The sequence below is a fragment of the Panthera pardus genome, unplaced genomic scaffold (assembly GCF_024362965.1).
Source record: "Panthera pardus isolate Hobbes unplaced genomic scaffold, ASM2436296v1 HiC_scaffold_19, whole genome shotgun sequence".
NCBI classification, from domain to species: Eukaryota; Metazoa; Chordata; class Mammalia; order Carnivora; family Felidae; genus Panthera; species Panthera pardus.
Genome location: NW_026526754.1, coordinates 21,928,334 through 22,051,495, shown reverse-complemented (window position 1 = coordinate 22,051,495; position 123,162 = coordinate 21,928,334). Strand labels below are relative to the sequence as shown.

At 52.2% G+C, this 123,162-nt stretch overlaps 2 protein-coding genes and 1 long non-coding RNA gene across 3 annotated transcripts in view; 1 reads left to right on the top strand and 2 right to left on the bottom strand.

Annotated features, from left to right (window-relative positions):
- Positions 1–23,747: 23,747 nt before the first annotated feature.
- On the bottom strand, positions 23,748–93,317 carry USP10 (ubiquitin specific peptidase 10). The gene is made up of 14 exons (XM_019413029.2): positions 93,111–93,317; positions 63,403–63,471; positions 56,025–56,085; positions 50,724–51,764; positions 40,220–40,311; positions 39,580–39,689; positions 39,111–39,166; positions 38,761–38,864; positions 36,061–36,160; positions 35,097–35,274; positions 32,185–32,350; positions 29,060–29,204; positions 27,873–27,938; positions 23,748–24,778 (listed from the first exon to the last, which is right to left on the bottom strand). Exons 1-14 carry the CDS (start codon positions 93,300–93,302, stop codon positions 24,591–24,593), a joined length of 2,568 nt encoding a protein of 855 aa, XP_019268574.2. The 5' UTR covers positions 93,303–93,317; the 3' UTR covers positions 23,748–24,590.
- Positions 93,318–93,343: 26 nt separating this feature from the next.
- Positions 93,344–96,742, top strand: LOC128778198 (uncharacterized). Its single transcript, XR_008423601.1, has 2 exons — positions 93,344–93,918; positions 96,605–96,742. It is a non-coding gene; the product is annotated as an uncharacterized LOC128778198 (long non-coding RNA).
- Positions 96,743–115,778: 19,036 nt separating this feature from the next.
- The window catches only part of KLHL36 (kelch like family member 36), a 12,399-nt gene continuing 5,015 nt past the window's right edge, over positions 115,779–123,162 (bottom strand). The window contains 4 exon segments of the mRNA XM_053906714.1: positions 115,779–116,529; positions 118,527–118,684; positions 120,246–121,277; positions 121,279–121,320. Coding sequence (XP_053762689.1) covers positions 115,884–116,529; positions 118,527–118,684; positions 120,246–121,277; positions 121,279–121,320 — 1,878 coding nt within the window. The 3' untranslated portion in view covers positions 115,779–115,883.

The following is a 123,162-nucleotide window of genomic DNA, read 5'->3' as shown; positions in this document are numbered from 1 at the left end:
GCACTTGACCTTCACGATCCCAGAACACGTTCACAGGAATCCAGCGGTGTGGTGGAAATGGTCCCGTTTCACAGATCAGACAGCTGAGGCCTGGAGAGAAGAGAGTGCCCGGAGTCCCGCTGCCGGCCAGCAAGCAGTAGGCTTGGTCTAGCTACATTATGCCCGCAGGCATTTAGCGTCCTTAACCGGTGCAGGTAACTACCTTGTCAATTTAGAGCCAGGAGAGACTGCCTTTGAAACACAAAAATCTAAGGCCCTGGCCAGCAGGTGAAGAAACCAAGGCTAGAGGGGCTAAGGGACTAGAGGAGGGGGTGGACCGACTGTGTGCGGACCAGGGCAGGAAGACCCTGTCCTCGTGGCGCCCGTCCCTGCACGAAGACCGCCAGGAGTCCAGCAGTCTGCACCAGCCCCTGTGCTCTGAAGCACCAGCAGGGCGGACAGGCCCCTCTGGGATCTCCCGCGTCGGGGGCACCCGGAAAGGTCAGAGCATATGGGGGTACAATGATGGAGAGCGAGTGGGGCAGGGACGAGGGAAGGCCCTTCGATGACTGGCAGGGCATGTGAGGCACAGATTCAGAAATCCGCAACGCTTGCCCAGGGTTTTGGTGCAGCTCAAAAGCAAATAAAGAGCGGCACAGGCCTCCTGTTACCTTCGTTTGTTTCCTTCACTTTTCTCACTTTTGCAGCATCATGCCAGCCCAGCGTTCACCTGATACTGACTAAGCAAGCACCTACTGTGTGCCAGGTTCTGTTCCAAACACCGTGGGGTACTCAGTGGTGCGCAGACAGGTCCAGAACATGTGCCCCGTTTGACAAAGGACAAACTCCAAGCAGAAGAGATGCTTCTCAGGCACCGGGCCTCCCGCGACCCCCAACAACTCTCCGAGGCTGGTGTCGCTGTCGTCAGGAAAGGCACAGAGGCCATACTGCTCCCGAGGGGAGGAACTGGGGTTTGGACTCATGCTGTCGTCCCCTCAGCCGTCACTTCTGCCATACTCTCAGTCGAATCACAGAGCTTGCCGAGGGTCAAGGAGACAGGACGTCGGTCACACGTCTCAACAGCCGGAGATCAAAGCGTTTGCGGACGAGATACGTGACAACACACGGCCTGGCCCCGAGCAGACCCTCAACAGAAGAGAATCCATTCTTCTTAGGGGGCTAAGCTAAGTGGTCCAGTGGCATGGGCACCATATTTCCACCTCCATGGATGAGTGTCAATCCTGACCCCACCAGGCGCAGCTGTGTGTCTTTGCTGAACCCACTGGAACTCTCTGGGCGACAGCTGCCTCCCAGGGGACAGACTGAGTCCGTAACTCGCTGGTTGGTGCGAGTCTGGAACCGGTCAGGCTGGGTCCCGATCCCAATGCCTCTACTTTCAAGCTGCTGGCCTGTGCTCAGGTCCCCGTCTGTAAAATGGGGGTGATGACGATGGCATCCTTCTCCCTGTGGGCTGCCTTTAAAACGTTAAATCGTTTCAAGGTATAAATTAATTAAGGGAAAATAATTAGAACCGGGTCTGGCCCGTAGCAGGAAGTAGTTAATATCGTTGCTATTAGAGCCAACCAAGTAAAACAAGAGACAGAGAATTGTGATTTTGGTGAACAGTTTTCCATCATTGTGCAATCTTAGAATCTAATTTCCACAAAGTAATATGCGAATTTGAATCAGATGATGTGTCATGGGGAATGTGGGTTCCTGAGAGGCCCTGAATGGGAAAGGGCCAAGATGTACCCGAGCCCTCGTGGGAAGGGACTGGCCACTTCTCTCCTTGGAACTGCCAGCCAAGGATCCTTTTTGCTAGCCCGGCAGGAGTCAGGTCATGGAGCATTTGAGACAGAGGAACGTCTTTCTGGTTATAATGGAGCACAGCCGGAAGAGGGAGCATGTATGCAAGCCTGTCCCGAAATCCAGAAGGTCCCTCCCCCGGCCCACTTGCTCTCAGAGCCCAGGTGGGCTGCCCAGAGGGCCAGACACACAAGTGTGGAACGGTGGGTCGCACCAGATGGTCCCGAAGGTCCCACCATTCGGAGCAAAGACCAGGTCTTTCCTTCCTATCTCGACGTGGTTGCCACAGGGCTGGTGGGTTCTGGACTCACACCAACATCTTCTGCACCAGCTGTTTTCATCAGAAGCTCTTGGGCTGGACATCAAGAGCCCAGGGGACTTCCAGCTTCTGGTCTGTTCCTGCCACACCCGTTGAGCAGCTGCAGAATCGAGCCTCACTGCGCCTCAACTGGCATGAAAGGCCACTGACGACTTGAGACGAGGAGACGTGGAGGGGGTGCCATTTTGCGATGGGCATGGCTTTGAAAGAGGAACCAGAGGGTCATGAGCGACGGTGGTGACAATCGTGTGGCCCTCCGCGACCTCAGGGGGATGGGTTTGCTTGGCGTGCTAACGGAGGACAAGTTGCTGTTGGCAGGCAACTCTTTGGGGGCCGTGCAGGCCCTGCCGGTGGGGAGACCTGGGGCAAGGTCCTGACGGAGTGAGGTTGTAACGGAAACGCGCACAAGTCAGCGGAGGCAGAGAAGGGGATTCTGGAAGGGTGGCAGCTTGGCGTGGAACCCAAGGACAGCCACGACCCTCAAAGAACCAGTGTCGGTCCTGGAAGGCGACGATGCCTCGTGTGCATTTCTCACAGCCCCGATTTGGGGGCCCTTCCGCCCTCCCTCTGCGGCCAGGCCTCCTCCACCTCCTGTGGACGTGACCATCACACCAGCACGGCCACACCCCCCTACTTCCACGGACGGGTCAGGCTGGGCCCAGGCACCTCCCAGTCGTGAATCCCGGAGACAGAATCTAACTGGCCCTGTTTGGGAGCGGACGTCCACTCTGGGCAATTGAGTGACACCCAGGCAACACGACCACGACGGCAGGCACCACGGGCTGGGGGGACGGGCCCGATGGCCAGACTGGTGGGGGTGGCCCCCGAGGAGTCTTCGCATCCTTCCGAAAGGGGGGGCCCCACTTTGTAGTTTCACGAGGCCCCCTGCTCATCCTGCTTTGACGTTAATCGTGGTCAGCCCACGCCAGCGTCCGAGACATGCCTGGGTTCCCGCCACCATCGGGGTTTCTGCGCCCTCCCTCTCCGATCTCCGGGCATCAGGACCAGAGGACACCACGACCATGACTGGAAACTCTTCAGGAAACCCGGCTCTTTTGGCGAAGGCTGCCACGGTGATTGCTTTCTCCCTGGGTCACGATCAGGCTTTTCCAGGGAGGCTTGGCCCGGAGTGTCACGCCCAGGGTGTGGTGTTTCCGGAAGATTCTAAACCTTTCTGTCAGCCTGGGAGGAAGCCAAGCCTCCGGATGCTGCTCATCTCCCGGGTCCCCCAGGGCCTGTGCTGGGTTCTTCTGTGAGCTGGGCCCCTGAGGGCAGCACCACGCCCCCTGCTGGGGAGGGGCCCTCACACACCTCCTCACGGCCCGAGCTTCCAGATGCCCCGTGGGGCCCTGAATCCAAGCTCCATCACGCCTGCCTTGACGTCTCTGTCCCCCCGTCTCCTCACCTGTAGACCGGGAATGAGCTAGTAATGGTTGAGAATCCACAGTATCGACCCTTCTATCTTCATTCTCCAAGTTGTCCACACTCCCGTTCCTATAAACGCTGTCCCTGCCAAGCGTGACCCCCCTCACCACCCCACCCCAGAAAACAGTCAAATACGTCAGTCTGTGGTCAACGTTTGAAAAGCAGGGTGCGTGAGTACATCTGGTGACAGATGACCACGGACGGGGGCAGGGGCGGGGGGGGACTGTAAGCGCCAGAATCTGTCCTCGCCCAGAACCCCGCGTCTGAAACCCAGGTGTCGGCAGGACCGTATTCCCTCTGGAGCCTGAAGGCGGGGGATCCCTGCCTCCTCCGGTTTCTGTTCTGTTCGGATCTTGTCTTCTTCGAGGGACACCAGCCACGTACGATCAGAGCCACGGCAACTCTGATGGCATCTCACCTTATGGCACCTGCCAAGATCCTTCTTCCAAATACGGCCACGTTCTGAGGTTCCGGGTAGACGGGAGTTTGGGAAGGACCCTCCTCCCTCGACTCTGGACTACATGACCAAGAATGTGGGAGAAGCGATGCTTGCCCCTCGCGGAAGCCCCCCACCACTGCTGTCAGGAAGCCCAAGCCGCCCTGGGGGGGAGGAACCAACAGCGGGCGGCAGGCCGGGACCCGCAGACGTGCCAAGTCCTAGCAGGTGCTTCGACCCGGGGACAAGCGTAAAAACGACCTCGTCCTGGGGGCAGGTATTCGGGATCACGGTCCTCAGTTCCGTAACAGGGGTCTGGCGCTCATCAGGTCTTGCTTTCAACCCAGGCGGAAGATGAAAATGTCCCTTCAGAAGAGAACTGCCCGTGTAAGTCATTAGAGATCGTTATGACGATGGCTCCCAGGGAACCCTGCATCCCCGTGTCCTGTCCCTTGCGTGACCCTGCCCCTTGGTACATCAAGAGGTGGAGAGGACTTCTCCTGCGCGTGGGCTGGCCACGTGATTCACGTTGGCCAACAGGCCGTGGTGAAATGAGGGGTACCCGTTCCAAGCTTGGGACCGAAGGGCTGTGCAGCCTCTGCTCTCGCGCTCTCAGACCAGGGACAGCTGTGGAGGAGCACAGTCCAGCTTCCTGGAGGTTGAGCGGCCACATGGAGGCAGACCAGGGCGCTGAGCTGTCAGCCAGCACCCACCGCCCGGCATTCGAACAAGTGACCTTGGCCCCCCAGCCCTACTCAAGCTGCTCGCGCGAGCCCAGCGAGACCACAGAAGGACCAGACTGCCACCCGACAGAACGTGAGAATGACACGGTGCCGTTGTTTGAAGCCCCTACAGTCTGGGATGCTTTATCGCGCAGCGAACGCTAAGAGACCATGTCATGGCGTGACCACCGCTGTCAAGGAGAGATCATTCTGAAGGCCATCCATTTCCCCTCCAAACAGCCAAGGCTCCAATAAAAAATCCTGGGGAATGTTCCATGCTTCTGATATAGCATCCCCACCCCGACCCCCGCAAATTCCCATGTTGACGTCCTAGCCCCCAGGACCCGAGAAGGGCACTGTATTTGGAGACAGGTTTTTCTTTTTTAACGTTTATTCGAGAGAAAGGGAGAACAAGCGGAAGAGGGGCAGAGAGGGACAGAAAATCCCAAGCAGGCTCCACACTCAGAGGAAGGGGCTTGATCCCACAGCTTTGAGATCATGATCTGAGCTAAAATCAAGAGCTGGACGCTTAGCCAAGTGAGCCACCCACACGGCACAGGGAGATAGGTCTTTAAAAAGGTCATTAAGGAGGGGCGCCCAGCTGGCTCAGCCAGCGGACGTGCGATTCTTGATCTTGGGGTTGTGAGTTGGGGCCCCACACGGAGTGTAGATTACTTAAAAAGGAAAATCTTAGGGGCGCCTGGGTGGCTCAGTCGGTTAAGCGTCTGACTTGGGCTCGGGTCTGGATCTCATGGTTCGTGAGTTCCAGCCCCGCGTCGGGCTCTGTGCTGACAGTTCAGAGCCTGGAGCCTGCTTCTGGATCTGTGTCTCCCTCTACCTCTGCCCTCCCCTCACTTGCCCTCTGTCTCTCTCTCAAAAATAAACATTAAAAAAGATAAATAATAAAGGCTTCTTTAAAAAAGGTAATTAAGGTAAAACGAGGTCATCCTCATGACTGGTGTGAAATAAATTTCTGTTGTTGAAGCCCCCCGGCGCCCCCTTCCCCCCGCCCCTGTCTGGCATATTGTCACAGAGCCCAAGCAGAGCCATGCAAGGCTGCGGTCCCACCTCCCTGCTTCTCCACACCTTTGAGCTGGAAACTTGAACCGACCTTGACTCAACCCCTGCTTTGTCATCAGAGGACAGGGAACCAACTGTTCCTTCCCCCTGAGGGCCCAGCTGGCCTCCAGCCCCGAGCCCCCCGCCTGACGCTCAGGTGCCCACTCAGTCCTCTTGGACTAAGAGCTTACTTACAATACGGCCCTTGCAATCTGTTGTGCAGTCCACACACATACTGCAGGGCATGTGTTTTCTCCCCTCTCCCTTGAAGGACCTGAGGCCCAGAGGGGCTGCTCATCCCACATGTGTGCACAGCTGAGGCTGTGAGCCCCAGAACCTCCAACCTGCGGTCCACCCCCCACATGGGTGCTCCTCCTCACCTCCGAGGTTCTGTGGTCGGCTGAATAATGGCCCCCGAGGAGGTCCCTTCCTGCTCCCTGGCCCCCGTGAATATTAGGTCACAGGATGCCTTCTTCTGGGGCTGTTGTGACAAAGAGCCACAAAGGTGGGGCGGGGACAACAGAGCAACAGAAACTCGTGCTCTCCCAGCTCTGGAAGCCAGAAGTCCGGAATCAAGGTGTCAACGTGCTCCTTTCTCAGCTCCCGCTGGCCGTGGGCAGTTGCTGGCGTTGTCTCCTCGGGCCCCGGTCTCTGTTTGCATCTTCAGGCGGCCGTGTTCCCTGTGCGCCCTGGTCCAGACTTCCCTTCCCCTCCGAAGACGCCGATGCCTGCCTGGATCGGGGCCTATCCTGACCCACTACGACCTCGGCTTGGTCCCATTTTCACACCTCGCAGACCCTGTTTCCTAACAAGGTCACATTTGGGAGGGGGGGGGGTTGGGCTCTGTTCTGCCACACACCGTAAAAGGGACTTTGCCGATGTGATTAAGGATCTTGAAGTGACGAGATTATCCTGCACTACCCCATGGGTCCAATGTGACCAGGTGGGGAAGCAGGGGAGTCAGAGATCAGAGAGGAGGTGACCTGGTGATTGCAGCAGAGGTGGGAGCGATATGCACTGACGGCGGAGGAGGGGCCACAAGCCAAGGGACGTTGGGGGCGGGGGGGGGGGGTGCCTCTGGAAGTTAGCGAAGGCCAGGAAGCGGACTCTCCCTGGAGCCTCTGGAAGGAGCACAGCCAGCCCTGCCCACACCTTGACTTTGGCCCCGCGAGGCCCATCCTGGACTTGTGACCTGCAGAACTCGTTACAGGACACGGACACAGACCCACGATCGGCTGCGTCTGCCAACGGGCACGGGGGCTGCAGAGCTGGGCCGGGGGCCCCTGCACCGCCCGTCGGCGGGAAAGCCCCACGGAGCAGCACAGCGCAGAGCTGCTTCCAGGCGGAGGGCTGTGCAGGCTGGGCAGCTCCGGACCACACAGCACCGGCCTGGCCCAGAGTCATCCGGCTCCGAGAGGCGCCCCTTTACCAGAAGGGCCCAGGGTTTGCCCTTATGATTTTTCCAGCGATCGAGTAACACTTGCCAGATGCAAGCCCAGTCCCCCCAGTCTCAGCCTCTGCGTGGTCTGGGAGGTTCCTGTGAGCCATCCGGTGGTGGCGGGGGGGGGGGGCGCTTTGGCCCTCGTGGCCGTCACGGCACCCCCTGTGCCCTGGAATGCCTGCAGGGTCCCGGTGGGCAGCAGCCGGCCTGCCACCATCTGGGGAGCCTGGACGCGCCTGCAGGAACCCCGACTGGGCCGCAGGCAGAGAGGCCAGGGCATCCTCGGCATCTCCCCCAAGCCACCAAGCTCCACGCACCTCTCACGTGCGTGGACGGGGCAGCCGCTCGCTCAGAGGTATGTGTGTACCTTTTGTAACGGGCAGGTGGGGCGGTGCGGGGAGAGCCTCCCGCCGCTGGGTCTCCCTCAGCTCTCCCCTTCCTGAGATGCCAACGGGGGTGGAGCTTGGGGTCCTTGCGGTTTTGATGGGGGGACGGCCCACCCCCAGGTCCCCAGACCCATCTCTGAGGCACAGGAGCCAAGGTTAGTAATCTGGGGCTGTGCCGGAACAAGTCCCCGCAAACGAGGGTTGGGGGCGCTGAAGACAACAGAGGTTTCCTCTGTCCCACTTCCGGGGGCCTGAAGTCCAAACTCAAGGCGTCAGCAGAGCCACGCACCCTCCAAGGACCTAGGGGAGAACCCTCCCTGCCTCTTCCAGCTGCTGGTGGCTCCAGGTGTCCCTGTGGCCACATCACCCCCGTCTCTGCCTCCGTCCTGTTGTAGCCTTCTCTTCCTACAAGGACACTCGTCACTGCGTTCTGGGGCCCACCCAGGTGATCCAGGACGATCTTGGCCTGAGAGCTCTGCTGCTGGCCTCACATCTGCAGACGCTCTGCCCAAGCAAGGTCACATTCACCAGTTCTGGGAATTGGCGCTTGGATACATCCTCTTAGTGGCCCCACTCGACGCGCTAGCGGGCTCGCCTCCGGCGGGTGTCCCCTAGCCAGGCCGCACCGGACGCGGTGCAGAGACCACGTCTCACTCCCGCTGCCTCCTCAGCACGAGCACAGGGCCCACAGTTGAAGGGGAAGGCCTTTTAGAGGCCTCGTGAAATTACGTATTACTCATTTCAGCCAGAGGAAGGAAAGACAGAGCTAGGAGATCCCAGCAGGACGGGCCCTCTCTGGGACAGCTTAGAGGTTAAGACCGTGGGTTCTGATCACGGGACACCCCAGGCTTAAAGCCCAGCCGCTTTCTTAGGGGCCTGAGCCCCACAAAGTGGGGCTAACAACAGTGTGAACCTCAGAGTGTTGTTGGGAGAAGGAGATGAATTAATGCGGGTAAAGCTCCGGGTATGGTACCTGGCACATTGTTGGCCCCAAAATGCTCCCCCAAAATTGGTATGTCAGAGAGATGTACAGGCCACCCCAAGAACTTAACAGTGTAAGAATGGAAAACACTAGTTAAGAGAAATAGCCTTTGGCCAGGGCAGTTTTGGATCATGGAATACATCGCTCCGGAGAGACAGAGGCTTAGCATGAGGGAAGGAAGGAGAACCACAGGGAAGGAAGGGGAGAGAGGTGAGCACGTCATTGCCGTTGGCTGAGCTTCTGTGCCATTACCTAGTTTCTCCCAAATTTCCAGGACTCTCCACTTTGTTCCTTTGAGGATTCCAACCATCCACACCACAACTGTGAGCTTAAGGAATAAAATGCTTCTGCTGTTAAGTGTATTCTGTTTCCTAATGGTAACCAGGGGCAAATCCAAATATGCATTGTCATACTGACCTTTTCCTTAACCAATCATCTTGGAATTTGGTCTCATTATTTTAGGGAAAACCTCTCCTTTCTCTACATCCCCTAATGAACTTTCAACTTTGTAAATATCTGCAAGCAAATAATAAAGATAAATTGGAATCAGACAAGCCCTGCAATTAATCCAAAAGAAGAAAAATGAGAACAAAGTATCAAAGGAGATGTGAGACAAAGTGAAAACAAAGAACAAGATGGCAGGTTTGACCTCAACTATGCTAATATTTATATTAAACGTAAATGGTCTAAACAATCCAACTGAAATGCAGAGGCTATCCGATTGTATGAAAAGGCAAGGCATGATGTGCTGTCTGCAAGAAATCAACTTGAGATACAAAGCCCCAGACAGGTTAAAGCAAAGGGATGAAGGGGCGCCTGGGTGGCTCAGTCGGTTGGGCATCCGACTTCGGCTCAGGTCACGATCTCACGGTTTGTGGGTTCCAGCCCCACGTCGGGCTCTGTGCTGACAGCTCGGAGCCTGGAGCCTGCTTCGGATTCTGGGTCTCCCTCTCTCTGTTCCTCCCCCACTCATGATCTCTCTCTCAAAAATAAAGAATAATTAAAAAAAACCTTTTTTTAAAGCAAATACTGTAATACTGCCTTGCTGGGTTTACAGTGTGTATGGACCACAAGGGCACAAAGTTGAGGGGGGCAGGGGAGATAAATGGAAATGTACTGTTGCAATGTTCCTGCATGTTCCTGGAGTCATTCACTAGTAACCTCAACTAAGCTGCAGTAAATGACAGATGCACAGTGAAATCCCCAGAACCACCCTGAACCATGATGGTGTTTTCCGCGGCCCCGGGGAAAAGCTTGTGAAATACACTAAGCAAAAAGTAGAGAAAAACAACATCATATCAGGGGTATAATCCTAAATACACAGGGGCACCTGGGTGGCCCAATCGGTTAAGTGTCCTGCCTTTGACTGCGGCTCGAGGTCACGATCTCGTGGTTCATGAATTCGAGCCCCAAGTCAGGCTCTGCATGGACAGTGTGGACTGGGATTCTCTCTCTCTCTCTCTCTCTCTCTCTGTCCCTCCCCCACTAGCTCACTCTCCCTCTCTCTCTCTCTCAAAATAAATAAATTAAAAAAACAAACTATATACCGAAATCCTAAATATATAAAAGGAACATAAAAAGGCTAAAAAGAGGGGCACCTGGGTGGCTCAGTTAAGCATCTGACTTCAGCTTGGGTCCTGATCTCACAGTTCACGAGTTTGAGCCCCACATCGGGCTCTGTGCTGACAGCTCGGAGCCTGGAGCCTGATTCGGATTCTGTCTCCCTCTCTCTCTGCCCCTCCCCTGACTTCGGCTCAGGTCGTGATCTCACAGTTTGTGGGTTCGAGCCCCACGTCCGGCTCTGGGCTGACAGCTTGGAGCCTGGAGCCTGATTCAGATTCTGGGTCTCCTTCTCTCTCTGCCCCTCCCCTGTTCATACTCTGTCTCTCCGTCTCTCTCAAAAATAAATAAAACATTAAAAAAAAAAAAAAAAAAAAAAAAAGGCCAAAAAGAAATACACGGTCATGTGAATGAGATTATGGAATCATTTCTTTCCCGCTGTTCCATGCCTGACAAAAATTGCTTACAGAGAGCATGTGTTGCTTTAGAGGGAGATGTGCAAAACAGGAAAATGAAAGAAAAATGAGGGGGAGGGAAGAGGGAGAAAAAAACAAGAAAGGAGAGAGGAAGGGCCAGAGGGACCGAAGGGAGGCATGTGGCAGGGCGTCCCGCAGAGGGAGGACAGAGTGGCACGTGCAAGCCGGGAGCTCCCCCCGCCCCGCCCCCCAGGGCACCGTTCAACGTAGGCTGACGGCGACCTGCCAGGACAGGGCATCCCGGGAACTTGCAGCAGAAGGACACCTAACCTGTCCAACAGTCCGCACCCCTAGCTGCACCCTCTGGGCTCATTATGACCCCGGGGCAAAGGGAGGCGGGCTGCCAGCTATTCGGTAACAGCAGCAACCCGATCGAGCCCTTGCAGCTGTGCAAGCCCCCCCACCCCCGCCCCTGCCGTGACCTGTTTCTGAGATTCATCCGAATGACGGAGTCGGGGAAATTTCTGGCCCGACCTCCTTAGAACCGGACCTCTCTGAGTCAGTGCTGCTGCCCAAGACCGGGCCGGGTCAGCGGAAGGGAAGGTTAAGAAGTTCCCAAGAGTGACGTGGTCTGGCTCCATCCGAAAAGGAGCCAACTCCGGTGTGTGTCCGGCTTCCCAGAATTCTTAATCGAGCTCAGCTGGCCTGCTGTGTTTACCTGGGGCACGTCGGCGTTTTCTTTTCTTCATCTATCCTAAGAGGCACCACGAAAAGGGCACCGTGTTGGAGTCTTTGCCACAGCGCTTCCTTGCCGTGTGCCCTTGGGAAAGTCACTTCCCTTCTCTGGGCCCCACTCTTCCTGCCTCTCGAGGAGGGTGGTGAGCACGATCTACCCCACAGGGCTGCGGGGCAGCTACGCGAGAGGACCGTGAAGTGCTTAGGACCTGTGAGTGCCCAATGTGGAGCGTGCAAGCCTGCGTCTAATGAGCGGTGGCACTCGCCGTGAGTATTAAAAATAGAGATTCTTGGCTGTGCGTGCATTCACTCCCTACATGAGTCATGCTCTGTTAGTGAGCAGAAGGAAGGAAATAACAAAGATGAAAGGCAAAAGTCAATGACACTGGAAAGAGAAAATGAGAGAAAAGCAATGAACCCAGAAACTGGTCCTTTGAAAAAGACCAATAAAACTGGACAGACTTCTAGCACGACTGACAAAAAAGGGGGGGGAGGGGGAGAGATGGGGTGGGGGGTGGGGAGACACTCATGACCGATACCCAGAGTAAAAGGGGCCTATCACCAGACCTCACGGACGCTAACAGGGTAATGTGAGAACACTTTAAGTATCTCTATGCACATAAACTCAACGATGCAGATGAATGAGAAAGATTCCCGATAAAGCACAGACGACCAGAACTCATCCAAGATGAACCAGTCCCCCAAGAGTCCTATTTCTTGGACTGCATCTTAGAAATTGAACTTGTAGCTAAAGACAAGAAATCTTCAGGCCCAGATGGCTTTACTGGTGAATTCTCCCAAATATTTAAAGAAGAAACAACACCAATCCTACACCAGTGTCTCCCAGAAAATAAACGAGAAAGGAATCCTCGTCAATCGATGTCGTGAGGCCCGTATTATTCTGACGCCCAAACCATCCGAAAACAGGACGATGTGTACAGACCCGTGTGCATCATGAACACAGACACAAAACTCTTCAACAGATATTAGCAAACTGAATCCAGCATTACATAAAAAATAGAATCTACCGTGACCAAATGGTGTTTATCCCAGGAGTAGCAAGGCTGGCAACGTATTAGAAAAGGAAAAATGAATCGACATACTCCATTGTATTAACAGACTAAAGAAGAAAACACACGATCATATCAAAATTGGTGCAGAACAAAAAAAAGAAAAAAAAAATTGGTGCAGAACAGCATTTGACAAAATTCAACACCCGTTCATGATAAAAACGCGCAGAAAGCAGAGAGAAGGGAACTTCCTTAATGTGACTAAGGACATCTACAAAAATTCCTTAGTTAGCATATACCTGATTATACCTGATGGAGAGAGACCAAGTGACCTCCCGTAGATTCGGAAACAAAATACACACACACACACACACACACACACACACACACACACACACACACACACTTACCATTCCTAAGCTACATTTTACTGGAAGGCCCGGCCAGCGAGATATTGCAAGAAAAAGAAACAGACTAGAACAGAAGAAACAGAACTGTCCCCGTTTGCATACATCACTGTCCATGTAGAGAATTTTAAGGAAGGTGCAAAAGCAGCTGATTGAAAGGAGTTGAGCCAAGTCTCAGGATACAAGGCCAACAAAGTTCAACCCTATTTCTATACACACACAATAAACAAGCGATAACAGAAATCTCAAAAATAACGCCATTTATGACTGCTCCTCCAAAATGAAATACTTAGGTATCAAGCTAAATTTGAACATGCCTGGTAGGTTCCCTGAAAGCACCGATGGAAGAAATCAAAGGCCTAAATAAAGGGAGAGGTACGGTGCTTATGGGCTGGAAGATTCGACGTCACTAAGTTGCAAATTCTCCCCAAATTGATCTCTAGGTCTTGACACATTACCAAAGAAAATTCCAGCACAGTTTTTGTAGACAGAGGCAGGCTGAAAGTAAAGCCAATGGGGAAAGCAAAGGACCCAGAAGAGAGAAAATACTTGTGAGAAAGAGGAAGGTTGAACTTGCTCTGCACCTGTGCAATCTGCCCTCCCTCTGGGCTCTCCCACCCCCCACCCTACCCTCCACCCGCCCCCCCCCCCCCCGCCCCTCTGGCTCTTATGCATAGTCTGCCCTCCCTCTGGGCTCTCCCACCCCTCCTCTTGTGCTGGGACCGGAGCGCACGCCGTTGCTCCCCTCCCAGTCCCGGGCCCCGGGCCCAGCGTCCTCCCACAGACTGTGACTTCATCAAAATGGGCGAAATTCTCACCTCCTTTCACTTCTGATCTCCCCGCAACTACAAGCCAATCATGGCCCTGAGCTGGTGCTCAGTAATGGTTTGAAGAATGAATACATCCAACTGAAGCTGCCCCAAGATCTGATTCTGGTGATGGTTAACAGTGGACTCAGGGTGAGTATGTCTGGGCAGGGGGTGGGAGGTGGGTGGAGAAGGCTGTTTTGTGATGGCGGAGGTTTGCTAGATCAGCGACCCCCCAGACCCCATCTGCACCAGCACAAATCCCCAGGAGAGGTCTCCTTAGCCGTTTACAACCGTTTACAGGCCTCCGAGCGGACTGGCAAAGCCCCTATAGACCTAGTTATTAAGTATCAACTGGGATTCAGGCTGGAACAATCCCGGGTTTGGAAAATGTTTTTCAGATTTATTTTCCAAGTGTTTCATGAAACCCCAAAGAGATTTTTCCCAGGCCTATTTTCCCCAGAAGCTGGAAACCCGTAAGTATTTGAAGGAGAACTGAATCCTTAGGTTTAGCCTTTTGCTTGTGCTGAGCTCACCCCAACGGAACGGCACACGACGCCCGGGGGCTCCCACACCCCGCGTCTGAAACGTGCAATGAGACACTTGCCCTCCGGGCGCCCGCCGGGAGCCTCACGGCCCTTCTCAGACCAGCACTGAAGTCCAAGCAGGTACACGCTTGGCAGACGTGTCCCCGATTACTGGACTCAAAAGAAGTCCCCCAGGTCGCAATGAAACCAAACTGCACGTCCTGGGGAACCAGGACCCTCGGTCTTCGGGAAGGGGACAGGAGGGGCTCCGGCTGGCCTGGCCTGCCAACTCCGGCTGGAAGACACAGAGGGTCAAAGCATTTTTAAGCTTCCAAAAGTAAAAAACACTCATCGTAGAAACCTCGGGATACACGTACAGATAGGTTCTAACCAGCAACCTACAAAGACAAGCACTGGGGATGCTTTTAGACGAGGGTATTTGCTCTCGGGGCTCCGCCCTGGCCTTTGGGGACGGGCTCCGAAGGTGGCAAACGTGTCACGGGAAGGTGCGGTGGGGCTGCATGGACGTCGGCCCTTGGCCCCCTGGGAAAGCTTCAGGCCGGACACGGGCGGGGCTGTCCTCCCGGTGGCCAGCCTCGTCCCTCACACAAACTCCATCCAGAAAAACGGGAAACCGCTCTCTGCCCGTCCCACAGAGGCTGTGACATCGGGGTGGGAGCAAGCCGGAGGAGACGGGGTATGCCACGATGGGCGGAACGGGGCGGCTCTGCCCAGCCCCGCGAGCTCACCTTCATTTTCCTTGTGTTCGCCTGGGACTCACGCGCTCCCCCTCTGCTCCAAGAGTCTGGGAGCATCAGGAGGACCCCGGGGGAGGACTCAACGGGACGTGTTTCGCCTGGCGTTTGACTACATGGTGCGCCTTCGATCGACGCTTTCAGGGCATTTTCAACCATGAGAGTTGATCGCTTCGAGGGTAACGTGGGAGTCGATGCGGCATTATTAACATACTGGCAGGCTCCGGCCCTATTTCCGTGACCTTAAACCTCCCTACTGTGAATTCTAACACGAGGTGACTCTGAGCCCGCCGAAAGGACTGCGCGGAGCCCGCAGTGCGTTGACGATCGTGACGGGAGCGCCTCGACCGGCATCCTCTCTCCCGGCTGGTAGTCTCGGGAGACTGGGTGACAGTGTCCGCTGACGTGCACTGTAGGGTCACCCCAGGACCTTGCACTTGCCCTCCTGAGCCCCCCACCCCCCCCGCCCCAGAGAAGCAGACACGCGCGTGCACCAGAAGAGGAGAACTGTCTTAGCTTCATGCGGCCCCTCCATCAGCAACAGAGTCACCAAGACACTGTGGTCCTCCCACGTGGCTCATTTCAGAGAACTAACCCCGAGTAAAAGAAAACGTTCGGAGTGCGTGGTATAGGATAGCATTTACGTGAAGGCCCAAACGGTCAAAGCTGTCCACCGCGGCAGTCCCCAACCGGGGGTGACTTGGGCCATATGCAGGGAGGTATGCTGGGCTGTCACGACCCGAAGGGCTGGAAGCCAGAATGCTAAGCCCCCTAGGACGCAAGGGAGGCCACCCCTCGGCACACACAGGGAATGACCGGCCCCAGATGCCCACGGCGCCGAGCGGAGTAACGCGGGGACCCTGGGGAGCTGCGAGGGCTCCCTACGTGTCCGTGGGTGTGTCGGTACCCAGCCACCCGTGGAGCGGCACACCCCCCATCCCCGCGCTCTGTCTGCTGGGTGCAAGCTGCCCCCCCACACCCCCCCCCCCCCCCGCCAGCCCAGCACGGCACAGCCTGGCCATCGCCCCCACTTAAGTAGGACAGGGCGTCTCGGTCGATGAATTACTTTTACTCAAGTGAAATTAAAGGGTTGGGTTGCCGGGTCTCCCAAGTCAAACACAAACCATATGAACACGCAGACTTGCGGCAGCCGCTCCGTGCTCTTTCTCAATATTTTCCAAACCACCACCGTCGCAACATGTAAAAGCACAGAAGCCTCTAGAGTTTACGCTCCGCCTCCCCCCCCCCCACTCCGCGCCCAGCCCCGCCCCAAGGTTTTATTGCTTTGGCACCATCACTTCGGAGAGCTCATCATTTCCGTGAAAGGGGGGCAGGGCCGGGCCCACCCCTTCCTGCTCCACACCAGCCACAAACCTACACGGGGCCGTCAGCGCTGGTGGCTGTGCAAAGACACAGTGTGGGTCATCTGCCCGGCGGCCCCGGGGGTGGGGGGGGTGGGTCACGTCAGAAGAGCTGGCTTGCAGCTCAAGTTCTGAGCCATGACTTACTCCCGTCCCGTCCGGGGCAAGAGCGGGCCGGCGACCCCACGAGGAGGTCCCACTGCGGCCACGGCTCCGGGAAGAGCGCACCGAGACCCAGACCCAGGACGCAGAGAAGCCATCGGCCCCGCTCCCTCTCGTTTTCTTCGGGGGATTTTATTTTCCCTGTGATGCATTATTACCCCCCGTCACCAGGACCGACCCCAACACACTGACAGAGATTCGGTTCGGAGAGAAAAACGCTCCGAAGTCACAGTAAAAAACGTGGGTTCTTCGGGCGCTGGCGACACAAACAGCCCAATGCCCCAAGAGAAAGGAGGCCACCGCGTGCTTGTAAACAACGGATGGGCTCTGGGGCCAACTGGACGGACACCTCCAGTCTCTAAAATGAGTTTCTAAGATGCAAACCATTCTCGGGTACTGAGACCTGCAGAATTCGAGCGAGCTCCGTCTCCAGGAGAAATGAGGCTCCTTCCTGCAGAGATGAGGGGGTTAGCGTTAGCGAGGCTGATTCGGCGGCTGGTGGCGAACAGGGCAGCCTGGCACGGAGACCCGCGGACTCGTCAGCACCCCAAGGCGCCCCCGGGCCCATGCCCCTCCTGGCCTCCTCACTCGCACCCCTCTCCCCTCCCCCTGCGCCTCCGCTCCCCTCCTGCAGCCTCACCCCTTCTGTGCCCTTAACTGGTCCCAGGACAGAATTAAACCACATTTTAAAGTGTGTGCTGTGGTTACTGAATGAGATGTGTGCCTTCTTGTTGTGAGCGTTGAGTTGAAGATCTTTATTTATTTGAAAACAAATCTTCGGGGGCGGCTGGGTGGCGCAGTCGGTTAAGCGTCCGACTTCAGCCAGGTCACGATCTCGCGGTCCGTGGGTTCGAGCCCCGCGTCAGGCTCTGGGCTGATGGCTCGGAGCCTGGAGCCTGTTTCCGATTCTGTGTCTCCCTCTCTCTCTGCCCCTCCCCCGTTCATGCTCTGTCTCTCTCTGTCCCAAAAATAAATAAAAAACGTTGAAAAAAAAATTTAAAAAAAAAAAAAAAAAAAAGAAAACAAATCTTCGGTTGTTCCCAATCTTCGGTCGGACTCATCTTTGGTTTATTTTTCCTGTGTTCTGGTGACTTTGATTTTTTTTTTCTTTTTTTTAAGCCCCATTAGAGCTGTAAAGGAGAGTAGACATTAAAAAAACACAAGGCGAGGGGCGCCTGGGGGGTTCAGTCGGTTGAGCGTCCGACTTCGGCTCAGGTCATGATCTCACGGTTCGTGGGTTCGAGCCCCGCGTCGGGCTCTGTGCTGACAGCTCGGAGCCTGGAGCCTGCTTCCGATCCTGTGTCTCCCTCTCTCTCTCTGCCCCTCTCCCACTTGTGCTCTGTCTCCCTCTCAAAAGTAAATGAACATTAAAAAAAAAAACAACACAAAACAACAACACAAGGCGTGTGCAGCCAGGCCCCGACTATGCATCTGAACCAAAGGGAGGCAGGGGTGCAGTAAACTTTCTACTGAGCTGTTCAGGAGGACTCCCCTGGGGCAGTCTGTGTGGGGTTGCCCACTCCCCACTCACGCTATGCTTTAGTGGAAATGTGGCTGCAGCAGATGCGTCTCTGCCGCGGTGGGCCCTGACCAGGCAGGAGACCCCACCCAGCTGTCAGGGTAGAACAGGCGCGTCCGGAACTGACAGGACGGCAGAATTCGAATGAGGAAACCGGAAGCAGAGTCAAAGCGAGAGGCGGGCCAAAGACGGAAGTCCAAAGGTGAGACGTGAGCAGCGAGGCCCTGGCCTCGAGCCCTGCGATGATACCAGAAGGGCCACGAGCGCCCAGGGCTCACTGACCCGAGGGCCGTGCCGGGAGGTCACATCTATTAACTTGCCTGGCCCTGCCCCTGATGCGATATGGCAGCTACCCTGGCCATTTGATGGACCAGACACTGGGCCACCTCCCCAAGGTCACACGGGGCGAGTTTGCACTGCAGGCTGCCTCGCGTCCATAAGCCCGCTTTTTAAATCCTTTTGTTACTTTGTTGCTTTTATTTCACTGCTACAAGCATCCGGGAGCTCATGCGCACGTTCCCTTCCATTTGGCTGCAACACCTACCGGCCTCTGCCATTCCAATTTACTCCCGAGGGCTGAGCTCAGTACAGCAGGGCAGGGACGAGGCTGGCGGGGGGACACCTGCACACAGCACAGGCCCCTGAGCTGACCCAGCTGGTGTAGATACGAAAGTACTGGGGCGCCTGCGTGGCTCAGTCGGTTGGGCGTCCGATTTTGGCTCAGGTCATGATCTCGCGGTCCGTGAGTTCGAGCCCTGCGTCGGGCTCTGGGCTGACAGCCTAGAGCCTATTTTGGATTCTGTGTCTCCCTCTCTCTCTGACCCTCCCCTGCTCATGCTCTGTCTCTCTCTGTCTCAAAAATAAATAAATGTTAAAAAAAAAAAGACTTTTTTTTTTTAAATGAATAAATATTTTTAAAAAAAGTACTCAAGGGGTCGCCAGAGGACCAAACGCCTTTACAGAAGCAGGCCTGGTCCCCACGAAGCCCTGTCTTAGCCACCAGCAACATCTTCAAAAGAAAAGGATCCAAGCCATAAGCCAAAGGAGAGTCAATGTCCCAAAGAGGGCAGAGGCAGGCAGGGCAGCTGGAGAAGGGAGCCTAGGGGCGGCAAGCGGGAGCACCCAAGGGTGACCGCAAAGGAGGCCGCGGTGCCCTGCTGGTCCCGGCCCCCAGGGGTCACCGTCAGCAGTGCAGGTGGCGGCTCCGTCTGAGTCCGCTGCCCGCACTGGGAGGCGTGACCCCGGGTGGCGGCGTGCGTCTGAAGCCATGGGAAATGGGGTGTCATCCTAGAAAGCACGTGTCACTCACTGCCAAGTTAATTCACACTTTTCTGAAAGCGCAAGAGACGCTCTGTCACTGCGTCACCCGCCAGGGGGACCCACTTGCTGGGCTCGGACGTGAGGGCGGGTGTGTGCTGTTCCCAGCTAGGGCACCAACTTACTCGTCCCAGGCCTGAAGCTGCATGTGACAAGAACAAGCAGCACAGCAAACCCAGTCCTGCGGCTGTCAGAAGCCATCGGTACGTGGTCACCCGGGCAAAGAATGACCTGCAGATCGACAGTGCGGAGGCGCAGCGCGGGGCCCCACCGACGTAAACGGGCACTGAAGGAAGACAGGGTCAGTTCGCGTATCAGCAAGTAAATCTACATCGTACACAAGAGGTTTTCAATCTTTTTGGGTTTTTTTTTGAGGCAGTGTGCGTGTGCAAGTGTGAGCAGGGGAGGGGCAGAGGGAGAGGGAGAGAGTCCCAAGCAGGCTCCATGCCGAGCATGGAACCCGACACAGGGATCGATCTCACGGCTGTGAGATCACGCCCGGAGCTGAAATCGAGAGTCGGACGCTTAACCAGCTGAGCCACCCAGGCGCCCGTCATATCTTTTTTTAAAAGCGGAAGAGTAACTTTTTCTTACGTCACATAAAGAATCCCCAAATTCTCTAAAACTACATGAAGAGGTTTGCTTTCTTTGAAGGACAGGCGGGAAACCCAAGGGCAGTTCACCAGACCCAACCTCGGAATCCCTCGGTGATGCCGAACCCAGAAAACCACGCAGACGGCTGCACAACATAGACCAAAACTCACTCTGGAGGCGCTGAAATACGTAAAGAGGGGGAAAAAAAAAAAAAAGCCTGTATTAAAAAAAAACAAAAAGGCAAAACAAAAACACAGCGTTGAGGCTTATCCGGTTCCCAAGGATATCTCGGTTGTGCCGAGAACGACGTGCACGCTCCCCAAGGTCCGTCCGGGAACTCTGCAAATGCACACACACAGGCTTGCGTTTCGTTGGTTTCATGTAGAATAAACAAAGCCACCCTAATATTTTACTTGTTAGAAAACACACAAGAAACTTTGCCAACAAATAAACGGCAAGCTCTTCGAGAGTCAACCATGAGAAAGCGGGGCTCGTAAACAGAACATCAACACGATCACTCGGCGTGGAGTCCTAAGGTCAAAAGCATCAGGACCTTGAATGCGGTTCTCTCCCCCCACCCCGCCCCTCCGCCCGCTTGTGCAGGTGACCGTGCACTCTCCCTCTCTCTCAAAATAAAGATATAAACTCAAAAAAGAAAATAAAAAATACATAAAAAGCTTAAGCTCATTACTTGCTGGTTGTCTCCAAGGCAAGGTCACCTGATAAAACCCTCTTGTGTTCAGCAAATCAGGGCCTGTTAACAAGTGATCTCAGCCACAATCAGGGTGCAGGAGACACAACCAGGTCTGAGGAACAAAACATGTGTAACGGGGAGGCACAGGCAGTACGCGCCGTCCGGGGGAAGCCCCTGCTCAACCCACAGCGACGCGCCCTTCCCGTGGGAGCGGGGGCGCCAGACCAGAGACCGAGCGACTGCCTGACGGGGCCCAATGCGTGTTGGCTGGTTCATCGTTTGCCCCTTAAAAGAACAAACGTCACCCTGTGGGTGACGGGCTGTGAAGTGAATGTCCTTTTTCCAAGGAAATACATTTTTCTCCAAAAGATATAGATAAGACGGGAATGGTTAGTTCAGAAGAGGAATACCAACACTTACGCAAACAATAAACGGATCCTTGGAAGCCTGCTGAAGAAAAGGCAGGCCTGCTTGGCGATGTACTTGACTGGTTTTCAATGAAAATCACCTCGGGGCGCCTGGTGGGGGCTCAGTCGGTTGAGCGTCCGACTTCGGCTCAGGTCACGATCTCGCGGTTCGTGAGTTCGAGCCCCGCGTCGGGCTTTGTGCTGACGGCTCGGAGCCTGGAGCTGCTTCGGATTCTGTGTCTCCCTCTCTCTCTGCCCCTCCCTCACTCGCGTTCTGTCTCTGTCAAAAATAAATTTAAAAAAAAAAATTAAAAAAATACGTTAATAAGTAATAAATGAAAATCACCCCACGTGTACAGCTGGCTGTGAACAGGTGGTCCTCCTGGACACTGTTTTAGGGGCATGGTCTCCCTGGGGACAGTCACCGAGCCGGCGCAGTGACAGAAAAGGTCCAGCTCTTCCATCTGTCCTGATGGACCAAACAGACCATTAGATGGACATGTCCTCAGCGGCACAACTTACTAACGGTGCAAGCTGGTCTGGAGGCTGTGCGGCGCGAAACCCGCGGGCTGACCGCGTTCATCCAAAGCGTCTGACTTTGACTGCAATCTCAGCCTCGTAACCAGGCGTCCCGGCCAAGTGCAAACAGCCCGAGGGAGCGATAAACAGGCATTTCCGCTCAGAGAAAGGCGTAAGAGGGCACGTGTGTTGATCACAAAGTTTCTGCTCGTGGAGCCCACGAGTCAGACCATGAGGATGCGACTGGTGACGCTGAGAAATGAGAGCGGGACGCCGCCACGAGCCACTCGGGCCGCTGGCCCGTGTACCACGCGGGACAACGAGAGGACCACCACCTTCCGTTCTGGACGGAACCCGCTTTCTTGGCTGCTGGGTACACATTCCAAGCAGGTGAGTTTCGTGACATCGTTCCCTGTAGGAGAACGTCCATATCTTGTTAGTGACCATTCACACATCAATGACACATCTCCCTGTGATACGCTTCCCACGACCCCCCCCCCCAGTACGCACAGAGGCTTAAGAGCCCCCCTAGAAAGACGTGTCACATGCTGACAAAGGAAAATCACAGAATCGACGCCCCTCGCACCAAGGTTAACGGGCCAAGTTCGAAGTGTAAACGACCTAAAACCAGGGAAACGGTCTACAAAACTTACGAAAACACTAACGCGGCAGCACTAAATACTGAACCCAGAGTTCAAAATCTGAAGAACACAGACCCCACGGCTAACGATCCACTTGGGACCCTGGAAAACGTTGGATTTGCTAGAACGACCTTGTTCTCTAACCAGGGGCAACATGAGAACTCTTGATTCCGGGCTGACTTCTTACTCTGCGTCCTCTCCCTTGGTGAGTTTACCCCTCTGTGTTTCGCTGGGTGTGCGGGTCCGTTTTTAAGCGAAGGAAACTGGGAAGCTCCATCTGTGTCTCTCTCTCTCTCTCACACACACACACACACACACACACACACACACACACACAATCAGGGAAGGCAGGTGTTCTCTCTTTCCTACAGAGCTGGAGTCCATCTTCCAAACAAATGACATACGGACCCAAAGGCCAGGAGGAGCCCTTTGCTGGCCGTCGGACGGCTGTACCGGGAAGTCCGGTGTCCCCCGGGGAACAGCAACGTCAAGAACCCATCCTACACTGACTAAGACACCCAAGGCCCCGCGGGACCAACTCACTTCCACCGCGCTTGAGAGAGAGACTGGAGACCTTCCAAACAAAGTTCCGTGATACCTCGCGGTCACCTCCCAAAGATGTTGGGCTTGACGAAATCCGTACCTTAGCAGCGTAAATAAAGATCATACAGAAACCCCCGAACGCTATTTGGGGGGGGCGTGGTCTCATCTAAACACACAGGAAAACAGGTCCCAGCAAGGCACTGTTTCACCTCCAGAGGCCTATGAAAAGGCATTCTCAGACCAGAGGGCCTCGTCCTTGAGAGGGCACTCAGTCTGGCTCACAGGGGACGGGGACAGTCCGGCGACAGAGACCCTCACCCTGCTGGGGGGCACGGGCAGCAGTGCTCGGAAGTTGGTGTCCGTCCGGACGGAGAAGCCATTGGCGAGCGAGGACATGACCCGGGTCACGGTATCAACAGCACAGAGCTCGATGACAAGCTCTATGACACAGCTCCAGTTGGTCCCCGGCTGGGGCAGTGTTGGGGGGGGAGGGGGGTGGGTCGCCTCCCCAGAGGGAATGTGGACTCCAAACACCATACGCTCCTGAGAAGGGTCTGTTTCAATGAAAACCGAACCGTAACTTGTAGGTCGGCCAAGCAAATCTGGATAGGGTGGCGACAGGTGAGTGGGCTCCGTGAAAACTAAGCTCGGAGCCCGAGCGGCACACGGCTAGGCTCAGGACCACCGGCTGCCACAAGGAAGAGCTCGGGGGCGAGGCCGTGACCACGTAAGCTGGCTGGCTTGTCCGGGGATCCCAGTTCATTACCATGAATGGTCTGCACGGGCTGGAAGCGGGACACCAGAGGCACGAGAGCCACTGCGGGTGGCCTGACCCCCACGTGAACTCTCCTCCGTCTCTTCTGCCCGGGAAGGGCTTCCTGTCCCCAACCCAAGGGCGGTGTCCGAAGTGCTAAGATGCCCCAGCAGCACGGTGTTCAGCCGTGCGTGACGTAAGCCCACTGCTCTGGGGATGCTAACCTCGCTGGGGACAGGAACAAGGAACGGAGGAGAGTCACCTCCCTTTTCTGCTATCGGAAGATTCAAAAACTCCATCCCCCCAAATCGCTAATTAGTGGCGTTGGCGACACTAAGCGGGCACGACCCGAGCCTTGGTTCGGCTGGCTGGAGGGCCCGCCGTGATTCTGGGGGAGCCCGCGGGCCCACGGGAGCGCCGGCGACCGGAAGTGGCGAGAGCAGTCAAAGAAACACCGTGCACAGCTTTAAACCAACTTTGTGATTTTTATTGGTGGGGGACAACTTCTGTAGTCCTAGAGATCACTAAACTGTGTACAATTAGAGACGCAGCATCACAGAAGAGCAGACGGCAGAATTAAACAGAGCGACTGAAGGAAAGATCCGTCGTCATGATTTTGCCCATTTTTCATTATGTGTACACAGAAGCATGAATGCAACGTGAAATCTTTTAATGGCGATAAAGTTTACAACCACCCACCTACGTGGGCTCACGTCTTAACTCCGGGTATCTGAGCTGCAATGCATACGGAAGCAGCTTTTCATCGCACGATTACTAACACGTATCTTTCCGGTGAGGAACCAGCAACTTATTTTTCGTATTTATGTTTCTTTTAGAAGTAAGAACTATGTCTCCTCTGATAACTGGCTCGTTTTTATCGTTTATCAAAAACTAGAGGGTGGGGAAGGAAAGTGTGACGGATTAAAAAATTTACTCCTTAAGGAAAGATAAAATTCATTTTCACAAATTTACAAGTGTCGCTGGTGCAGGATTTATTCTACTAAGCAATTAGACTGCGAATCGAATGCAAGTTCCCCCTTCTCACTCAGGAATCGGCATTATTTCAGAAACACGGGTTCTGTGTATTTTCTCAAATCGAGTGACAGTGCGTTTCAACCAAATGATTCGGATCTGGAAGGCAGGCGTCAACGTGAACTGTTGCGCACAAGCCCCGAGGCGTCTGCTCTCCGTTCTAGCCCGTTCTGCCAGGGACGAAGAGGCTCCCCCTAGAGAGCCACTAAAGACGGGAAGGAAGTCAGAGGGAGTCGGCGTCTGCAAGCGGGCGGCGGGCACACGGCGCGCAGGCGGCTACAGCAGGTCCACGCGGCGGTAATACAGGAGGTAGGCTGTGCGTTCGGCAGTGGGCTTCACCACCTGGTACTGGTTCACCACCTTGACCGTCTGGTCATCGATGCGCAGCCAGCCGTTCAGACCGATCTGGAAGACGTCCGTGGTGTAGTGGCCGCCCGTCGCGCTGCTGCCGTGATGGTAGACCACTGCAAGAGAGGCCGGGCGCCGGTGAGACAGGCGGGGCGGGGCGGGGCGGGGCAGCCCGCCACGCCCCCCCCCACGGCGCCACGCCCCCACGCGCGCCACGCCCCCCACGGGTGCCTGACCCCCGCCCTCTCCCCCCCCCCCACGGAGCCGCCTCGCGGGACACACCTTTCCGAGGCGCGTGGGGCAGAGATGCCACCACACAAAGCAACGTCATGTAATCCAAAACCCTCAGCGACGCGCGAGAAAGTAAGTCACACACGGACGCCTTAACGACACACTCGGGACGTTCAAGGCCTCGCGGAGGAGTCGCCGGCCGGCACACACGCCAGCCCTCCGGGCGAGGACGGCCCACCGCTGAAGCGAGCACGCGCACGTGGACGTAGGTAGCACCAAAGACCCCGCCCCCTCCCAGCCCCCACGGAACCGCCAGCACTGACCGACCTCCAGAAATGCCACCCGGACCCCCAAACGCTCATGCTCTCGATCCAGCCCATCCCCTTCTAGACGGTTCTAAAGAGATCATCTGAACCTCCGACAAAGACTTGGTAAGAGGGAAAAAGCAAGGAAACGTCAAGAGCCGTGCACAGGGAGAGGAACAGGCTGAGAGCACGGCGATGTAGGAATATGCCGGTGTTAGGTGGAAAACGGACAGTTCTAGGTTTTCTGTGACTGTCATCACAACGAGTGACCGCGCCGGCCCCAAGAGGGACAGAGAGCAGGACTGTCATGTGGGCGGACCGGGTGGCGTCCCCACCAAAAGGGCTTTATTTCTTCTTTTATGCCTAAACGCTTTCTTCTTTTATGCCTAAACGAAGCTTTTCACTTGAAAAAATTCTGTAATCCAATCAAGAAGCCTTTGGTCAAAGGCCTAAAACAAAGACAACCAACCACTGGAAGACGTAGTGAAGTCCCCTGACGACACCAAGGCCAGCCCGCCCGTCTTCCCTCCACAAGGGGGAGGAGGGCCGGGCCACAGGCAGGAGCCCGGGGGAGGGAGACGCCTCCGAGGACAGGGGGCTGGCAAGGCGGCCGGGCAAGCTCGTGCCACCACCGGTGCAGAGGAACAAGACTCGGCTGGTGGCAAGGTGGCTGGGCCCTGGCGGCAGCGGTCACTCCAGGGGAGGGACGACCCTGTCCGGACCCGTGGCCGAGGTCGTGGCTGGTGAGAAGACAGTCCCCCTGGCAAAGGAGCCTCCGTGCTGGAGGCACAGGGGACGCCCTTGCCAGCCATGTGACAAAACACGACTGGTGCCCTGGGGACAGAAGACTGCAGGAGGCCCCGGCAGGACACCAGCGGTGGGATCAGCACACACGGCAGGTCGCACCCATCAAAAGGCCACTGAGGACGTGGAAGAGGCTTGACATGGCCCGTCCCCCAGACCCCAAACCCACTTTAGGGCGTTGGTCCTGGATTTTCACCTCCAAGACACGTCCTGGGCAAGAGTTTTGATCGAGTGACCAAGTCAGTGGGATTTAAGGAGCTGTGGGTTTGTGTTTCCTGCAGGCCCCTCCCGTTCTGACACTTCAAGAGAAAGCACCCCACACGCGTTGTGGTTCCCTCAGCAGCACCCGGGGGCTGACACGGCACGTCAGGGCTCCAGGCGAGTCCCCCTGACTGAATGGGACCGGCCAGCACTTCTCGAACGTGCTCTCCGGGTCCCGCAGTCAGAACCATTTGTGCAAAGTGCTTCCTTCCATTCCTGGCAGACCGGGAAAGTCCAACAGATCCAACCTAGTGCCCTTATTTCTGAAGTGAGAAGCCGTGAGAGGATTTGGGAACGCAGGGGAGCCCCGGGCAGACGCTGGGCCACAGCCGGCAGGCAGAGCGGGACCACACCGGGGCTCCCCGAGCAGGAGAGACAGGGATTCCCGTCCTTGCTCCAGGTCGGCGGCCTCCCCCTGCAGCGGCCCCAGGCGGGGAGGGCAGCAGGGAGACGGCAGGGCTGACCTTCATCTCCCCCTGGGGCCTCGGGGCCCAGCTCCGGACTCGGGCCGGCCCCTAGGGCCTCTCTGGTCCCAGAGGCAGGTGGCACAGTTTCCATGACAAGGCAGGGCTGGAAAGGGCTGGGGACACGGCAGGAGCGCAGGGCCCCCCTGCCTGGGGAGGGGCTGTGATCGGCTGACGTGGGGGAGAAGAGAAAGTCAAAGGCACAGCCTGGCAGGAAGAGCAAGGTGACCGGGCCCAAGCCCTCCTGGTGTCACACGGGGACCTGACCCGCTCATCGGGGGCCAACCAACTTTCTAAACAGGCAGGACGGACGGACGGACGGAGGAGGGTAGGAGGGTAAAGACCAACCACGCCACTGCGGGCCAGAGCGGGGCGTGTGTCCCAAACAAGAATTTGGGTTTCTTGTCTTGTAAAATGGGGACACCACCACCTGCCTCGCAGGACAGCTGTGAGGAATAAATGAGATACCACGAAAAAGGCACCGAGTAGAAAGGTTCACTAAATACGTGTCAGTAAATGGGAACTTAGTTTAAACTACACGCAGACTGAGCAAGGCCAACACAAAGGAAGGGTAACGAAGAAGCTAGGAAATGCTGGTAAAAACGGCCAGAAAGCACACGCGGCTGTTGCAAACAGTAACCAGCAGGAGTACAGAGCCTCAAAGGCCCAGAAGACTCTGGCTACAAAAGAGGAAGGAGGAGCGGAAGGACGGACAGACAGTATTAGACAAACTGGTGCCGCAGGAAGCTCTGGGCCCAGAGAACAGGGGTCTCGGGGACCCAGCCCCCCGGGCGCCACCGTCCCCGCGCAGGGGCCACAACCGCAGCAGGAAAGGTCCCGTCTGCAAACCGCTAGCCCGGCAGGCGGCCTCCGACCCGATCCTCTGACTCACGGACAGAACTGATGTTAAACAAGGTCTCGAGACGGATTCAGCTTAGAGCCAAAAGGATATTCTGTCAAATCCAAGCACCAATGTCAGGTCAAACGGACATTTTCAAAAGAAAACAGAGTCCCCTTATAGACTCCAGGGGTTACCAGCAGAGACACTCTTCTCTATGCGAAGTGGTATTGTGGCAAAATCGGGCCTGGGTATTAAACCTCTTTATCAGTGCTTTAATAAGTAAATAACGTACAGATTTACTTACCTGCAAATAGCCTATAGGTTCTGTGGCATTTAAAATTCTTATTTTTAACCCCTGGAGAAAGCAGTTCTGAAAAACAAAATATCAACAGCTGCAATCTATAAAAAAGCACTTATAGAAAGGCTCAGGGTGACAGAGACGAAGAGGTGCCGACAGCCCCGCTCACATGCGCCCCCTGGCAGACCAGGAAAACAAAACAAACTCCAGGCCTCCCTGGGCGCAAGCGCTGCCCAGGAGGGAAACCGGCTGTGCGACGCGGGAGCGCCCGGACCCGGCAGCCGGTCCGTTAAGAAACAGGAGAAATACACTGAGCCTGTTAAGCTCATGCCAGAAACCCCTTAAAAGGAGACATGCTAAAAAACGGAAAAGAAAGCCGCCCACTTAGAAACAAAATGGCCCGGGGAAACTAAGAGTTGGAACGTCTTACAGGCGAGGGAGGCCGCCAAAGTTCCATTATGTAAGAGTAAGACGGTCCCTCCAAAGAGGCAGTGTCCCCCTGCGGGAACAGCTCCCCGCAGACGGACCCTTCCGGGAGCCGGGAGCCACCGGCTTCTCCCACCCCCACCCTTGACCCAAGCCAGGGCCTCTGGTCCTCGCTTATCTCGTTTCTCTTTCTGGAAAGCACTTCAGGTGGCAGCTGACACGAAGACACGCGTAACAAGCAAGACAACGCGAGCCTGCTTTCATCAAAACGCGTCGAAGCTGAGGGGGCCCGGTTACCTGACGGAGACTCGGGGCGGACAGGGTGCCACAAACCTGACACGTGTCATTGCAACCGGAGGTCGGAGGAACGCCCAGGGGCCTATGGGAAACATCCCTTCACTTCACTAAAAAATCCATTTAACAGGCCGGTACGTGCGATTCTTAATGTTTATGAAGAAAACCGTTTTGGACCACTGACCCATAAGATATTTCCAGAAAGACGATGCTCATCTTAAGGGACAAAATCTCCTCCGGTTTTACAATCTAGTAAGATCATACGGTTTATTCACTTTTTGCCTTTATCTTTCAAGAGCTACCCTGGTGCCAATTTGAGCATCAAAATCCGTTACAAATCGAGAAATCTAAAACCAAACCGTCACGAGAGAGAACCTCCTGACTCCGGCATCTCGCAGAAACGCTGGGCGCCAAGCGCCCGGCCTCCCGGGGGAGCCGGCACCACGCACGCGGTCTCCGTCCGCGGCCGTTACCTTTGCTGATCTCCAGGTCCACAGGGTACTCGACGCTCTTGACGAGCTTCTGGCACCCGCCGGTCTTCTCGTAAACAAACCGCTTCAAGTGCAGCACGAGCACGGGAGGGAGCTTCTCCAGAGTCACTCTTCGACTTATCTCCACCTAGGGCACAGAGCAGAGCAGGACGTGCGTCCCTCACTCCACGCGGCAGACGCCACGTCCGTCCCCCAAGAACCCCCTCCGGGAGCCGACGGCCCGCGGCTCCGCGGCCCCGTTCCCCGCTCGGCCGGGTCAGGGCAGCGTCTGAGGATCTAACATCCCGCCAAGAGGTCTTGCGAGAGCCACCCGCACCCACACTCCCCGCGGGAAAGCGCACACGTGCCTGCAGACACGGCGGCACGGGACGCCACGGCTCCGCGGGCCCAAGCGTGAACTCCGCGGTAGGAAGCCCTGCCCTGGGGTCCGTTAAGCATCAGACTTCCAGTCGGGTCACGCTCTCACGGTTTGTGAGATCGAGCCCACATCGGGTGAGCCCCGCTTCTCTCTCTCTCCGCCTCTGTCCCTCATGAGATTCTCTCTGCCCCTCGCTCGCTCGTCCTCCCGCTCTCAAAAGAAACAAAACAAAAACCTGTTCTGTGACATTAATGGCAAATTGGCACAAAAATTAACAGCTAACTCGGCAGTGGCACCTCGCATTACGTACGTATTAGCGTGCTTTTTAGTAACTCAAACCGAAGCCAAAGTGTTTCTCGAATTAGGTGTTCTACGTAACCCAAAAGCTATCTATTGTAACCATTAGCTTCGCAGGTTTGTTTTATCAACTTACACGTCCCTCATCTGCTTCCACAGGTCCGATGAATGCTGCGCTTCATTAAAAATGCATCCTTGCCAACAGTGCCTATTACCCTTATTTGCTGTTCTTTATAAACTCTTGGATGCTCCCTGTATTTAGATGAAGAATCCTTTTGGTAGAAATGCCCGTTTGGGTGACCGTCGGAAAGAGAACAGCGGAAGCGAAGTGTATGGCAACGTTCAGAAGACCGTATGTGCATCTGGGTAGAGGTGTCCTAATGGGCGCCCGGCTTCCCACTCAGGCTCAGATCCCAGGCGGGGAACCACCCGACCCGCCTCTGGATGCTCATCACGGGTCTGGAGCCCGGTGTCTCCGTACCCGACGAGGATGTGCGAGCGATCGGAAAGCGTGGCTACGGCCCAACGGCAAGAGACCCGAGATTGTGGCAAGAGGACTCCAGCGTCCCCGCGCGTGAATCGAGGGCTGGGCGAATGCATCTCTGGGACGCTCTCCGAGCCAGGGACCTAGGACTCTGACCTCAGACTTTCGGGCAGTTCACTAAGTGGCTAATCGGAAATTCTTCCGTGTGTTTTGGGTTTCCACACAAACTTGACACACTTTTCTTCACGCAACAAAACCAGACCCGTTCCGCACAGCAAGTATTTTCTATAGTCCTATTTTCCCACGGGGCTTCGTCAAGTGGTCCCACAGCAAAATAAATCTCGTGACCTTAAAACACAGTAACGTCAAACTCGGTGTTTTAAGAAGTCCGTTCAAAGAAAACACATTCCAGAAAATGTGATACTTGCTCCTTCCGGATATCCCCGCCCCATACGAACCGTGCAAGATCCCCTTTCTCAAACGTCTGCTTTTCGGAGAGTTTTCGCTCTTCTCGGTAACCTGCCACCGCCATCACCGAGCCGGGACACGCAGCGTGTTGCTTCTTCCTCTTCGAGGCTCTGCCAAAGGGCCTCTTTTTTCCTGCGTCCTTCTCCCCGCTCCCCCCAGCCATCTGGAATAAACCACCTTCTTTCTCCTCACACCCTCTACCTCGATCTCACCTGCACCCTCCCGACGTGCACGCGTCACCGCAGCAGGAACAAGAGAGGAAAAGACGCGTGAGGGGGCGGGGGCGAGGTCTGCCGGATGAGTGGCCACCAACCCCTGCAGGTGGCCGCGGGAGAGCGAGCGAGAGAGGCGCTGGGGGGTGGGGGTGGGGGTGGGCAGGACGGCGACTCCACCTCTGGAGCCGCGGCTGCCACACAACGAGCCAAGTGCACGGCTCAGCCACACCGACCGACCTCCTGAAAACAAATCCCCACTTTCTCTCTCATTAAGTTCCACCGCCAGACTCGGCTGATTCACTTAAGCCAAGCGCCGCGATTCTGTCTCTCGCTCCTACCGCTTTTCTTTTTTACACAAAATTGCCCGTGGGAAGCAAGTCAGAAAACACAGTGGAGGATCAGGCCAAACTACGTGCCCATCTCCCAAGAGGAGGCTTGACCGGTCCAGGCGGGAGGCCCCAGGGGAACCGCAGGCGCCAGGCGCTCCTCTGCTCTGCTCCCCGCGCGCCTTCAGCCACCACAGCCTTGTCGAGTCACGCTCCCCAGGGACACTACGAGCTGTCCAGACAGGTGCCGCCCGTAACCAGCCTGCGTCCATCTGTCACGTTTCTCTGAATGCACCAACCCCGAGATCACCAGCACGATCTCGGCAGCGGAGACGACACCCTCCTCAACCCCGGAGCGGGAACAGCTGCCGCTGGCACATCTGGACCCCGGGCACCAGGAAGCTCTCCGGGAGCAAACACTCCGGCTCTCTCCTGGCTCGGCTGACAGGTACCCCACACGAAGCCATCTGCCTCTCTGACTCCCGAACACTGAAGACTCAAAGACTTTCGTCCTTTCCACATCCGATTAAAGACTGACACGCACGAAAACAGCTACTTTCTAATTGTTCTTGATCTCCTGGAAGATCTACAACCAAACGCTAAATAGATGTGTTTGGAACCTCTTTTCTGGCCTACCTAAGCTCATGAAATCATGCTTTGTGACGTCAGAAGCTGCTCGGCCTCTGTTCGACGTGGTGCTGACTTTATCGTACCGCGATCGCACTAGCAAAGTTACACAGCTCAGGACAGACGCTCCCGACGACCGTCACCCTGGGCTACGTGAAGCTGTGAGAGGACCAGCTGTTTCAGCCGTCCCGTTCTAAGCACGTGGAAACTTTCAGTGCGAACAGTGAAGCAAGGGGCCTAAGAGGCAGAGCGCGGACCCGCTTGTGCCGCGCGCTCTTTCCACCAGACCGGAGCGCCTCGGCACGCACGTTCAAGACCAACTATGGCTGTACCTCTTGTTTGGTCTTTGTGGTATAACCTTGGACAGATTCTCTCGCCACCAGGCTCTCCAATGCGTCCTGGACCGTACGTATCTTGTCAGACTGGATGTCCAGCTGCAACGTGAAGAAGGGCTGCAAAGTGGCGGATTCTCTGGAACTCTGCTGGTAGACCACAGACCTGCGGGTTGGAAGACACGACCAGACAACCGTGAGACAGCGCTCCTTCCCGCCTTCCCTCAAGATCATCCAGCAGCAGAAGAGGGATTAACGTGGGGAACGAGATTTCTCAGGACCACTCTCAGAAGGCCAGACAGGGAAAAGAGCCACAGATGTCCTGAATTTAAAAATAAGCAGGCGGGAAAAATAAATAAATAAAATAAAATAATGACACCAACTATTGGTGGGAAAAAATAATCAGGAGGGAAAAATAAATAAAAAATAAAATAAAATAAAATAAAATAAAATAAAATAAAATAATGACACCAACTATTGGCGGGAAAAGAAAAATAACAATAACCAGGCTGAATACCACCTCCTGAGTATTTCTAAGCAAAAGCCCACCAGTTCAGCAGATCGCGTTCCCAGCGCAAGCACACTGGAAGAAAACCTACTTCATCTTCCGAATTCCCTCCCCTCCACGCCACACTTTATTTAATGCACCAGTTAGTAACTGCCCTTATCCTGCCATGGCCTCAAAACGCTGACACTTCTCATCTTCGCAAAGTATCAGAGCCGTTCTAGTAAAACAGAGGAAACCCCAAGGCAAACAATATTTGTAATGGCATTTTTCCCCTATAAAAAGGACTTACAAAAGAGAAGCAGGGTGTGTCTAACAAAAACTAAGCTAACATTCCAGGAGACGAGGCTACCTACCACCCTCAAGAAGAAGGGTGCCGGTTCAACCTTGTTTTCTTAGCTGGTTTTTCATTTCATTTTTCTCTGAGTTTCTCTGAGTAAACCTTGTGTGCTCAGCACATCTCCCATTTAGCCCCGGCAGGGAAACATTCCAGGCGCGCAACGAGAATTCTGCTTCTGCAGCCTGAGTGACCCAGTTTACGAAAGGCATCAGACGGGTGCGCGGGGATTCAGGCTTTGCAGGGCAGGTGCCCCCAAGAGCGAACTAAACGCTCCTCCGCCTTGGGCTTCACGTCCACACGCGCTCCCCTGCCACACGGACCAGGAAGCGTCTTCGCGCTCCCTCCGAGGGCACGGACTCGAGAGCCACGGCCGTTCCCCTGGTTCCAAGAGCAACGGGGGAGGGCGGTCATTAAAACTGGCGCTGGAATCAAGAAGCAGTCCTCCGGACTCCAACGGCCTCGATTTTATTCAAGGCTCCGAACGGGCGGAGGGAAAAGGGTCAAGAAAGGTGACGGTTTCTCCAGGGGGAGTGAAAACCCACCCAAGGAAGGTGGATTTGCAAAGAAAACCACACTTCATGATGGCTACCACACACACAGAAGTTCCTAAATTTTAAGAGATCATTCCAACCTTTGTTAGTTCTCCAAAGTATCAACAAGCCGTTTCAACATTTAAAAAGCCTGCCAAGGCCAAGGCCAGAGGTCCTGCCCGGCAGGGCCGTGCACGCCGAGCTAGAAACTCCTCCAAATCGGATGCTGGTTATTCTCGAACAAACGTGAGATCTTGGGGTACGCCGGCCTCAGGAGCCTTGCACGTTCCACCTACGCGCACACACACGGTGCTGTCACGCCCACTGGGCTGGCCCCAGAGCACGGACATCGGGCTGCCGGTCTCACGCAGAGCCAAGGGCACAAGACGGCCTTCTCTCAGTGCCGTGCCTGACCTGGATCCCGGCTTCCCTTCCCGAAACAGCCCAGCCCAAGGAATCGTATCCGCAACAGCAAGTCACAGGGGCGGCAGTCCCCAGGGCACACCCGACCACAAGGCTGACGTGGAGACGTCACAACGGAAAGGGGCCCGGAAGCTCTAGCGCACAGTGGGGAGCCCAGAAAGGACTCGTTCAAGGGGACAAGGCGGCACGACTGGCTTCTGGATCCTTCTGGATCCGGCGCGGCACAGCAGCACCGCCCGGGGCCGTGAAGGAGCCAGTGGACGTGCGGGGGTTGTATCTGCCTCGCTGAAGGGGGCTCGACCTAAGCCGTAGGGCAGGGCGAGCCCAAACCGACTCTGCCTGCCTCTGCCTCGGAAAGGGTGTCACTTCTTCTGGATACACGGCATTCGGGACAAGCAAAGGCTGCGTCTCACTACGAAACCCCCCTCGTAGGTTCCAACGCCAGGCCGTCCGTGAGGCAACCCTGCTCTGGGGGGTCCTTCGGGACTCTGGACGCTGGGGCCTCCCTGGAGCCGGCCCCAGCGCTTCTGAGTTCCACATCGAAGCAGCAACGAATGTCTGTCTCTAATGCACTCAGACAGAACTCTTCTAGAAGGAGGTCATTAAAGAGCAACGAGCGTCTGGTTTACGGGAACTGGGCCAGAGGAGGGAACCCAGGCCCTCCAGGAGGCCCTGCGTCCCCCTTTATGTGAAAGTATCTCCCTCCACACTCCCTCACCTTCCTAGCTCACTCGGTTCCAGAGCCTAAAATTCCTCCAGCCAGACACAGAATTTCTTCTCTTAACAGAACCTGCCTGCCAACTTAACAAGTCTTTCTCTTTCTACCTAGCTGGGAGCAGCTGGAGTGCTGACGGAGGGAGGAGTCAAGAGGGCAGCAGGGCCTGGGGGACGGCGGCAGTGCCCGGGGCCGAAGGGCCTTGGTGCCGGGCGAGAGCAGGGAAAGCACCAGGCAGGAGAGGCGCAGGGACGACGGGGGACAGAGCAGGCACAGGGGCATCGAGGCAAAGCGTCGAGCCCGGAATTCCTCAGACACGTCTCACACCCTCCCCCTTCGGCAAGATGGCAAAACCCCGAGAGAGGCCCACACTACAGTATATTCCGGAAGACCATAAACCTGATGTGTCCGCCAAAAATGCCAGTGATCGGGGTCTGAACAAACTCCGCCTGGCGCGTGACTGAAGTCTTGCTCCTGGGGCCCACTTGCTCCCACTCGTCCTCACTGCCTTCGCCCGGCTCGTCCCGCTCGTCTTCGTGCACCGACGGGCTCCTGGGTCCGTTGGAAACAGTGAGTTCTGAAAAGGAGACAGTCCGCTTGGGCCACTCATGGCAACAGCGACAGCGAAACAGCTTCCCTAAAAAAAGGTTCTCCGTAAGCCGCCTGCACGGAGTGAGCTTTAAAGGCGAAACCAAGGCGCGCTCTGCACAAAGAACAAAGGCGACAGGGACGGACGCCCACCTGAATGCTGCTGGCAAAAACCACCAAGGACGGCGCTCCTGGGACAGCCGGACAGCCGTGAAGGCAGACCGGAAGCCAGGCAGCACGGCGGGAGCGCGGCCCGTCTTCCTCACGTGCTAAGGGGCTTTGGTCACACGGGACAGCGCTCTCAGTCTCCGGACATGCGTGCTTTGGCCATTTTAGGGGCGACCTAAACTGTTACTTCCCACTTAATTTGTGTCACTCAGGAAATGCGCGCACACACCGTGCGTGGGGACACAGAGAGAGAAAGCACGGCAGGACGTTAACGGGTGCAGAATCCAGCGGCTGCACGGGTATTCACCAAACCATTCTCCCAGCTTTTCCGTATGTTTGATCGTTTTTGTAATTAAAAGCTGAAGGAACAAAAGCAGAGGTGCTGGATGTACTTTGATTTACCCAAAGGGAGCATTCTCGGTGGTATAAAAAGTAAGCAGTGTAGAGAACCAGAGTCGCCCTGGTGAGAAAGTGACTCAAAGGGCCAACGATCTGGGCAAGAAGCGGCTTCGTGTACGAACACGTGACATCTGTCCAGAATTAACTCTTGGGGAAATGTTCTCGCGCAATTTTGTGGCAAACAGACCACAAACAGACCACGACCTACTTTGGTTATTGGGTGACAGAAGTTTCTTCAGGTTCAGCATTTCCTCATGAAGTCCGTTTAGAATGAAACCTAAATATTCCTCCGCGTCTTCTTGTCGACCCTGAAAAGGCCAGATAGGAACACGTTAATTTTAACCGATCACCACGCAAGGCCTGCAGGGAATACTGCGCCTGCATATTCAGACCAGGTCTCCAATTTTTAACAAGACTTAATGTAAAGTGTTTCCAGAAATCGTGTGACTTCTTTTCTTTTTTTTTTTTTAATTTCTTTTTACGTTTTTATTTTGAGACAGAGTGCGAGTGGGGGAGGGGCAGAGAGAGAGAGAGACAGACAGACAGACAGACACAGAATCAGAAGCAGGCCCCAGGCTCCAAGCTGTCGGCACAGAGCCTGACACGGGGCTCGAACCCACGAACCGAGATCGTGACCCGAGCCGAAGCCGGACGCTTAACGGACGGAGCCCCCCCAGGCGCCCTTCGCGTGACTTCTTCGTGGGCTGAAACAGGTGGAATGAGGAGGGCACGGGTGGGGGTGGGGGTGCAAAGTCAACCTTTATGTCTAAGTGTAGGATGAGGAGGAACTTCCACCTGTTACGTTTTTTCCAGCTTTTTGAAATTTTCTACAATAAATACACGTTACCCTTAGAACAAAACACTTATTGAGAAGTTGCTCTTCTGTGGACACGAAAGGGACGGACAACTAGACACGAGGGCCCCCTCGTCTCAACCCCAGGGGCCAAAGGTCACACTGTGTCTGGGAAGGGGAGCCCGGGTGGTCCTCCCGTTCTCAACGATGGGCAGCTACAGGGGAAAGGACCCAAATCGCACGTGAAAATCTCTCCTGATTCAAAGGCTCCGCTGACGGTTTTTTTTACACACACACATCAGCAAATTCATCTCCAGACGAGTCACGCGACAGCCAAATATCTGTTTTATGGTCTCAGGATGAGTTCGTATTTCCTTCTTTGGAGAAGGACCGCGGGGACCGAGGATTTCCGCACCCTTCTTCTTTCAGCCTCTGGCGTACCCGCTCCAAACAGGACTCCAAACGGACGGCAGCCGTTGGGCGTGGAGCACGCTCTGTGTGTGCGGCAAAGGGCGGAAACCGGCGCGGCTCAAAAGCACGAGGGTCAACGCGGCAGGCCTGACGTTCTCGGGAAGGGCCGCTTGCCGGGTCGGGTCGCTCCCTGGTTGGCATCTGGGAAGTGGGATTTGGGGAGGGTCCCCCCGCTCCAAGAACCGACAAGGGAACGTGCCTGAATCGTACAGCGTGGTTTACGCTGAGCACCCGCTTTCCTTGTGCAGGTGTGGAATTCTGGTCTGCGCCGGGCAGAGGACGCCTATGTGACGGGCCCCTTGGGGACCCCGGGCACGGAGTCTCCAATGCGCTTCCGTAGCAGACGGCATCTTTCCACGTGCTGTCGCACTCTGACGCCGAGGAACGAAGCGCGTTCTTCGACGCACCAGGACGCGAGTCTCCAGGTTTCCCGCACACCGGACGTCTCGTCTTGCCTTGTGTCCTCGTGCTGTCCCAACCCGATGGTGAGGATAACGGCTTCTGAGTCCTTCCGATAACGGCTGTGACTCACAGCCCTTCCGTCGGACCACCAAGCCTGAGGGTGGCATGGGGGACCCAACACAGCCAGGATGCACCTAACTTCAAAAGACACTTCCGTCCACGAACGTAACCTCGGAGCCGGATGTCAGTGGGGCTCGGCCACGGGACGCCCCCTGAACTTCACTGCTTTTCCTGGGCCGCCACCTGAACCGGGTGGCCCTCCTCGGCTTCTCAAGCATCTGCATTTGCATCTGTCTTAGTACTTCTCTGCTGTTTCCTTAGATGAAATATCTAATTCCCCTACCGGACGGTGAGCTGTCTGCGGGCAGAGGGGGCAGCGTAATCGCTTCTGCATTCCCGACATTCCGCACGTTCCCGCCACCCCGGAAACGTCAAGTCAATCTCCAACTGAACGCGGACGGGCCACTCACCCTCCGCAAAACAATGGCGCTTCAGCACACTTTACTTAGCTTTAATGGAATGTTTGGGGGGATGGTTTTTCTCTCTAAATAATTCCCATAAGTATCATTTCAACTGCTCGTATGGACTCGTCACAGACTGTCAGGGAGGAAAGAAAGGCTCCAGTTAACTTCGCAAAAAGGGTATGCAATTCACTCTCAACAGCTGTCGGCGCCCTACGCGAGACCCCCTTGGCCCCTGGTCCCTCGCCTTTAGTAGCAAAGTGTGTGACGAAAGATGCAGCTGAGAGAGTCAAGGAGCCGTGTGAGTGTGACGGAGACGCAGCTCTCCCGAATGCCGCCACGGTTCCGGGCCCCAGGACCACGCTCCACGCGAAAGGCCGTGCGGCGGTCAAGGAGCTGGCCGTGATGCCAGGCGCTGCGTTTACGAGCTATGTGGCCTCGGAAAAGGATCGCCCTTTTCTCAAACGTAACAACGAGAGGGCCGCGGGGGGCGAGGTCGGCTAAGGTACGGAAAGAACTTACAAGGGTGCCCGGTGCCCAGTAAGTGATGCACGCCCTGCCTCTGGTTACGAGGACGATCGTCGTATTTTCAGATTTCATTCAAGCAACTGACTCCACACCAAGCCTACATCTACCGAACACCCACCAAATGGCAGCAATGCAAGTGCAGGGCGAGCACTGAACAAGCAGCGACCGGAGCTACGCGCGAGCAGGGCCAAACCTTTTCAGACAGGCTCGACTTGATCACCGTCAGGAGTCTGTAGATGTACGTAGGTTCAAAAGCAGCTCCAGGGCGGATATCCCTCACGATTTTATCCCCAAGAGCTGCAACGGAACAGGACACAGATTCTCGTCACTAAAACAGTCTTAACACGATGAAAGGCAACATCACCGGGGCGCCCCGCCCCCGCCCCGCCCCCCCCCACCCCCCGACGCTGAGAACAGCACAGGTGTAGTGCCGGCTATTTTAAAAACCTTTTCTTTCCGACAAGACTGAACGCATGAAATTTAGCCACCTGCCTCCCCAGCCGTCCGTACACAATGGCATCAGGAGGCCTCGCCGCTACTCACCTTGTCTGGGTTTTGGAGGTACTGGCATATTAGTAAACTCATTCATTAGCCGAACGCTAAACACAGGGGAGAAAAAGTTTAGTGCATTTTTGTAAAAGACATCCTTTCACTAGAGAGTCTCGATGGCTACTCAGAATATCAGTTAGTATGAAGGTGGCAAGTTTTTGGTAACCGATGCCAGAGCGGTGAGTGAGTTCTTCCACCTTTTCTATGTAAGCTTCCGCAAGATCTTCAGGGGCACACACTGGCAAGCACTAAACTGACATAAACAAATCTGAGGAACACAGGCAGTGCTCCGATTCCATTTCCGGTTAGCTTCCACATAAAAACACAAGCAGTGAATTTTAAAAAATAAAAACATTAAAGGACTCGTCTGCAAGAAAGTAAGAACGTTGCAAACTCTTTGAATTTGAATTATCAGAGGCGAGACGACCCAGCCCCTGAACACATCTGGAGGCCCCTTACTTACAAGCTATCTATCATGGGTGTCGACGTACAAGGCCTTTGCACTTTCGAATACAGAGGGATGAACTTCATCAGGTGATACATTGGAGGGCAGGCGACCAGTGCCTGCAGCGTCTAAGGAGTGGCAGTAAGGAAGCGTAAAGGAAATGAAACAGACACTCCAAACTTCTGAAAGGCACGTTAAACACAAAGCATGTAAAACTAAGCCAAGGACGCTGAAAGACTTACGTATGTAAACTTTCAAGGAATCGACCAAATAACCGTAAGGACAATTGCCTTGCGATTTCCATGTAAGGCCTTACTCCGCAGTCAGCAGTTTACATACAAAAACTTGATTCGACCAAGATGTGGCAATTACAACAATGTTTCCAGCTGTCGGTGGACACGCTACCCTATTACTCGAGGCCATGCTAATGAAAATAAAATTGGCCTCATTCTGTCACTCGCCGGTCAACAAATCATCTTTTTGGGGGGCAGGAAGAACTCCTATCTTTTAAGCAAGGTAGGCAGACTAAGTAAGGAACCAAGTTTTCGGATTCAAAGTTTAAGGCAGAAGCCCCATGGCAGCTGAACTAAGTCAAATGCACCGGAGGAAGAGAACGCTGCGGTCCGCGGGCCTTGGAGACAGCATGTGAGAAGGATACAGCATTAATGTAGCACCAGTTTCCTTTATTGATCAGCCCCCGGGGTTGCAATGACACTGGTTTATGTATTAGGGTCACATTCTCCAGTAACTCTGAAAGAGTGAAGAAGCATATTTAAGAAGTTAACGACATCCAGTAAATAACAGCGAACTAAATTCCTACACTCTGGAGAAGCGTTAAAAACCCCCTCGAGAAAGCACATATCCAAGGAAAAGGCACACTGTGTTGAAGCTTCACGGGGCCCAATATGGTGTGCAGTAACCAACGATTTAAAATTTTTAAAAATACTCTCCCCCCTAACACTAGGTTTGTTTATCTTTCCGTGGGGATCCAACCGGGAGCAGAGAACTATTTTAACAAGAAACAGAAACGGCTGAACTACATGGGTTGGAGCGAACAGACCTGAGACACGCAGGCTCTTCCCCGCACGCTGACAGCGAGGCAGGCCCCGCCAACAGCACGGTCCCTCGAACGCCAGCTACGGAGGAGTTCGAGTGCAGACGGGAGCCTCATCCGGGGGAAGCCCCAGCAACTGCCAGGGCACCCCACGCACCCCAACGGTGGGCGACCCATCACCGTCCAGGGAGGGGCGACACTCCTCTCTGAGACAGCGGCCTCACGTAGCGCGCTTCTACTCCTCACACAAGGCGTGTGCTCGAACGCCCTGGCTCCAGGCGGAAACACACCTCTCGGCAGGTTCACCCTGACGTCACTCTTCTCTACGGTCGGCAGACAGACGGGACTGCCATCTTCACAGAACGCTCGAGTGGTGCAATGAAACGCTTTAAGTAATTTTTTTCAGTAAAGTTTTACAACAAGACAAAGTCTCCCCATGTCCCACTTGTACCAGTGAAGCCACAAGTCAAGGACACCTTTTACCCAGGCGAGCGCCCGACGACGTGCAAGTGCTAAGGGGCGGCACTGAATCCTCAGCGATCCAGAGGAGCGGCACCATCCCCCTTTCACCAGGAAGGAGACGGAGTCTCTAAACCCCCGCCGGCCTGCCTGTGTCACTCGGGAGCGACGCGGCACAGCCGGTGCCTGAAAGCCACGATCTGTAGCCACACCGCTTCCTTTTAAATCGTGTCCCAGAAAAGAAAAAGGGAGTGAGCGTACGTGTGAGGTCAGCGCCCATCCAAGGCATCCAACAAAAGCAAGCTTTTTAATTCGACACCGCAGCTGGACTGGCAGGTCTCAGACTTGAGCTTTAAATGAGGAAATTAATTTGCACAGCTCTAACGTCCGCACACACCTATCCCTTCCCTCCTGGGACAGTAAATGCCCTCTTCCCTCTAACTGACGAAGCACGGTGAATGATTTTTCCATTTACAAAAAGTAAAGCGTCACAGGCTCCAGAAGACCTGCTGGGACCCGTTCAACTAGTCTGCGCTGGCACAGCTCTCCGCTCTCTCTCCTACCACGGGCGCAGCGCTGGGCGTCCGTGAGGACCGCGCCAGGTACAGAGCTGAGCCACGCGCGACAGGTGACGCCTCCCGGCAGAGACGGGACAGGGCGTTGACAAGACACTGTGCTGCGGGGCTCAGCTGTACCGTTCGTTACTGTGCTCACACCCCTGTCAGGGGGCCACCGCTATCCTGGCTCACGTCACAGGCGAGAGAACAGAGGCCCAGAGGGTTAGGGAGCCGGCACGGCTGTGGCCTGAGCTGACGCGTCACCCGCGTCCGCACTGCCCCTCGGCAAGTACCGGGCTCCAAGCCACGACCCTTTCACACAAAGGTTTCGGGGCTCACTCTCCCCACAGGCTTAAGATCTCCTCCTTAAATAGAGGAGGAGCTGTGCGTGTGTTTGTAGCGTATTATCACGACGGTCCATACTTGTCAACGTGTGCCCCAGAACGGCAATTATTTAACATAATTATTCCATTAAAAAATCTGTGCATTTCCAAATGGGCATCCGTCCCAGACGAACACTCTAGCAGAGGCGCGACCCCTGTGAATCTCTGCCATAGCAGTTTTACATCTACGAACAATAATGCTGTTTCTGCCAACCAGAAGACTCGGAATCAACCGCCTTCTTACCACCAGGACCTCGGCTAAATGACCCGCTGCCGTTCGCTGAGCCCTGCCCGGGCACCGGGTCCTGGAAGCACAGAGGTGGCTGAGAGGTGGCCCTGCTGCAGGAGAGCTTGCAGACCAGCGAAAAGGGGACAACGGGGCAGGCTGAACCGAAGGCGGGTCGGCGGACGGGATGCTCGGCCAGATCCACAGACCGGACAACCCGTCAGGCGGCAGGGGGCCGAGGACGGCAAATGGCAGCTGGCACGGCAAGGTCTCCGGCCGGGGCGATGGTGCCTCCCACCCAGAGCAGGCTTCTTGTTGTTGCATACGGTGATGAGGTCCCAGGCTCAGTTTCAGAGGCGTGGAAACGAGGTACCCAGATTATACCAGTCGGCAGTGCACTCACACCCACAGAGCAAGTACCACATCTACACACACACACACACACACACACACACACACACACACACACGCACACACACACGCCCACAGCTTGCAGCCGGCACCAGACATCCTCAGCAGGAGTGATGTGTCAGGAGCGGAGCCCCAAGCACCACCCACAGGTAAGAGGCAGCCCAAGAAGAACCTAGAAGGACGCGGGGGTTTGAATTAATAGTGGAGGCGGAAGCAGGCTCTAGGCCCCCGGGAAGGAGAGCCAGAGCGGAGCGGCCCGAAGCCTGCCTGAGGAGACAGGACTGGGGTGCTGAGGGGCTCACAGGACTGTGGAGGGAGGGAGCCAGGGAAGGACCGACTCACCGCTATGCTATGCTGGGGAAAGAAAGGAAACAGCAACCTCAATTTCTTTTGAGGATTCCAAGGAAGGAGCGGCTTCTAGGGTGGGGGGAGGGGCAAAGACAGAAGAGGGAGGTGGCTTAGTGACAGTAATTCTTGTTTAGCAAGACACGGAAGGAAAATGGAAAGAAAAGGACCAGAAGATCTGAAATTTCCCTCCCATGTTAACGGCCTTAACAGACTCAAAAACATGTTTGCAGACGGTCAAAAGTACTTTGAACTAATATCTTCTTAAACATAAAAAAAAAAAAAAAAAAATCAACTCCATGCTCAGAAGGAAACAGGTGTGGGGCGCCTGGGTGGCTCAGTCAGTGAAGCGTCCAACTTCGGCTCAGGTCATGATGTTGAGGTTCGGGAGTTCGAGCCCCACGTCGGGCTCTGTGCTGACAGCTCGGAGCCTGGAGCCTGGAGCCCGCTTCGGATTCTGTGCCTCCCTCACTCTCTGCTCCTCCCCTGCTTATGTTTGTAACCGAGCCACGTGCCCAGAATAATCTGCATCCCTGCAGGCTGAAACACTCCAGCCCTGTGGAGTCAGAGAATATACCCAATTTAAAGCTGACTATCAGCTGACTTCTTTCCAACACCGATCTGGGAAGCAACAGGTACTGGGTGGACAGAAACCTTTAGTTTCTACATCGACCCTTCCCGTTGGAACCAACGCCAGCTTAGGGCCATTGCTCTCAGTTCACTTATTTTTTAAGGGAGGGAAAAAAAAAAAAGCAGTTTCACTGTTCGGCATCTACGATCTCAAATTCAAGTCTCTCAGCATCACCTAGTGGTTGGCTCAATGACTGCAAGTAACAGAACATTCCAAACAGCCATGGAGCCACAAAATGAACAGGGCAAAAACTCAAAGCACGTCATCTGGAACAAAAAGACACTCAGTACATTTACTAGAGGATGTACTGAACTAGCTTCGAGTCTCCAACATTCTTTACAAGAGCCTCTGGTACAATATTCAAACATTTGTAGATTAAGGTCTTTATGGTAGAACATACAGAGAAGAAAACCATTCCAAACATTCCAGATTTTCCTTAATCATGACACTGCTATCCTAGAACGTTCTCTACAGTGGCAAGTCTTACCCAAGCTAAAATAAAGTTGCCATTCTGTCGTTAGCATCTTCCAGTGAGCCTAAACACCACTCTCGAAGGCGGGCTGACTGGAAGCAGTCTTCCCTGAAGGCACACTGCGTATCTCCGTGGCAGGAGGCGCCGTCACCCCCACCTAGTATCAGACAACCCCGTCACGCCGCTAACTGCTCTGCTGAGTCCTTCCCGTGTGGGTACCAGAGCTTCCTGGCCTCCTGGGTCCCAGCCTGATCTCGCCATCCCCACTGGTTCCAGCACATCTCCTACTGGCCTCAGGCCCCACACCTCTCTGCAGATGATTGCTGTCTTTCTGCTAATAAGAGCGGACATCTGTTCCTTTCGTATCTTCTTCTTCAGACAACGCTCGAGACGAGGCCAATCATCACTCACTGACCTAGAGAGTAGGTGGCACACAGAAAGTAACTATTAAGGGTAATGTGGGGGTGAACTGGAGACTAAAGTTGTTGGTTCCACTCAAGTTTGTTAGAAACGACCTGGTGGAGTTTGAGGGTCACCCTATCACACTGTTCAGAAAGCCTCCAGGCGCCCCTGCAAAGGAGACTCAAGGCACCAGTCCAGGAAGACAACCAGCAGACAACCAGAGTTCAAACCCTGACTCTGCCGCTCCATTCACTTTGCAGCCTGGGACAGAAGACTCCAGCCTCCCTTGTGGCAGAGTCGACAGGCTGTACCGTGCAAGGCCATGAGAGGCGCAGACACGAGGGCACAACAGGTCTACGGAGACACCTAGCAGGCTGGCAGGCGCTGACAATCCTTATTAGAATATAAAGAACGAGGGGCGCCTGGGTGGCACAGTCGGTTAAGCGTCCGACTTCAGCCAGGTCACGATCTCACGGTCCGCGAGTTTGAGCCCCGCGTCAGGCTCTGGGCTGATGGCTCGGAGCCTGGAGCCTGTTTCCGATTCTGTGTCTCCCTCTCTCTGCCCCTCCCCCGTTCATGCTCTGTCTCTCTCTGTCCCAAAAATAAATAAAAAACGTTGGCAAAAAAAAAAAAAAAAAAAAAAAAAAGAATATAAAGAACGGTGGGGCCCCTGGGTGGCTAGTGGGTTAAGCGTCCGACTTCGGCTCGGGTCACGTTCTGTTCGTGGGTTCGAGCCCCACGTCGGGCTCTGTGCTGACAGCTTGGAGCTTGGAGCCTGGAGCCTGGAGCCTGCTCCTGATTCTGGGTCTCCTTCTCTCTCTGCCCCTCCCCTGCTTGTGCTCGGTCTCTCTCTGTCTCTCAAAAATTAACAAACATTAAAAAACATATGTTTTTTTTTTTTAAAAAGAAAAGAAACAACTGATGTGGGCAGGAAGACACGGAAAAAGGAAATTAATTTATGGAAAACTTTGAGCAAACCAACAAGTTTCAGTACTCCAAGAAGTTAAATTACTGAAAATTAAGTTTTGGACATTTTGTGAATATACATCAAGTTCCATTTAAAAAGAAATGAAAGTTCGTAAAAAAATTAAAATTAAGTATCTCCTCGGGGCGCCTGGGCGGCTAGGTGGGCTAAATGTCCAACTCTCGGTCTCGGCTCAGGTTGTGATTTCACGTTTTGTGGGTTCGAGCCCCGCGTCAGGCTCTGAGCCGACAGTGCAGGGCCTGCTTGGGATTCTCTTTCTCTCCTCCTCTCTCTGCCCCTCCCCCGCTCACTCTCTTTCTCTCTCAAAAGGAATACACTTAAAAAAAGAAGAAGATGAAATCTCTTCTCATCTGGAACTTCTCTTAAGAAACACACATCCAGACGATGTAAAGGTTTGGTTCTGCAGCACCTGCCACTGGGCCCGCCCCCCTCAACAGCTGCAGAGACCACAACCGGGCGGAACACAGACAGACACCGGTGATGCGCTCCTCCTCTCCCTCCCGGCGACACACTCGTGCAAAGCTCCCAACTCCTCTCAAGGGTCATCTGTCACTATTACTGAATATCCTGCCACTTGTAACTCAAGTCAGTTCTTCTCGCCTTGCAGACAAGCCAGTAGGAATCTGGCTTTGGCCTACCTCTCGGCTCCATTTAGTTCAGTTTCTTTCATAACATCACCAATTCCGTTCACTGTTGTTTTCCTATCCTGAAGTCCAATAAGCACTCTAACAATCTCTGAGGTCAAAAGAATTAAAGCCGGGAAGGGCGGGGCCAAAGGACAAAAGGCAGGGTCCTTCCTGAGGCTGCAACTCGCAGTGGGACCTGTGAATCCAAGTCTTCACTGTCGGTTCTCTATTTCACCTTTTAAGGCAAATAATCACAAGTTAACCGGAACGACAACCCTCCCCCGAGGCCCTCCTTCCAGTTCATTATTGTCAGCGCAATTTACTACTCAGATCCACCCAGACAGCGGCTGCAGGAAGCTGGCCTCCTCAATCCACCCTTCGCACCGGGCTGGGGGACCGCCCCACGCCACGCTCGCTGACTCGAATGGCGCAGGATGCCAGAATGGTCCATGCCACACACAAGGTCCGAAGTGCCTTCGCTTCTGTACCGGCTTAAACACTAAATGGCCGAATTAAAATTAACTTTTCTTATGAAATCTGCTGACACACGGAAAAAGTGAGTGGTTAACAGCCTTTCTTGTATTTGAAGACATACACAGCGGCTCACGTAAACTGCCACAGATCATTCCAATGAAATGATTTACAAACCCGGAGGCAACACTTGCGCTGTAAACTTTTAAGTCAATAAAAAGCAGGATTATTTTTGTATGTATTTTAGGCATCAAATTTTGTTTTCCTAAAATTAGGATTTAGAGGTCACGGTACCTTTTAAAATCTGTGAAAATGCAGGGCAGAGAACTTTCCTGGATTCTTACTGCCCAGTAACTGGCCTGTAATCAACATTCTGATGCTGACCTGCTTTTTCTGTCACCTTCCTAAACTGTCCAGAGCATCCTGTAAGTGTTTCCCTTTCCCTCATCGCATCACTTTGGAAGGACACAAGCTCTCTCGGGTTACCAAATCAGGAGCAGGACAGCAAAGTGACCAAAACGTACCACTATCCGTTGGCTGCACAGACCAACGCACGCTCTGTAAGTAAGTGGAGGGGGGTCTCGATTTAGCTCTGTAAGAGAGAGACGCGGCCCAAATACCAGCAGGACCATAAACACAGTGAATCAGAAAGGGACCGGACGCTCCGTCCACAAGCATGACTCCGCCAAACCGGTGCTGGTACCTTTTATGCTACATTATCACTACCTCCGCTGCTCTGGAAAAGCTGAAGAGGAAATACAAAATATTTAAGAAATCATTCCCCTAGGAAAAGGGAAGTATAAATAAATATGGTTTATAAGCCACCAAAATGATCGATCACAAGGTATGTACTTGTTTACATATTCGAAATAAATACGGACACAGGAATTCATTTTTCTGAGCAGATCCAGCTTGGAATGATTCTGCTGCTGTCTCCAGGAACAAATTTTAGGTATAAAACCACTGTGCGATTTCCATACATTAATAGGTTTTGACTGAAACTCATAATAAACGGTAGCATTAGGGACTTCAATTTCTTCACCAGACAGGTGTAGTTTTAGAGCTGTCAAGGACTTCAGTTTACTTCGCTCTTTCCCCCTGGAATTTTAATTCATTTTATTTGGGTTTCAGCCTCGTCCCTCTCCTTGCCCACCATTATTTACACTCCTTTGAGACAAGATACACCGATGCACGATTTTAAAAGCCGACCATAAAATACAAAACAGCTCTATTTGTGACTCGAAAGCATCGGATATGATAAATGTTTCTGAGCAAAAGCCCGGAAAAGTTAAACATTCGTCACAACACACAGGGAATCCCTGTACTACCTGTGTGTCCCCCACACTTACTCTTTTTTTTTTTTTTTTCAACGTTTTTTATTTATTTTTGGGACAGAGAGAGACACAGCATGAGCGGGGGAGGGGCAGAGAGAGAGGGAGACACAGAATCGGAAACAGGCTCCAGGCTCCGAGCCATCAGCCCAGAGCCTGACGCGGGGCTCGAACTCACGGACTCACGGACCGCAAGATCGTGACCTGGCTGAAGTCGGACGCTTAACCGACTGCGCCACCCAGGCGCCCCCCACACTTACTCTTAAACGTGGACAGGTCTACGGCTCGGTAACCACTTTCAAATACAAGCTAAGATTTTCAAGTTTCTTTTCCTCACCCCCTGGTTCAGCTGTTACTACTGAAAAGTGGCAAATATCCCCTCTCAGATTGCAACAAGCAGGCACTGCCACAGAACTCCCCCCCAAGCCCATGCAGGCCCCTGCTCCCTGCAGGCTGGAGGAAAGCACTCTGGGGGTCAGCCCAAGTGCTCTTCCCTTCCAACTCCTGGAATAAGAGTTTCTACTTGAGTTCCCACCAATGCAACAAAACGTGGACAACCTACACCAAGAAGGTGAGAGCAGAACCCGCTAACATAACGGATCAACACGTACAAGTAGTCGAGAGCTGGCTGTATTTCGGGTCAAAATGCCTTATGTGGTGTTCTTACTGTTTACAGTTGGTTTATCTTCCTAATTTGTATCTCATTGCTGGTTACACAAAAATTAGTTGGCATTTATTAACCACAGACTTAATGACAGGGCAGAGGATCCAGAAATGTGGACATCCAAACTAAATGAACTTGGGATTTAAAAAAAAAAAAAAAAAAAAAATCAAATGTGGATACTGATTATTCTAAGAATTCAAAATAGAAAAAACCTCATATCTGAACTATTTCCCTCTCCCTGTTGACCAAAAGTTAATAAATACAAAAATCAACATAAAAATTACTCTCTCAGTAGAACCAGTTAGATGCTAATGCTTATTCTGGGATAACCATCATCAACAGATCTTTTAACGGAACTAGAGTCTCTTTCAGTTAAATGCTGCTTAAAATAAGTGGGCCTACGCTTAAAAACCTGCCCATTCAGGGGCGCCTGGGTGGCGCAGTCGGTTGAGCGTCCGACTTCAGCCAGGTCACGATCTCGCGGTCCGTGAGTTCGAGCCCCGCGTCAGGCTCTGGGCTGATGGCTCGGAGCCTGGAGCCTGTTTCCGATTCTGTGTCTCCCTCTCTCTCTGCCCCTCCCCCGTTCATGCTCTGTCTCTCTCTGTCCCAAAAAAAAATAAATTAAAAAAAAAAACAAAAACAAAAACAAAAAAAAAAACCTGCCCATTCGAGCGAAGTCTGTGGCAGTGATCTTACTCGTAACAAACTGAATTTATTTCACCGTCTTACAAAGTAAACGTCTACACAGGAGCCTATAACAAAGAGGAAGAGATTGCAAACAATACCACTTTGCCTAAGCTGTGTGTGGTCCCAGGAGTTTAGTGTCGCTGCTACAGGAAGCAATACTCAAAACTACTTTCTATATTTCTAAGCAGCAATTTCTAAGTCTCTCTAAGACTCAATAAAAAGTCTCAAAAGAATAAAGTATCTTTTTTTTTTTAAGTTTATTCATTTTTGAGAGACAGAGAGAGACAGAGCACAAGTGGGAGAGAAGCAGGCAGAGGGAGACCAGAATCCGAAGCAGGCTCCAGGCTCCAAGCTGTCAGCAGAGAACCCGACGTGGGGCTCAAACTCACAAACCGCGAGATCATGACCTGAGCCGAAGTCCGATGCTCAACTGACTGAGCCACCCAGGCGCCCCGAGACAGCTTTTTTAACTCCGCTAGCGGGACGAGAACCTGAAGAGCTGGCGACTGAACTTCTCAGGACAGAGAAACCTGAAGAAATACGTTGGCTTCTTAGCTATGTATAAACATAGACAGCCCCTGCATTTCTGATTCTTAGTAAATTCGCCCTTTGAGCCTGAACCCTCAAAAAAAAAAATCATCAACTTTGTCCCAAATTGCTGCAGTTTTTCTTTTCCTGTCAAGAGCTGACCCTCACGTGCTACAACGAACTAAAATCCACGTCCTCAATCCAAAACAGACGACAAAAGAAAACCACCCCCGCCAGGGTGCCTGGGCGGCTCAGTCAGTTGAGCAGCCGACTTTGGCTCAGGTCGTGATCTCACAGTTCGTTCGTGGGTTCAACCCCCATGTCAGGCTCTGTGCTGACAGCTCAGAGCCTGGAGCCTGCTTTGGATTCTATGTCTGTCTCTCTCTCTGTCTGCCCCTCACCCCCCTCGCGCTCTGTCTCTCTCCCTCTCCCAAAAATAAGTAATAAACATTAAAAAAATTAAAAAAAAGAAAAAAACCCAAATGCTTTCTAACATCCTAAGAAAGAACAGAACAGAAACAGTGCAAAGCTCAGTCCACATCAAGGATTCCACAGCAAAGTGTGCAGGAGCCGTGACACACGTACACGTCCATTCACTCACACGATGGAGAATTACTGGACCAAAAGGCAAGAAAGTGGAAATGTAACCCGTCAGCCGAAAAGGACTGGTAACAGACATGGACTGTTCACTTAACACAAAGGTATGAGCACCCCCCCTCCCCCCGCCCCCGGCCCTGTGCCTAGATATCCTTTCACGTCTAGACAGGTAACGATTGAGGCATGGCCACTCTCGAGAAATTCCTAGTAACACACAGGTCAGGGCCTGCTGCTGCGGGCAAGCGTCAGCCCAGACAGCCTCAGAGGTCCTCACCCGGAGCGAAGGAGCCCTGCTCCCATCTCCACTCTCCACCTGTGTCTCTTGAACTATACCTGCAATCTTTATGGCTACGGGATCCTCTGAAACTGGAACAAGCCCTTCTTTGACTTCGACCTGCTTTTCAGAGACCAGGGGGGACGTGGCGGGAGGGGAATACTTAGTTTCCACGGGAGCCACGGGCGAGGAGGAAGAGGGCTTGGAATCATGAAAAAGACTGGCCCACGACTTAGGCTGGCTGGCGGGAGCGGCGCCCGCCGCAGAGGCCGGGGCATCGGCGGCAGGGGCAGCGCCCTCGGCTTTAGCAGCGTCCGAGTCCGGGCTTTCCACGGTGTGCAACTCGACCCCATTGGCAGCTGAGCCCTCGCCAGAGGATTCAAGTATTTGTCCATTAGCGACGGCAAGGTTTTCAGTAGTGTGAGTCCCCGGGGAAGGCTGAGCCACCGCTGTCCTCGACAGGCCGTCCCCGCCGGCCTCTGCGGGGAGGCAGGACTGTTCCAAGTCAGCCCCGTGGCAGCTCCCGGGCTGCCCTGCAGTCCTCGCATCGCCGTCGAGGGCTCCGGGGAAAGGCCCGCCGGACACGGCGTCGCTGACGAAGTCCGTGGAACCCTGAGGGCTGCCGCAAGTCCTGGGTGTCCCCAGTGGGGGCGCCGCGCCCGCTAACTCCACATCCTCCGGGCCGACGCTGTTCGGGACCGCCGGGTTGGCGTGGCCGTTGACCAGGGCGTCCGTGGGAATGCTCCCCTCACCGCCATCTTTCAAGTAACTGTAATATCCCGGTGGACGTTTTTTCTTCTTTTTACGCTCCCTCTGTCCGAGACCACCCGCGACACCGTCGTTTTCTAGCACTTCCACCTCCACGCTAGAGCTGCCGTCCAGAGCAAGGGCAGAGCCTGGGTACTGGCAGTCCACGGAGCTGTAGGCCGCTTCTTTATCTATGTCATCAGGGATCTTTTTGGAAGTTGTGCAACTGAGGATAAATTCAGGGGCCTGAGGATTCAATGTGCTCGAAATACTGTAGTTGGGAGTTCTCGGCAAAGTGTCGTTAGGTTCAATTACTTCGTTAACACCAAACTCAATTCTCTGATATTCTTGTCCTGTTCAGAAAGACAAGGATCAGCGAATATCCCATTAGTTGAGAACACGGCTTATAGACGTCTCAAAAATTATTTTCTTTTTGAAACTGAACCCTTAAAGTCTTCTTCTGATTAACAAAGCTATGACATTTTATTTCTGTGCCAAAAAATCTGCTGAAAATAAGTAACTATGAAACTTTATTTAATTTGGAGATATGAAAAACAGAAGCCTGTATTTATTTTCCACTTTCAGGGTAGCCACGGGAGACTTCCAGAAGGCAGAAATTTAAATGAGATTATAATAGAAAGCAAGTAATATTTTGCCTGTCTAAAAACACCCCTCAGTGAAATATGACTTTATTGGCTTGCTTTCTGGGGTATATGTATTTCGGACAACTTAATTAAAAAAAAAAATCATGACAACTAACTTAGGGACTGGAAGTCACTGCTGTATTTATGACTTCTCTAACTGGTGTAATTTAGTAATTCAGAAAATATAAACTACACCAGAATTAATCCTCTACATAAAAGCGCACTTCAGAGATGCTCCTTACAACTACCCGTCTCTTCGGCCGCCTGGGTGGCTCAGTCGGTTAAGCATGTGACTTCGGCTCAGGTCATGACCTCGCAGTTTGTGAGTTCAAGCCCCACACTGGGCTCCGTGCTGACAGCCCAGAGCCTGGAGCCTGCTTCGGATTCTGTGTCTCCCTCTCTCTCTGCCCCTTCCCTGCTCATGCTCTGTCTCTCTCTCTCAAAAAATGAATAAACATTAAAAAAATAAAATAACAAAACAATCACCCGTCTCCTGATCTCCTCCACTGACAACCTTAACTGAAGTCTGAAAATGGCTTTGCATGAATGCATGTAAATGTGCACTAAATGAATTCATAATGGATGAACTCCACGGGTGATGAAGATACATCCAAAAATACCCAAAGACAGTTAGGACTGCACACTTTTAGAAACTTCTTTGGGACCTTTCACTGCTTCCTGCCAACGGACGACAATCTACACGTGCCACCATTCCGAAAGGTACATTTTTTTCATAGTTTACATTTCTGAAGTTACGTTAAGTTTTAGAATCAACTGCAGCTTTCAAGAGACATCAAGCATCAGTGTCATCTTCTATCTGACGCAACAGTTCCAAATTTTGAAGTTAAGGAAAGGCCACATGCCTTCTAACTCATCTTTAATGCCTAACTGAGGATTTCTCCGAGTCCAGCCTAAGGAGCCAACTTCTCAAAACATGTATTTCAGAAAAACCCACCCTGCCAGAAGAACTGTGCTCTACTAGAAATAACCTATGTTTCACCTCGGAAGTCTTTTAAAAAGCAGCCCCCAGGAGGCGGCAATTACGTGCAAGTTACTGGAGGGCAGGGGTGTCAACAGTCTAAGTCTTCGTCCGTTTAATGATCACACCTGGGGGGCGGGAGGGGCGAACACCTGCCCAACACCAGAAAGTTCCTGAAAAAGGAATACTAGTGATGGTTACACCTAACAGCGCATTTCCATATAAAGCCACCACCACGACCACTTGAATCCTTTGGTCCTTGAACACTGATTTTTTTGTTTCCTTATTTTGAAAAGAATCGCTAAAGACAAGCGAACTTCTCCACCATCATACCTAGAAGTAGGCCGTCCATTCTGCTTCCAGGCATCCCCTACTCTGCGGTGCTGCGAGGGTGCAATGCCGCTGCATGGCCTGACACGGATGTATTTGAGGCAATGAAGAGCACGCCACACAGGGAGGCTACCCTGGGGACACTGGGGCGTACTGTGAAATCTGATTATAAATTAGTATGCGCTGTGTCAGGCAGTCTGTGCAAGAGTTTAACTCCAACACACACAGTGCCTTCCACATCTCAATCCTTGATCTTATCGGGTCCCAGAATATTCTAGAACACGATATATTTCCTTAATCTTACCATATCACAGAACATTCTAGAACATGATATGACATTAATGGAATCATTTCACTACGCTACGGCCACTATGAAAACATGATCCTGTCTAGGGTCTGACTGCATCACTGGAAGGCAGAGTCCTACCCGGAACGGCTCCTCCTCTTTGCCAGAACACACACCACGGACACACGTGCGCACTGCCCCACACGGCAGAGGAGTCAGGAGAAGCCCGGTCGGGGCGGGCTGACGGACCGGTGGAAGCCCGCGAAGCCAGGCTTCACACAACACAGTCGAAGCAGCGGGTGACCGGGGACCGCTCAGCGCTCAGGCTATGCAGGCAGTGGGTGGTTGGGGAAGGAAAGCAGCTCAAGTAAAACGATGACATCCTAGCAGCGTTTTGCCAAGCGTGCTCCCCGCAGCGCCCTGGGTTCCTGAACGCGCCCCGCGGTCTGCAATGCTCAGGGGCCCCTACGGGTTGTCGTGCCCGCCACTGTCTAAGAACTTAAGTGGCTGGCTCAGCTCATTTCTCCAATTAGCAGAGCGGCCAGCCACGTGCAAAGTGCTGACTGGTATCACAGAGGGCTGAGTGATGAGTAAGGCAGAGACCCCGCCCCAGGGAGTTACATTTGCCTGCAGACAGACACCTCGGACCGAAGCTGACAGCACGGAGGGAGGGCAAGACAAGGCCTCAACGGTTTACAGAAAGAATGCTTCCAGATACACGAAAGAGCGCCAATTTCCACGAGAAGCCACGGAGGCGTCCGCGGAAGAGGCGGGACAGCTGGCCGGGAGCGGGGGGAGGGGGGCGCACACTATTTCCAGCTGTGGGAAGCGACTGAAGGAAAGGAGAGGCAGGAAAGGCACCCGTGATGAGCCCCCGCACAGAGCCCGCTGCAGCTGCCTACGGTGGGAGGCGGAGGACGTCTCCTAACTCATTCACCCAGAGCCACACTGGGGGTTCACGACATGCCAGATACGACACCGTGCAGCTGCTAAGCACACAGACGTGGACGACCACGATCCCTGCCGCCACGGCTGCACTCAGCCCGGAAAGGGGGGCGGACTCATCACCGGACAGTGGGACAAGCACTGGAAGAGAAGCAGACGTCATGGAACCGCGAGAGAACAGAAAAGGCCTCAGGGAAAAAGGGGCCTTTAAGCTGGCCGGTCTCTAACAGCACGAGCAGGTGGCAAGGTCCCAGCTGTGTTTTCAGCAGATTAAAAGGTGGACTTGAGACAACGGAGAACAGGGGACAAGAAGCAGTAACTGAACAGAAGACAGCCTGGAAGGCGGGTATGGCGCGAGAAAGGGAAGGAGAGAGCTGGACGCTGGGAAGAGCTGGCAGGGCCTCCCGTCTCCAGCCTGCGCCCCTTGGGCGGGTGGTGAGGCCGTTAACTGGACAAGAATAAAAGGAGTAACGTGACAGGGAAAAGAACGAGACATTTTAAAGCACTGGGGAGACACCTGCAGCACGCTTACGACGTGCAGAATACACGGAGACAGACTGAATCCAGCGGACTCGGGCAGCGGCCGCCCTGGAGGCTGGGCGGCAGGCAGGGGGGGCCGGCTCCCTCCAGCTCACTTCATCAGTCCCGTCCTGAGCCGCCACCGGAACCGCCCTTCCCCTCGCCATCTCCGAGACGCCGGCTTCCCAGCTGCTAACGTGAGACACAGTCTCTCTCTGATTTTACTGTGCAAAGTCCAGACAGTCTCTTCAAGGCGCACGTCTAGATCATAATTAAGAGCCCATGCTAACGAAGCAGGGAACCGGATCCCTGGCTCTCCAAGGAGAGGGTCGGCGTTCGCTTCTCCGAGGCCAGCGAGGGACCTTAATGATCCAGACTGAACGCGGTCCACGCGGACCCGACCCGCGCGGTGACGGCAGCCCGCGGTAACCGAACCACCCGCAGCCCTCGACAACACAAAATCGCTGCATCTCAGCGGACACCGTCTCCGGGAATCGGCTCTGCGCCCGCTCGCGGCGAGGCGGCAGCTGCGGGCCGGCAGCCTCCCCAACCAGGAGGAAGCCCGCCGAGAGGTTTCTCAGAAAGCACTGGCCGTGAAAAACCTACCTGTGCAGCTGAGAACGGTGAAGAGAAAAACAGACTCGAACAAGCAACTCCTTCGCTAAACCTGGAACATCTGATACTCTGAAGCCCAGAAGACACTTAACTCCTCAGGCAAAACGGTGCAGTGATCAAATATGCTATAGCTTACAGCAAAAACACTGAGCAGTAACGCATGTTTACTGGAAAAGTAGGAACGAGCAGGAAACGTGGCTTCCAGGCCTCCTGCCCGTCCCCCCCCCCCCCCCCGGTCCCCCCAGCACACAGGGCCAGCATGCATGTCCGGGGGGTAGAGGAGAGACCAGCTTACCATCGGGTAGTTCATCGGGAGCTTGTGTGCCACACAGAACTGTTCCGTTGTAGGGAGGAAGCTGCACAGGGAAGTGGAAAACAAATTTTAATTCAACAACATCTTAACACCCAACACATGCTTCTTCGTTAAGGCAACACTTCGTTAAAACTCTTTATCCGTTCAACTTCTCGTGACATTTGTTTACAATAACATACACTGACAGTAAAATTAAATCACCTTCATTTAAGAAAAAAATACCAGAGGAATGCTTTTAAATATTGCCATTAAGATCCAAAAATGAGGCAAAATAATAAAAACGGACTCCAACGGACACGTGAACCAACCACGATACTATGCTACGACAAACACCCCCGTCTCACAGGACGTCAGGCAGCCCACAGGTACCGCGGCCACTTGTCCCGGGCCCCCGACAAAGATGACCCGTACTGCCCGTCGGCGTTTCAGGTTCACCTCACACGCGTCAGCACGGCCAGTGGAGGCCAGGACCAGGCCCGCGGGCAGAGTGCCGAGAGCCCACAGACAAGTCTGACAATCACGGCTCCTTTTGGACACAGTGCCTTAAATAACTGAATTAAAGGCTGGAAAAAACATTCTTTGTTTAGGGGAGAGAAAGCAAAGCAGCGAGTGTCTGACCTCTTTGTAAAAAGCAGGAAGGTAGTGCTATGAATATCCCGAATTTTTCTTCTTCCTAGCTATTCCATAGCATTTAAGACTTGGAAATGTTTCAAACGGACACATTCGGGATAAGAATGCTTAGGACGGAAGGGCTAAGGCAAGTGGACCTGAAGAAAGAACAGAAGAACAAAGCAACGACACCCTAGAACAGCCCTTCTCCAAGCGTGTCCCCCCGCAGCGCCCGGGCTTCCTGGACGGGCCCCGGGGACTGTCACGCCCGCCACTGTCCGAGAACTGCTGCGTGAGTGGCTTCCTCGGCCGATTTCCCCAATGAACTCTCATCTCAGCAAGTCGACTCAATAATCACGGAGACAAACACTTATCACTCCAAGTAACCAAGTTCTCTCCCCCCAGAGAACCTAAGGAAACAAAGAGCAGTTCAAAAGGAACTGAACAGGGGCGCCTGGGTGGCTCAGTCAGTTAAGCGGCCGACTTCAGCTCAGGTCATGATCTCGTGGTACGTGGGTTCGAGCCCCGCGTCAGGCTCTGTGCTGACAGCTCAGAGCCTGGAGCCTGCTTCGGATTCTGTGTCTCTCTCTCTCTCTCTCTCTCTCTCTCTCTCTCTCTCTCTCTCAAAAATCAATAAAGGTTAAAAAAATTTTTTAAAAACAAAACAAAAAAAACAAAAGGAACTGAACACTTTCAGGACGGGAGAGCTATGCATGTTTCCACCACGCATTCCCACTAGGGGGCGCACGGTTCCCATCCGCTGACACACCAGGAGAACCCCTTCCGGGTGCGGCCAGGGGCTACCCTGGGACTCGCACCTCGCACGGGCTGCTGCAGCGTTGACCTCTGGCACAGACACACGGAGCGAAAAGGGCGCACGTGAGGACCAGTCGCTTCCCGTTCCTCTGCAGCCACAAGGGAAGTTTATCAAGCTCCCGGATGCAGAGGGCCTTCTCTTTCTCCATCAGTGACAGCAGCGCCCCCTGGTGACAGAAATCTATACAACTGTAAGGCACCGAAAGTGCTTAGTTTTTTTAATCACGCTGTATTTACACAAACTGCGGTAAGGGGTAGAGGCAGGTCCCGAAAACAGACCTCCCACCCCAGCAGACTCCAGGGCAACACCGACAACCTGCTGGCGTTTAAAACACTCTGAGTTACTAATCTGGTAAGAGTGCAAAGGTGGGAATTAGTGATGCTGCAATGAGTTCTGGCACCAAAGTGTGTGTGTGTGTTTTTTTTACTCTGTAAGCACGTGGCACCTTTAACTCAACAAACCTCCACCACTCATAAGATGCCCCTTAGTCTGTGGTAAATGTGGATTTATTATAGACAGCGGAACGGAATTGTAAGAGTTGTCCAAAGTTCCCTCTCTCACCGCGCGGCTATTTACGAGCACACAAACTTGCAAACTGAAGCAAAACCATAAAGCTCTCACACACGAATGCACGGTGAGCGACGCAAGACGCCGACATCTCGTGACATCGGGCGCAAAGTGAGATCAACTTGGGCCGAGAATAGCGCCACCGTCTTTTGAAGTCACTGCTTGGGCCCTTTGATGCAGAAGGTAATGTGTTCAACAAACACTGTGTGATAGCCCTTACCTCCGGAATCTCAAAAACGAAAACAGCTCAAGTCCAAAACCCAAAGAGTGGAACGGTGGGTAGTTCCCAAGGCTGTGGACTGGGGGGGCGGGAGAGACGCTGCTGAGGGGCAAGTACCTGCGACTCGCAGGTAAGCCCTGGACACGTGACACGCCACACGGATTACAGGCAGCACACCTGGCTGTGAACCCCAAGCCTGAGAGACCAGAGCTTAACTGTTGTCACAACTAAAGGAAACGGTGAGTCTGTGACGAGATACAGTAACTCCACGACAGCAATCTTGCAACATAAACGTATCGGATGTGGCGCGCACCTTATTAAGCTTACACGATTTTGTGTCGATTACATTTCCTGAACTCACGTTTCAAAACCTTTTGGCACTGCCCCCATTTGTTCCGCCGTCTAAAAGCCCCTCGTGAACCTCAAGTCTCTCCTCTGAAGCCCCGCAAGGACACCAAACCCGGGAGAGGAACAGTCTTAACTCTCCATAGCCAGACCCACACCCACACACCCACGCACGCACCCACGCACAGACACACACACACACCCTCAGCGTCTGCAGCGTGGCCCGTCCCGCTCTGGTCTTGTTTTTCCCGTAACTGCATTAAGCATGTGTGCGCGTTGCCCCCAATACCGAAGTTCCGGAAGTCCCAAGAACAAGGAGCACTCACCCCTTATTTGTGAACACTACTGACATGACGACGACTGGGGTTCAAAACATGCTTATTCAGTAAATTGACTGTATTTCTTCCAGCTGGAGAAATTCATTTTTAAATCATGCTGGCTTACAAACTAGAGCACAGCTTTATAAAAAAAGACATGTGGTATGTTACCTTTAAATTTCTACTAATATTTAAGATCACACACAGGAACCAGCTGAGAGGGTTTCTTCGGATTCTGTTAAACTACCGACCATCCTGTCTGGCCAGGGACAAGCTTTCAAACAGGGAAAGTAAAACGGAGTCCAACACTCAGCTGAGAGAACAGGAGAAAAGCAGAATGTTCCTACAGTTTAACACTTTATGTTTCTCAAGCTTTGTTTTTTCAGTTCTTGGCCCCAGGGAGAGGAAAAAAATGCTTCTCAATTTCCTAACAGCCAAAGAAGTACATGATGAACAGGGCTGGTGCGAGTTCCCACGACGGCCACACGGCAGGCACGGCGCGGGCAGGAGCCACCGCCGTTTTCAGCGCGAGGCAAAAGGCCCGAGCCACGAGGCCACAGCGCCAGGAGACAACAGCACCCACACACCCACCCGTGCAACCACACGGCACGCCATGAAACAGTCTGTGCCCCACGTGATTATGCTACTCGCACGCTCCAGACTCCTGAATTACAACAATTACGACACTGAGAGAGAGAGCCTGGCCCGATCGCATTAATTAGCCTGTGTTTCCCCTTTGCGGGTCACTGGACCATATGTGATTCTGGCAGACGACATCTGTCATACCTGCCCCCAAACGCAACGCATATTCAAAAGCGAAAACACAGAAGACCCAGAAGTGAGCCAGACTTACGAAGATTTCTGGCTATAAACTCATTCTGTTAAGACACAGCCATTATTTCTACAGTAAAAAGTCTGACATGACTTTACCATCAAATCCTTATGTGCGAAGGTCTTCCACAGTAACTACCGACTGCCCAACATTCTGGGAGGTAAACAAACACCCCCGTTTTCCTATAAGGAAGCACGATGAGTGGGAGGAAACTGCCAGAGCCACCAGGCCTACTTGAGTAGCAGAGTGACCAAGGAGAGCAGCTCTCCAGACTCTGAAATATGGTACATTCTCTACCTTCACATCACAGGAAAACCCACGTGTTTACTCTGACACTTACCTGCAAACAGGCTCTCACAAACCCACACGAATGCACACACTTGCGAAAAGCTTTTGTAAAATACACAAGTGGGGCTTTCTCATCTTTTGAAACCTTAATTGCCAAGAGCACAGGCTGTCCTGTCCCTGGCAGGTGCCTCTGTATTCTGCTGTGATTCAAAGACAGAAATGACTTAAAACTCGAACCACTAGTACACAGAGTAGAACCTCAATTACACTAACGCTTGGGGAATACGGGACGATCATGTTTTTCCTAATTGTTATTTTTTCTGTCAGGACACACTCAACTCCAAGCCTCATTCTACAAAATCTAACATGCACAGATGCATTTTACTGCCTTAGGAAATACAATCTATAACGCAGCGTTCACGGTTTCCTGGCTCCTATCCTTAGATTCCTTAAAACGCCCTTACCATCAATGAACACAAAACAGATGGAGGTGGGCACTGAAGGGATTTATTCACCTTCTAAACTGTGACCTGACCAAGCTTTGCTTTCGGTGATTTCTTCCTTTTCCCCGAAGTCAAAGAGGAGAAACCAATAAATCGCTCTCTAGTCTGTGCAGCTGAAGTAACGCTTTCAACACGCCGTCATTTAATCCTTCCTCTCCAGCCCCAGTCTAGAGTTCAAGAAGCCAAGGTGAAACGGGCAGGACTGGCCAAGGCCACATGCCACGCGGGCCGTGTGGCTCCAATCCTACGGGGTCAGTATCCTCTGCTCCATCTTGCCAAGTAAAAAGAACTCCACACAAAAAACACTCAAGCGGCTGGTGAGGTCTCATCAACGTCCTTATCCTTATCCTTACTCGGACCTCCCTTTGTTCTTTTCGATACAATTTCAACAGTTTTCATCTTTAAAATACGAATATGAAAAAATATTCCACATAAGTTTTATTAAACTAAAACAGAAATCATTAATTACATGTAAAAGACCTGAATGGTGAAATATACCGAAATCGTGTTTAGGAAAACTCTCATAAAATTGTGAATTCTCCTACAAATGAGCCCATAATTAACACGATTCTAACTGAAATCTCAATGGGGTTTTTCATGGAACTTGGCATGCTGATCACAGACTCTTAAGGAACAGTTAAGGATGAAGCAGAACCAAAACGCTTGGGGTGAGCACAAGAGGGTGAGGGCCCTCCCAGAAGACAGACTACAGAGCCGCAGCAGTTAAAACGAGCAGTACTGTTGCAGAGACGAAGCACAAGGGCCAGAGCAAAGGGCACTACAACTAAGGGCCCGGTGCTGGGACAGCTCCCTGCGGCCAAGGCAGAGGACGAGGTCAAGCCCCACCTCACATACACAGCGAAGTCCATTTCAGCAGCATTGCATACTACAGTGAACACAAAAACCTTAAAACTTCCAGAAAAAAAACCAGTGTCTTTGCTACGTCAGGGCAGGGAAGAATTTCTTAAAGACATTTATAAACCGGAAGGAAAAAAAAGATGTTTGGCATGAAAGTTAAAAACTTACTTCCCATACCCAGAAAGAAAGAAAGAAAGAAAGAAAGAAAGAAAGAAAGAAAGAAAGAAAGAAAGAAAGAAAGAGAAAGAAAGAAAAAGAAAGAGAAAGAAAGAAAGAAAGAAAAGAAAGAAAGAAAAGAAAAAGAAAAAGAAAAAGAAAAAGAAAAAGAAAAAGAAAAAGAAAAAGAAAAGAAAAAAGTGCATCTCACATGAAGTTTTTAAAAAGCCCCCGTGCTAGGGGCACCTGGATGGCTCACTCAGTTACATGACCGGCTTCAGCTCAGGTCATGATTTCAGTCTGTGAGTTCGAGCCCCGTGTCTGGCTCTGTGCTGACAGCTCAGAGCCTGCTTCAGATTCTGTGTTGCCCCCTCTCTCTGCCCTTCCCCCCACTCACACTCTGTCTCTCAAAATAAAATAAAGACACACACACACACGCAAATTATTTAAAGCCCTCGTGCCAGGAAAAGATACTTGTAATATGCAAAACCCAAGACTATGAGTCCTGTAAGCAATAAGAAAAAGACAAGCCACTTAATAAAAAATGCGGACAAGGGAGACAGGTCATTCACAGAAGGGCTGGGCATACGAAAGTAATGAAGCGGTTCTCAACTTTGCAACTTGGGAATATTGTAAATTAAAACAGTGAGAACCCGTTCATAACCAGCCCAGCAGACTCACAAAAATTTTGAGCACACCTGTCGTGAGAATAAGCGAGAAGCTTTTCTTTAACTGAGATGGTGACAGCGCTCACGCGCAGCTGGGGGCGATGCAGACGGTTAAACCCTCAGAAAGCGGATGAGCAGAGCAGCCACTAAAACTAGACACTTACTCCTGGTGGCCCCAGCAATCCCACTCCTAGGAACAGATCTTGGAGAAACCCACAGAGCATGAGGACACACAGTAAAACATGTTTACTGCAACGTTTCTGTAGTACGTAAGAACCAAAGATCTAAACGGTCCTCAACAGGAGACAAGGCAAACGAGCTGTGGTACGTTCTCCTGACGGTATCGAGAAACTGAAACCAAAGAACATGAATGTAGAACATGAATGTACGTTCATCAAAGAATGAACGTAAAGAATGTTACCTTAAAAGAAACAAACTACAAAAGGATGAATCTACAGCTGACCCTTGGACGACACGGGTGTGAACCGTGCAGGCCCACGTCAGGCGGATTTTTTTCCAAAAATGCAGAACAGTACTGTAAATGTATTTTCTCTCCCTTATTATTTTAACCTTTCCTTTTCTCTAGCTTACTTTGTTCTAAGAATACAGTATATGATACTTATAAAACCCAAAATATGGTAATCAACTGTTACCGTTGTCATCGGTAAGGCTTCCGGTCAACCACAGGCTACGGGTAGTTAAGTTGCGAGGAATCAAAAGTTCTCGCGGATTTGCAACTGCGCTGGGGTCGGCACTCCCAATCCCCTTGCCGTTCAAGAGCCATCCGCAGTATGACTCGGTTTACCATTTAAACCACAGGAGACAATATGGTGCTACAATCTGTTGACAACCACATATGTAGTGAAAGGTGAAGACGACAGTCCGAACACAATAGCAATCCGGCAGAGTTGTTACTTCTGGGGAGGGAAGGCAGGAGGTGGGAACGGGTACAAGGGAGGCCACGACGATGTCTGTGACTTTTTGCTGTTTAATAAATACAGCAAAATGTTAACAGTAGTCAAATCTGCTCGGTGGGTTTGGGCATTTCTCGTATTAGTCTCTGCGCTTTTCTGTACGTTGGATTTCCTTATCAACAAGCATAAATTAAAAACTCAAAACTAAAATGTAACCATGAGTTATATCTATACACATATTCAAACAAAACACTGTTTTGTCTTACCTCAACTGAAGAGCGAGGAGTCACAAAGAACTGATTGAATTCATCAGGGCTAAAGTCTCCAAAAATATACTGGAAAAAAAAAAAGCCACCGATCACATAAAATATACAATTTATATTTTCAGGCAAGATGCTACAGACTATACCAATCCTATGAAATACGTAGGCCAGAACACCCAAGACCCTTTCTCAATTAAACAGATCAAGGGTCGGCAAAAAAGATTCCGAGGTGTGATTTTCCATCACAAACAAGAAAATGCTCAGCCGTTTCCGCAAACTGTCAAAGAACACTCTGAAATTGATAAAGCCTATTCTGAAACAGGTCAAGTGTGTGCGCACCACACTTATCCTGAAGGAAAACCTTCGGGATCACGAACCCTTCCAGGTGTTCCGTTTACCTGTCTGTCGACTCATGTCACTATCTCCATTTCAGCCCTCTCCGCCGCACATACTAATGAAAAGCAGAAAACGTGGTTCAAAAGGCAAGACAGGGAAATCCAAAACAAGAAAAATGCTAATGATCCTGATGAATGATATTTAAGACATATATGTGATTTTTTTTATCCTGAAGTTGCATTTAAATATGATGCACAGATAAACATGTTTTTTTGTTTTTGTTTTTTTAAATTTTTTTTTCCAACGTTTATTTATTTTTGGGACAGAGAGAGACAGAGCATGAACGGGGGAGGGGCAGAGAGAGAGGGAGACACAGAATCGGAAACAGGCTCCAGGCTCCGAGCCATCAGCCCAGAGCCTGACGCGGGGCTCGAACTCACGGACCGCGAGATCGTGACCTGGCTGAAGTCGGACGCTTAACCGACCGCGCCACCCAGGCGCCCCCGATAAACATGTTTTTTAAAGTTTATTCATTTATTGTTTCTGTGAGAGAGAGAGAGAGAGAGCGCGCGCGAGCGAGCATGCGCACTCACAAGTGGGGGAGGGGCAAAGACAGAGGGAGACAGAGTCCAGAGCAGGCTGGAGGCTCTGGGCTGTCAGCATAGAGCCCAACACGGGCCTCGAACTCCTTACAAACTGTGAGATCATGACCTGAGCCGAAGTTGGATGCTTAACTGAATGAGCCACCCAGGTGCCCCAAAGTATTTTTTAATTTTTTATATTTTTTTATTATTGTAAATTTATTCATTTATCCTGAGAAACAGAGACGGTGAGAGTGGGGGAGGGGCAGGGACAGAGGGGGAGAGAATCCCAAGCAGGCTCCAAGCTACCAGCGCAGAGCGCGACCAGGGTCCAAACTCACAAAACCATGAATGAGATCATGACCTGAGCCGAAAGCAAGAGGGAGACACTTCGCCAACTAAGCCACCCAGGTGCCCCCGGATAAACATATTATTGAACAGATACAAGCCTATTTGTGAACTGCTGCTTCACAGAATTCGGAACGTGACTTTCTGAAAAAACAACTGGTTTACCTGCATGGAAGCAAGTTTGGCAAGTACCTAGCGGTTCATATTCTCCCCGAAGCTTCTAAAAATAAGTCACTGAAAAGAATCAGAACGACTAGATTTCTACAACAGAGAACACTCACTGAATTATTCATTCACATAATCAACAATTATTTAGAGCCTACTAACTGCCAAGCGCGACGATCGGTTGCTGGGGATAAAAATGGTAAGCAGAGGGGCACCCGGGTGGCTCAGTTGAGCGTCCAACCCTTGACTTCGCCTTGGATCACGATCCCAGGGTGGTGGGATTGAGCCCTACCCGGGCTCCACACTGAGTATGGAGCCCTGCTTGAGATTCTCTCTCTCTGTCTCTCTCTCTCCCCCCACCCTCCCCCCACCCCTCCCCGCTGCTTGTGCTCTCACACTCTCTAAAATAAAGGAAAAAAAAAGAAAATGGTAAGCAGAGTTAGGGCTCCTCTGCTCTAATGGAGCTCAATAACCTACAGGGAAATTTACAAGCATGTAATCAAAAGTAACCAGTAACTACGTATTATAGATGTGGATAATGCCCAGTCTTATTGTAAATGTAGATAAATGCCAATTAACTCTCACAGCCTGTTAGTAAGAATGCACCAATACTTTTCAGGAAAATATTTCTGGAGGGCTCTCTGGCAACAGCTACCAAAACTGTAAATATATATAAAAAAAACAAGAACAGCTTCACACAATACTTCCATATACTTGCAAAAATCCACAAAGAAATTGTGTGTTGATGCTAATGGTGAAAATAAGCAGTCTCGAAACAATTGAAAAATAATCACCTGCGATACTTTCATTCTGAACTTAGACCTTCTTATCATTCCCCACACTGAGGAAAAGCCTGTCTTAATGTCAGTCTGGTGTAATACCACGCAATGGAAGGGAAAGGTATCTTTCAGTGAAAAGGAAGCGGGAGAAACGGTGGGGAGGGGAAGCAGGGTGTAATGAAATGACAGCGCTGGCTGGTATTCCCACTACAGACAGAGATCGTAAAGTCTAGATATAAATAAACCTCAAAATGTGCTCAGGAGGGAATGAAAAGACAAGCCAAACTAAGAGAAAATATTTCCAACAATACCAAATGCTGACAAGGATTTGGAATGACTGGGACTTTCTACATGGCCGACACAAATGCGGAATGGCACAGCCACTCTGGAAAAGAGCCAGGCAGTTTCTTACAAAATGACTTACCATCAGACCCAGCAATCCCATGCCTCCTCAGTCACCCAAGAGAAATGCAAACCTATGTCCACAAAAAAAACCCAAAAACCAAAAAACAAAAAAAAACCCTGTAGGCTGATGTTTATAGCAGCCCTATTCAAAACTGGAAACAACCCAGGGGCACCCGGGTGGCTCAGTTGGTTGAGTGACCGACTCAGGTCATGATCTCGCAGTTTGTGAGTTCGAGCCCCGCATCGGGCTCTGGGCTGACAGCTCGGAGCCTGGAGCCTGCTTCAGATTCTGTGTCTCCCCCTCTCTCTACCCCTCCCCTGCTCACGCTCTGTGTCTCTCTGTCTCTCAATAATAAATCAACATTAAAAAAAAAATTTTTTTTTAAAAACTGGAAACAACCCAAATGTCCATCAAGAGGCGAGTGTGATACGTCTATAAAATGAAACACTACTCAATGGCCCTCAAAAGCATCATGCTAAGTGAAAGAAGTCTGACTTAAAAAGCCACATGTGGTATGATCACACTTTTGTAACATTCTAGGGCAAAACTGTAAGGAGAGAAAACAGCTCAGTGGCTGTGTCAAGGGCTGGGGAAGGACTGATTACAAAGAAGCACAAGTGAACTTTTGGGAGTGATGAAATATTCACAGCGGAAGCCTGTTGGAAAAACAGTAACCCTCCTAATTGCCAAGGAAACACACAACCCACTAAAACACTAATGACTTCAGGGGCACCTGGGTGGCTCAGTGGGTCGAGCGTCTGACTTCAGCTCGGGTCATGATCTTGCGATTCGTGAGTTCAAGCCCCGTGTCGGGCTCTGTGCTGGGAGCCTGGAGCCTGAAGCCTGCTTCGGATTCTGTGTCTCCCTCTCTGCCCCTCCCCAGCTTGTGCTTGCACGTGCTCTCTCTCTCTCTCGCTCTCTCTCTCTCTCTCTCTCTCAAAAACATTTAAAAAGATTTAAAAAAACAACACTAACGACTTCAGTCCCCATACAAGGAATGGACAACAAATATTCACAGGACATGTGAGGACAAAAATGAAGAGAATTACTTTTAAAAATGAGTCAGTCGGTACAGGGGCACCTGCCTGGCTCAGTCACGATCTCATGGTGTGTGGGATCAAGCCCCGCATCAGCATCGGGCTTTGCGCTGACAGTGCAGAACTTGCTTGGGATTCCTCTCTCTGCCCACCCTGCCTCTCGGGCGCTCTCTCTCACAATAGATAATCTTAAAAAAGAAAAACCTTTGAGTCACACTTCCTAAGCACCCATTCTTATTGTCGTTCACATACAATGTAAAGTGTTCACAAGAGAGATGCGGGTAGTGGGGTAGGAGAACTAAATCTCCAGATAATTTCAAAATATCGTGTCAATAAAAGGGGTGGGGGGGCAGGCACGTAATTCCTGGTGGCACCTGTAGGTACCACATCCCCACAGCCGGTGGCTGGAAGAAGCCTCACCATCAACCTAGGCAATGCGCTCAGAAAGATGCCAAGGAAAGCTTTTCTCTTCTGTCATTTTCAATTTTACCATTTTTACTGCTTTCTTTACTTTTAAAGCATGATCTGAAAAACTTTCCTACGGATTTTAAATGCGTTTTTATGACCATTTCATGCCCATAGTTTCTCCAAGGATATGTGCCTTCAATCTCATCAAAAGACTAATGGGAAAAATGAGGAAAAGCTTGATGTGCAGGTGGGGAGGAGTCTCCAGGATACCGTTAAATGAAGAAAACGCTCTTTGGGTACAAAAAGGAAGAAAAGCTGGAGGCAGTACAGTGGCACCAGATTCCTAGCATGTCTCTTGCAAGAATTCTTAGTTCTGAACCATAGAAATACCTAATTTATTTAAAAAATTACTTGCGGGGCGCCTGGGTGGCTCAGTCGGTTAAGCGTCCGACTTCGGCTCAGGTCACGATCTCGCGGTCCGTGAGTTCGAGCCCCGTGTCGGGCTCTGAGCTGACCGCTCGGAGCCTGGAGCCTGTTTCGGATTCTGTGTCTCCCTCTCTCTCTGCCCCTCCCCCGTTCGTGCTCTGTCTCTCTCTGTCTCAAAAGTAAATAAACGTTAAAAAGTTACTTGCAAAAAGTCAACGTAAACAACCGAAATCACTGCACAGCTATTCAAAGACACTCATTCTGCACAACAGCTACAAGCCGGCACCTAATTTGCACCTGTGCTCCTTTCAAGATCTCAATGACAACAGATTAGGACTTGATGAAAACGCTTAATCCAAAAAAGCCATCCTAAGCAACTGCTAACTATCAACTACACAACGCCAAAGTATCACCTACCACTCAACGGACGGCTGGCGGGAGCTGTGGTCAACTCCAACGTGATTCCCTCAACACTGGCACACGTGTAGCCGAAAACAACTCGGTCCACTCACTCCTCTTGCCACAATCAGACCAGACCGATCTTCAATCTTTCAAACGCGTGAGTTTCCGAACACGAGCAGTTACACCCCACTAATACAAGAAACAGTCGTTTCAATTCTGCGGCTGAGATGACGGAGGGATTGCTAAGAGGCTGGCACCAAGAAGAGTGAGCGTTTCTACAAGGTGCTCACCACCCCGAGGAGTCTGGTTAGGATTTCCATTTCCTACAGAATGAGTATTCCCCATATGTTCACGGCAGATAAACCGCCTGAGTCTTCTTCCTATGTGTCTGTACACACACTGCTTATATTTAACCAGAAATCCAAATATAAGGAAGTAGCCGCAGATGTAGGAAGGCCTGAGAGTTGGGGGATTCACTCTCACAGGGCGGCCAAGGTCAAGCCCCTGAGGTGTCAGGCAAGGGAAGGCTTAATAAAGGCAATTTCCCACCTTCACGGTGCATGCAAGAAAAAGGACAACTCCTTTCTAGGCAAAATAACTAACTACCGCCTCTTTGGGAACCCTCTTTGGGAACCACGCAAACAATCATTTGGACTGATGTAAGAAAATACCCCACATAAACTCTGAGGCTGTGACATCATTTCAGGGTTTAACAAAATCAACTGTATCATCCAAAACTGACTACAGGAAGCATTACCACGAATAAGCATTTTATTATCCACATTGTTCCAAAAAGGCAAATAAGAGTGTTGCTTATAAAATAAAATTTAGCTTCAATAAATTTATTAGGAGCAAGAAAGGTAATTTTTTAATGTCCTGATAAAAAAACTACAAACGCAAAGGCCAAGTATTTATTCAAACCCCGGTGAGTGGACATAAATCACACGGCCCTGCATTTTACTGACAAAATTATTGAACTAAAATTATACCTAAGGGCTCAGGCAACAGTGTTGGGACACTGAGGAGGAGAACCAAACTGCCATTAAGTGTTCAGGTTCTACCACCTCCTTCTCCAAAAGCCTTCTTAATTTTCCATCACAAAATATCGCAGGTGTTTGGCAAAATGAAGAACGTGACCAAAATAGAGGGGCGGGACTGTGTTCTTCAAAGATTCAGTGTGATGAAGGCTGTAGAAAAGCTCCAGATTACAGAAGCTACAGACACCCGCCAACTAAAGGCAACACCCGGCCCCAGACTGGATCCTGGCCCGGACGGGAGACGCTCTAAAGGAGATTCTTAGGTCAACTGACAAAATTAGAATACGGACGGCAGGTTATAAAAAGTATTGTCTCAATGTGAATTTATGAACGCGGGAACTGTCCAGCTGTGGTTATGTAAGAGAATATGCCCATTCTTAGGAAATACCTTCAAGCATATGCAAGGTAAACGATCATGGCGTGTGTAATCTCTCAAATCTCAGAGGGGGGATGACAAAATGGGTATCTGCACACGCACATGTTAAGAGAGTGAGTTTGGGAATATGTCTGTGGAGAGAGAACTCAGGCACACGCATAAATGACTATGCAAAGGGGGTTAAAGCTTTTATTTTTTTTTTTAAGCGAGAGAGAGAAAGACAGAGACGGCGGGGGGGGGGGGGGGGGGAATGGCAGAGAGAGACAGAATGTTAAGCAGGCTCCGCATAGGGCTCAATCCCATGACCCTGGGATCATGACCTGAGTCGAAATCAAGGGTTAATGCTCAAGTGATGAGCCACGCAGGCGCCCCCAAAGGGTCGATCTGGGTAAAGGAGTAAAATGGGGGTTCTTTGTACCGTTCTTATTTTTGCAACTTCTGTAAATTTGAAATTATTCCCAAATAAAGAGATTTAATTTAAAAGTCAAAGCTGAAAACACTCATTTGTGAGACCAACCTTTAACCCCTCTCTTTATGTGAGTATGAAACATTCTCCTTCCTCTGGAGAAGTATTAATAAATACATTCTAAAGTCTTTTTAGGGAAAAAATATTGTAGGAGCCTGGGTTAAAAAAAAAAAAGGTAAATATGGAGCTCCTGGGTGGTTTAGGCAGTTGAGCATCCGACTTCGGCTGAGGTCATGAACTTGCGGTTCATGAGTTCGAGCCCCACATCGGGCTCTGTGCTGACAGCTCAGAGCCTGGAGCCTGCTTCGGATTCTGTGTCTCCCTCTCCCTCTATTCCTCCCCGGCTCACACTCTGTCTCTCTCTGTCTCTTTCTCTCTCTCAAAAATACAGATTAAAAAAAATTATAAAAAAGAAATATGACTCTGCCTGATTTCATAGGATTTATAATTTAGTGGGGAAGAAAAAGCCACTGACCGCATGAATTAGTTGTGTCCTGTAAGAAAGAGCAGAAAAAGATACAACAGGACAATTGAGTCTGCATGAAGAAGAAACAGTAGGAGCAAGTGCATTCTTTCTTGCATTTCCAGAGCCGGGCACGGGGCCCAGCACAGACAGATGCTCAGTCAATGGGTTCAGTGAGGACAGAACAAAAGAAGGTGCCTGAAGGCCCTCTGTTGGCCCACCTGCACTACAGAAATGTTTATATTGCCGTTAATAATTTTACTCTCTCAACAGCTGTGGCAGACACTGTAAAGCAAAGCTGGAAACTCCCTCTAGGTTTTCAGCAACCCCCACCCGAGGTGGATGAATAATGGAGTCACGAGAAGGAACAGGAAAGCAACCATCGAAGGCTCCCTTCCCAGCTGCCCTGATGCCCAGGGGAAAGGCCCGCGGTCAGGGGCATGCCCCACGGGCTTCTGGGCTCCCCAAGCCCCTTCTCCAGGAAGCAAGCCTGTAAGGTGCAGAGGCTCTCGCCCACCACCGGGGACGCAGCTGACTTCTCCTCATTTCCAACTAATTCCAGCTCAGGCTTTCAGAACTCCCACTGTTCACATGTTTGATTATTTTCTGATCCTTTCTAGAAAGGACATGATAACAACAACAACAACAACAACAAAGACGTAGGAAGTGCTTCCGGAAAACAGGGCAAACCCACAACACAGGACGGAGACCCGCCCCCTGGCTGAAGCACAGCCCCTGGGCACGGCTGCTCTGGGTTTCACCTTCTGGAGACCCGATCTGGCCCTTGCAGGGAGGGCCTGGCTCTGTGAACCCTGAAGAAGGGGCTAGGCAAACCTGGAAACACCACGTTCACACTAAAGGAAAAAACAAAGACGCGATGTCACCCCAGGAAAGTGAGAAGGAAAGACGCTGGCCGTCACCTGCACCGCGTCCGCGTCCTGCACAGACCGCGGGAAGCCACACACCGGAGGCACGGGGACTCCCACCCCAGCGCGGCGCTAGGGGGCGCTGGAGCACCGCGTGCTGCGCCTTCAGTCCCACTTTCAAAATCTCATCTCTAAAAGCACGAATACAAACAGAGGGTGCCACCAAAGCAACGTTCTGCCTTCAGAAGGACGCGCGGAAATAGAAGATCAGGCTCTGAGAGAAAAAATAAAGCTACGAGGCAGCGATCGATGAGCACCGTGCCGCGTGTGCACGGTACTCGGTTTCCCAAGGCAGTGAGACACCGGCGAGCCAGCTCCCAGAACCACCGCCAGCCGACGGGCATCAAGCCAAGCCTCGCCGGGTGAGAGGACAGAACCAGGCACGGCTACCAAGAGGCTGAGAGACACGACGTCTTCTCCTCCCTCAGCATCCAACCCAGCAAGGCTGAATTTGGGAGAGAGGAGGAAAGACGAAGGACTAACAAACTCGTTCGTTTCGAGAGTGACGAAGTCTGAATGTCCTCTCTAGTGGACGTGAGGGGGTGCCGGACTGGGCAACTGGTAGCGTTCTGCCAGCTCCAAAGGCATCCCCTGGATGGAACAAGGACAAAGCAGCAGGGGTGTGGAAATGTCCCCAGGCTAATCATTGCGACCACATGGATGAACCCTGAAAACCATGCTGAGTAAAAGTCAGGCACGAAGGGCCACGTGCTGTATGATTCCACTCCTGTGAAATGTCTAGAAGAGGCCAATCTCTAGAGACAGAAAGCAGACTGTGACTGCCAAGGGTTCAGGGGAACGGGAAATGAGAAGTCGCTGCTAATGGATCCGGGGTTTCTTTCTGGTGAAATGCTCTGACATGGACTGTGCTGATGGTTGCACAACTCCAGGCACACACCAAAAACCACTGAAATGTACTCGTACTGAAATGGGTGAATTCTATGGGATGTGAATTAGATCTGAACAAAGTAAAAAAGAACGTCAGTGCCTGCCTAAAAGACTCTAATTTCTTCACTAAACTATACTGATCAGGCCTGCTAGGTGACGGAAGCTCAGTGACGGCTACTGAACAGTCACAGCACACTTTCAACTCTACAAAGTGGTGAGCAGAGAGGACACTGTTCGGGCCGTCGAGGCACAACGGGAATTTCGTTGACTTAACCATATGCACTGAGGACCAACTACCTACACAGAGCTGTGTCAGATCAGAATAAACTGAGTAAGACAGACACAGGGTTCAGGACAGCACCACATTTACAGTTCTGTCACAGCACAAGTGAACTGCAAGCTGCACTGAGAGCTACGGAGGGCAAAAGCAGACAAAGAGGGAGGCAGAGAAGGGCTTGCTGCCCAAAGCACTGGGCTGCAGCAGAACCCTGCTTTACCTTCTTGGGGCCGAGGGATCCCGAGAAGGGGACAAAAGGACAAACTGTTACAAAGCCACTCCCATGGGCGGTGCCCTCTTCCTAGGATACTAGCATCCAAATGCTGCAATATCGTGTCAGTTTCACATGGTTTGTGTGTTTCACGTGACTACTAAAGTCCATCAGAAGATCACCCTGCACCTTCCAACGCAGGATCTGTGACGGGCTGGCCGCGTATTCCTTCAGAGCTTTCATGGAGATTCTGAGCTAAAACTTGTTCCCACCAAATCTATTTCCAAAATTAGAAAATATGATTCATCTAACAGAAATCCATTTCGTACCAACTTCCCAGCCCTATATCTGCATTAGGTACTTTACACAATGGCAGTTAAATTTTAACTTACTTTGCTCTAAACTAATACTAAACAGCAAGATAAAAGAGCCCTCATTATACAGTAACTTCTACCTAGAATTTTTATCACATGGAAAAAAGCTGATAAATTATTAGGGGGTGAATTTAGCTCCAGTAGAAAAGTTCAAGATTCCACCATTTTCATTCTCATTACCATCACCTAGCTGCTAATCTAGGGAGGAAGGAACAGGGTTGGTGGGGAGACACAAGGCAGGGAGGAAGAGAGAACAGAGAACAAAAAAGAGAGAACAGAGAAGAAAAGGGAAAACAAGCAAAACACCAACAAACAAGACACCAGAACAGCAGTGCTCCCTCTGCTGGGGCCAAGGGTGAGTGCGGACAGGCTGCAGGGAGGGGAGGTCTGGGGAGCCACTGCAAGGGCAGAAAAGTACCTTAACTGTTGACGTGATTACGTTAAGTGGGCACATTTGTGGAGACTCATCATGTATACTTTAAATGGGTGACATTCCCTGCACATAAATTATGCCCCCATAAAGGTTTTTTTTTTAATGAACAGGAGCCAAGTTAAACTCATCTTCGTATTGCCGGCAGTCAATGCAGTACTTGGCATACAGTAGGTGCTCAAAAAAGCTTTGCTGAACAAATCATTTCAAGAAGAGGAGGAAGAGATCCCCACTCTCCCACCCCAATTATAAGTTCTTGGGATAAGGAATGACAGCCTCTCCAACCTCCACAACAACAGGAAACTTCCCACATGTCAGTGCCACCAAATCACCCCGTTTGCTCTGACTGGTTTTTATTCTTCGGTTCTTAAGATCACAAGAGATGTTCCAGCCAGAAGCACAATTTTCACGTTTAAATATAATCTTTAGGGGGGCGGCGTCTGGGTGACTCAGGCGGTTGAGCATCCAACTTTCGATTTCAGCTCAGGTCATGATCTCATGGTTTCTGGGTTCAAGCCCCATGTCAGGCTCTGCACTGACAGCACAGAGCCTGCTTGGGATCCCCCCACACACATACAAAAGAAACACACACACACACACACACACTTTAAATGTAATCTTGAGGGATACCTAGGTGGTTTAGTCAGTTGAGCAGACTCTTGGTTTCAGCTCAGGTCATGATCTCACAGTTCGTGGGATCAAGTCCCACGTTGGGCCCTGCACTGCCAGCAAGGAGCCTGCTTGGGATTCTCTCTCCCCCTCTATCTCTGCCCCTCGCCAGCTCACTCGCCCTCTCTCTTTCAAAATAAATAAACTTTAAAAGCTAAATAAACATAATCTTTAAATATAACCAAGATATAACCTTTCATTTTTAAATATATAGTTAAACATAATCAAGACAATCTGAATTAAGCTTTACAGAAAACTTATTAGGAGCGTACTTGTTTTGGCCTAGAGGAAAATCATTCACAATTACCACATGGTCTCCCAAACTAAAGAAAAATCGACTTTCACATTGTAAATCTAGAAGGGAAAAAGGGGGGTAGAAAAAACCATGAGTGTGATTAGAAAGTATGGGGGCAGGTCAACCTTTTAAAAATCCATTTTCATTCCCTACCACCCCCCTACTATCCTTGCCTACCAAGAAAGTCACCTGTGTCCAGTGTGGAGAGGGCACTCTCCTAGTCTTTACTGTCCCCCTCTATTTTTGGCTTAAACTTTTTTTGTTTTAAACATATTTTACTAAGAACCACCTATTTGCAGTCAGACCCACTTCTCTGTCATAAATACGACTCATGTTCTTGTGCATAAAAAATTCTTTCCTTTTAAACGGATGCACGAGAAAGTTAACACAACTGAGAATACCAAGTGCTGGTGAGGCTCCGGAAGAAGGGGGATCCTCACGGTTGCTGGTGGAGACAGAAAATGACACAGCTACTTTGGAGAGGCTGGCCGTTTTCTATAAAACAAAACACACCGCTGACCACATGACCCAACAATTCCACTTCTAGGTATTTTACTCACAAAAGTGAAAATCTACGTCCACCAAAGACTTGCACATAAGCGCATACCCTAGCTTCGTTCCTAACAAACACTGGAACAAAACCGTGCACCAAGAGGTGAAGAGAGAGGGGTGCCTGCGGGGCTCAGTCGGTTAAGCGTCCGACTCTTGATCTCAGCTCAGGTCATGATCCCAGGGTCGTGGGATGGAGCCCCACATTGGGCTCCACCCTGAGCTGAGCGGCGAGCCTGCTGGGGGTTCTTTCTCTCCCCCTCTCTCTGCCCTTCCCCTGCTCGCTCACTCTCTCAAAATAAATAAATAATTACGTTAAAAAAAAAGGAGGTAAAGAGAGGAACTGTGTTACTTCCATAATGAAATACTACTCAGCACTGAAAAGGAGCGGACTCTTACCCACAGTACGGATGAATCTGAAAGTGCTGTGTAGAACGAAAGAAGCCAGAGAGAGGAGCACACTCCGTGTAATTCCACAGGAACAAAATCCTACAAAAGGGGATATGCCCAGAGTGACAGAAAGCACATCAGCAGTCACCCACTGTGGGGCAGAGACTCATGGCAAAGGGGCATGAGGGAACTTTTTGGACAACAGATGGACTGTGGTAACAGTTACCCTGGCATAGACGTGTCAGACCTCAATCTGAAAATTTAAAATCGGTACATGTATTCTATGAAATTACACCCCAAAATGGTTCATGTTTTAAAATTGGTGCAGAATTAACCAACGCCCGTCTACAAATGAGGTGGATGAGGCAGCTGCACTGCAGAAGCAACTCTTGGAGCGCCTGGGGGGGCTCAGTCGCTTGAGCGTCTGACTCCTGATTTCGGCTCGGGTCACGGTCTCACAGTTCGTGAGTTCAAGCCCTGCACTGGGCTCTACCCTGCTTGGGATTCTCTCTCTCTGCCCCCACCTCTTGCTCGCGCGTGCTCTCTCTTTCCCTCTCTCTCTCAAAATAAACTTTTAAAACACTAAACCAGAATCAAATAAGTAAAAGCAGCTCTTGAAGACCAAGGACCACAGTAGTAATCCTTCACTTACATTAAGCAGATTCTTAAATACTCTGCTAACATCCACACGCTGAGATGTGCTTTAAGATTTCGTGTTCCTGGGTCCCAAGACTCTTACCAGTAGTGCCCAGCACCACCTACGATCCTGGGCATGACACCTGTAACCTGCTGCCTGGTGTCGCCATAAGGGTGCCCACTCCCGGAGTTGCCCAAGCACTAGACCAGAGACTGTTCCAGCCCGGCACGGCCTTTCTAACTGCCTAGATCCCCCAACCGCCTACTCAAACCCCACGCCACACACAGGCAGTTGCTGCCAGTAACACTGAATCAGACCTCGGGTGTTTCATTAAACAGAGTGCTACACGGGCAGAAACTTGCACACGCATCTGTTCTACAGGGTTTTTCACTTAATGGAACATGCTGGAACCAAACCAACAGAGGCTCAGCTACCGAAGGCCACCTGCCAAAAAGGAGCGTGCATCACTAAACCAGAACTTTAAGTCAAAACACATTTGGAAAAAAGCAGTGTGACTACATAAACAATTTTCTTCTAATCTGCTGCCCACTGCCAATGGTTTCCTAAATACCTTGCAAGATCCAGAGCTGCCCAACTTACACCCCGCAGCCCACACACCCACAGGGAGCAAGTTGAGAACGCTCCCCTTCAGGAGTCGCTCTGCTTGTTAATGAAAACCAAAGTTACTTAGAAGAGTCGGTCCAAGCAGTAAAAGCTGCAAAATTACGATCTGCTGAAAACAAGAGAAAGCAAAACCGGGTGCTGACAGCTAAGGCCGGGCCGAGCCCCCTGAGGAAGCAGTCCGCTGCTCGCTTTTTCGGCTTCACTTTCACCTAATGATCTGCCGAAAACAAAGACCGCAACTATGCAGAAACAGCTTCCTTTACCAGCCAAAATAACAGATTGCGCTCCATTCCTGAATTACGTTTGTAAGTTGGCTGTTATGATTAAAAATCTTTTATTAGAAAAAAACAAAACCTGAGACTTCGCGAAGTCTGCCCTATAGTAAAGATGTGCAGCTCGAAACTTGAATCTCCTGGAAAAGTATTTCACCCAACTGGCTCACAATGCTGTTTTCCGTGCGGAACACCAACCACTGGTGGGGCTCACCTGGCAGGGGAGCGGGGTCAGCTGTGCAGGACAAAGGCCTGCGGAAGTGGTTCTCAGCCCCAAGCTACCCCTAGAATCGTCTGAGGACCCTCGGGCCTTCCCTGCAAAACTCCAGGGTTCAGTGGGGGCAAGCAGGGAGCCCAGGCTTCACTCAACATGCTAAATAAACGCTTTGTGTCCTCGTGACGTGCAGTTAGGGTTCTGGACCGGCGTGGAGGGCGCTCCCACGGCCACTCCAGGCAGCCGAGGAGTCGGGAAACTAAGACAGCACGAGGGAAGGCCAGGCGAGCACAGCTACCTCGCCACTCAGTTATGCCCCCAAACCAGACAGAAGCAACCAGGAAACCAGCTGAAGTGATCACTTTGTGAAAGGACCCTCTGCTTGACCAACAACACGCAGGGCATCTGTTTTTAAAACGGGAACTCTTAGTGCTTTCAAGGGTTTACTGATCACTAACAACTTACCGGCAAACCACGAAGCTAAATGTCAATCAGAAGAGAAACTGTCATGCAAGTAAACTGGAAACAATTTGATAAAAAAATTCCATTCCCAGGTAACTTTTCGACCCGTCTTTTCCACAAAGACCATTCTTTTATAACTGAGCTCATTTCCCATTTGCTCTTAACTGAAATCTAACACTCACCTCCAACACTCTGCTTTTTCAGAAACGACCTCCCATCCAGCACCCTTTCACACCCTCCAGCTAGTCTGTCTCTCCATCACGCACCCGATGTGTCAACACTGTGGGCTCTCTCTCACACACACACTCTTTCCGCGGGTGGCTCCCGCCCCCTGCAGGTCCGGACTCGGCTCCGGCCACCCCTCCTCCCCACCCCCGGCCTATCCACGCCTGTCCCCGTCCCGCAGGCAGCTCTGTTCCCCGCCTCGAACCGTGCTGGTGAGGCCCCGACTCCCATCCTCTCCCGGCCGCTCGGTCAAGCTCCAGGCCCACTTCCCGGGCTGCCGGCCCTTCTTTCAAGCTCTGGTTTCTACTTCCAAGCTCTGGTTTCGCCTTCAATGCCAAAGGCCCGTTATTTTCTCAAAACCAGCTCCTACATGAACGCCAACGGCAGACTTCATGGTTCTGCCAACCTCCCAGAAGAGAAACCTTGAAGATTATCTTAAATTATGTACCTTTCCATCCCAAATTTCTGGGACAACTCAACAAAGTATCAAAATGTTCAGAAAGCTTTATCTGGCAAGAACAAGGGCAACTACATGAAGAGAAAGAAGTATTCTGATTAACTGACCCCTATCGACATCCCACGACTGAGACCCAGAGAACAGGATCTCCATGAATCAAAGGCAGGAGTAGCACCTTTCTGAACATACACCGCACCTCAATAATAAGATTATGGGGCACCTGGGGGGCTCAGTCGGTCGAGCATCTGACTTCGGCTCAGGGCATGATCTCACGGTTCGTGGGTTCGAGCCCCGCATCGGGCTCTGTGCTTCCAGCTCGGAGCCTGGAGCCTGTTTCCGATTCTGTGTCTCCCTCTCTCTCTGCCCCTCCCCCACTTGTACTCTGTCTCTCTCTCGAAAGTGAACATTAAAAATAATTGATACACAGATGTCACTTTATCATTACATTCTTTCTTAAAGACAGGGATTTCGAACTGTTATTTGGGGGGAGTAGACCCCCGAGAACACAGTCCACTCCCTGAAGAATGCACACACGGAGGAAGTGACAGACCTGGAACAGGAGAGGAGGAAGGAGTGGTGCTCCCGGATGGGACTGTAACGGACTCTGCAGCCATCCTCCAAATGTCCATTGTCCTCCTCCCCTGCCGCTTAGTGGTCACCCAGTCCAGAAGGCTGATACACACCCACTCCCAGCTCTAGATGGGAGGCCCGACCTGGCATGCCACCCACCCTCCCTGCCCACAGCACCCGGTTCAAGGGTGACCCAGAAGGCACAAACCCCAAGACACAGCCAAGAATTCTGGATCACACGTCCACTCTCGTGTTCTGGTTGATGTGGAATAGGCTGGACATACACAGGAAGCCTACAACCGCTGTGACTATTTTCTCATTCGGAGGAAAACTAGTCTTAGGAAAATGCTGACACAACAGAAGTGAAAAGAAACCAGGTCCTCAAAGATATCACTGAATTGATTAATCAACCAACCTTGAAGCGTGACCTACCTCTGGGATTTCTGGTTCCATGAGCCAATAAATCTCTAGTTTATGCTGTAAGCCAATTAGAACTGGCCTTTCTTTGACTTGTTCTCAAAAGCATCCTACCTAAGACAGGAATGAAGCGCACAATAAAGGACATAAAAAGGCTTGTTCCAAGTTCAGTGGCAGCAACCAAGGGACTCAGAGAAAGTAAGGTCACTCCAAAAGCCAAAATCAGCTTGCTCAGAAACGCAGGCCCTACTGTCTGCCCACAGGATGCCCTCCGCCTGCCTCCCCATTTGCCAAAATCCTATTTCACTGTCAAGGCTGTTCATCCCTCCCTTCCCTCACCCTCTGAATTACTGCTTCAGAGCCTCGCACGTGCACCTCCCAAGCACTGAGCACGTAAGTACACGGCTCAGGACGTGCCTGGCAGTTTCCCACACCTCGGTTACAGGCTTAGTCACCCACTACCTACACAGGGTAAGAACGCCAGTTATCTTCCTGAACATCTGTAGCAACAGCTAAGATAGTTGGCCTTCACCAAACATTAATCAGCTGATTGACAAATACTTTATGAAAAGATCTTTCTCAATCTTTCCCAAGTAGTTCACACATAGACCTGGCTTCTGATCAAACTGGTACAAAGTTTAAAAATCCAAACATGAAAAAACTTCACGTTTGGGGCGCCCAGGTGGTTCGGTCAACAGAGTGTCCAACTCCGGATTTCAGCTCAGGTTGTGATCATGGAATAGAGCCCCACACTGGGCTCCACGCAGAGTGCGAAGGCTGCTTGGGATTCTCTCTCTCTCTCCCTCTGCCCCTCTCCCCCTGCTCGCACACACGTGTTCTCTGTCTCTCTCTCTCATAAAAATAAAAATATAATAAAAAACTTCTTATTTTCAGGGCACCTGGCTGGCGCAGTCACTACAGCATGACATTCTTGATCTCAGGGTCGTGAGTTTGAGCCCCATGTTGGGTGTAGAGATCACTTAAAAATAAAATTTTGAAAAAAAAGCCCTTCATGTTTTAAATTCCCACTAATTACTTAATATTACTTAGCAAAATATATCTTCTCCTCTACCCCCCAAATAACCAATGAATTAAATGTATCTTTCAGTTTACTTTAATGCTTTAATTAGTTCTGGGAAATAAGGTAATTCACAACCAGACACAGCTAAAAAATGTATCCAAAAAATGTCCATCACTGTTTTTAGTATGTGTAAAATATAATTTGTGAATACACCACAGTACTTAAAAATAACATTGAGGAAAAAGTTTAATAATGGACAATACTCACAAGTGGGGGAGAAAAAAAAAACCTTCACTCAACAACATATAGTATAATCCTATTTCATTAAAGAAGAAAGTGCATTATTATTATTACATATGTTGCAACAAAGCTGCCTGGTTCCCTCTGCATCCCATTTCAACTGGTCACCCAAAGCCTTATTCGGCCCCCAGGGCCTTTTGTGCTGCTCAGCTGGTCATGGGAGCACCCAACTGCCCCTTCCTGCCTCCAGGCTCAGCCTCCAAACCACATGTGGCCACCACGGCACTTTCTCCAAAATGGGAATCTGATTTTGGTCCCCAGGAGCAGCCTATCACAACCGTTCAGGACAAAAAGCCCCAGCAGAGCACATAAGAGCTCAGCGCCTGGCACTCATCTACCTTCCCAGACTCACGGGCCAAGGCTCCCCACAGCCCAGCACGGCAGTTCTCTCCGTGCACGCTGCTGTGCATGCTGGGCCTCTCGCATCCGGGGCCTTCTCTGGCCTGGATGACTTCTCACATCATAGAACACAGTTCCAGAGTCTCAGCTTTACCAACTATTTTCCCGAAAAACCTGCTGAGTTACACACTCTTGATTGTAACAGCTGATTAGCCTCTATCTTACATGCAACTGTGAACTTCCTCAACATATGGACTGGGCTACATCTCTCATTAACTTGTACATCAATATATACTCACTGAGCACTGATCATGTTCTAAGCCCTGGAGATGTATCAATGAACAAAACAAACAAATCTCTGCCCTCATGAAACTTATGCTCAGCTCTGACATACAGTTAGGCTCTCCACCTGGGAAGCTGTTGGCTCTGTGGCTCTCGAATTGGGAGAGTTAACGGCACTGGCTCTGACGGGATCAGAGGATCACTGCCACGGCCTACGAACAGGGCATGGGAAAGCTGTGCCAAAAGCACTGTATTTGCATCAGTAACCGCCTTTTGATCTATCTCAGGACTACATTTACTGAGAAACAACCCAGAGAATTAAACAAAATACCTTATGATCTGATATACAGATCAGTCGCCTGGATTCAAGGAACTACACAACAGAGATAAAGAAAGCCATGAAGACCCTTAAAAGAAGCTCAGGTCGCCTGTGCATATTTTTTTTTTTTTTAAGCAAAGTCTACACCCAACGAGGGGCTTGAACTCACACCCCAAGACCAAGAGTCACGTGTTCACTGATGGAGCCAGCCAGGCACCCCGCCCACTCATTCTTAATGCAAAAATTACAACCGATCAGAACACTTCATGAGCAGCCCATCCTTCTATTCAGGACTGGCACTAAAAGGTATTTCCACCAAGGACGAATTTGTCCCTCGCCGTTCTGCACGCTGCAGTGCTAATCTTCATGCCCAGAACGAGAGACCCCACAACAAACCCATACGCAGTCTTGAATGTACTGAATGTACCGGTCATTTCCTCCAAGTGGCCCCTCTGTCAAGTAACTTACCCACTGCACACACCGCAAAGGCAAGACCCCGTACTGGCAGTGGAGGTGCTGGAGGAGAACCAGACCTCAAAAAGGCCTTCCTGTGCCACCAGGTCACCCCCGGGATCCTTACTCTTACTTCAGAGCACCTGAGAGAGCTCGAGTTAGACAACCGACCTGTGCTGTTCTCCTCTGCCAGGCAGGGCCCCGTCTGGGCACGGGGCCCACACGGGGCCCGGAAGGCTACAGGCCTCCACGAACAGCTGACTGACCCTCGGGGGAAAGACAGGGCATCTACAGAACCAAAGTCCACGGGGCCTCAAAGCTCACCAGGCACACTGCATGCAAGGCAGCCCTTTCCTTTTTCATAGGAAACTGAAGGACTGACGAAGCTAACTCAACCCTACGTTCCCACCCAAAAAGAAATCAACGTCCAAGAAACAAAATGATAGTGTACTTTACTTTCTGTCTGTCCACCTTAAAAAGAAAAGAAGTCCATCTGTTCAACTTGTGCCAGAGGCTAAGAGGCAAACTCCAAACTCAGCTGTGGTAATTGTTTCCAAAACTAGTCAATGCTACGATATTGCTACAGTGTCACCGTGTGGAGTCAGCTAAGCTTCCAGCCAAAACTACTGCAGAGACTACTGCCAATTATACACACACACACACACACACACACACACACACACACACACATATATACATATATGTATACATATACATATATACACATATATATACATATATAGGTGTGTGTGCGTGTGTATATAAATATAAAAGCTATCTCCTACCTCTTATCTCCTTCTCATTTACGTCTAGTCCCAGAAAAGTAAATGTACGTTCCTGACCCTCAACTCATAACACATAGCCGTGGCACGTAAAAGGCAGGAGTTCGATAAGGAGAGGGAAGGAGCAGTAATTATGCTCGCACGTCTGTGGAAAAATGGAGGCAAGAATTTCCTCTACGGACAAATCCATGACCGGCAGCAAAAAGGATGGCAAGAATTTCTGATGGCAGACTGGCTTAATGCTGTACACACAGCCTCAGACAAAATTTGACTACGACCAGACCTGAGAACAAATGAGAAAGTTCATCCCAATTCACTGGGACATCAGATGGTCACGGCTAAAATGAGCCGTGGTGGAGTCTGGGCCGCTTCCACCCCGTCCCCTACATCCCATCCACGATGCAGAGCACAGGGGTCAGCAGCGGTGTGCCTCTATGGCTTTGGAGAGTGTATTTGTACTCAGATTACTTCTCTGTAACTGTGTTTTGCAACTAACACACCCCATCCAGGTCCTGGCACACAGCAAGAGCTGGATAAATGCTGGAAAGGAACGAATCAGGAATCTCATTCTGAAGACCCAATGGGACAGATCTTCAAAGTGGCAAAATTTTCAGGCGTCTCGTGCTGCTTCTGTCCCCACAATCCATTCTACTCAGTGCTAAAATTAGATCTTATCACCTCTCACAGTGGTACATACATGTATTTTGGTTGTTGTTCACACTCAACCTAGACTGGATAAATTATTTTATCCAAAATATGATTTAGCTAATCCTATTCATGGCAACGTGCTCGATGGGTTACGTGAAACAAACTGGAAACAAAGCCACGTGGAGGCTCTGAAACCTGAGCCGAGCTGCTGCGATACCCTGGGGGGAGCTGTCCTACACCCAGATTTAGAGGCCTGCCCACAAGGAGCCCCAGCAAGTACGTCTGGATGGCCATCAGGCGATTCTGACAGAAGACTAGGACCAAGGGTCCCAACCTAAGAAATACTATCCTATAGGGGCGCCTGGGTGGCTCAGTTAGGCATCTGACTTCTGCTCGGGTCATTATCTCGGGGTTCGTGAGTTTGTGCCCCGCGTCCGGCTCTGTGCTGACAGCTCGGAGCCCGGAGCCCGGAGCCTGGAGCCTGGAGCCTGCTTCGGATTCTGTGACTCCCTGTCTCTGCCCCTCCTTTGCCCACACTCTGTCTCTCTCTCTCTCAAATATAAGTAAATGTTAACACGAAAGAAAAAAATACTATCATATAAAATGATTCCAAATTTCTAAAATCTCCTATAAAAAAGACTGAAGAGGGGCACCTGGGCAGCTCAGTCGGTTGAGTGTCCAACTTCAGCTCCGGTCATGACCTCACAGTCGGTGAGTGTCAGACTCGCTGCTGTCAGCACGGAGCCACCTTGGGATCCTCTGTCCTTTCTCTGCCCCTCCCCACTCGCACGCGCACGCTCCTTCTCAAGAATAAAAACATTAAAAAAAAAAAAAAAGGACTGAAGAAAAGCATTTCAAAGTATTAACCTCAGAAGTCACCTCCGGGTCATGGGATATCGTGAGGGACATGTTCTTCTTACATTTTATTTCCTAAGACCATAATGAAGAAACAAATGTTTGTTTTTAAAGGTGCCCTCCCAAAACTAAAGGGAATAATGTCCCCACATGGCCTTCCTAACACTCCATCCAATCATCACTGAGGACACCCAAAAGCTCTTCGCCTTGCATTAATCCGCCTCAGATGTCCCCAGAAGAATGCCCTGCTTTTCCCCCTCCAAGTTCTGGGGGTCAAGATGCTCGGGGTGCTGACGTGAGCACAGAGTACACTCCCGGATCTGGGCGACAGCCGGAAGAGGGACACCTCTGACAGCCGGGGAGTCAAACACCTGGCCCCCCGAGGCGGTCGCCACGGGCAAGGCTGGCACAGAGCGGTGCCACCACTTACTAAAACCCGCGGTTTTGTTCCGAAATCCCGTGGGTTCTCACAGACCCGCACCTGCTCACAAGACCCACGGTGTCCGTGGCTCGGCCTCTCTCAGGGTCCCTCACCTCGCCTCTGACTCCGGCCCCGCCCGTTCCCCCCACACAGCACCGCAGCCACAAACCTCTTCCGGGTCCCCACACGTGCCTCAGGTTTTGGGGCTCTGCTCCTCCGCCCGCCGCCTCCCAGATGCCCTTGTCCTCGTGCTCCTCTGCCCAAATGTCACCTTTTCCGAAGAGACATCCTCCCAGCCTCCCCTGACGCTCAGCCTCGCTCTCTTCCTGTTCAATCCACCTTACACCTAAATACCTTCTGAATCACGCCACTGCTCTACCCTGCACTCTCCCTGAACAAGAATCCAAGATCCCTCCGGCCTCACCTCGTGGCCCCCGTGATCTCGTTACGACGCGTCTACCCCGCACAGGGCGGTCACAGCGTGAGCCCGCGAGGCAACTCGATCACGTGCTTCCACGGCCAAACGCCGCACGGCCCCCTCCTTCCACATTTTTCTCAGCGTCAAGACGTTAACATTCAGGACACCCTACAAGGTTGGGCAGACCCCTGGAGGCCTCTCCTCTCCGGCACGGAGCTCTACACCTACGTGGGCTTTCTCCGAGTCCTCTTAACTGCCCTCGACTCGCTCCAGCCACGGGGCCGGTACACCCGCAGCTTGCACGGTCCCCAGCTGTGCATCTCAGCTGAGGCACCCCTTCCAGGGAAACTCTTCCCCGACCCTCCCGGGCCACAACAACACACTGCGCTCCCTTCCTCCGGGACACACTTCGCAGTCTGGAACGACACAGCCATTGCTGTGATTATCTGACCAGCGACCGTCTCCCTCACCAGACAGTAAGCTCCCTGGTAGGAGGGACAATGCCCGCTTTTGCCCATCACCCCATCCTCAGTGCCTGGTACACAGTAGCCACTCAATTACTACTTGCTGAGTGAACGAACGGAAGTTCTTGGCAATGTTCTTCACGCTTCTGTTGCAGGAACTACCACCGCAAATCAGGGTTCGCCAATGAGCCTGTTTCTCTCCCCCCTCCCACTCCGTGAACTTCTAAAGCACAGCAACTCGCTTTCCGGCTCTACGTTCCTAATGCCCAGGCGCCAAAAATTTTGCTTTGAACAATCACAAAAGATACAAAGTCCTTTATATGTGGTTCTGAATAAAAGTGTCTGATAGCCTACAAATTAATTCCAACTGAAGCAGAAGGCTACCCTTGGAAGACCTGATCTCGCGTTTTATTAGAGTCAGAAGTGGTGGAATGCCGTCGTCTCCGGGGAGAGGGACCCGAGGTGGGCAAGGGGACGGTGCTTCATCTTCTGCCATTGTAGCACGTTGATTATAAAACAAGGGGGGAGGAGGAGAAAACCCGATTTCTGGAGAAGGCAGGAAAATCCAAGTTAATTACCGGCGCCCCCACTATTCACTCAGGCTGATGACCACTGTCTCCAGATAAGGAAAGCTTCATCCTCTCAATAACCTTCTCTAGTGAAGAGGGGACCAAGAGACAAGAATCTGAATTTGAGTCAGACTTCTTTTCACCATATAAAAACTGGATGGCACGGCTGCTATAACTAAGGGGTTGAATTCTTCAAAAAGCCATTTCTTTAAAAAAAAAAAAAAAGTCTTTGGACATTTTATTACTCAGAAATCTCTAGAGCATTTCCACAGTTCTCAGTATACTTTAACGTCTAGAGTATCTGCTCCGTTCCCTGGCTAAAACAGGTAAAACGAAGAAAACTTACTATGCTCGAATAGATGCCTTCAAAAATTTTAAAAACAAGGTTTGCTCCAAAAAGTTCAGCTCAGTGGCCATGTGGTTCGAGCAGACTGTATTACGTACAATGAACAACAGAATCGCAGAAACGCGCCGCGGGAAAAGGGGCGGAAGACGTATATCAAACTGAGCATTAAAGGCCAGAGAGAAAGAGCATGACTTCAACTTTTCACGTTAAATACTTCTGGGTCGTTGGCATGTTTTAGAAAGAGCACATCTGTACTATGTGTTTCAAAATAAAATCAATAAGGACACACCCCACACAAAATTTAGCAACTGGTAACATACTAGCAACTCTTAGTAAGATCACAGTCTTGAATCATTTCCATTTTTATTTCACTCATTCATCCATTCTATCAACTTTCACCTAGGAGCTGCTCCGGCGAGGTCACTATGTGAAGCATTACACCTTTATCAGTCTCTTGCAGGAAAGCAGTTTGGCAAAGCAGAAAAAGCAGAGGATTCAGAAGTCCAACGACCCGCTGGCAAGCCCCCAGGGATGCACGTGGCAGCCACGTGACCTCAAGTCCCACGCTGCGTGGGTCTCACTTTTTCATCTGTGAAACGGTGATGACAACACACTGCAGAATGGCTGTAAGGCTCAAACAAGCCATGCACTTTACAAACCATGACACTTACACACTGCACAACACTCAAGTGCCGATCACTGCAATTTTAATGTTTTGTAATTAATAAGTTCTTCCGCGTCCAATTATCAGATCTACCCAGAAGGTCTACTTCCGGCCTCAAATAAATATACACATATTGACAGCCATCTAAGTGGAATTACTACTTAAAATATCAAGGGACGTATTTGACAACACTGGGCAAGAATCTCAAAAAACTCTGGAATTAAATTTCACTGTCAAATTCTCTTCCATTTCCCCGAAAGCTTCAACAGGTCCTGTCAAAAGGAAAAAGATTATGACGTTCAGAAAGAACAGGGAGTGCACACATTTTAACGACGCAAGACGAAAGTCTCTCGACAGAGGCACCGCTTCACTCCGCTAGTTATAAAATGTCTACAGTGGAAGAAAGCCCCCCCAAAAACCACTAGAAATCCTCTTGACAATTATTAGAATACCAAATACATTCACAAGTTAATTGGTCCTAACTAAATTTAAATGAATGCAATAAAATTTAAAAGGCACCCCTTTTAACCAGAGCAAAGGAAGGGCATCACCGTGTTTACATGCAGACTGTAACCCATCGGGCCAAAGGGCAACTCAAAATGTTCTACGGAGTCATCTGCAATGTTCTTGAACAGTTCCTATGTCACAAGGGCCATGGCTTGCAAATATAACGTATACAGACGTCTAGCTTTACTTAATGCATTTTACAACATGAGTATTTATGACATGTACTCGCAGTAATGGTAAACGACTATGTTTGTGGACAGTGAGCAGAACTCAATTGAGACACTGGTTGAAAAGCCATCCCCACCACTTCCAGCACAACCAGCAGGTCCCCTCTTAGAATGACAGCTCCAGGGGGTGCACTGTTCATGGCACTCTGCACTCCCCACCCTGCCAGCAATTTGCATACAGTACACAGAGATGAAAAAAATTTCTTCCTCATAAAATAAGGACAAGGAAAACAAAATCTGCCACTGTCATATATGATAAGTAAGGGTGAAAGAAAGAGGCAACTAGATGTAAAAATCAAATGCCCAAGGTGCAAGAGCGGGGAGCCCAGACTGTCCACCAGGAGGCGCCTCCACTTGTAACGCACCAGTGGTGAGAAGGAGAGTTTGATGTCCCACCAGCCGACACCAAAAACATAAACTGAGAATTGATCTGAAGACTGGCAACCACTAAAGCCGCAGACAAAGCCCACAAGGGAGGGGCCTGAGGGTCACAAGAGCAGACGGCATCGGCGCGTGGACACTTGGCGGCAGGCGCTGGGCGAAGGCTAAGCGCACGCTGTCATCTAACAAATCTCCAGGAGGCCAGAAAAGGAAACTGTAGGAAAACGTAATAGGCACTAATCCCCTTTGCATCACCTTACTCTCCCAGCCCTAAACCACACCTCCACCTCTCTCGATTCCCGGGAGAGGGCAACAGGAGAACCGCACGTGTCAAGACAGAGGGCAGAATGGAGTTACTGGCCCAGAGCTTCTGGCTTCTCAGGTCTTCTGCTGGGATGGGGTCACGGCTGAGGAGCTTTCAAACAGACAGAAACAGACAGCTCGCAAAAAGCATACATTTCGAAGACACCACATCTAGGGTTACGACAGATTCTACAATGTGTAATCCTTGAAACAAATACTATGAGCATAACCCACGGGCCACCTTTATGTTGCCCACACTAGTTCTTAATCCAGGCTGCAGTGACAGAAACGGTCACAAAAAGACCTTCGGGGAGATCTCTTCAACAAACGGGCAAACTGCAATCCAAGCACATGTAAGTCTTTGGAAACGAACATCGACACTGCTGAAGTGGCACTAAAGTGACAAACGACAGTAATCCAATGGCCCCAGGCCAATTAATTCCATTGCAAACAGATTTATCTGTTTTGTGCCCAGTGGTTCTCGCTCGGGAAGCAGTAAATAGAAATGCAGCCGCCTAATTACAAATCCAAAAGCGAGCTCTTCCTACAATTTCTCATACCTCAGTGTGCGAGCAGCAAAGTAACAAGTGTCCTCGACAACCACCTTTCATGATCCTCTTGAAAAACCAGATCTATTAACAGCAAAAACTCACACGACAGATCAGTACAAACGCAAAAACGAACAAACACTTAGCCTTGATGTGGCTGATAATTCAAACACAGATGACACAACTTTTCCCAAGTTCCTGAATATCATACACGGGCAGAGAAAACGTGCAACAGGTTTGGCATGAGACGATCACTACACTTTGTAACCCTTTCCTCCTGTAAGTTTTCCCACGTCGAGCACTATCCACATAAAAGTGCGCTGGAATGCATGTCCTAACGTTTGCTCTAGAGAGGAATTTGAAACGAGGCAGGCTGGCTTAGCGCTCACTGCAATTTCGGTAAACTGTGGTCCCACCAAGACGGACCCAAGTGCCCGACGCACCTCGTCTGCACTGCCGCTCGGTATGTCACTGAAGCGACCGTCATTTCACCAACTTGAAACCTATCTGGTCGCAGAACAGGTTTGAGTTTCTGCTGTCGCTGTGCAAAGGAAAATCAGCATCTCCAAATATCCTGTATTTCAAATAATTGTCTTTGCTTCAGCTGCCTCACTACGAGGTTCCAGTAAAAACGTATCTTTTGAGAAATACTAATACAGCGGTCAGTTATAAACAGGTAGATATGCCACCACACGGGGACACTCCTCCATATGCTGTAAAGTGGATCCAAGAAATTCCATGATGTAAAATGTGGGGCCCCATCACTGCCAGGTAATGCAAAGACCGGAGTGAGCCTGCTTCAGGGCACCAGGACAGGAAGCCACGTGATATCCAAATAAAGTGTAGAAGGCATTACCCGGGGGGATTTCACGACAACGACCACAAACCCACAAACGATTCCTGGTTTAAGGAAGGACTGGTCAGTTCACACTAATTACCCCAAATCATTTCATCAGACAACAAATACTCACAAATTAAGAGATGTACTTACACTGCCATTGTCAAAGTTCATCCTTTATATCTGTTAAAATGTTGAAAACTATTGGCCTTAGAAATGTTTCCAAGTTTTCCACTGGTTTACCTCAATCCAGGGAACAGGGTTCAACAATCATATGGAAATAGAATATAATCTGTATAAATTTTCAAAATTGTAAGCATAACAATCCAATTTTATTTTATTTTTTCAAGTTTATTTATTTATTTTGAGAGAGACAGAATGAGCAGGACAGGGGCAGAGAGGGGGGACAGAGGATCCGAGAAGCGGGCTCTGTGCTGACAGCAGAGAGCACAATGTGGGACTCGAGCCCACAAACTGCGAGATCATGACCTGAGCCGAAGTCCGACACTTAACCGACTGAGCCACCCAGGTGCCCCAACAACCCAATTTTAATATAAAACCCTTACTGTTAACTTGTGGTTGTCATTCCCAATTGTACACAAGTAACATGCATCTCATGATGCTTAACACATGGTAAGTGATCGGTATCTGTTGAATTAATGAGTGAATGACCAGTGTCTCTGCAGGGCTCTTAGGACAGAAGGTCTAATAAAACAAATTTATTAAGATGCTCAGCCTGGGGTGCCTGGGAGGCTCAGTGGGTTAAACGTCCGACTCTTGATTTTGGCTCAGGTCATGATCTCACGGTTTCGTGGGACTGAGCTCCAAGGCGGGCTCTGTGCAGACAGCACCAGCCTGACTGGGATTCTCTCTCCCTCTCTTGTCTGGCCCTCCCCTGCTTGTGCACGTGCTCTCACTCCTGCTTTCGCTCTGTCTCTTCCAAAATAAATAAAATTTAAAAAAAAAAAAAAAAAAGTTCAGCCTGATGCAAGCAGGATACAATTACCAAATCCTGTCACATTATTTCATTACTTGTTTTCATTACTATTCTTTGAAAAAGACTATGAGAAATCAAACTATTCTTTTGCTACCTTCTCCATGCTAGAACTTAAAAGCACTCAAATTATACTTAAAAATAAACGTATTAAAAGAATAACCTCAAAGAGTTGTTAACATTTATGTTCAACTGACTTTCGCCACTGCGGTTTTTTAAAAATGGGTATAGGCAATATTGTTTGAAACGTGAATACTAGGACAATGAATGTAGATGAAATTACAATTGAGTTTATATATCGTCACGGCTAGTCATTTAAATCAGTTTTGCATTGTAACTGGTGCTTATGATAATGGACTGAATTAGGGGTGCCTGTAGTGCACGCAACTCTTGATCTCAAGGGTGTGAGTTTGAGCCCCACAGTTAAGCATAGAAATTACTTAAAAAAATAAAATCTTGAAAAAAAAATAATAGAATGAATTATGGCGAAACATGCCTTCACTTCAAAACCACTATGAATACATTACACGTTAGTTTACAATGAATCTTGTACCTGTTCATACTAATTTTAACAATGAGCTATTCATGTTTGTATTTAAGTTGAGAAAAAGGCAAATATCAAACCTCTTAAGAAAACAAAAATCTTTCAATTACACATTTGTAAAAAATTACTCAAATGCTAAGCCCCCTTTTTTTTGCAAAGAACCACAGGAAATACTCACAAAGTAGATGAACAAGTGAACAAGAAGTTAAAGGGAGAAACTTCTGCAAACTAAAGTATCAAAAATTTGACAACATTCCAGCCTCCTGTGAGATCTCATTTAAGAAAAAAAAAAAAAAAAAAAGTTTTCGCGTTTTAAATTTCAGGATAGGCATTAATCTCAACACCTATTAAAATCGACTTCATTTCCAAAGGGCGAGAGACACCCAACAGTTCGCAGAGGCGATCTACCGGCCACCAGTTTTCCCAGTAGCTACTTTGTTTCACTTTCCCACATTTCAATACCAAAGCACACTGGGACGGTATAAAGTGCAGAAATTTCTAGGGATTAGATGTCAAAAAACCAGCGGTCTAAAGCAAGCCTGAAAGATAATACCACAGGAGCAACTGTAATACCCAGAGTCATTGAAAATTGGGGGGGGGGGGGGGGGGGGTCAACTCTACACGTACACCTCCCCAGAAGAGAAAAAGGTGCGTCTCACTGTTTCCCTCCACGATGGGATCATTATAAATGGTCCCTAAACTTCGGTTGGCGCTGTGACACGGCGCGTCAGCGTCAGCCAGGCTGAGATGGGTTCATGCAAAAGATGTCACTCAGATGAAGTAAAAAGTACGGTCCTGGGGACTTGATTTCCACTTTCCTTTGCAACAGTAACCGAAGGCTGTTCCCCAGTGACTCGCGTCCACAAACCAGAGAACCAGCAAGCCCCCCGCGGTCAATCAAACTGAGGAAGCGACCTTTGGGGGCACGGGGGCAGCGGGGCACCCCCACGCCTTGGGGTCCCGCTCCGCGCCCAGAGGTGACCCGAGTGCCTGGAGAGCCCCGCCGCGCCGGGGCCTCTCGAAGCCCCCCGGCTGCCTCTCCCGGGGCGCCCAGGGCGCCCCCCCCCCACCTCCGCACCCCCGGCTCCCCCGCGGTCTGCCCGGAGGTTAACCCCTTCGCGACCCCCGCGGGCGGCTCGGCGCCCCTCCCCGCTGCTCCCCGAAGGCGGGCCCCTGCTGGCTCCGCGCGGGGCGGCGGCGGGCGGCCGGGGCGCGGCGGCGGCGGGAGGCCGGGGCCTAGTCCGGGGCAGCGTGTCCCGGCGCCCTCCCCCACTCCCACACGCTCGCTCCGGGCAGGGCGCGCCCGCCCGCCCCGGGGCCGCCCGCCGCGGCTCGGGGCCGCTCCCGCCCAGGGCGCGGGCCGGCAGCTACCTGCGGGTTGCGGAGGGCCATGGCGGCCCGTTTCAATGAGCCTCGGCGCTCGTCCGACTCCTCACGCTGCTTCCCCCGCCGCCGCCATCTTCTCGCCCGCACATACACACTCGCATCGGCCGCCGCGCCTGCGCACTGGCCGCGCGCCGCGGGGCGCGGGGCGGCCGGGCGCGCCGGGCGCCTGGTGCGCATGCGCGGCCGACAGGTGGGCGTGCGCGGCGGGAGCGGGCCTGGTGGACTCCGAGCCCGCGCCCCTTCGCGGTGCGGGCCGGGGGGCCGCGCGCTGGGGGCTCCGGCCGCGGTCCCGGAAGGAGAAAGGGCGGGGGACGGGGGTAATGATGCCACAGCGCCCAGCCGGCCCGGGCCTCTCACCTGCTGGCGGGCCTCCGGGGTGCTGGGCGTGACTCGGGACGTCCGGAGCCCGGAGCCGCGACCTGAGGCCGGCCCCGGGCGCCGAACCCCAAGGTCTCCCTGGGCCGGGGTCCCCCAAATGAGCGCCGAGGGCCCGGGAGGAGCCTCCCCTGCTCGTGGTGATAACAGTTCCGTGCGTTCATTCATTTATTCACTGTCCATCCCACAAACGTTGCCTGAGCGCCCACTCTGGGCCACGCCTATTGCCAGGCAGTGGCGAAGACTGAAACGCACACGTAAAGCGCTTAGCATTGGGGCCTGGCACCTGGTGAGCGCTCAGTCAGTGTTGCCCGGTATACACATGCAGACAAATCGACTTTGGGGGCACGGATTCCAGAAACAGTGAGCCCCCTACCAGGCCACGCACTTAACCGTCTGGTTGGGCCTCCCTTTCTAGGTGAGTGATTTCAGACCTGTTACTTCCCTTTCTAAACCTTTCTGTTTTCCTCACCTGTAAAGGAGACTCCTACAATTTCTGAACTCACAGGATTTCTGGGAAGGTCCTATTAGATGAGTGTGAACAACTTGGCCAACTCTCAAAAGCAAAAAAAAAAAAAAAAAGAAAAAAAGAAAGTAGCTTCTGTGATTCTTATTCACAACCCTTATCCCTGGTCTCGCTTGTTCCACGAACATGCACGGAGAGAGCTTGCTATTGCCAGACCTCGTGCCAAGCAGCAGAGGTCAACAGTATGATCCATGGTTACATTTCAAGACCGAGGGCCTCGCCTTCTCAAAAATGGGATGCCATGAAAAATAGATCAGGGAGAGGGAGGAAACTGTTCTAAAATGAAAGAGCTAAAAATATAACCAAATACAGTGGGTGAATCTTGATGGGATCCTGATGTGTTTTTTAAGCCGGTGAATATCTTTTGACAGAGAAAATTGGAGTATGGCCCGGAGATACAGAGGCGTTCAGTGAATTATTGGTAATGGTCGTGGCATACTAATGATATTATGCTCACGTGAGAGAATGTTCTTATTGTTAGAATATGCCTCTGAAGAATTTAGGGGTCGATGTCATAATGCCTGTGAGTTATTTTTTAATGGTTCAACAAAAAACGGCGTATAAAGACGCACAACTGTACATGGAAGGCAAGCGAGGCGTATGTTAGCAATCGGATCAAAGGGGTACCATCAACTTTGCCGTGCGTTTGAAAAATTATATAACAGAAAGCTGGGGAAGCAATATAATATTGTATCCATGCTATCCAGAAACATAATATATGCGCATGGATAAAGTCAAAGGCATGTGAAAACCCACTGGTGTCTTGGGGTGGTTGAGGTCTGATTTTTATTGGAACGGTGCTTGAACAAAAAATAAAAATTATAATAAATAAGACCTAATCCTAATCTTCAAATCACTCGTGGAGATAATAACACACGGTTTCTCGATACAAAGGAGTAAATAGTAAAAAGAAAATATCGACAATCATCATGGGCCCTATAGTACTGAGCAGGCTCTGGTCTTTGCAGTGAGTTTAGGGACATTGGAGGAACCCAGAGTCAAGATAAGCCTGAATTAAAATCCTGACTCCCCCAACTCACCGGTTGTGTGAACGTCAGCAGGTTACTTCACCTTTCCGTGAATCTTTTGTCAAAAGGGGTACAGTTGGCAAAATAACGCCAGCCCGCCTCCCATCCCCAAAGTACCCACGTCCTAATTCCTGGACTCTGTGACTACGTGACCTCATGTGACAAAAAGGATGGGATTAAGTTGAGGACCTTGAGAATTAAGGACCTTGAGAGGAAGAGAGCTTTCTGGATGATCTGGGTGGGCCCCTTGTAAGCACAAGGGTCCTTATAAGGAAAAAAGGGAGGTGGCACCAGAAGCAGAGTGGGGAGGGAGAGGGAGATTGCTTTGAAGATGGAGGAAAGGGCCATGAGCCCAGAAACGCACGCAGTCTCTAGAAGCTAGAAAACGGAAAGAAACAGATTTCCTCCTACTTCTCCCAGAAGGAACAGAGCCTTGACCACACCTCGATTTTCGTAAATCTTCTGACCTGCAGAATGGTCAAATAGTCATAGGTAAACCAGTAGATTTGTGGTCCTTTTTTACAGCAACAACAGGACGTTAGGTGACACGGGGGATAAAACCGCCACTTTGCAATATCGTGCAATATCGCCACTTTGGAATATCGTGCCTGGCACTTTTTAACGGTCGTTCACATTTGGAAGATGTGTATAACTCAGTGAATCGATATTTTCCATATGACCCGTGTGGGATGTTATAAAATCATGCACGAGTAAAAGATCCATTCAGAGCACAAGATAGACTGATGGATTTCAATCTGAGTACAATAACGTTCATTGATATGATTTCACACGCCAATTTGCATTTTCCCTTAAGAAATCTGTCAGCTTTGGGCAGAGCAACGAAGAAAGATAGCCACAATTATCTGCAAACCTCACTTCTTAAAAAAATGAATGGGGGCGCCTGGGAGGCTCAGTCGGTTCAGCCTCCACCCTCAACTCAGGTCACGATCTCGCGGTCCGTGAGTTCGAGCCCCGCGTCGGGCTCTGTGCTGACGGCTCGGAGCCCGGAGCCCGCTTCGGATTCTGCGTCTCCCTCTCTCTCTGCCCCTTCCCCGCTCATGCTCTGTCTCTCTCTGTCTCAGAAATAAATAAACACTTAAAAAAAAATTTTTTTTTAATGAATGAAGTTTAAAAAATAAAAACATCACTCCTTTTGAGGAATATACTTTTTCGGACAATACCCCTCCCTCCCTGCCCCCCCCCCCACATTCCCTGTGCGAGGCTGGATTTTCTCCATACGCTTCAGTCAAAGCAACATATCGCAACAGACTGAATTCGGCAGCAGATACAAGAACCCAGCTATTTTCTTATTAAGCCAGACGTTAAAGAGCTTTACAGAAACCCACCATATACCGCCACTCCCCTCACCCAAATTATTTGCCTTGGAAAAGTTATTTTCCACTTTTAAAAAAAATACGTTATTTTTATGTTGATATACAATGAGTTTATGATTATTACATTATTATACTTATTTTTAAATGTGTCAGTTTTCATTCCCCCCCCTTTTTTTTTTTTTTGAGAGACAGAGAGAGAGAGAGAGAGAGAGAGAGAGAGAGAGAGGGGATCCCAAGCAGGCTGACACGGAGCGAGAGCCCACAAACCATGCGATCATGACCTGAGCTGAAGTCACGAATTGGACGCTCAGCTGACTGAGCCCCCCAGGGACACCTCAGTTTTCATCCCTGAATGGTAAATAACAACAGACATAACTTATAAAAACAAAGGCTTTCTGGAGTCCCGAAGTAAAGCAGTTTGAGAATGACAGCCCCAAGGTACCAGGCTGCCCGGAACTTTCTTTCCCCTCACCCACTCGGGTCTCTGATGGCCACTGTCTCTGAGAAGAGGTCATGGCCACTCTGGCCCTCATGGCCACCTTCCGTCCTTCCCTCCTGTTAGCCTGCTTTGTTTTTCTCTATGGAACTTCTCACTCGCTGACAGTCTGTGGGATCCCCATCTCCTCCACTGGACCCTAAGCTACGGGAAGCTGGTGCTCACTGGTATTTTTCCAGCGTGTATAACAGTTCCAGACATTGGACTCAATACATGTTTGTTGAATGAATGAGCGAATGAAAGGCCTCATTTAATTCTCAGAAAACCCAGTGGGGCGGATGCCACGGGCTTCCCCGTTTTAGGGCTGGGCAAACCGAAAGAAGTCAAGCGACTTGCCTACACTTGACCTTCCAATAAATGGGGCACACTGCAACGGAAAACATGGGGTTGCCAGATGCAGAGTTGGGATCTCATCTGGAAACTGAGCCAAGTACCGTAAAGAGACATTTTTGAGACCACTTGGGAGTGTAAGCGAGGTCTGGCGGGCACCCAGGAATCACTTATCACTAAATGTGACCGGTGTGCCAGTGCCCTTGTGGTCGTGTTCGAAAATGCCCCTTCTGGTTTTAGGAGATGTGTGCTCAGGTAGGTAGAGGGGAAACAATGCGATGTATGAGATTTGTTTTAAAATGTTGGAGGAAAGGGGCGCCTGGGGGGTTCAGTCGGCTGAGCGGTTGACTTCGGCTCAGGTCATGATCTCGTGGTCTGTGGGTTCGAGCCCCACGTCGGGCTCTGTGCTGACAGCTCGGAGCCTGGAGCCTGCTTCGGATTCTGTGTCTCTCTCTCTCTGTCTCTGGCTCTCCCCCGCTCACACTCTGTCCGTCTCTCCTTCAAAAATAAATAAACATTAAAAAAATATTACAAAACGGAAAGTTTCCACGGGACCGTTGAGGAGCCCCTGAATCACGTTTGCCCGACAGAAGGGTCCCACGTGTCTCAGGAAAGAAGCCACCTCGTATAACTATCCAAGGGCTGCTATAACAAAGCACGAACCAGAGACTTAAGACCCCGGGAATCTGTCCTCTTACAGTTCTGGGGGCCGGGAGTCTGGGATGAAGGCGTGGACAGGCTGGGCTCCTTCTGGACGCTCCGCGGACCGTCTGCTCCAGGCCTCTCTCCAGCTTCTGGCGTTGGCAAGCCTCGGCTTGTGGCCGCGTGGCTCCCCTCTCTGCCTCCGTCGTCACGTGGCCTTCTGCTGTGGGGCTCCTCTGGGCCCCTTAATAAAACCAACGCAGAGGACTTTTCATCCAGAGCCGATTGGAGCCTGAGGTTGTCCACTTGAGCCCCGGCTGCGGCTCGCGGCGCAGGACGCGTTACGTGAAACCTGCTTAACGCTACCCATCAAGGCCGCACTCCGGCCCGGCCGGCTGCCCTGGGAGCGCTCGGGGACCCAGACTGCCACCTCCCAGCCCGTGCCCTTGCAGTGGTGCCCATATCTCCTCTCGTTGTCCTGCCGTCGCTCTCGTTTTGGGTTGGCAGTCGTGATCGAGTTGACGTATCCGTGCAAAGCAGCAGCACACCCACCCACTGTCCCTGTCTCCCCCACACCTGGCACCACCCCAGGCAGGGACATCCCCGTCGCCAGGGGAGACACCGGTAAGGAGGGCGGAGACAAGGGGAGAGGCACCAGTGGTCTGGATGGCACTCCCCATTCTGAGCCTGCCTGAGAAGGCACTGAACGCTCGCTCACAGGAGGCTCACTGCCATTCTGATTTTCCACTGATTTTCCGGAACGTCCAGCATATCCTGCCGGCCTCAGGGGACCGGGCCCGGGATCGGCCCAGAGACGGATGTGCCGGCGACTTCAGTCTCATGAAACGAGCCATTAACCACGGCACCTTCGCATTAGCGAGGAGTTCAGGCGGCAACGTTGCCATTTAATGCCCTTCATTTGTCTCCGTCCCGTCGCCCCTGCAAGCCCTTCCTTCCCCACTCGGCCAAGCACAGCTTCGTTTTTCATGGGCTTTCGTCGAACTTAGGTTTTTCTCTTCCGCCAGACAGGCAGCTCGGAGGGGAAAAGAAATAATCTTCAATCTCCTGCAGCCTACAAAAATAAGTACCTTTTCTACTCTAAAGGCAAGATTAATTATTATGACAAAACCAAGAGATTTTGAAAAAAAAAAATAATAATAATCCGTGACCCCAGCACCCCAGCACAAATACTATGACTTCTCAATTTTTTTTTTTTCTCTCCCGAAGGCTGTTAACATGGATGGGGCTGGGGGCACCCGGGTGGCTGAGTCGGTTAAGCATCTGACTCTTGGTTTTGGCTCAGATCACGATCTCACAGTTCGTGGGTTCGAGCCCCACACTGGGCTCTACTCTGACAGTGCAGAGCCTGCTTGGGATTCTGTGTCTCTCCCTCTCTGTCTGCCCCTCCCCTGCTCACCATCTGTCTCTCTCTCTCTCTCAAAAATAAATAAGTGAACATGAAAAAAAAAATTAATAAAAATAAAAATAAATTATGGGGGGCCTGGGCGGCTCAGTTGGTTAAGCGTCCGACTTCGGCTCGGGTCATGATCTCACGGTTCATGGGTTCGAGCCCCGCGTCGGGCTCTGGGCTGACAGCTCGGAGCCTGGAGCCTGCTTCGGATTCTGTCTCCCTCTTTCTCTCTCTGCCCCTTCCCCCGCTCACACTCTGTCTCTCTCTCAAAAATAAATAAACATTTTAAAAAATTTAAATAAATAAATAAATAAATAATAAATAATAATTTAAAAAAAAAAAAAAAAAACATGATTGGGACAGGAATCTCCAGAGTGGACTTTGGGGTCCGATGGGTCTGAGCTCATCTCCTAGGTGTCCGTCCGCTCAGCCGCAGGGGATCCGTGGGCAAGCCCCCTGCTGGAAGTCTCCATTTCTCTTCTCCCAGGGTCGGCAGGGTGCAACAAACATCCTAACCGTCGGCTAGAGTGGGGCGAGCTGAGGATCGCAAAGAGGCGTCGGCCAAGGCGTCCCAAGCAGCCCATACCAACCGACCCTGCGAGGGTTGCGGTGGGGCCTCAGCAGGTGGAAAGCAGCTCGGTCCAGGAAACGCTGGAGGAATCCACGTAGTACCTGGAAAGCCGGGCTGGGCTGGCAGTGAGGCCTGGCAGAGAGGAGGCAGGTCGTATAATGACGTCTACCGTGTACTGAGGGCCGTGTGCTGGGCACTTGGATTACATTGTTTATTTGCCTCAGCCCGCTATTTATTCATTTGGCAAAAGTTCATGGAGCTGCTACCATTCGCAAGTATTAATCTAGAAGCTGGAGACGGGAGGGAAAGTGACGCGAAATGTATCCATTCACTGACTGCACGTACAGATACACGCCGGCGAAATGTATCCATCCACTGACTGCACCTACAGATACACGCGCGTTCTTAGCTCATGTTGTCGGTGTAGTTTGTTCCCAGAATGTCACCGACGCTGAGGACACTGCCGTGAAAGGAGTGTTTCTTAACGCGTCTCCATCTGACTTTATTTTTGATTATTAATTGAATAAGCAATGAGTGGGTGGCCGGCGAGCACAGTTCAGCTGGGGGATCACCCAGGGGTTTCCTGACAGGTGTGACTTCCCACAGAGGAGGCCACGTAGCGCTGAGGACACAGAGCAGGAGACTGATCATCTTTTGTCCCGTCGCACGATGCTCAGCCAAAGCCGCGAGGTTCCCCCATTCTGCCCCGATAATTATGAAGCTGCCCTGGGGAGGTGAGGTCCACACACGCCTTGCTTTCTATTAGAGCCTCAACTCTAGCATGATCCCTGACCCGTGGTGGGTGTCCCACTAATACCTAATGAATTAATGAACAGTTGGAGCCCCAAGAATATTAGAACCATAAGCTAGAGTGTCCAGACAGGGAGGCAACAGCTTTGAGCCTTCCAAGGCTCACGCTTTCTCCTGAGCCGAGATTCTCTTTCTTCCGAGCCACGACCGATTAGATCTCCCAGACGTGACGAGGTGACCCAGCTAGTTAGCAACGGAAAGATTAGCCCCTCGCACCTTGGCTGGGTGATAGCAATACCCTATAATGCAATACCCCACCACTCCAACCTGCCGCTTCCGTCTAATCCCGAGGCAGCGGCCAGAGAGCCTGGTAAAACTCACACTTGATCCTGTCCCTCCTCTGCCCGGGACTTTCCACGGGCCCCCATCGCTCTGAGTAGAAGTCCACACAGTGACCTACGAGGCCCTCCACGATCTGGTCCTGACCCCCAAATCCTGTGCTCCTTCCCCGACACCCTCTCTTCTCTAGCACACCAGCCTCCCTGCTGTTCCTCCTGCCCCAGGACATTAGCACTTGCTCGGCCATCCGCCTGGAATGTCCTCTCCACATGTCCGTTCTCTCTCACGAGGACCTCCCTGGTTGCCCTTGATAAAGTGGACCCGACCCCCAACACCGTTTATCCTCTTTTTTGTTTCTCTTGTCTCCTTAGAACATGTCCTTGATATGCCATATACTTATTTTCCTTAACACATGTCTTTCTCCCCAAAACGGAAGCTCCATGAAAGCAGAGACGGTTAGGGTGTGTTCATTCTAATATCCTTACAGCCTAGAACAGCGCCCGTCCCATAAGTGTTCAGACACCAAGTTTATGATCAATGTGCTGATTTAATGAGGCGCTTGGCTAATGAATGCAAATGGGGGTCTCCTGAGGGCCAGGACAAGTCACTTTCTTTGGGGACTTCTCTGGAGACATAGGGAGGATGTCCCCAAATCTCTAAGATCTCTTACCTCCGGTGACTTTACCTCCAAACATCAAGATTTTGACTACTCATCCGATGGTTCCAAAACATGGTTTTGTTGGGTTTTTTTTTTTTTCCCCATTTGAAATGTGCCCTAAAAGCACGCTGGCCTATATTGCCACCACACCCCAAGTCACCCTGGGGATTTCTTCCTGCGTTAACTCCCCCCAGAGCCATCTGTGTGGAAGATTACAGACGGCTGCCAGCTCTTTGACACTGTGCCCTGAGAGACGGAGCCGGCTTCCCTCCCCTTAAATTGCTGGCCCCGTGACTTGCTTGACCAACAGAGCGCGGTACCAGCCCCACTTTGTAAATTCCAAGGCTGAGCCTTTCTCTCAAGTACTTGGAGTGTTTCCTCATGGAAACCGTGAGCCCACAATATCATGACAGATAATTGTCCTAAGCCACTCTATTTCAGGCGATCTGTTACGCGGTCATAAATAATCAAATGCCCCCGGTCTGCTGGGGCTGCGATGACAGAATAAATACGGTAAACTGGACGGCTTGTAAACGGTGGAAAAGCATTTCCCGCAGTTCTGGAGTCTGACACGTCCGAGATGAAGACACTCACGGGTTCAGGGCCGCCTGGGGAGCTCAGTCGGTTAAGGGTCCGACTCTTCATTTCAGCTCAGGTCATGATCTCACGGTTCGTGGGTTCGAGCCCCGTGTCGGGCTCCGTGCCGACAGCTCGGAGCCTGGAACCTGCTTCAGATCCTGTGTCTGCCTCTCCCTCTGCCCCCCCCTCTCGTTTTCTCTCTCTCTCTCTCTCTCTCTCACACACACACACAAAATAATAAATAAACATTAAAAAAATAAATAGTAAAAAAATTGGAAAAAAAAATTCCAAGGGAAAAAATAATAATAAATAAATAAAACCTCCTGAGGTGTTTTTGCCTCTTGTTTTTACTTATATTTTTATTTTTTAAGTATTACAACATTTTTTTTTTAATTTTTAAACTTTAAAATTTTTAATTTTTTTTTTTTTTTTTTTAATCAGAAGCAGGCCCCAGTCCCTGAGCTGTCAGCACGGAGCCTGACATGGGGCTTGAACTCACGAACCGTGAGATCATGACCTGAGCCGAAATCTACAATCAGGCGCTTAATTCACTGAGCTACCCAGGCGCCCCTACCTGTGTGTTTAAAACAATGATGCCAGATCCCATCCTAGACCGAGTCGGTCAAAGTCTCCAGGCATGGGCTTGGGCACAGGTGTTTTATGAAACTCCCCCCGTCCCACGTTGTTCTAGCAGGCACAGCCTGGGATGAAACCCGCTGCGTGGGCTCTCCGGCCTTGGCCATGGCCTCACTGGCTGGCCAGCCGCTAGAGGCCACACGATCTCTCACAGCTCCATAGCTTAGCAGTGCCCTTCCCTCTGTCTAAAACACCCTTCCCTGTCCCTCCAGGCTAGCAAAGTCCTATTGACTCACTGTGGGCATCCCAGTACCAGCATTATTGGAAACCACACAAGCTTGGGATTCAGGTAGATGTGGGTCTGACGCCACAACAAGCGATTTACTCTTTTTGGAAGCGAGGGAGACAGAGACAGAGGAAGAGAGAGGCCTGATAACTAGAGACAACGCACGTTTCCACGTGAACTGAGACCCTCCCACCCCCCCCCCCATCTTTAAACGTTCGCTACTTTGTGAGGTCTGTTTCGTTTTCGTTTTTTGAGGGAGAGAGAGAATCCTAAGCACGCACCGCACCCAGCACAGGGCCCAACACGGGGCTCGATCCCACTATCCCAGGATCGTGACCTGAGCCGAAATCAAGAGTCAGACGCTCAACTGAGTGAGCCACCCGGGCGCCCCTAGACTTGGGCTACTTTGGACTGGGACCGTGTCACTTGCCACCAAAGGAGCGCCATGAACACACTGTTGCTATTGTTGTGCACCTATCATTTCAGGAAGTTAAAACCACGACCTCATGTGAATACACCACGAGCCATGTCAGAGGTTTACTCAGCTCACAAGTGAGGGAAGCGGCAGGATGGGAATTGGGTTCCGGGAAGGACAAGAGGGACTGACGTCGATGAGGTTCATGAAAGAAAGAAAAAGCCATCGGTAACTTACCGATACTCGACAAGCCCTGCGAGTAAACAGTAAGTCAAACACAACGACCTTTCCCTAGAGCAGCAAAGCACCGTGGCCCACATGGGTGACCAGATTTTCATTCTAGAAAGATACCTCAGGCATCGACAGGTAAACCATCAGGGGTAGGGGTGGGAAGGCGGTGAGGTTAGAGAAACACAAAAAGATGGGAGGACTTGTAGCTAGTTTAGAGCCTGTAACTGAATCCCAAGCTGGAGCCACTTTGAGAACTCCTGGATGCAGCCATGCCTGAAGCTGGCAAGAATTCACAGACTTCCCAATGAAGCCATCCTGAATAGGATACCGGAGAAGAGGTTGGTAACGGGACAGAATTGGAAGATATTGAGCTGATGGAACCCAGCAACTGATGCGCCAGGCGACAGGCAGCCAATGTTATCCTGTAGCCAATGTTGCCATATTTTTGATTTGTTGGACTGGTTATATGGGGCAGCCCGGGAGGAGGTGTTTCACTGCACGTAGACCCTCTCTGATTGCTTCCAATATGCTGGGAGAGAGAAACATCGGCCAAGGGAACGACAGCGCTCTTCAAACACAGTATACACGTCTCGTCTTTCTCTTCACTTCCATCAACACGCTTCGCGAACACCACCGCCGAAGTTAAGAACACCCTTCTACTGGCAACAGCACGGCGGCTGAGATCTCCTCGCTTCTGAGTTAAATGCTCCCAGGCTTCAACCACGCTAGCCCTGCCCCCCAACAAGAATTTTACTCACGGCGGTGAGGAATATGTCTGAGACATCGAATGCAAAGTGCTTTGCACGGTGCCTGGTATGTGCTAAGTGCCTCCTCAGAGGTGGGGGCTTTGATGATCCTTCTGGGGACGCCAAACAGACATTTTTTGACTAACTGGCTTGTGACACGGATTACTTCTTTCCAATTTGAGATGCTTTTTTTTTTTTTTAATGGACGTTGAAAGAAAATAAGGCATAATTTCCATTTCATAGGTAATTTCTATGTGGTGCTTGCTCTAGGATTAAATAAAGGGATTTGCATGTAAGGCAATATTGGTCCTGTTAGCACTACTGATATATCAGCTATATGATAATACTGACTTTAAGTTCATGGCTAGATTCTGGGGATGGTAGCCTTCCGGGCGGGGGAGAGGGGCGCCCCACCCCCCTCCATCGCTGGCCCCACTAGTGCTGTGACCTCAGAAAAATGGGAAGGAGAATCAGAGGTAGGAGACTGAGGCTCCAATCCTACTTTTAAAAATCCAGTTTCTTGGGGCGCCTGGGTGGCTCCGTCAGCGGGGCGTCCGACTCCGGCCCAGGTCATGATCTCGCGGTCCGCGAGTTCGAGCCCCGCGTCGGGCTCTGTGCTACCGAACAGCTCGGAGCCTGGAGCCTGCTTCGGGTTCTGTGTCTCCCTCTTTCTCTCTCCCTCTCCCCCTCCCCTGCTCATGCTCTCTCTCTGTCTCTCAAAAATAAACAAATGTTAAAAATAAATAAATAAGGGGCGCCTGGGTGGCTCAGTCGGTTGGGCGTCCGACTTCGGCTCCGGTCACGATCTCACGGTATGTGAGTTCGAGCCCCGCGTCGGGCTCTGTGCTGACTGCTCAGAGCCTGGAGCCTGTTTCAGATTCTGTGTCTCCCCCTCCCCTGCTCATGCTCTGTCTCTTTTTCTCTCTCTCTCAAAAATAAATGCACACTAAAGATTTTTTTTTTTTTAAAAATCTAGTTTGTTCTAATTCTTTCCAATCATCAAGGCAATTCGAGCCCATGCGGTAAAGACAGTAAAGCAAAGTAGAAAAAAGAAAAAAACCTCATTTCTCTTTAAAGACAAATGAGGTCGGCGCTTCGGTATATAACCTCCAAACCTTTAAAAAAAAACAAACAAACGTATTTTTAACATAATAGTGACAACTTCGTTTCGTTCAATGAGGCATATAAAACATCCAATACTGTGCCTGGCATGTAGCTACCACGTGGGAAATAAGAGTTACAGTGATTTTTATTGGATATTGGATTTGTGTGCTGGCATCTCCCATGCAACTATTTGTCCATTTTTTTAAAAAGGAAAAAAAAAAAGCTCCTCAACATTATTATTATTATTTTTTAATCTTTATTTATTTTTGAGAGACAGAGTGCAAGAGGGGGAGGGGCAGAGAGAGAGGGAGACACAGGATCGGAAGCAGGCTCCGGGCTCCGAGCTGTCAGCACAGAGCCCGACGCGGGGCTCGAACCCACGAACCGTGAGACCATGACCTGAGCCGAAGTCAGACGCTCAACCGACGGAGCCCCCCAGGTGCCCCTACATACGTATTATTTCTAATTGTTCACTCTTAGGAACAGTAATGAACATCTTCAAGCTTCATGTACCTTCTATGTTTCGCGTTATCGCGTTGTATTATTGGTCAGGGTTTTCCAGAGAAAGAGAACCCAAAGGGTTCTCTCGATCGGAAGGAATTGGTTCGTGTGATTATGGAGGCTGGCCAGTCCTGAATCCGCAGGACAGGCTGGTGGGCTGGAGACCTGGGGGAGGGGCTGATGTTGCATTTCAAGCCTGAGGACAGTCTACTGGAGAATTCCCTCTTGCTCTAGGAAGGTCAGTCTTTGTTCTCTTAAGGCCTTCACCTGATTGGATGAAGCCCACCCACACAGTGGAGGGCGATCTGCTTTCCTCACTGTCCACCAACTTAAATGTTAATCACACCCGGGGCGCCTGGGTGGCTCTGACTTTGGCTCGGGTCATGATTTCACGGTTCATGGGTTCGAGCCCCGCGTCTGCTCTGTGCTGACAGCTCAAAGCCTGGAGCCCGCTTCGGGTTCTGTGTCTCCCTCTCTCTCTCTCTCTCTCTCTGCCCCTCCCCTGCTCAATCTCTCTCTCTCAAAAATAAATAAACATTAATTTTTTAAAAACCCCCAGTAACCGCATCAAGCCACTAGCCTCCGTGGGGAATATATCTTACAAAGGCAGCTGACCGTCTCCCCTGATGTCTCTGTGGCACCTCTCTATGTGGCTGATGAAACGGTCGCCTGATCTTAGACTGTCAGAGGGGATGGGACACAGAAATCGTCCAACTTCCCATTTCCCAGAGGGGGACGTGCTGACACACGGCCTCTGGAGTCGTTGTCACTACTAACAGAGTAGCGAAGGGGGGTCAGGAGCAAACGAGCTTGGGGGATCCTGGTTTAAGTGAAGGTAGATGGGCGTCCTTGGTGGGACTTTTGGAGGCTGTAATACGCACGCGTGTACCCTGCTGTGACTCCCCAGGAGGCGGATCCTGTCTCGGGGGGCATTTCCCAGGCCCCTCCTGACCAGAACTCCCTTAGGCGGCTGCGTAGGGGACGAGGGCTCTCTGCGGGGCGCCCCGCCCGACCCGAATCGTCTCCATCCGTCTCGTGTCACAGACCAAGAAACGGAGACTTACGAGATGGGGTGCCTCGCCCCGGAGGCACGGGACACAGCCAGAGCGAGAATCCGCGTTCCTGCCCATCACGGAGACGTGGTCTAGGCCCCCGTTCTACCAACAGGAGCCGCTGAGCGAAGCCACCCCCTTGCTGGTCACGGCCACCCGATGTGTCGGAGACTCGCGGCCCAGAAAGGTCTGTGGCTGGAGATAGGACACAGACACCTCCAGAGGGCGGCGGTCCCCGACGGAGCACGGGCTACACTCGCCGGGAGGGCTTGTGACAATACACGTGGCTAGGCCTGATCCGGCAGGCCTGGGGTGGGGCCTGAGAATCTGCGTGCCCGGCGAGTTCCCTGTGATGGTGACGTCGCTGGTCCAGGGGACTGTGGTTTGAGGACCAGTGCTCTGGGGCCCCCCCCCACACAGAGGTGCTGCCCCACAGGCCTAGAACGAATGCTGCCTCTATTCTCATCGTTTATGTAATTACTTTCAGAGCGAGAGAGAGACAGACAGACAGTGTGAGTGGGGGAGGGGCCGAGAGAGTGGGAGACAGAGAATCCCAAGCAGGCTCCACGCTGTCCGCGCAGAGCCCGACGCGTGGCTTGAACTCACGACACCGTGAGATGGTGACCTGAGCTGAAGTCACTTAACCGACTGAGCCACCCAGCCGCCCCCGTCCCCAGTTTTAAAACCCAGGTAGGGAGCTTTGTCTCCTGGCTCTCAACCTGTGGCCATCTGGGGGACCAAACCCGGAACTCGGAGAGTGGGCTGGATTATTGCTCTGATGCCTTAACCAACTCTATTGAGATGTAACTCACACAACATGCAATTCACCCCGTTGAAGTGTATTCGGCGACTTTTCGAGGTCACGGGGATGTGCGACCGTAACCACGCTCGGCTTGCGGGCATTTTCATCGCCACCAAGAAGAAACATCGCCCCCCTCTCCCCGTCACCCCCACCCCAGCCCTAAGCAACGCTTCATCCACTTGCTGGCTCCGTAGATTTGCGCGTCCTGGCTGTTGGCATGTTAAGTGGGATCCTGCAGCGCAAGCCCCCTGGGTCCCGCCTCTGTGACTCGCCACGGTGGTTACTGGCTTACCCATGACGCAGCCTGGATCACAGCTTCACTCCCGTTCAAGGCCATGTAATATTTCATGGACCAGTTAGAGTCCGTTTAGTTTGTCCGTTCGTCCGTGGTTGGGCTTTAGTTTCTGCAGAAAATGATTGCTTATCTGTTAAAATTCATGGGACTGTGCACACAGGGTACGTCTTACCGTCTGTTGATTTTTGGAAAAAGGACCCCGGCGGCTTCCACTTCCTGTCTCAGAACGGGGTTGGGCTGAGCCCAACAGTTCGGGCATCTCCGCTCAGAGACCACCTTGCAGGAAAGGCTGGGCCGGCCCAGCTGAGGCCAGCCTCCCCTCTGGAGCGGCTGTGGAGTGAGGCCGGGCCACCAAGAGACACCCCCTCCCCCCAGGGAGCTGCGGGGAACAGTACAACCTCCCAGGTGCCCCGCCCCTCCCCTCGGAGCTGTAAGATACAAGTGGTTATTGTGAAACACCAGGAATACGTGTGGTTTGTTTCAGGGCCTTAGGTACCGGGGCAGCCGTGGCGCCTCCCTGGGGGAGGGGGGTCTGTCAGGGACGCCTCCCCGGCCAGCAGCCAGCCCTGCCCACCCGCAGACGGCCGTCTCCCTCCTCCTACCTTCCCCAGCCCCCCATGTCCCTCCATTCCACCGCGGCCAAGGCTTTGCTCTGAAGACGGGGGATCAAGTCGCTTCCCTCCTGAGTCCGAGCCCCAGCTCCCGACCCTCACCGCGTCCCACCTCACTCAGAGCTTTCGCTCTTCCTCGCCCGCCATGCAGGAGACATGGGGACACAATCCACGCACGTAAAAATCGACCCCTCTGAAGGGTGCCGTTCGATGGGTTCCAGTACGTCCGTTCATGTGTCGCTAGCTGACCTGCATTTACTGGTCTGTGACTCCCCACCAGGGCTGGCACCTCGGGGGTGTGATCAGCACCGTGTCCCCAGCCCCCCCCCCCCGCCGCCCCCCCCCCCCCCCAGCGGTGCCTGGCTGGCACAGTGCAGAAGCCTGGTGAACGCGTGTCACCCTCGTGAGCACAGAGTTGTCTGGGTCCACGGAGAAGGTGACCTCCAGGATTGAGGGCAAGTCCTTGAGACGATGGCACGGCCTCTGCTGACACGCGGTGAGGACCAGGCCTGTGCGGGGCTCTGAAGTGGTAGGCGTGCGTCCCCCACTCTGCCTTCCGCCCAGCCCCTCACGGACTTACCTGTGTCGTGCCTCCTGCCACCTGTGAGTCAGGGCGCATCTCAGAGCCTCTCTGGTTATCCCCTTAGGTCACATGCCTGCATCCTACGGGGACCTTTGGGAGACACGATACCTCGCATGGAGGCTTTGAGTGGCGGTGGTCACTTAAACCAATTTTTTTTTATGTTTATTTTTGCGAGAGAGGGAGGGAGAGAGAGAGAGAGAGACAGAGCATGGGCGGGGGAGGGGCAGAGACAGAGCGAGACACAGAATCGGAAGCAGGTTCCAGGCTCCGAGCCGTCAGCGCAGAGATGGACGCGGGGCTCGAACCCGTAGCTGAAAAGAGCCGGGTCTGTGTTAGAAGCTGTGCAGCTGCTAACTTGGGACGTGGGGTCTGGGAGCCTTTGGCGGCCCTGTGAGAAATCTGGATGCGGCCACCATGTGGAGGAACCAGAGAGAGCAAGGGGCCTGGAGGGGTAGGGAGGCAAAAGGAGGAGGACAGATTGGGAGCGGGGTGCTGGAGGAGCCCCACCTCACTGTGAGCCTCGGGGAATGGATACCTGACCCTGAGTGAGACTCCTGGGGGTGGGTGGGGGGGAGAGGGCTGCCTAGTGGAGCCCAGTCGACTCTTGGGTTTGTCCCCAAAGTAAATGCTCATTACCGTTTATAAATTTTTTTAATGTTTGTTTTTGAGAGACAGAACGTGAGCAGCGGAGGGACAGAGAGAGAGGGAGGCACAGAATCCAAAGCAGGCTCAGACGCTGAGCTGTCAGCACAGAGCGCGACGCGGGGCTCGAACTCGCGGACCGCGAGATCGTGACCTGAGCCGGAGCCGGACCCTCAACCGATGGAGCCCCCCAGGCGCCCCGATGCTTGTTATCATTTAAAGCCACTACCTGGGAGTGGTTTCTTACTCCGCTGCAGATAAAACTCCTTGTCATCCGCCTTTCTTCCCCGCCCCCCGGTCTCACGCCCGCTTCTTGTGGACCACCTCCCCAGATAAATCACCTGCCTCGCGTAAAGTTCTGGGTTCCGGAGAACCCAGGGCAAGACAAGCACCGAGCAGCTGGGCGGGTTAGGTAATTCACCTTCGGGAAGATGATGCGGCCCAAGCCTTGGGTTCCTCATCCGGGAGATGGGAAGAGCGCCCTTTCTAACCCCAGATTCTTCTCAGGCTGAAGGAAGGGGTCCTGGCGAGCTCGGCATCTGCTGGCCTGGGGCCTGCCTGGGGCAGCTCATTGGCTCAGGGGCAAATTCTAGGCCAGGTTCCAGGTGTGATGGGCACGCGGGTACCTCCCACCGTCCTCCCGATGCCAAACTGCTGAAGGCACAGGGAAAACGTGTTCCCAAGCGTGACTGGGCTTGTCTGATGGCGGCCTCGTGAAACCCCGGCGGGGCAGAGGGGCGACAGTCTTCTTCTCGGGCCCGTGGGACATACAGCAAACTCGGTTCTCACAGGAACGTTCTGCTCTTTTTCTGATAAAGACAACAAACTGCGGGGCGCCTGGGGGGCTCCGTCGGTGGAGCGTCCCAGTTCGCTCAGGTCATGATCTCGCGGTCTGTGAGTTCGAGCCCCGCGTCGGGCTCTGTGCTGACCGCTCGGAGCCTGGAGCCTGCTTCATGTTCTGGGTCTCCCTCGCCCTCTCTCTGTCTCTCAAAAATAAATAAACATTAAAAAAAAAAAAAAGATAATAAATTGCTTGCCATAAGCTATGCTCCTTTCCCCTGGTTTCTGTTTTTCTTCTCTAATCAAATTACCCCCACTGACACAAATTTAAGCAAATAGCTTCATTTCAGGTCGCAAGACTTCGTGGTGCAATCAAGGATCTGAATGAAATTCCTGGCAAAATAGAGTAATTAGGAGCACAATGAGAGCAGCCTCAAAAGGTCCCAGCCCCCCACCGTCCTAAAGGGCAGTCTGGTTAATTTCCAAATTACATTTGGGCTTAACATGCAAGGGGCTCTTTTTCACCCGGGCAGAGAAAACAGGCCTGAAGATCATTACAATAACCACACAAGGCTGGGACTATAATTATAAAATAAACCATACCCTAGCAGGCAAATCATTTTAATGCGTTTTGAGAAGTGAATATTCTGGACGGAATCAAAAACAGAGGGGGGAAGAAAATCAACGCGCAGGAAATGAATTAAAAAGAGGTGAGACACAGAAAACCTCCGAGTGTCATAAAATCACAAATACAAAAGCAACGAATCAAAACACACACTCACACACACACATACAGTTACAGATTTTGAGAACATCAGTAGCCAGAAGGTACCAGGGAATTACTTAACGGTCAAATATCTTACTGCTTTTCCGAGAGGGCGCTGGTGGTGATGACGGGCTTCAGTCGACCCCAAAGGATTTGGGTCTCCCTTCCAATCATTGCCAAGCAAACCTGTGACGATGACGTCGGGTCACTGAGTTCCTTTTCTCCAAGAAAATGGACACGGGAGGTTTATCCCCTCGGCCCCACTCTACCGCCGAACCTGCACATTCATTCACCTCTTTTAACCAAGGCAACCAAGACTTCTTGAGACCTCGACGCGCCCTCAGAAGCCACGGATTCTATTCGTGTTAAAAAAGAGAGGAAGGGACCTCCGAGCTGAGGGCGGTAATTCTGTCAAGAGCAGGACGGTTCGCTGTTACAGACTTCGCGTTGAAGTGTCTTTAAAAGAAGGGATGGACGGTAGTGGATGGGGGCCCCGGCGAGCAGTGACCCGTGTGAGACAGGTGACAGACGGACTGGACCGGTCCTCGGGGATGGTTTCACCTCTGTGCACGCCACTGAGGTAGGAGCAGCTTCGGAAGAAATACAACGGTATCTTAAGGGAGTGAGGACGTCTTCTTGGCCGATCAGTGCCCTCTAGCTCAGCGGGGGGTGGGGCGGGGGGAGCTAAGGTGGTCACAGCCATGGGTATCAAAAAGTATCAAAACATTTCAAACAACTTGAAAAGCTGCCAGGCTGGGCGGCGGTGCAGGGCCGGACCTCCCAGTACCCTTGGAGCTGCCCTGCGCTCCAGGGGTTTATGCTGGAGGCAGGACACCGCCCCCTCCCCGCCCCTCCCCTCCGGGGACACTCAGAATCCATGGAGAGGCCAAGGATGAAGGGGCCCCTCCCGGGGGGAGGGGGGGGGCAGCGGTCTGAGATTCTAGCCGAAAGCTCAGAGACACAGAAGGCCCGTGAGCTGCTCCTCAGGCAGGTGGTGGCCAAGCCACGCGCCACGAGGACCAGGGTAATGGTGGAAGGTTGACAACTCTACAAGGGGGTGGGGGCGGGCGTCCCTCACTTCCCATGGTGCTGCGAGCCCCTGAAAGGTCGCCCTGGCTCAGGGGCCAGGGACTTTGAACCGCAGGTTAACTCGCTCGAGCAGAGCGGGGACCCCGGACCTCAGAGGACAGACTCCACTCCCTTTGGCATTTGGGTTTGCACCCCGCACTGAAGACCCCTTAGGGCTGGCTTCTGGGGTTTCTACTAAGTCGCCAAGAGGTCACCTTATCAGTAAGCAGCAAGGGGAGGGGCATTCACGATACAGATACACACGCACCGAGGTTTTCTGCTCAGATGGAGACCTACAAAGCCCCATCCGGGCGCCTTTCTAAAATGGGAAAATGTTAACGCTTAACATCTAACGTGAGAAGCACTGAGAGCCGCACACACAAAACAAGTTGCTGAGACGACCTCCGTATGTTCCGACGGCAGGAAGAACACGGTTAAGTCACAGCGCTTTCCACGTTCCTTCCAATTCTGGTGTTACATTTTGGTCTTCAGCAAACAGGGTTCTGACGTCGGGAAAGGGGCAAACTCAAGATGTACGACTGTGAACTTAAAACTCTAGTTCTTTCAAAGTGAGAAAAAAACCAAAACACCAAAAAAACACGAACGCCAAACCTGCACGGAAGCCCGCCACGCTCATTTCGAAACATCGCCAGAAATGACCCGGGTGCCCTCTGAGACCGAGAGCGGTGCCGCTGTGTCTCAGGGGGGCCGCCCGCCGGAGCCCAGTCTCTGTCACTGCGCTGGGAAACCACACTCCCATGATTCTGCAGTTCTACCGGCCACCTGCAGGAGTACCTCCCCAAGCTCTGCCCATCCGGGGGGAAAAAGCATTTCCTCCCATTCTCGGCTGGACACGCACAGCAGAGTGACTTCTATCTTAACACCTCGGACAGCTGCCACGGGTCCCATCGCTGCGCGGTCTGGTGCCCGGACGCCGCTCCTCGGTCCCGAGACTCTTTTCCACTGACCCCTAAGAGAGGCTCCAAAACCTTTCGTGGCACAGGGAGACCACCCCCAATTAGGTGACGTTAGTTTACGAGAAGGAACTTCTCAACCTCACCTTTAAGAGAACGCTCCCAACGCTAGTGATGTTAGATTCTAAGCCACGTAAATAACAAAGTGCCTTCAGAGCGGCAAGAGTGACGTCACGAAGCGTGAGGTGCGGGACACTGGACGTAATCCACAAGGCGCAAGAAAATCAGAAGAGTGACCAGTGCTGCGCCCTTATCCGGGGACATGCCCTGGTGGTCAAAAAGAAAAGAGCTGGCTTAAGCTAAAAACTGACGGTTCGCCTCTTCCCAAGGTCAAAGCCATCCTGCTGCCCAAAGCACACGTGGAATCTATGTTGATTCCCCTGGAGTCTGGTTGAACCACCAACCACCTCTCTGTTCACGAGTTAGGCTGAGCTGGGGAGAAAAGACCATGGGTTCCATGCCTTCTAAAGGGTCTTCACGTAATGGAATCTTTCCTGGAATAGGAAGGAGGTAGGCTATCCCAAAGTTGGGCAGAAGTTCTGCAAAACAAATGTTGTGGAGGGCTGTACGAGATAGAAGACACACACACACACACACACACACACACACACACACACACACACAAAGGGTTTCAGGCTCAGTGAAGTTCAGAAACGTGGGGTTGATGGAATGCTAAGTTAATGCAGGACTTCTCAGAGCCTTTAATACAGCAAAGTATTGTGGAGCTCCAAGAAGAGTATAGGGTTTTTGGTTTGATTGTTTGCATGCCTTGCAGAACCTGTCAACAAGCCTCTAGGGACTTCCACGTGCACAGAACTAGCTAAGTCAGCAGACCCCTCACGCCACTAACAACAGAGGGCCACGATTCGGGTACTGAAGCTTTCAACGCCCAAGCTGCTCAAAATCACAATAATCCTTTCTGGGAAAGGAAAAGAAGTACAAAGGAGATAATTTTTCATTTTAAAGGAAGTTAACTGAGAGTCATATTCTAATGTCAAGGTTAACAATAAATCTTAAGGTGTTCTCGTCTCTGCAATCTGATCTTTGTCAAGGCATAGATCACAAACGCCTCCCTTGGCTCGTGATAAAAACCGAGCACGCTCTTATCTTCCCAACGTCCTTGTGTCCACAGCAGCTTGGGCAAGAGTCCCCAGCTCACCTTCGAGGGCACAAACCGTTGGTGACACCTGCAGGAAATCTGCACAGGACGGTCACACATCTCAAGAGGAGGGGTTGAGCACGCATTGCCAGCTTATACAGACTGAAGCAGCCGGGCCCTCGGATTCTGACCTGCCGCTTATATGAGGGATCAGCCAGGGCCTGTTAAAACTTGCCCAGCAGCACAAAACGGCTGAGCAGCGGACTGCTGAGCTGGGGGGGGAGGGGGGGGGTGTGCAGAGGGGGGTACCTGACAGCCTCCTTTGGGAGCAACGTGTACTCGGCCGGCTCCCGGAGGGGCTGCCGAGGGCTTCTTGGTGCCGAGCCACAGAAAACAATGGCAAGTTCTAGGATGCCCACTCTTTCTTTCCTGAGAAAGGAACATAGATTTTGGGGGCTCAGTACATCAGTAAGTTAACAGTGGGTTCAGGAAAAATAAAGCAAAAAGCACAAATTACAGAAAAATGTTTATAAAAGAGCTTCATGCTTTTTTTTTTTTTTTTTTTTTAGTTTTTGGATTACCTAGACCCTTTCAGAATTCGGGAAGAGCTACCCATCAGGAAAATGGGATTACTCAGAAACAAGAGTCACCTGATCAGGAAATCCCGGTGGGAACACCTCCCTGGTGAGAAGTCCCAGGTCCTGCCTGTCTAGTGAGCGTCACTCCGTCACCCACTCACCCTGTCGGGGTCTCTGTGTCCCCACTCACGACACGAGTGCACTTGGCCTTGCCTGCGGTTTGCCAGACGTGGCCAGTGCTCAGTCATTCTGGGAACTGGTTGAAATACAGTCTCCAGGCACCCCCTCCGCCCTCACTCCTGGTACCTTTACAACGGATACTTCTCAAGTGGGGCTCCGGAACCTGAATTTTGCACAAGCTCAGCCAAGTGGAGGGAGGTGCGGACTCGGGGGGGGGCGGGCGGCACCCTCGGGGATTCGTCACGAGGGAGGAAGGGGCCCTGCACAGAGAGGAGGGTTGTGTCTCCTGCCTGGGCCCAGGTTTAATGACTCGAGCAAGATGATCCGTAAAATGATATAGAATATTTAATCGGTTACTGTGATATCATAGAAACACCAAGCATCATCAAAGTAAAAAAGGCTGCTAGGAGGTACGTGATGGGTCCGGACGCTACGGGGTCGTGGCTGGTCTACGGCCTCCGGCAGGGGGCGGCGGGGCCCGGGGCCCCTCGAGGCCCAGCGGGGGGGGCGGGGCGCGGGGGCGCTGGCCCCGGTCCTGGTGCCTCTTGCCCTTGCCCTTCTTCTTCTTGTCCTCCAGCCGCGGCTTCAGCGCGCACACGCAGGCAGACACGCCGGCGATGGCCTTGGGCAGGTCGGTGCCCCTGCTCCACGCGTCCTTGTCGCGGTCATAGACCTGCACGGTCTTGGAGAAGGCCGTGCTCTCCCAGCTGTAGCCGCCCAGGACGTAGATGCGGCCCTGCCACACGGCCACGCCCGACTCGCTGTTGGCGTGCAGCAGGGGGGCCACGCGGGTCCACTGGTTGCACTGCGGGCTGTAGGCCTCCACGCCCAGCACGTCGAAGCGCTCCATGGACTCGATGCTGTCGTCGCTGCCGCCGATGGAGTAGATGCTGTCGCCCAGGCTGCACATGCTGTGCCAGCCGCGCGCCGTGGTCATGGGCCGCCGCTCCTCCCACACGTCCGTCCGGTGGTCGTAGCACAGCAGGTTCTTGCGGTAGGGGCCGATCTGGTAGTCGTGCCCCCCCGAGATGTACACGAAGTCCTTGTAGATGGCGCCCGCGTGGCCGTAGGTGAACCTGCGGAGACAGACGGACGGACGGAGACACAGAGGGGGCTCAGCGCTTTCCCTCTTCGCCGGGGGGGGGGGGGGGGGCCGCGGGGCCCCGAGGGGATCACGGAGGGCGCGGGCGGCCCCCGCACGCTTTGCAGATGGCAGCTGTCACCGGACAGAAAGCGGCGGAGCCGGGCGGGCAAGCGCGCACGTGGCTCGGCGGCCAGACCGCCCGGCCTGTGCCCGCAGCCCATTTCCCCGTGTCAGGACGGGGATAATGACACGGCAGATCCCTCGCGTAAGAGCTAAAAACAATGGGGCCGTGTGACTGAGGCACTCGTAGGTTCCCTTCAAATTATACAGCAAACGGGAACGAAACAAAGCACAGCCTCAACTCTGCAACATTCCAGAAAACATTCCAGAAAAGACTCCAGGGGCAGTGAAAAAAACCCTTGGGCCGTCGGGGCCCAGGGCTCGGGTGGGATGAATGTGGGGAGCACAGGAGGCTCACAGGACAGTGAAAACACTCTGTGTGACACGCGCGGGTGGAGGCGCGCCCCTGACATTTGTCCAAACCTCCAGCACGAGCGACACAGCGAGCCTTCGCTTAGCGTGGGCCTCGGTGAGTGTCTTGTAGCCATTTGGATGCGTCAGTTGTAACAAATGTAGCGCAGAGGAAATGAGCTCAGGGGAGAGAGTCTATGGGAACAATCTGTACCTTCTGCTCGATTTTCCGTACACCTAAAACTGCTCTAAAAAGTGCCGTGTGGGGGCGCCTTGGTGGATCCGTCGGTTAAGCGTCCAACCTCGGCTCGGAATGTGATCTCAGTTGGTGGGTTCGAGCCCCGCGTCGGGCTCTGTGCTGACAGCTCAGCACACGCACTAACGATTACAGCATCACGGGCTATGTTTACTCCAACCTCGGACCCCTAAGGCCCATTTAGAAAGAAAAAAATCAGGTTTGTTTTAGCGTTTAGGTACGTGAATCACTCCAGCTGGCCCACAGCGATGGCCGCAGAGGCTCTTATCACTATCGTTGAGCCTCACTCCTCCATCTGTAAAATGGGATGATTAAAAAAAAAAAGGTACCTAAACCTAAGGAGATCACAGGTCTTGGTCTGCCGGTGACGGGGTCGGTATTTACAGTTAAGGTTCACTGTCATCCTGGTTTGGATGACAGATTATATGGGCGCCTACCCCCACCCCACCAGGTCCCTGGGTATCAAGGGACTCATCATATCAAGCACTTGGCCCAGAGGTGACACGTGGTCATCCCAATTGCCAAAGGCACTGCTCCACCGGCTTCTTACAACCTCCACAGGAAGGTGGTAGTAACTGGGGACCGGAGGACGGTGGGATTCACCATCAAACGCTCACACCGCTCACCCGTCTAGCTCCTGGGGACGCACCCAAGACCGCCAGATGCGTTCCACAGCAAGACTGGTTCGGAACGCGTGCCTGCACGCTCAGCCACGGGGAACTGCTAACGTTAAGTGGCAGGCACCTTCTGCTAAACCCGTCAGGGTGACAGGGGCTCCCCGAGTGCACGCCGGCACGTGGGGCAACCGAGGAGGAGGAGCTCCGAGCCCTGGGACACCCCGGGGAGCCCCCGGGCGCTGGATGACGTGGAGCAGGGTGGGGGAGGCTCCTTGGGAACATCTCGCTCCCAACAGCCCTATTCTGTCACCTCGAGGACCAACCCAGGTCCACGCTCAGGGACGTTTCTCGGGAAAGCCCTCGCTATCTGAACCTAACACTCTCTCCCTGAAGCTCCAGGAGTGAACAGACTTGGAAACTGAGGGACGTCTGTCTTGGCGGCAGAGGGGACATTGCACTTGGATGGTCTGTCCCCTGACTTGTTACCACCACGCCCTCTGCCCGCACAGTCTACCCAGAGTTATCTACAAGCCAGGAGATTTTTCCTGAAATTAGAGGCCAAGACGAGGTGGACAACCGGAGCCCCAGAGTAGAGCCCGCCTGAGGACTCTACCCCCCCCCCCCCCTGCCCCGGCCCCCAGTCACCTCGGCAAGCCGGCCACGTAGGACCAGGAGTCGGTCTTGGGGCTGTAAGTCTCCACTGAAGAAAGAGCTCCGTTCTCGTTCCGGCCACCGACGGCCACCAGCATGTCTTCGATGGAGGCCAGGTAGAAGTCCACACGGCGCTGGTTCATGGAGGCCACCTGCGGAGGCGGGACACCTGTACCTTCCCTTCCCCATGCTCGGGACAACGTCAACATCGGGCACTCGGCTCCCAAATGCGTGCTGTGGAACGCACAGCCCAGGAGGGTCAGGCAGTGGCCAAGCGCGTCTGGGGAAGGGAGTCACCCTTGACGAAAGAGGGGCTCTTCGGACAGGACTTCTCAAGAGCTCCCGGAACCCTTGAGACCTTGTCCCCCGAGAAGGGGACAGAGAACACAGTCCCCCAGCCGGCCTGGGCAGTGGCTGACCTTGTGGACTCGAATTCCGCAGAGCATACGGTTCAGAATGACCGGTTTAGTGGTTTCCTGGAACAAAAACTCATCTCTCCTCTTGCTCCTCCCACACCAGACACTTTTAGAATTAATGCTGATCGCTATCGTGTTGACAGACAGAAAGGGGCAATCAGTGGGAAATTAAAAAGCAGAAGACTCAACTTTTCCTTTTTTTTAAATAATCCAAGTAGAACACAGTCCCAAAGGAGACCGCACCTGCAGGCTGCCCCTGCTACGGAGCTCTGGAGGACGGGCTCCAAACAGGGGGCCTCTTTCGAGGGGCAGGAGCTACACGCTGCAGGGTGGTTTGCAGACTTTCGAGAATAAAACAGAAAGGTCACCGGAGCCCATTCCGAGTTTCGCGCTCAGATAAAATCACCGAGTTAAGCAAAAGCGCAGAGGCACGGGCAGAAAGGCAGACAGGTTTCTGAGGGTCGTGGTCTGGGGAGGTGTTTGTGGGAGGAGAGGACTGCCTTCTCTGTGCCAGGGGCTTGCCAACCCCCACCGGCCCCAGCCCCTGACCTCGGGATGTCCACGCCCCCCCCCCCCCCCCCCACCGACCCCGTTTCCGGAGGCGGAAGCTGGGAATCTGGAGGGCGAGGAAGCAGTCTGAAATCCCCAGCAGCGACTCAGCGCAGCTGGGGTGTGAACTCGGGCCTGACACCGAGACCCAGCCTTGGCCACGGCTGCCACCAGGCGGGAGCCTCCGTGGCCTCCTCAAACGAGCTCCAAACCTTTCCCGAAGGGGGAGCTCTGGGGCGACTCTGGGGGAACACCGTCCGAACCCTGGGTCCAACTTCTAGGCCGGCACCGTCCAGCATGGCAGCCACCAGCCTCGGGCGGGCATTTACACTCGGACAGACGTCAGTTAGTTTAAGTGAAATACAACCCCAAATTCAGTCCTTGGGTCCCACTGGTCGCATTCTGAGCGCTCAGTCACCACACGTGGCTGGTGGCCGGGGTATCAGCACAGGCACAGAACGTCTGTGTCGCCCGCAGAAAGTTCTATCGGAGGGCCCCGCGCGGGACGATGACTACGACTGCGCCTGCGCCTGCGCCTGCGCAGCGGCCGCTCGGCCCTCCCCCGCCCCTCCCCCGCCCCGGGCAGGGCGCGGGCTCGGGGCCGGGCGCGCCCCGGTGTCCTCACGCCGCCTCGGTCAGAACAGAGGCGGGACGGGGGCCGAGGCCCGAGAGCAAGGGGGGCAGTCAAGGCTAGGTTAAGAGAGCAAAAGTCCTCAAGAGTAAAGAAATAATCTGGCTTTAATCTCACCTTGATCCACTGTTTACAGCGGGGGTCATACCTATAAAGAAGATTGGACGCCGCATCCCCTCCGTTGTCCCGGGAGAAGCTGCCGCCGGCGATGAAGATGAACCCCCCCAGCACGGCGACGCAGTGGTGGCTCCGCCGGGCCGGCAGGGGCGTCTCCTTGACCCACTGCTCGCTCTTGGCGTCCAGGTAGCAGGTGTCGTCGCTGAGCTCCAGACACCGCTCGGAGACCTCGCCGCCCACGAACAGGAGGCGCTCCTCGTTGGTGCGGAGCGCCGTGCGCTTGGTCTGCATGACCGGCTGGGCCGCCAGGCTGTTGTGGTAGCGCACCGCCTCCTCGATGAAGCCCTCGCAGTTGGCCTCCCGGGGCAGCAGCGAGCACACGGCCGGCTTGACGCGGTGCAGCAGGTCGTTCTTGGGGATGAGCGGGAAGTGGATGTTCTCCAGCACCTGGTAGGCGTGGGCCTCGCGCTCCGGCTGCTGCGTCAGCCACTGCAGGGCGGCCTGCAGCAGGTCGTGCTCGCACTCCCGCTGCACCTGGCTGCTGCTCAGGTAGACGCACAGCTTCTGCATGGAGACGTTCTGCAGGAAGTCGGGCGTGAAGGACAGCGTGCCGAAGTGGCTCAGGATGAAGCCGTCGATGAAGGCGTCGAGCCGCTTGAGGCTGTAGATGGAGGCCAGCTCCTGCAGGTACAGGTAGTTGTCCTCGCTCACCTCCTGCTCCAGGTACTCGCAGCAGAAGTCCACCACCGTCCAGATCTGCAGCAGGTGCGCCGTCTCCAGGATGTAGTCGATGTTGCCGCCGTCCAGCGCCAGCTCCCCGCCGTACAGGAAGTCCACCACGGCCTTGAGCCCGATGTACGAGGCGCCCACGAGCTCCACCTCCTTCTGGAAGGCCTCGCGCATGCCGATGGTGAACATGGAGTTGAAGTAGTCGCTGCACACGGCCAGCAGGTTGCGGTGGGCCGGCACGCGCTGCTCGTCCGCCACCAGGACGATGTCGCAGAAGAGGCCGCGGAGACGCTGCTCGTTCAGACCGCTGCAGCACCGTGGTCGAGTGGTCGGCCCAGTGGTACACCTGCGGCCGAGAGCGCGTGCGCGCACGTCAGGGCTCGGCCGGCAGCCCCGCCCCCCGGCCCCGCCCCCCCCCCGCCCCGCCCCGCAGGGTCCCGTGGTCAACCCGGGGCCTCAAGACCCGACCCACACTTAACGAAACGAGAGCAAAACGAGAGCGATTCGGTGCACACCCTGTAGGGTTCCTTCTTTCTTTTCAAATGCCAGCTCCTAAAGGGGCGTCCGGCTGGCTCAGTCGCCGAGCAGGACACTCTTGACCTCGGGGTGTGGCTTTGAGCCCTACAGCGGGGGCAGAGATCACTTACCAAACAATGTGGCCTAGCAAAGGCAATTTCTAAAAACTTACCGTTCTCCTTTCCTTCCTACCTACCGTCTTTCTTTATAAATACAATCCCTAAAAACGTAATCTCTCTTCCTCTTTCGTCTTTCCTTTTTTTTTTCTTTCTAAACACAGTTCCTCAAAGTTGTATTTTTTCTCTCCCTGCCCCCTTTCTTTCTTACTGTGGGTCCGGAGCAGATAGGTTTAAAAATGGCCGTCCCGTAGGGGCAGCCCAGTTGCTCAGGTATAGCCTGTAAACACGGACAGAAGCTGGGTTTGAATCCCAGGTCTGCTACATACTAGCTGTGTGATCTTGAGAAAGCCCTGAGAAGCCTCTGAGCCCCCTTTTCCTGGTCTCACAAGTGCGGAGGAGGGCGTTTACCGCTCGGCATGGGGCGTTAAGAGGACGGGGCGCCGCTCCAGGAGACCCAGGGTTCCCACGGAGGCCTCCCACCAAAGAAGACTGCTCGCTCCGTGTTGTAGAAAATGCTTAGCGCCCAGCCATGCAAGGGGCTCCCACTTCTATCGATGGGTCCAGGGATGGGGCGGGTCCCAGAGACTCCGCGATGCATCCCGACTAAAGTGCTCTGGGGAAAAGTGCAGGAGCGTGGCCTCTTCCCCAGGGCGGGGCTTATACGAATCTCGCACGGTGCGCTGGGTATGTGCTGTCTCATTCGCGGGTCACAATGACCCTCCTCCAAGGGAAGATCTGTAATCATGCCCATTTCCCAGATGAGGAGAAACTGAGGTTCAGAGACTAGGAAACTTGCCCAAAGTCCCACAGTGGCTGAGAGGCAGGGCTGGGATTTGCGGCTAGGTCTGATTCCGGAGCCCGAACGTTTAATCACCACACGGCACCGGAATCAACAAATCAGTTCACGTGAACAACGAAAATGGGTCAATTCAAGCAATCCAGGTCGGGAGACGTTTGCGGAGTCCTGTCTGCCTGCCACGTGCTTTGGAGGGTACGAGGCCACGTCAGACCCAGGCAGCAGCGTCTCCATCCTTGGAAGGCCAATCAGGCTCCGGGGGCTCGGGATCCACACACCGCCCGGTTTATTTACATCAGAAACACCACGAAATTCAGTACAGGGAGGCACAGGCCGTCCAGGCACATGGATGACGTAGCTGGTCTATTTGAGGGTGTCGGCAGACAGGGCTGGCCGGGCACCGAGCCTCAAAGGGGAAGTGGTGCGGGTGAGGGGAGGTGGGCTAAGGGCTCAGCAGGTGTGAGCAGCTGGGGGGGGGGGGGGGGCCGCCAGGTCCCCGCAGGCCACTTTGCAACCTGTGTCCTGCCGTGGTGTCATCGCCTTCTTCCTTTCCTCCCAACACACCCGTGACGGGGGTAATAACTGTTTCCCCTCGGTCCCTCCTCACCCGGCCACTCCCAACACCCACCGCTCCCTCTAGGTTACAGGTGCGGGCAACGTTCTCGGACTTGTGACGTGGACGCCTAACAGGTACTGCCCGAAGCTGCCTTCCCATCCAAGTGCGGAGAGCCAGGCTGTGTTGTTCTCACATCACAGG

Coding starts and splice junctions, on each gene's coding strand:
- USP10 (XM_019413029.2), bottom strand. CDS start 93,302: ATGCGCACCAGGCGCCCGGCGCGCCCGGCCGCCCCGCGCCCCGCGGCG. Junction 38,865..39,110: donor ACCTCCAAAACCCAGACAAG/GTGAGTAGCGGC, acceptor GTTCCGTTGCAG/CTCTTGGGGATAAAATCGTG. Junction 24,779..27,872: donor AACCTATAGGCTATTTGCAG/GTAAGTAAATCT, acceptor CCTCTCTTGCAG/TGGTCTACCATCACGGCAGC.